The sequence below is a fragment of the Myripristis murdjan genome, chromosome 14, assembly GCF_902150065.1.
Source record: "Myripristis murdjan chromosome 14, fMyrMur1.1, whole genome shotgun sequence".
NCBI classification, from domain to species: domain Eukaryota; kingdom Metazoa; phylum Chordata; class Actinopteri; order Holocentriformes; family Holocentridae; genus Myripristis; species Myripristis murdjan.
The window spans coordinates 38279320-38401215 of record NC_043993.1 but is presented as its reverse complement, the minus strand read 5'-3'; the positions used below and the strand labels follow the sequence as shown (position 1 = coordinate 38401215).

The 121896-nt window shown below is 44.1% G+C and overlaps 3 protein-coding genes across 4 annotated transcripts in view; all 3 read left to right on the top strand.

Moving 5' to 3' along the window:
• The first annotated feature begins 784 nt into the window (after nucleotides 1–784).
• mcama (melanoma cell adhesion molecule a) lies at nucleotides 785–66415 on the top strand. Of its 2 annotated transcripts, none has more exons than XM_030069180.1 (16): nucleotides 785–917; nucleotides 44406–44536; nucleotides 46325–46553; nucleotides 47114–47184; nucleotides 48309–48396; nucleotides 49399–49578; nucleotides 50541–50668; nucleotides 52242–52386; nucleotides 52938–53053; nucleotides 54339–54480; nucleotides 56061–56191; nucleotides 57533–57674; nucleotides 58666–58701; nucleotides 60889–61018; nucleotides 63403–63517; nucleotides 63635–66415. In XM_030069180.1, exons 1-16 carry the CDS (start codon nucleotides 854–856, stop codon nucleotides 63653–63655), a joined length of 1869 nt encoding a protein of 622 aa, XP_029925040.1. In that variant the 5' UTR covers nucleotides 785–853; the 3' UTR covers nucleotides 63656–66415. The 2 variants fall into 2 exon arrangements, with proteins under 2 accessions (XP_029925040.1, XP_029925041.1); XM_030069181.1 differs by having other exon boundaries at nucleotides 63630–66415.
• Nucleotides 66416–78456: 12041 nt separating this feature from the next.
• Nucleotides 78457–108057, top strand: LOC115371061 (NACHT, LRR and PYD domains-containing protein 14-like). Its single transcript, XM_030068176.1, has 14 exons — nucleotides 78457–78587; nucleotides 83014–83133; nucleotides 85142–85261; nucleotides 92340–92459; nucleotides 93499–95045; nucleotides 95124–95598; nucleotides 98896–99069; nucleotides 99881–100054; nucleotides 100669–100842; nucleotides 102054–102218; nucleotides 105103–105276; nucleotides 105354–105527; nucleotides 106956–107002; nucleotides 107507–108057. Exons 1-14 carry the CDS (start codon nucleotides 78457–78459, stop codon nucleotides 108055–108057), a joined length of 4146 nt encoding a protein of 1381 aa, XP_029924036.1.
• A 4001-nt stretch (nucleotides 108058–112058) lies between these two features.
• Nucleotides 112059–121896, top strand: part of LOC115371710 (stromal interaction molecule 1) — a 39662-nt gene continuing 29824 nt past the window's right edge. The window contains 2 exon segments of the mRNA XM_074933731.1: nucleotides 112059–112163; nucleotides 112713–112841. Of these exon segments, the coding sequence (XP_074789832.1) occupies nucleotides 112061–112163; nucleotides 112713–112841 (232 nt within the window). The 5' untranslated portion in view covers nucleotides 112059–112060.

Here is a 121896-nt window from a genome sequence, read left to right as displayed (position 1 = left end):
AAATTTGATTTTTTCCCCACATAAATTTACTACTTTAGTCTCAGAATTTGAGTTTTTTATTGCAAACTTGTGACTTTATAATCTCAGAATTTTCAAGTTTTTTTCTCATAAATTTGTGATTTCATAATTTTAGAATTTTCAAGTGTTTCTTGTAAATTTAATCTTGAAATTTTGTATTTTTTTCTCCCCACAGTGACCCAAGTACGCTGTTGTACTAAATCTGATAGTAACAAGTTTTTTTTCTCATAAATTTGTGATTTTTTTCCCCACATAAATGTACTACTTTAATTTCAGAATTTGAGTTTTTTACTGCAAACTTGTGACTGTATAATCTCAGAATTTTCGAGTTTTTTCCTCATAAACTTGTGAGTTTTTTTCTCGTAAATTTACCACTTTAATCTCGATATTTCTGAGTTATTTTTCTCTCCTCTGCTGCATAACTTATTTCCCTGCAGTGGCCCTGATGCGCCGTCCTACAGCCTGCAGCTGAACATGCGGTGAACACTAACAGGCAAACAGCTCCTGTTCGTGCAGTTCAGCTGAAATGATCATAACTCTGTCTGAGCGGCATGAAGGAGCGAAGCCGAACTGACCTTTTTTTTTTTTTTTTTTTTTAAACAAAGAAGACATAACACGCAGTGAACAGGAGGAGAAACACAGAGCCGCCATGCGGGCTCAGACTTTAATTGAACTCTCCTCCCCTCTCCCCTCCTCCTCAGCTCGCAGAGCAACTTCCAGCCCGCACACACACACACACACACACACCCACTCTCTCACACACACATACATACAGACACACACACACACACACACTTCAGTCTGCTCCAGTCTGCGCTGCACACACAGCACCAACATGGCTTTCCTGCACTCGTCTCTCTGCCTGCTGCTGGTCCATGTCTGCGCCCTGAGCCGCGGCGGTGAGTACAGACTAAAGTTTCCTTGACGCTCCGCACTCTGAAGCAGATGCTGCCGCGTTGGGTCGCGGATGCTGCGGCCAACACGAGCCCCTGCTGCCCTGAAACATGCCTTTTTGTCGGCCTTGGGAACTGCAGAGTAGCTTTTGTTCGAGCGGACCGGCCGAGCCGCGGCTCGTCGGGCCGTGAGGGAGCCGGATCCGGCTGCTCGGTCTCTCCCGGAGCGGCGGAGGCAGCGCGCCGTGCGTCCGCTCGCCTCCTCCGCCGGGACGGCAGCTCGACCTGTTGTTGTTTTTCTTTGTTTGTTTGTTTGTTTGTTTGTTTGTTTGTTTGTGTTGCTTTGCTTTGGTTTTGTTTGGCCACGCGCTTGGATGCGTGTAAAACTGTTAATTACACGAAAAGGTGCACCGGGCGCTCCGCATGGGCTCCGTGTGTGTGCGTGTGTGTGTGTGTGTGTGTGTGTGTGTGCGTGACAAAGTATCCGGACCGAACTGTGCAGCGAGGTCGGAATTCATTCAGGGCTTTGCGTGACTGCTGCTGGATCGCACACATCCACAGCACCGCAGCCGAACGCATCAGATAAGGCTGATTCCCGGGGCGGGATCCCGGAGACGGTGCGGTGTCGGTGCGGGAGTGCGCGCCCGCTCTCCATCCCGGTCTGCCCGAGCCAGCTGACACAGAGCCTCAGGGACTTGTAGGGTTTTGTCTGCAGCTGAAAACTTTTTTTTTTTTTTTTTTTTTTTTTTGGTTTGGTTTGTTTATTCACATATAAGAGAGTTTATAAAAGCTGCAAAATAAAACGAGCAGAGAAATGTGAGGGAGAATCGCCTGAAATCCCTACAGGGGCTTGGAGACTGGCGTTCACACACACACACACACACACACACACACACACACACAGTGTCTTCTCTCGGCTCACTGAGAGTCAGACATTTCACGGACCTACGATCAAATTAGATTCATGCAAAGCTCCGTGCTGAACCTCTGTTGAAAAGCATGAGCCCCTCAGGTTGTGGGGGAACCCCTCAGACCAGCTTAATGTTCAGTTAAAATGTGCAGTAACATAAAAAAAAAATTAAATGCAGCCAAAAACAGTTATTCATGGACAAATATAACACAGAGGAGTTTGAAAAATAGAAAAAATATATTTTTCCCCTCTATTTTTTGTTGTCTTCAGTATTTATTATGTTCTATATATTTGCTAAGAGTTATTTTTATTTTTTTTATGTAGAGTGATTTGATATTGTGAGGCAGAGGCAGGACCAGATGAGCTTTTTTCACCATGTGTGTTTTCTGCTTGTCGACTGTTTGATGTCTGGTTTAGTGAGATAGTTTTTTACATCTGTTTGAGAAAAGACAGACAGAAAGACAGACAGAAAGACAGACAGAAAGACAGAAAGCAGTAGAGTTGGTTCAGAGCACCAGCAGCATACTGGGACTGGCAAAACACATTTGCACTTCCTCTCTAGTTGTCCAGAATAAGACCCCGGGACGTTTGGGTGGGAGTCTCGTGCTCTGGTCCTGGTCCAGGATCTGTAAATTCTGCAGTGAACACTGAAACCTGACAGACAGACTTGGCAGGAGTAACCTTTGTCCTCAGGGCGGCCCCACCCTTCTGCCCGTCCCACTCCCCTCCTCTGTCCCACACAGCGTCTCACGACCGGACAACACACCCTGCCCCTCGCCTTGTCTTAATTGGGTTACCGCTATTTAATCCTCATCTCCCCTAAAGGAGGCGAAGGGGACCGGACTAAAGCCGTCTGTTTCTGGATTAAGCCGCTGACCCGGGCCCTCTGAGGAGCCTCTAAACCAGCTGCTGTTAAAACGGACCTCCTCCCTAATGGCCCCTGACGGCACGTACCTACTGAAATGCGATTTGCGGCTGAAAGCACGGCTTCTGCATGAAAATCAGCCCATGTTTAGTTTGAGGAGAGTCGCTCAGTTCATGCACACCAGCTCGTATTGATTCCCGAGCTCGCTGGTCTCTGTTCATCTGTATGACGGCCCTGTGGCCTGATGGGAATGCGCGAGCGGTCAGAGCAGCGTGGTTGTTCAGTAAATCAGATCAGTGGCAGGGCTTTTATGATAATATGCGCACAACAGAAAGTGGACCAGGATGGAAAACAGGTTCCACTGACGGGGACGGGGCTCGCTCAGCCTTCAGGTTTAAAACGCCGCCCAGACAGTGAGCAGGTTATTCATATGCAGCTTTGTCATATGCAGCTTTGTCATATGCAGCTTTGTCATATGCAGCTTTGTCATTTGCATTGTGAGCAGGTGAGTGGGTGGAGAGGGGGCGGCGGAGCTAACATGGCAGCTGTTCCTGCACAGCCTGAGCAGGGTTGCAAAGGGACGGAAAATTTCCAGGAAATTCCCATGGGAAGTTCAATACGGGAATGTTGGAACTGTTCCATGTTGGAAGCTTTCCTTGGGAATGAACAGGAACTGACTGTTGAAGCTGTTCTGCCCCAAGCCGCTCGCTCATCGTGTCCACATGACCAGTGACTGTTGATCCAAAATCACCTGCGCGTGAAGCCCTTATGAAAGCCATGTCAAGGTTTCCAGTCACAGATATTTCATATTTCGTTTTGTCCTTGTCCCCACTGAGACCAACAGGAGTTTTTCTCAGCTATTGGTTATTGATTGATTTGATTTCTGATGGGTTCAGACCCTGAGCAGGCGACAGGATTGCAAACAGCACGTTGCAGAGCAGTTTGGATGTTTCTTCCTCTGTTGTTGGGTCTGAAGAGGCGGCGGCGGCCCAGACTGTGAGTCTTCTGCTTAATTCAGGAAATCAGGTGACACATTTACATGCACTGTGTTTGTCTGATCACACAGTCTGTGTGAAAGTGATTTTCAGGTTTTATTTTGTCTCAACTCGAAAGCACACCACTTCTCAGGACTTTACTTGAACATTGAATTTTTGACATTGGCGATTTGCTTCACTGTGGATGAACAGGGGTTATCCTGCATCCTTGCCTGAGTCAAACTGTGAAACGGCGTCCACTTGTACTTTACATTTCCTTGCTTTCTTACTTCCAACACTCCCTTCGGCTGCTTTACTGCCTTACTAACTTCATCACATCATGTGCTTGTGCTCTCATCTGAAGCCTGACACACCTGTTCCTGCTCCTGACGGCTTCAGGTCCCAGAAGGTTTTTCTTTTCTTTTGTCGTGTTTTTAGCTGCACATGCTGGGAAGGTTGACTGCGCGTGCTTGCTCTTTCCAGCAGTGCCTTGATTTACATTTGTTCAGTTTACTAATTCATTTTAGTATTTTTACTAAGAATTACTTGAGTATGTTATTGGCCGGCTGGGAACCCCGTATGTAACCGTACCCAAATGTAATCTAACCAGGACTTGGAGGAAAATAGTCCTCAAAGGGAAGAAGTCCCCAAAGCCTAGTTTGCATCTGATACCAAGCGCCTTAATTAAAGAACTGGAGTGGCTGTAGATGTTGACCCAGGTCCTGTGGGGGTACAGGGTTTTCTGGGGGTGCTAAGTCAATTTAAAATGGTCTGAAGTTGATAATTGGGAAATCCCCAAAGGGCTGAGAGGAGGCCAGAGCCCTCCTGTTGGGGCCCCCAGAGGAGACAGAAGACGGCTGACACAGCGGTAAAAGCAGTTGTGATTTATTCAGACTCTACACAGCCGACAGGAAGACACGGGCAGGGATTCAGTCCTGTGTGGAAACACAACGCTTTAGAGGAATTTAACCATTCATCTGCGTCTGGACACAGATCCCAACCCCGTCTGACGGGACGGCCCGGGTCTGCTCGTCCTGAGCGGGACGGCCACGCCTGTCCTGAGGTGAGAGGATGCAGAGCCTCCTGAGTCCCAGCTCCTCCTGGTCCTCCTGACCTGGTCTTCATGCGTCTTGCAGAGGACGGCGGGCTGCATTTCGCTGCTCGGCTCCTCCGGTGGAAGTAGGGAGGAGTGCAGCTGTCGGCTCCAGTTGTTCATGCTGGATTAGTACATTAGATTGAGTGACAACCAGGCATGGCAAACACATAATCTAATCTGCTGACTTATTGTCCTTATTAAAGAGAGTGTGCTGTTTGATCCCTGTGGTGTTGTGATGGGCTCTTGGTATAGCATCGCAGGCAACAGTGATGTCAGCATTGATTAGTTTATGGAAATTAAAGCAAAATAGCATTGATTGCTCTGCAGAGAAAAAAAAATCAAATGGCTTTTTTTTTTTTTTTTTTTTTTGGTTGAATCCTTTTCATTACATTTATGGACCAGTCAGTCTCTGGGATCTTTTCATCGTGACCGAACCAAAACTCCTACCTTCCTGATGTGTGTTTGCAAGTCTCGCTCTGCAGGCTCTCAGGCTCTCAGGCTGCAGAGTAAAGCCTCAAGCCTCATTGTGTGATAATGAGTTGAGAGAAAAGCATGCGGGATAAAGTTGAGCACCAAAGCCCCTCGTGTCCCATTTGTCTTGAGGTCACCCGCTGATATTTCTCGTTTCTGCTAATCTTTCCCCCAAGCAAGCAGTCGAATTTAAGAACTCCGATATCATTTTTCCTGCCTTTCCTCCAGCCTTCGGATTCCATTCATGCCGCCGCGATATGAAAATGAACTTTCTGAGCCTTTAGACTCTCTTCACACTCACATCCCATCACCATGTGGAAGACGGCCTCGTTATTTGTCCTGAAGGCAGGGACACTGTTGTGTTTTGATGACTTGAAGTTGAGTGGTGTGTCCATGGAGAAACGCTCGCTGTATTATTTATGAGTGTTGGTTTGTGAACGGTGATGACTTTGTTAGCCTCAGAAGCAGGACCTTACACACATCTACAAATGCAGGGATTTGGAGTCTGTGTTGTGAAATGTTTACTCGCCCTGAATGCTTTGCAGAATGGTCTGCTGCAGTGTAAAATGTGATTTAACTGTTGAGTTAAAGGGCCAAACCTTCCAAATCACCGGCCTGATCCTTTAATCGAGGCAGTGTGCGCTTAAAGCAGAACTTTGGCCATTTCAGTCCCCGTCCTGTTTTTACCATTGTTTTGTCATGTGGGTCAATTGCAGCTCTCTAATGCAGCATTCTGTAAAGAATCAGTCCTTAAAGCAGCCAAAGCATCGCTCTTTCTGCACATGACGCTCACTCTTGGTGTGTCTCAAATCGTGCACTTCCGTTAGTGCACTGTCTGTAAGTACACTTAGCTGACAGTACACTGACCGGCACAGTGAAGGGTGTCTCAATTGGCACACTTCCCGTTGTGCACTTACCGGAAATGACGATCGCCACAGTCGGCATCAGGCAGGCCGACCGCGGCACCGGCCGCTCACCTGTCAGATCCGGCACACCTGACCGGGTGGGCGTGGTACCGGCCGGAGCCGCGGCCGGCTTTGGTTTTCGGTGGTAAAGTTCTCCAGAAGTAGACGTGTACACATCCTATCTTCAAAATAAAAGCATCACCACTGCTTCTAAAGGTGTTAGAGTTTTATTTTTGTAAACAACCGGAAGTGACTGTACTTTGCACAATCGCTCGCTTGAGAGTTATCCGAAAACGCCGAAGCGATTTTCAAAACAGACGTTCTTTGGACAAACTGACCGCATATTTGGAATCTACGTGGTTACTTTCTTGCCTGGAAAAAAAACTAAAACTTAATAAAGTGACATATTAACAGCCGTAAAGCAAAAAGTCAGCTCAGCTTTTTTAGGTAGCTGCTTCCGGTCGGTGGTGCCGTCAGGGTGAGAAGTGTCCATCGCTCCACACTCAACTTTTTGACCGTTTTGAGTGGACATCCTGGTATTTGCAGTGCACTGCATTTTGTTAGTGTGAACGCACTTATGCACTCAAAATACTGAGTGTAAGTGCAGAAGTGCGCGATTTGAGACACAACATCTGTAATGCCGATGTCGCAAACAAACGATTCTTTGGTACCAAGGCGACACCAACAGTCTAAAAACATGACGGCACCGTTTTTTCTGTGGAACCAAATGTGTGGTTGAGCTTCCAGCGGGCTGTAACATCTTCTTCCGGAACCGACGGGGGCAGTATACCGACGGTTTAGTCTTTAAGTGGCTGAAGAAGAGACAAACACGTGAAAGACGGCCGCTCGGCCTCGACTCGTCCAAAAGAAACTCAGCGAGGGTGGAGTGGGGGAGGATTCTGGGTTGGAGGCGGACGCTCCGGGGATGATAATACACTCACAAAACAAAACATGCAAACAGCGACATCCAAGCTTCTCGTTTAACAGTTGTTTCTTTTTCCTTATTATCTGTAATAATATCATATTTTTCTCATGTCTCTGCTGGACACTGCAAGTGAAATTCTGTGCAATCTACAAACGTGTTATTCAAGCACAGCTGACTCACTGTTTGGTTTAGAGACCTGAGGGCTTAAAAACACATTTTTCCATAAAGGAGTTTATGTTGAAGTAGATGGGATTTTCTGTTTTCTTGTTTTTTTTTTTTTTACCGTGGTTTTGAAACAGTATGAGAATGGTGGAAATTCGGTATCGTATTGACTCTTGTCTTTAATAACGGTTGAATCTGTCTTGTACAGTTTCAGCTGAAAATATTTTTCTTTTTGCTTTTAGATTTTTTTTTTTTTTAAAAAATGAAGCCCCAGCTATAAAAAGATTCTAAGTAGAAAATATGTGTTTGGTGTTAGTGTGAAGTCTTTGACATGCTCTGAAGATCCAAGACACATTTTGGAAAATCAAAGCCGTGGTTTTTTTGGCTGGCAGGGATGAAGCTGACATGCAGCCGGAGCCTGGAGTCCGGGGCTCGGCTCTGCACACACACGGCTCCAGTCTGCGGACGCTTGATGTCTGACTGGGATTTGATATCAAACAGTTGCCTCGGTGGGTTTATCCCCTGCCGACTCGGAGGGAATTTCCCGCATTGACGAGCTCTCCGGTGCCGGAGACCTGATGAAAAAATCCTTGAGTGTTTTATTCAGAGCACATCTTTCAACAGAGGGCAATCTATACGGTGAGAAATCTGCCCTCGAGAAAAACCAGCGCTTTTATTAGGAACTGGAGATGGTTTTTTTTTTTTTTTTTTTTTTACTCCAAGTCAGCGAGGGAGAGAAATGGTGGTAATTAACGGTGAGAGGGGAGAACATCCATGTGCATTCAGGCCAGGGAAGAATTCATCATGGAATAATAGCAGGGCATTAAACTCATATCGGTGTAAATCTGTGAGAAAAACGCCACACACACACACACACACACACACACACACTCCTCTGTGTGAAGTCAGAGCGCCGCAGGTTTGCAGTCGTTTGGCAGAAAGATGAGGTTTGGCTGCTCAGGCCGGATTGATTATTGCACGAGTGTGTGTTCTGGGTTTGGTTTGGTTTGGCTGCGGCTCGGAGCAGACGGCGTTCACATGCTTGAGTCTCAGGAAGCCTCGGAGCCGCGTTTGAATTGATTTTGCCCAGCAGGGAACCACCAGATATTTTGGTTAATGTTCAGCATGAACTCTGATCCAGCATCACTGAGCTGACCTGGAAATACATATTTCTAATGATTAATAATGTTATTAGCTATCGTAATTATTAGTAATTACATTAGTAGTTTTTTTGGCTGTGATTTAAATTAAAGTTCTTGGTAGTTTTGGCTAATTTGCAGGGATGATGATACACTTTTATTCATTTCTGCTGATCTGAGTGCTGATCTGATACCACAGAGCTTTTTTCTCCATCATTATTATTGTTGTTCTTATTATTATTTGTATTATTGTGATTACTGCTGTTGTTGTTGGCATTATGTGTGAGGTCACATGTGGCTGCACCAAGCTTTACTTCAGTTTAAATCAGGATTTTCCTCAAACGTCAGTGAACAGCCTCAAACAGAGCTGATCGTGTCCATCATGACCGTGAGCCACCAGCAGTGTGTGTTGGTGTGTGTGTGTGTGTGTGTGTGTGTGTGTGTGTGTGTGTGTGTGTGTCTGCAGAGACCCCGCCCTCTGCTTGGATTTTCTTGTTTTGCTGAGCTCGGCACTCTTCTGGGCGTCGGCCTCAGGGCTGCAGGTGTGTGTCGCTCCCAGCCAATCACAGCGCAGCACAGTGTCAGATCAGCAGCACCACGTCCAATAGGAAGCTCTGAAAATGGCGGTCGGCGGCCTGCAGACAAAATGAAAAGTGGCGAGGTGTGTGTGAACCCGACGCGAGCCCCACACTTTGCTCGTCCTCCATCACCACCAGAAACAGCCTACGTGCTGCCTTCAGTGTCATCACGTAAACTCCAGCACTGGACAGGAAGTTGCCCAGAACAGACAGCAGGTCCGTCATTTTTCACTAAAATAACACCGACATGCCCAAACCCGAGCCGACCCAAACCCAAACATGGTTTCTACATTTTTGTCCATTTATGTACAAACTACATATGAAACCGGTTTGCAGTATGTTGAAATATGTTGTTTTATCAAACCTGACATTTCCATATGGGGTGGCCTGCTGTGGATTTGATCTGTGATTCAAATATGGACGATAATAAATGTCGCTGCATTTTGTCGTGTATGAGGATTATTGTACGGTTTGTCACATTCTTACAAAAACAAACAAACAAGCATCGCCATCACAGCGGATTTTATTTTGAAGTAGAGAGCGGCGGCTTGCTGCTCCCTCATCCATATCGACGGAATATTCATCTGATCACGCTGAACGCAAAAAGGAGAAAGCAGTGAATGTTTGTTTTTTTTTTGTTTCACTGTCTGACAGTAGAAAATCAGTAGAGGATTTGTTTTTGTTTGTCATCCATTAATTATGCTTAATTAATTAATTAATTATAAATGCAATAAAAGTACATGCATCCACCTGTGAGCCCAACATGTTATTGTATGTACCCCTGCAAAGCTAATCACATGCAATAAAAAAGACTTAATAATCAAAGCATGGCAATCCCACTCAGATAATTCACAGATTAAATAGTTTTTTCTAGAAAAGCCTTATTTTTGGTAAGATACAGTGATATTTAACAATAACGGTTCAGAAGTCGAGGCGGTGTCTCTGGGTTTTGTCTGGGAAATGAATAAGTTCCTGAGTCTTTATCCCGTTTGGGCACCAGCGTCCCGACTGTGCACGGGCCAAACCGGCCATCTGTATATGATGTCCCTTCATATTTAGAAGCCCCATCTGTGGGACACATGGCGCCCCGCTCTCTCGGGCCGCCGGCCAAGCCTTGGCACCCGTCCCGTCAGCGCCAGAGGGACAGACAAAACCTCTGATGTCGCCTTCATTGAAAAGCCTCGCGCTCTTCCTTTCTCCTCCGCTTCTTTCTCGGTGTTCCTGTGCAAACAGAGCGGGAGCAGCAGCTGCACACACCTGATGCCCCGCTCACACACACACACACACACACACACACACACACACAGCAGCTTGCTTTGGGGGGATCGACTGGGGGGTTTTGTGTGCACAGCTCAACTTACAGAGAAATCGGACACCACAATGGGCTTCCCTCCTTCCCGCTTTTTCTACACCCCCTCCCACACACACACACACACACACCTCTCTCATGACCCCCTCCACCCCTATTTTCCCTTGTTTTTGCTCCCCTGTCCCCCCTCCTCGTGTCAGATGTAGAAACCCTGAGGATGTGTATCCCTGGTTCACTTCTTCAGTCGCTGTAAACGCTATCGACCGAGTCTAAAATAGCCGTCACACACGGGCCGCGGGCTGCCGGGCCGCTGTGCAGGCCAAACTTTTCACATGAACAGATAACACCCCGCATATTTCTTGTTTGCAGCTCCTGTGATCTCCCTGAGGATGGAATCCATACGATTTGCATGTAGGTCAGCCTTTTCACTGGAAGAGGCTCTGGCACATAAACCTGGCAGCAGACAGCGTACCACCCACCACGAATTCTTTTCTTCCAGGATCATTTCTTACAGATTGGCATCCCTCCAACAGGGGATCCTTATGCAAAATGGAAGCAGACAGACAATTTTATTTGAGCCCATTTAGCATTTTTAATTTTTTTAAACAATGACAGGGCTTAAGCAATTGTATGTTTTGGCAGTAAAGTTTTTTTTTTTTTTTACATAACTAGGATGATAAGAGGTCATGATGCCCCCAGATCTGCACTGTGCAGTGTCTGTCAAAGAAAGTATAAGAATGTATGAAGTTATTTCAGTCTTTTCCATCATCTGCTGGTTTGAGCACCTCAACCTGAAGGGAAAGAACAAGCTGGGGAGTTACTGCATCACTTAACTATTTAAGTAATGCAGCACGTTGGTTGGCACACATTTTTACCAGCCTCTCCTGCCTGCGTATGGTCAGGGCCTGTCTGATCCACGCCACCACCTACATGGTTGAGTTTCGGCTGCTCCCATCTGGCCGTGGATATGAACTCCTCAGGTGTTGGACTCATAGGTTCAGTAGTTCTTTTGTACCTGTAGTCGTCAGTTATAAGAATTTTGTTTTTAGATCTTGTCATCCTCTTTTTTGTATTGGCTCTTGGCTGCTGTATGTGATACAGATTTCCCCTTCCAAGATGATAAAGGCTGAGCTGAACTTGATCTCTAAGATACAACAAACTAAATGAATGAGTGCAGCATTGTCACCCAAAGTATGGAGCCATAACTTGCTCATAACTCAAAATGTTGTTAAAAGGTGGGACAGATGAGAAAACCATGTTCTGTGTCCAAAAAAATGTGAGCCTCAAAAAGTTTGGAGGCGTTTGAAATTTGACCATCGCACCGTGTCATTAGTTGGAGGCTTCACTTCTGTCTCGAGGACATGTTCACCTGTAATGGATATGATATGAGTTTCTTGGTAGAACAATGCGAGTGCCTCAGTGATCGCTCAGACCATCTCATCCCCCTGAGGGACCTCAGGTCGTCTGGTTTCTTTTGTTCTCGGGGTTTATGTCAAACTGTCAGTCTAACCACAGACTCACTGTCACCTTCGAAACACACTCTCAAACAGCAGGCATGAATATTTGATGCTAATCTAATCTAATGTGGTGTTTCTCTTGCTGTTCTCTGAAGCCAAAGGTCTCTTCAAAGTCCCAGATGTGGCTGACGTGACTCAGCTTGTCTGCACAGTTTTCAGCAGTAACAGCCAGGGTCTGGTCATACGGCAATCTTTCACTGTTGCTGCCTTCCTTTACAGAAAGAAAATATATATACATATACCATATACCAATATATTAACCAATATACCAATATTTTAAATGAAATATATTGTAATATATTAGAATACATTACATTTAATATATGGAATTACAATATATTGAAAATATATATATATAGAAAATGTCTTAGTAATACGTTGAATAATATATTGGTGAAACATTATGAAATATATTTATATATTGCATCAATATATTGTAATGTATTTCAATATATGGAATAATACATAAGTAATTGCGCATTTCAGATATTGAAGTATATTGCATATGAATATATGTGTTTATATCCCATGATATGTCATTTTATATTCATAAATATCCTCCATAATGTATTTAGATTTATATGTGATGAATACTGGGTACATATATTTAAACATACATGATCTATGACTTTCCAATTACATGGTATCATGTATTGGAAATATATGTACAGATATATGCCATGCATGGGCTATGCATATGTTGTGGTTGTTTATTGGAAAATATGCAATGTTAAAAAAAAAAAATTCCAATATATTTTATATATGTTGTGATATATATACATATATGGTCTATGCATATATTTCAATATATTGGAAAATATCAAGATTAGTTCCCATACATGGAAATGTATTATCTAATAGATCACATGATATTTTCCAATATACTGCAATATATTTTTGTTTCGTAAGGGTTAACACATTGATTGTGGACATGTTGATGTATCATAGTATCCCAGAATTGGCGGGGCATTTTTGTTCTTATTTTTGCTGACCGGAAAGCTTGGCGAGCTACATGCTGTGGCAGCTGAGTAAGAGGTATCACGTTAGATTTCCCTTCATTTAAGAATCCCAAACTATTTAGATTGATTTACTTTGATGTAATAATGAGTGGGAACAAAAACAAGAAAGGGGAGATAAGAGGTATGAAACAAGTTATGGGTAGCAATGGGGAGAACTTTGGGGAGTCTCATGTGTTTTCAGGATATTAAAAAACAAATAGACGAATTCATGACAGAAATGAACAGGAAAATGTTGGATACGACAAGTCAGATAGGAGGAGCAGTGAAGGAGGTAGGAGAGATGGAGGAAAACATGGCCGATATGGAACGATGAGATATTGGAGTCCAGGAAGCTGTCACCCAGCTGCTTAACAAGCAGAGGGCAGTACAAGATGAAGTGTCTGATGTGGAGAGGCGCTCCAGACAGGACAGGGTCAGGATCTATGGCGTCCCGAAGGGCGCAGAGGACACCTCCACAGTGGCTGTCGTTAAAAACTTGATGAAGCGGGAGCTGATCTTGGCCTGGACAAGAGCCACGACCTGGGGACAGAACAGGCCCACCACGCCTGGCCCCAGAGCACCTGGGAAGAGCACCGCTGCACACTGTGGTGGTCTGATTTCTCCAGTTTTGGTTAAAGAGAAGACTCTCCATATTTCTGAGAAGAAGGAGTTACGTGTCCAAAAGAAATGAGTATATTTTGACCATGATCATGCAACAGACATGCAGACCAAGAGGAAGGAATATGAACTTGTTAAGAAGGTACTGAAGGAGAACGGAGAACGCTCCCAGACTCCATTAACCGGAACATGCGTCTTCTTTACAAAGAGCTCTGACCTCTATGACAGAAGAAGCAGCAGCGGATCTGCGAAAACAGGAATTTATCGCAGAGGAAACCACTTATGGGACCAAAGGCAAGGGCACAACGGAGGAGACGCTGGCCGACTCTTACCGTGGGGGACGAGCGCGACTCTGCGTGGCGGAGATAAGAACCAGTTCCAGCGGCAGATCCAGGAGCAGCTGAAGGAGGACCGTAGGATGGAGGCGGAGCTGCAGGAGGATGAGTCAGTGACTCATTCTCACTGTCCCATTACCGGATTATAACGAAGGTGTGACTGTGTCCTTACAATTACTGGATTATAATGAAGGTGTGATAAATATATTTTTAATCTGGACTAGACCTGCTCTCTGGTTGGAATAGCATTAAAAAAAACCCTCTCCAGCCTTTCCCACTTTGCTCTTATTGATTTCTTTGTTTTCTCCAGGTATGATGGAGGGTTGATGCTTATGGATCATGTTGGTTTATTAGGGCCCGAGCCCTCCCAGGGAGAACGGCCCTATTGTTATTTCTTTTTGCTTCTTGTCGATTTTTGCTTTTTGCTTGCTCTTTCTTATAAGGTGAAAAATGCTTGTAAATAAAAAAAAAAAAAAAAAAGGAGAAGCTTATGAAACCATAATGAGAGAAGTGTAAACACTGACAGGAGCTAACAGATAACAGCTAACACCCTCCTGGCTCCTGGCAAACAGTTGAAATCTACAAAGTACCCACGTCTCCAACTTCCTGCTACACCCAAAGACAGAATTCCTGGCAATAATTTTGAATATATTTTGGAGTTTGAGCCGATGAACAATAGTGCAAAGCCTCATTTGCTTAAAAGTGACTGTTGAGATGAGGAGCAGCCTGGGTGGAGAGATTTGCTTCAAGTGCTGAACTGAATGCTAAGAGAACGAGTGCATGTGAGCTCCAAAAATGTCAATATCTAAAAAGTGGGTGTGAATTGCCTGTGGTGGACGCTGACCTCAGCCTGCTGAGGAGTGTTTCTGCAGCAGCTCAGCTTCAACAGGAGAGGCTCAGGGAAGATGTGCAAAATAATTTTTGGAAGTCTTTCACTCTCCATATGACAACTGAACACTTACATTCCCAGTCAGAAATATAATTTATGTGCATACATGGAATTCCCATATTTGATATATGTTCATATGGGTAGAAAAACTATATATGAAACCTATTGGAAACTGGAACAATTTCATATATTGACATATATCACTACTATGACCACATGTATGTTTATGTATGTGTAATACATTTTTTTTTACATAGATGTCACACATAATGATTCATGCATGTAACCTATATCATTAAATATATATGTACAAACTATATGTGAAACCTTTTTAGAAATATGTTGAAATATTTTGTTTTAATAAACCTACATATATAAATATATATTGTTTATGTATGTGGTTGCAACAACTAATACCAATATAAGAATTCATCATTAACATATTTCTAATATATGTACATATTCAAGTTTTACTATGGATAATTGATATCTTCTAAACTCAAAATGCATATATACATGAATAATTAGTTGTTAACATATATGTTTGCAACTTCTAATACCATATAACAAATCTTCCTATGAGTATTTTTCATATATGTACATATTTAAACGTTATTATGGGTATTTCATATGTGTTGTAAACCTGTATCTTCATATATCCACAGGATGTATATATGTGATAATAATGTATGGCCTTATATGCAATATATATGGCAGCTCACTCTTGATATAGGGCCATATATGGACATGACATTCCTGTATGGGTTATGCTGAATGAGCTGTTGGTTTTATTTTAATATCATTGCATAATAATCCCAAATGACGTCCTGACTCTGGTGAACATCATGACGTCCTGACTCTGGTGAACATCATGACGTCCTGACTGGTGAACATCATGACGTCCTGACTGGTGAACATCATGACGTCCTGACTCTGGTGAACATCATGACGTCCTGACTGGTGAACATCATGACGTCCTGACTCTGGTGAACATCATGACGTCCTGACCGTGGTGAACATCATGACGTCCTGACTCTGGTGAACATCATGACGTCCTGACCGTGGTGAACATCATGAAGTCCTGACTCTGGTGAACATCATGACGTCCTGACTGGTGAACATCATGACGTCCTGACTCTGGTGAACATCATGACGTCCTGACTCTGGTGAACATCATGACGTCCTGACCGTGGTGAACATCATGACGTCCTGACTCTGGTGAACATCATGACGTCCTGACTGGTGAACATCATGACGTCCTGACTCTGGTGAACATCATGACGTCCTGACTCTGGTGAACATCATGACGTCCTGACTCTGGTGAACATCATGACGTCCTGACTCTGGTGATGGGGGAGGTGCCGGCCGTGTAGCCGCGCTCTGGCAGTGTGCCAGCCGTCTGTCACATTCGCGTCTGATCCACAGCATCCCACATGTGCTGCCTCGTTAAATCGGCTGCAGGATGAATCCACGGTGGATTTGATGTGGAAAAGACAGTTCTCTACATATGTTTATGAATATTCATGTTGACCCCCGGGCAAAAGGAAGCGTCTTTCATGGCGTTTTCCGTCTGTGCCGTGGGTGAGGCTGCTGTCGGGCGCCTCTCTTCAGGCTCTCTTTGTGAATGAGGCTGAGATCTACAGCGGCCGCAGACAGCCAGGTGATGGTGCTGGTGCTGGTGCTGGTGATGGTGATGTGCTGGTGATGGTGATGGTGGTGATGATGGTGATGGTGATGGCGTGCGGTGGTTATGGTGATGGCGTGCGATGGTGATGGTGTGCGGTGGTGATGGTGATGGCATGTGGTGGTGATGGTGATGATGTGCGGTGGTGATGGTGATGGTGATGATGTGCGGTGGTGATGGTGATGGCGTGCGGTGGTGATGGTGATGGTGTGCGGTGGTGCTGGTGAATGGTGATGGTGTGCGGTGGTGATGGCGTGCGGTGGTGCTGGTGATGGTGTGCGGTGGTGATGGTGATGGTGATGTGCTGGTGATGGTGATGGTGATGTGCTGGTGATGGTGATGTGCTGGTGATGGTGATGGCGTGCGGTGGTGATGGTGATGGCGTGCGGTGGTGATGGTGATGGTGTGCGGTGGTGCTGGTGATGGTGATGGTGTGCGGTGGTGATGGTGATGGCGTGCGGTGGTGATGGTGATGGTGTGCGGTGGTGCTGGTGATGGTGATGGTGTGCGATGGTGCTGGTGATGGTGATGGCGTGCGGTGGTGATGGTGATGGTGATGGCGTGCGGTGGTGATGGTGATGGTGTGCGATGGTGATGGTGATGGTGATGGCGTGCGGTGGTGGTGGTGGTGGTGATGGTGATGGCGTGCGGTGGTGATAGTGATGGTGATGGCGTGTGGTGGTGGTGGTGGTGATGGCGTGCGGTGGTGATGGTGGTGGTGGTGATGGTGGTGGTGATGGTGTGCGGTGGTGATGGTGATGGCGTGTGATGGTGATGCGGCCATGCTGCTTGTATCAGTTCCTCACTTTGAAGAGTCCGTTGCTCCAGACTGAATTAATGGCATTCTTAGGTCGTTTCCCAGCTGCAGTGTATTTGCTTTTGCCCAAATTAGTGAACTAGTCGCTGTGGATGGATTGACAGTCAGATGGACCAAAGTGTGCGAGCTGCCGGCGGCGTGTGGGTCAGCGGCAGACACACATCATGAGATGAACAGACAGAGAAAGGAAATGTTTTCCTCCAGGATGTTGTTCCGTCTCTTACCTCATTAAACCAACACATCCGAGCCGGAGGAGCGGCATCAGCAGCTCTGCTCTGTTTTAATCTGCAGCGATGATCAGGCCTGCAGACCAGAGGGCAGTGTGTGTTTCCTCTCCAGCCCCTGATTGGTTTTGCTCCTGTTGTTACCTACAACATGACGCTGAGCGGCTTCTGTCTCGTCGCTGTTGTTTCTCGTTATTTATGGTTTTAAACACAGAGGCAGATATGATTATGAAGATACCGACTCTTTCATTTGTTGTTGTGAAACCTGCAGATCCCACCGGCCTGTTTGCCCCGCGTAAGCAGCTTTCCTAAAACTAACTTGTGTATTGTGTGTAGGACCCTAGAAGCATGCAGGGGATGTCTGTGGAGGACATTATCCACAGTGTGACCGGGATTACAGGGTCTTGTGTCCAGCCTGGTGAGTTGTAATCTGAAAGACTCGCAGCAGCAGGAAACAGCAACGCAGCGTCGACTTGTCTGTAAATGTGATTCCAACCCCTGAGGCTCGCCGCGACGACACGGGGCAAATCAAACAGCCGTTTTAGGCTTTGTTTGGGATTATAGCCTGCAACAGGCTCATGGAGGAGGCCTAATTATTTTTGTCTTCTTCCGACATTCATTTAGTGGTTGCAGGGCATTTGGCAAACAAATAGGAGCGCTCTCTCTGTTTGTGTATCCCAGGGGTGTCGGTGCAGGAAGGGGAGGAAGAGGAACACAGGCAACTGTTGATCACACAAAATCTAATATTTCCATTCTGTACCCGCTAACCTCCTCACTGGAGATGGGCAGTGCAGACAAATTTTCATATATTTCTCATATTTTTGAGGGGGTGACAGTGCAGAAATGACCACTTTTTAAGAGTCTAATGAAATAGTGATGTCATGCAGTTTTCTCCTCCATACTGCACTGCCAAAATAAAACTGGTCTTGGGATTCTTGGGATATTTCACTGCTTTTATCATGCATACGAACACTGAACACTGAAAACATGAAATAACAAAGTCTGTACAGTAAATGTAAAAATTATAGCAGTAAAACAGAGCCTTTTGGAAGTTCATCAGGTGGTAATATTTTGAAGCTGACGTTCAGATCACCTTCCTGTCAGCAGCAGTTTTAATATTTATTTTAGATTTATAATGACACTTTCCCCATTAATCTGTGGAAATGTTTCACCACTAGATATCTTACTGTAGACAGTTGTTTTTTTTTTTTTTAGTTTTCTAGTTTGCTAAGTTTTCTAAGAGCTAAAACTAAAGCTCTGCCTTTTATCTTTACGCTCTGTGGGCTTTAACAGAGTGCCGGCCCCACAGCTGATATGGGGATTTGGGGGGAAACGCTGTAAGAACAGATTCATCCTGACTGACATCGCTGCCCACTCAGCGCTTGGTTTGTTTATGCCTCATTTTTACTTTAGTTATTAAAGGTTGAATCATGAAACTCTGCCCTGCTCGTCCTCTAAATATAAATATAAATATTTCCCATTTCTTTTTGGTCTTGATAGAAAAACAATAAAAACTAATCGCTTGCAACATTTTTCCCTATTCTTTCTACTTCAAAGTCGTAATGTAAGCATTTATTTGAAAATATGAATTTTGAATTAGAAAATATTCCAGACTAATTTGCATATGACAGTATTTAAATGAAATTAATAAAGCATGCAAACCAGGACAACAACAAATATGTAAAAACTATTGAGCTAAATGAATCTGAATAGAAGTAAATGGAAGATAGACTGGATACGCTTGAAGTGCAGATTAAGGCTGCACTTCAATGTTTGAATTTTTCACGGGAATTAACAGGAATAAACTGGAAATTTGAAAAAAAAAAGAAGTTGTTTTTCAAATTTGTATTAGTTTGCACGCTGATTGGAGGACTGAGCCGCTGCTCGGCGCTGAGGCGGCATTCCCTGTGTGGTGTGTTCCCGGTGTGTGTGGTTCGGACGGGTGATGCTGATCTGGAGTCTCCAAACAGCGGCACACGCACACACACACGCACACACACACACACACACTGAGTCTTGAATGTCAGCTTCTGTTTGTCGTTCATGTGATCCGGTTTATCTGGTCGGTGAAACAGTTTCTCACTGATGGAAAATTATCTTGGATCCTGTCTGGTCTAGAAATTTGAGGAATGTGGGCATGACTTAAGAAAAAAAACAAAAAATGTTTTGCAGCAAGCTGGCTCCAGGTCAGATTATACAGCTTAAAGCTAGATTGGCCACAACATGGATTTTTTTTATCAGAACAGCAGAGTCATGTTTTGCAGCGTTTGTCGTCTCGGAGCTTCCCAGAGGACGCTCCTTCAGCTGCAGCCTCTGCGGTGAGGAGGGATTAGCCCCATGTTTAAGTTGCACCATATGGCCGCACTTATCCAGTATGCAGTCATATTGATGTCACAGACCCCATCCTATGGCCCACTTAATAAATGATGAGTGCTGCCGTGCTGCAGAGGCACCAGCTGTGGAGCTGTGCTGCTGAAGACGCCTTGTTGTCAGCGAGCTGGATGAATAGTTTGTTTAAAAAAAAAAAAAAAAAAAAAAGTCAGGATATTGGGAAACCTCAAGCCAACGCGCCTGGTTTTATGGAAACCACGTCCAAAATATGCAAATGTGGTTGACGGCCAGCAGCTCTGTTTAGAAAAGTCTGACTCTGCAAAGCCCCCTGCAGGTTTGGAGGAGTCACGGCACGGCGGGCTTCCTCCACCTCCAGCCGGCTCGGCATCTGCCGCCCAGCAGAGAGCTGGGACTCAAAATACACACCGATACTCGTCCTGGGCTGAGGGAGTGCGGGGCGGAGGGAGGGGGCACGGGGCGGAGCGAGGGGGCACGGGGCGGAGGGAGGGGGCACGGGGCGGAGGGAGGGGGTACGGGGCGGAAATCGCAGGAGAGAGCGGTGACACCGAATCCGTTACGACCTCTGTTTCCTGTTCCTGTCCATCAGCTCAAGTGGTGCTGAGTTAGTTTGCAAATCGTGACGTAAGATCACCTGACAGGCCAATGATCACCTGACAGGCCAGTGATCACCTGACAGGTCTCAGGCCAATCACAGACCGTCGTGCTGCACCAGTCCTGGTGTCTAAAGCAGGACACGGACGGCATCAGTGCTGGAAAAAGTACTAGAAATTTGTTCCACGTACTTTCTTTTTCCGTGCATGTTTAAAAGGACAGGAAAGTTCAAACTTGATTTTTTTTTTTTTTTTATTTGGAAATTATATATGGGTCATTCCATGTCATTTCACCAAATTTCCAGGACGTCCCACGCACTTGGGTCTCAAAAAATTCTGAAAAATTCTCCAGTTGTTCCTTATTTATCCAATAGGCACACTGTAAAACTGTAGTTTGCTCGGATGGATACTTGAGTTTTGAACTTTAAATTAAAACAGAGATCAGATTTTTTAAGACATTCCCACATGCAGTTATGGGCCAATGAAAATGTGACATGAAAACTTTTTTTTGGATTTGGAGAAGCTGCCATCCAGAAACCGATGCATATATCTGACTAAGCATTAATGCTTTGAACAGTCCATGTATGAATCTCAAAGCTCTGAAAAAATCATGAAGCTGGGGCAAAAACAAAGTTGTTTTCTGAAGGCCCAAACATGGTTGACAACAAAACCTGTGTAATTTTTTTCCATTTTTGAGGGGCTGGCATGCCTACTAGTTATGATGTATGACAGATGTTTTTGTATATTCTGAGAGAGCAGGTGGAGGTGTGTTATCGTACCAAATGTCAGTTTCCTATGTGGTGTTGTTCCTGAGATATTAACACCTGAAAATGGAGGAAAAATAAGGATGCGCGTAAATTGCACCAAAATCGACACATACCCCCTCACTAAATTGGCCGTATCTCAAAAAGGATCCATCCAAGCAAACTACAATTTTTACAGTGTCCCTGTTGGATAAATAAGGAACAACTGGTGAATTTTTCAGAATTTTTTGAGACCCAAGTGCGTGGGCCATTTGGTGAAATGACATGGAATGAACCATATAAAAAAAAAAAATGCACCAACAAAGTGAAGGTAGATTGTTTTATTATATTTATTTATTGTGTTGAGTTTACAGTCTGCTTTCTGCTTTTCATTCCGACGTGCATTCTTCGTGGCGTCGCATCAGTAAGCTTCTGCAACATCACAACAGCTTTTTCTGTCCAGAGCTGCATAAATGTTTGGCCTGCATCTGGTGCTGATGAGGGGGGAGTCGGCCCGCTGGGTAAAGTCTTCTCCAGCTGAGGTTCTCCTCAGGGTTCAGGTCTGGACCACGTGGGAAACACAGTCTGAACCACATGGATCCCGGCGGCGGCGTCTAGAATGTGGCCGCGCCATCAGGGAGGAACCTGGTCGCTCCGTTTATTCAGGAGGTCAGCTGACCTCATCACCTGAGCACCTGCAGCCGCCACAGAGCGCCACACTGCCCCCTACAGGCTGCTGTGGCAGGCGCTAGGCATGATGGGAGCATCACTTCCGCCTGTCTTCTTCCCCTGAAGCTCCATCGACCACATGACCTCCTCCGTCGCTCTGGACCGTCAGATCACATGACCGTCAGATCACATGACCGTCAGATCACATGACCTCCTCCGTGGCTCCATGTATTTTTTTGTGTTTTTTTTTTTTTTTTTTTCCTTTTTCCTTTTTTGGCTTTCTTACCCTCTTTCTTTGACTCTTTACTTCTTTCTGCCTTTATTTTTTGTCTTTCCTTCCTTCCCTCCTTCCTGACTTTCTTTCTTCCCTCCATAGTCCCTGTTTTTCTTTCTTTCTTTCTTTCTTTGTCTTTTGTCAGAAGCAGACATGCATGCAACCCAATAATGCCATTTTTGACTTTGACTTATTTGTGAGTGGAACTTAAATGGATTCATTCACTGAACAACAAAAATGTTGAATAAACCCCCCCCCCCCCCCTCCAAAAAAAAAAAAAAAACCTCAAACCCTCCAAACCCCCCTAACCCCCCAACCCCCCCCCCCACCCCCCACCCCCCCCACCCCCCCACCCCACCCCAGACGAACCTGCAGCTTGGCACTTTCCCGTTCACTCCCTTTAATTCCCATGTGTTTCTGTTTATTTCCATGGAAAATTTCCAACTTTGAAAATTCCTGTGTGTGTGTGTGTGTGTGTGTGTGTGTGTGCTTGGTAATTGTTTCCTTGGTCTCAGCTCACAGATCAAGGCTCACTGATCAGGATCTTTGAACTCGACATTTCAAAAGCGAGAGGATAAAGAGATCCTCACACATCACACACACACACACACACACACACACACACACACACAGTCTGTGGACGTGCTGCAGAGATGATCCACTTTGTGAAATGTGAGACTTTTCCAGCTGAAGTCGTGCATCTTCCAGTTGAAAGCTAAAGCTAACTGGGTGTTTGGGTGCGCTTGTTGTCGACTCCCAGTGTCCCTGTGCGCTGTGGGGCTGCTGAGGTCTTTCCTTTATTAAGAGGAGAGGAGACAAACATGTCAGCATGTCTCTCACCCTGAGCCGAAATAAACCCCATAACCACATAAATTATCTAAATAACATAAAATATTTTGTTTCTCTCAGGAGGGGCGGTGGGCCACTTGTAAAATAATAATAAATAATTACAATAATAATAATAAATGTATTTCCATCTCAGTTGTTTTTGTTGTTGCTTCGGTATAGGAGGGAAAAATCCCTGATATCCTAAAAAACATTCATATTAATTAGTATTATCGTTAATATTCTGCCACCCGGTGATCACTGGTGTATAATGTTAGTAACGGCAAATGTACAGAGCTCTCGGCCCCGGCTGTGAGCAAACCCCGGCTCTTTCATATCTTTAGCGATATGAAACACGACCGCATCCGTAACGGCTTTCCATCCTACGGGACACGGCGGGGGGTTGCTGGGCCAACGCCGGCTGCTCAGCGGCGGGGGTTTGTGGGAGCTGTGGTTTGGTTCTCCCTCTGCGCTGCACGCCTCCGTTTGAGATGCAGCTGCAGCCTTTTAACACACTTTTGTCTCAAACCAGTTCCAAACTACAGACGAAACCGTGAGTCACCTGGGCTCAAACTGCTCTCTGCCCAAAGGGAGCGGCGGCGGGGAAGGTGAACAGCTGATTTTCGTTTTTAAAAAAAAAGTCCTGAACCACAAATTCTAATTAATTCTTTAAACCGATTTATCGCCCAGCGCCGCGGCCGGGGGAGCTCAGATCTGCTCATGTGGTCCGGCCGGTGGCACCGCTCCTCGTCCTGCCAACCTGCTTCCCACAAATCACTTGACCACCGGCCGGGGGCCTCAGGAGCACCGAGGCGTTTTCCTCCCCGGCCCCCGTCCTCCATGGGAATGTGGCTGATGCTGCCATTGTTATCGGCCGCCTGCGTCGGCGTGAAACCGGCCTCCTCCGCCCTCCCGCCTCCCGAGGACTGCTGGGAATCCAGTCATAACCACGGCCTCTTCCCAAGGCCTTGGCACATCATCGCCAAGGGAATAAAACAAAGTAGCTTGACGCTGTCTGCTGAGCGCTGAGAACTGAGTCCCACTGTCTGAGAAATCAAGATAAAGCGGCAGGAACGCTCCCTGGTCTCCTATCGAAGCACGCAGCTGCTTTCTGACGGCTCAACACAGATCTGTCATTGTGCTTGTCCTTGCCTGTCCAGCTGCTGGGGGGGTGGGGGGTGGGGGGGGGTGGGGGGCATGGCTGGAGGTGAAGCCTCTGTTTCAATGTGAAATACAGGGGAGGTTTGTTGTGAAAACAAGTTCACTTTCAGACTTTCAGATCCTCACGACTCGTCACGGCAAGAGACGGCCGGGAAGGTCAAACCTCAGAGTCTCACTGCTGCACATTTGTTAAGGTTTTGTTTTTTGCCTTTCCATAAGGATTGTGCTTAAGGCTTTTGCCAAAAAAAAAAAAAACAAAAAAAAAACATCTGAAGTGATTTCCTGACGAAAAGTAAAATATGTGGCATTTTTAATTGTTACAGAAGAAGACCAGAAATACCAGAAATGCCAATCCTTCCTGTTTTTGGTGAGGCTGCAGGGTAAATATCATATCAAGGTAGGCGGCTTGTATTTCCTGATTCCCCTCAGCTGAACGCCGTCGTGTCTGAAGGCAGTTTTGGAAACACTGGAAGGGAACATTCCAGCGCTTTGAGATGCCATTTGTCCAGCAGGAGGAGAGCAGGCCTGTCACCGAGCTGTGCACCATCACGTCTGTCTGCAGCAGAGGGTTCTCTGCCTGATGTATTTAGTCCTGCCGTCTCCTCGCTGTGGGGAAACAGGGCTGAGAGAGCAGAGCTCCCCTCCAGCTGCTCTCTCAGTGGGACCTGGCACAGATGTGATCAGGACATAAACCTTCCTCAAGAGAAGAACAAAAAAAAAAACATGAGCATGGTTTGTGTTTTGAGCTAAGTAAAGGTGGAAGCTACCTTAAATATAAATATATATATCAGTACATCCTTAGCCATATGAAGTACTAGTACTAAGTATCACTAATGACGCCTTAATACTTTGAGGTGCACTGATGCACCTCAGTCTGAAGGAGGGGACGCTCCCATCCAATGTTTCCTGCAGCGAAAACGTGTAAAAACAGAAGTGCTGTGTCACTATATTATATATGATATATGATATATGTGCTCTGCTGTGCTGATGGTGTCAGGTGTGTCGAGTGCTGGAAAACCTGCTGGTGCTTTGTGACGCCCGTCACTCATGTGAGCCTCCAGTTTGAACCTCCAGAGCTGAAGGTCCCACATCGAGCAGTTTGGTTTCCCTCTTCCGTTTCCTGTCCTGCACAAAAGCCGACGGCAGGGTTTCCTGGTGTAGCTCACGTGTGGGACGTCCAGCTGTCTTATCTGATTCTGCTGCTTTTATTGTGAAGCTCTTGTTGAGGATCTCCACCTGCAGCCTGCTCACCGCCGGCCGAGCTGCTGCTTCACCTGACTCATGTCTGAGGAGATTCCAGCAGATAAGTTTCAGATAAGATCACTTAGCCCCCCCCCCCAAAAAAACTCCTCTGAACCTCCTCTGAACCCCCCCCCCCCCTCCTCCTCCCTCCTCCCTCCTATCAGCAGTCCATCTTTCTCATTTTAAGAGCAGCTGCTGCCATATCAGCACAAGACTAACACTTGTACAACATAAGGACATTTCATGTGTGTGTGTGTGTGTGTGTGTGTGTGTGTGTGTGCATATATACAGTTCTGCAGTTTAAGAACATGTCATGAATCCAACGTACACTTTTCTTCAGAGCTGTCTTTAGGAAAAAGATTAAGAGAAAACTTACTGAGGAGGATATTGGTGAACGTGGTCCAGTGTCTTATCACGCATTAAAACCTGCAGCTCCTGGGATGTAGATGTTGTAGGTGTTGTAGATGTAGATATTGTAGATGTTGTAGGTGTTGTAGATGTTGTAGATGTAGATGTTGTAGATGTAGATGTTGTAGATGTTGTAGATGATGTAGATGTAGATGTTGTAGATATTGTAGATGATGTAGATGTAGATGTTGTAGATGTAATAGATGTTGTAGGTGTTGTAGATGTTGTAGATGTAGATGTTGTAGATATTGTAGATGTTGTAGATGTAGATGTTGTAGATACTGTAGATGTTGTAGGTGTTGTAGATGTTGTAGATGTAGATGTTGTAGATGTTGTAGGTGTTGTAGATGTTGTAGGTGTTGTAGATGTTGTAGATGTTGTAGATGTTATAGGTGTTGTAGATGTAGGTGTTGTAGATGTTGTAGATGTTGTAGGTGTTGTAGATGTTGTAGGTGTTGTAGGTGTTGTAGATGTTGTAGATGTTGTAGGTGTTGTAGATGTAGATGTTGTAGATGTTAGGTGTTGTAGATGTTAGGTGTTGTAGATGTTGTAGGTGTTGTAGATGTTGTAGATGTTGTAGGTGTTGTAGATGTTGTAGATGTTGAAGGTGTTGTAGATGTTGTAAATGTTGTAGATGTTGTAGATGTTGTAGGTGTAGATGTTGTAGATGTAGATGTTGTAGGTGTTGTAGGTGTTGTAGATGTTGTAGGTGTTGCAGATGTTATAGGTGTTGTAGATGTTGTAGATGTTGTAGATGTTGTAGGTGTTGTAGATGTTGTAGGTGTTGTAGATGTTGTAAATGTTGTAGATGTTGTAGATGTTGTAGGTGTAGATGTTGTAGATGTAGATGTTGTAGGTGTTGTAGATGTTGTAGGTGTTGTAGATGTTGTAGGTGTTGTAGATGTTGTAGATGTTGTAGATGTTGTAGATGTAGATGTTGTAGGTGTTGTAGATGTTGTAGGTGTTGTAGATGTTGTAGATGTTGTAGGTGTTGTAGATGTAGATGTTGTAGGTGTTGTAGATGTTGTAGATGTTGTAGGTGTTGTAGATGTTGTAAATGTTGTAGGTGTTGTAGATGTAGATGTTGTAGATGTAGATGTTGTAGATGTTGTAGGTGTTGTAGATGTTGTAGATGTTGTAGGTGTTGTAGATGTTGTAGATGTAGATGTTGTAGATGTTGTAGGTGTTGTAGATGTTGTAGGTGTTGTAGATGTAGATGTTGTAGATGTTAGGTGTTGTAGATGTTGTAGGTGTTGTAGATGTTGTAGATGTTGTAGGTGTTGTAGGTGTTGTAGATGTTGTAGATGTTGTAGGTGTTGTAGGTGTTGTAGATGTAGATGTTGTAGATGTTGTAGGTGTTGTAGATGTTGTAGATGTTGTAGATGTTGTAGGTGTTGTAGATGTAGATGTTGTAGGTGTTGTAGATGTTGTAGATGTTGTAGATGTTGTAGGTGTTGTAGATGTTGTAGATGTTGTAGATGATATAGGTGTTGTAGATGTTGTAGGTGTTGTAGATGTAGATGTTGTAGATGTTAGGTGTTGTAGATGTTGTAGGTGTTGTAGATGTTGTAGATGTTGTAGATGTTGTAGGTGTTGTAGATGTTGTAGATGTTGTAGATGTTGTAGATGTAGATGTTGTAGGTGTTGTAGATGTTGTAGATGTTGTAGATGATATAGGTGTTGTAGATGTTGTAGGTGTTGTAGATGTAGATGTTGTAGATGTTAGGTGTTGTAGATGTTGTAGGTGTTGTAGATGTTGTAGATGTTGTAGATGTTGTAGGTGTAGATGTTGTAGATGTAGATGTTGTAGGTGTTGTAGATGTTGTAGATGTTGTAGGTGTTGTAGATGTAGATGTTGTAGATATTGTAGGTGTTGTAGATGTTGTAGATGTTGTAGGTGTTGTAGATGTTGTAGGTGTTGTAGATGTTGTAGATGTTGTAGATGTAGATGTTGTAGATATTGTAGATGTAGATGTTGTAGATGTTGTAGATGTAGATGTTGTAGATATTGTAGATGTTGTAGATGTTGTAGATATTGTAGATGTAGATGTAGATATTGTAGATGTAGATGTTGTAGATGTTGTGGATGTAGATGTTGTAGATATTGTAGATGTTGTAGATGTTGTAGATATTGTAGATGTAGATGTTGTAGATATTGTAGATGTTGTAGATGTTGTAGATGTTGTAGATGTTGTAGATATTGTAGATGTTGTAGATGTTGTAGATATTGTAGATGTAGGTGTTGTAGATGTTGTAGGTGTTGTAGATGTTGTAGATGTAGATGTAGATGTTGTAGGTGTTGTAGATGTTGTAGATGTTGTAGATGTTGTAGATATTGTAGATGTTGTAGATATTGTAGATGTAGGTGTTGTAGATGTAGGTGTTGTAGATGTAGGTGTTGTAGATGTAGATGTTGTAGGTGTTGTAGATGTAGATGTTGTAGGTGTTGTAGGTGTTGTAGATGTTGTAGATGTAGATGTTGTAGATGTAGATGTTGTAGATGTAGATGTTGTAGGTGTTGTAGGTGTTGTAGATGTTGTAGATGTAGATGTTGTAGATGTAGATGTTGTAGATGTAGATGTTGTAGGTGTTGTAGGTGTTGTAGATGTTGTAGATGTAGATGTTGTAGATGTTGTAGATGTTGCACTTGGCCGTATTGTTTTATAATATTGTGATAAATTGTTGAGCTGTGGTGAGGGACTCCTGGAGGAGGGGCCCACCTTAAAGAGGTCCCAACAGAAGACAGAGCTGTAATCCACAGAGCGTCCTGTAGCGGAGTGTGTTCCCCCCTGATGCTCTGTGATGTGCGGCTGAAGTGTCCAGGTGCCCCCTGCTGTCACCACGAGGGGGGGGGGCCTGTCCCGGCACAGCCTTCGCCCCCCCCCCATCCTGAGGAGGATTAAGTGGGAAGTGTGAATGAATGAATGAGTTCAGATTGTGCTCTGGGTCTGTGTGTGTGTGTGTGTGTGTGTGTGTGTGTGTGTTGTGTGTGTGTGTGTGTGTGTGTGTGTGTGTGTGTGTGTCTGTGTGTCTGTGTGTGTGTGTGTGTGTGTGTGTGTGTGTGTGTGTGGGGTGGCCTTGTCGTGCTGAACCTGGTTCAGGGAGTAGCCAGTCCTCATTAATACAGCAGTGCACCTGTGATCACTCTGTTATTCTCTTTGAGAGCATTAAGCCCTCTCAGTGGGGGGTGGGGGGGTGAGGGGTGTGGGGGGGGGGGTGGGGGGGTTGCCGGTTTGATCCCGGTGAATCGGGCGTGGCGCCCTCGCCCATCAGCCTGTCATCTGATAGAGGGGGATGAAAGGAGAGGGAGACCCCGGATAGGCCTTTGTTGTTTGCTTGAACACCAGCACAGACAAACACACACACACACACACACACACACACACACACACACAGTAACTGTGTTATATGCGTCATACACTCATTCAGTTTCTCATTTAAACAACAGAGCCAGTGTCCACAGTCGGTGAGGGACTAAGAGAAGCTGCTGCTCTCCTTTAGAAACCCTGAAGACCCTCACAGCTCCTCCTGTGTGTGTGTGTGTGTGTGTGTGTGTGTGTGTGTGTGTGTGTGTCTGTGTGTGTGTGTGAGGAAACACACCGTGCAACGCCTAGGAGGGCCACACACTCACCGCTCCACATTTACTGAGAGGACAGGCCCAGGCCCTGACCCAGACTCAGACTCAGACTCAGACCCAGACCCAGACCCTGACCCTGACCCAGACCCTGACCCAGCGCTTCATCCCTTCACTCTGTGTGTCCAGATTATTGTGGCTTTGGTTCTGATGGAGATTCTCTGCCCACTAGAAGTGGCACATTTGAGGCATTTATGCAGATCATAAGAAAATAATAATAATCACCCTCAGTATAAATACACATTATTACATTGGAGTTTTTGTATCTTTGTATCTTTTGGTGTAAAGCAGACATCGATTAGTCGGGGCTGTCTGCACTTTATTGATGCCCTGTTACACTGAAGTCCTTAAAACTCAGCAGTATTTCAGTACTTCACCCCCAAAATATATTTTTTTATAATCTACGCTCCTCAAATTGCCTTCAGTGAACAAGCAGCTGAAAGACAGTGGAGAGTGAGACTCCAGAGGGACGTCGGCTCGTATTTCCAACTAAAATAACAGATTTGATCTCCTGTTAGCTGCCATCAGACAGCAGCTAATGTTAGCATTCAGCCACCTCCCAGCTAACGTCACCGCTTTATTAATTAATTAATTCTGAAATATCAATCAGCACCATGGAGACGACGCACCCTGACGTCAGCGTCAGTCAGCGGGTGGGGGGGGGCGTAGCGGCCAGGAAAGACAAAAGAAAAGTTCGCCCGTGGAGGTTTGCAAAAAGAACAAGCCAGAGGGGGCGCTGCAGCTCCACTCGCACACAGGCATCAGGCCTTTCTAGCAGAAATACGTGTTTTTACACACACACACACACACACCGAACACGAGTGGCTAGTCAACATTTGGTTTCTGCTGCATGCAATCCAAGTAGATTTTGTACAAAGTGTTCCTCTAAGTAATCAGTGAGGTTTATTGCCCCCTGTTGGTGAGCAGTGGGAACTGCAGCTCCGTGGATGGCTCTTGTTTGCCTCACAGATCAGCCCTGGTCCTGTGGTGTGACGGGACATGCACTGCAAAAACTCAAAATCTTACCAAGATTATTTGTCTTATTTCAAGTCAAAATATCTCATTACACTTAAAATAAGACATGATCACCTCAGAAGTCACTTGTTTTTAGATAGTTGTGTCTTGTTTCAGGTGAAAATTCACTTGTTTCATTGGCAAAATTTGTTTCTTGTTTCTAGCTAATTTTCACTTGTTTCAAGTGAAATTTCACTTTTTCCACTGGCAAATTTTGCCAATGAAACAAGCAAATTTTCACTTGTTTCAAGTGAATTTTCACTTGAAACAAGTGAAAATTGTCTAAAAACAAGTTACTTCTGAGGTGATCATGTCTTATTTTAAGTGTAATGAGATATTTTGTCTAGAAATAAGACATTTTTGACTTGAAATAAGACAAATAATCTTGGTAAGATTTTGTGTTTTTGCAGTGTGGTGACTTGTCGACTGGGACTCAGCAGAGCCCTTTGCCTTTTCCAGTCTTATGGAAGTTGGAAGGAGGATCTCAGTCCAGCCGGTTGAGCTGCTCAGCGGAGGAGGGCCTGGCTGGGTCGGCCCCCAGCATGCAGCTCATGAGGACCTTCATGACTGTGACGACCACGGCGCCGGGATAAGGAGGGCCTTTGTTTGAATCCAGCAGCGAGTCAGTTTGCTGTCGTCAGAGGTTTGATGGGAAAAAGGTCTTCTGTTTATGCTGTTGGAATAACAGCTCGGGCCGTATGTCTTACCTTAATGTCTCGTCTGTCACCCGCTTTAATTTGAGACCAAGAAGAAATTGCTGCCATTTCCAGATTCTTCCTACCTTGAAACCTGCGTGAATGCCAGCTTTGTGTGCCCTGGCAGAGCCGTGTGACGAACAGTCTGAGGCTGCACGGCTGCTGATGCTCGGCCTTTTCTCTGAATCCACTTTTTGGGAAGTCAGGGTCTGCCTCGTGGTTGTTGTACAAGAGGAAATCCAATTATGTCTCACTGAAAATTAATATTTATGTTTTCAGGTCAAGTTTTGACATGAAAACCATTACACTCTCCAAACAGAACCGTGCTGACTCGGCGTTTCCCCCTCAGGATGGCGGCGCTGTGGTCAGGAGCGAGGCTGTGTTTCCTGGAACCGGATCTGTTCTCGTTGGCGGTTCCAGCGCTCTGACAGGGTTCTGCGTTCCTGCAGCGGAGCAGCGTTGGCGCTCCGGGTTCGGATTTACCCACAGCTGCACTCGCTGTAGTTTATTAGTCAGGTTATTAGGCATGTTCTTGTGTTGGATGAGGAAACTCTGCTCTTAGTGTTTGTTTGATGCAGTATGTTCACAGCTAAATGAAGCCCCCCCCCCCCCCCCCCCCCCCCCCACGCACACACACATTCCCACACCCCCCTCCGCTACACATCCAGTGTTTAGCCTGCTGACCTTTAATTATCCCTCCTCTGGCTGTGGAGGAGCTGCATGCCCCGGCCCACAGGGGCGGGGGGGGCGGAGGGGGGGTATTGATGGGTAGTGGATGCAGAGGAATAACCGATGCTCACTGCTGAACATCAGATACAAGTATAAATAAAACATTCATTTGACTCCTTTAATGAAACCTCAGCCACAGGGTACGGCGCTGAAAAATTGATGCCGTGGCTTAAGAAGTCGCTGACCCAGTGGGAATAATTAGCACTTCTTTACAAACCGAGGGTGGGAGAGTGTTCGGGGCTTGGAAGACACATGGAGAGCCGTGTAACCCGTGTAAGCCGGAGGACACGCTGCTGCACGGCCGCGTGACGGCGTGACGGCGAGGCGTCCCGGCACAAGACGCTTCACCAAAAATAAACTAAACCCAGACGGGACGCGTGTTGATGTGGTGGGACGGTGAAGATTATTTTAGAGTAAAGTGAGTGCAAGTTGGACTGAGAGACAACTGGAAAAGTGAACTCAGGTAGTTACAAAAACCTGTAAACTACTAAAATACTTCATTCCCAAATTTGACTTTAACTGAACTTCCTCCAAGACAGTGCAGACTAGGCCTGCATGGTTCTCGCTGACGTGAGTCATGATTTTTCTCCCTTTGAATCGAGATCATGCACTGCAAAAACACAAAATCTTACCAAGTTTATTTGTCTTATTCCTAGTCAAAAATGTCTTATTTCTAGTCAAAATATCTCATTACACTTAAAACAAGACATGATCACCTCAGAAGTCAATTGTTTTTAGACAACTGTCTCTTGTTTCAAGTGAAAATTTGCTTGTTTCATTGGCAAAAATTTTTCTTGTTTCAAGCTAATTTTCACTTTTTCCACTGGCAAATTTTCACTTGTTTCAAGTGAATTTTCACTTGAAACAAGTGAAAATTGTCTAAAAACAAGTTACTTCTGAGGTGATCATGTCTTATTTTAAGTGTAATGAGATATTTTGACTAGAAATAAGACATTTTTGACTTGAAATAAGACAAATAATCTTGCTCCAGTAAAAAAAAAAAACCAAGCTCCTGAGGTGAGCGCTGTGTAGACAGAACACATCAAAGAGCTTCACTTCAACTTAAAAGTCTCTTGGCACCTCACTTCTCCTCTGCAGTGCGTATGGTGATGCAATGTGCACAATATGTGTATTATTGATTACTGATTATGATTTTGTGATATGGTTTGTTTGTCCTTCATTCTGGGTGTTTATGCAGATTCATGGTGATACGTGATGCCAAAGCATTGCAGTGATTTCTGACCCCTGGTACGTCGTCGTGGGGTTTAAACCTGAGACCCGTCCCACACTGGAACATGCTCCTCGCTCTCGCTCTCATCACCAGGACTTTCCTCAGTGTCACTCTTTTTTTTTTTTTTTTTTTCTTTTGCTTGAAAACTTCCTGGCTGACTTCTCCAAACAGGCTGGCAAACTGAGTTTCTGTCGGCCTCCTTCCGGCTTGTTCCATGTGTTGTGTCAGGTTGCCATGGCGACGGGGACGGACAGCAGAGCGCTGAGGAAGAGAAAAGAGAGAACACTGACGGAGTCGTATGCGTGAATCTGGAATTAGTCGTGTTTTGATTTACATCGTGTGTGTGTGTGTGTGTGTGTGTGTGTGTGTGATTGATAAAGCAGCTGCGATTGTTCCAAGCAGAGAGGAGGACATGTGAACGCAGCGTGACGTGAATCCACACGTGAAGAAATGAGATTGCATAGATATAGGACTCGAGGTTGTGATTTTATTCTTTAACCCTATAAAGCCATTCGTATCATTTATGATACACATTTTCAATTCTGTTTTTCATTTTCAGTTTAATCAATACTTGACCAAAATCCTGTTGTTTACCTTTGAACACTTCCCCTGTTCACCCTGGACCATTGGCACTTCAAGTACATATCATATATCATACACCAGAAAGGTCGTGTAATAACATATTTTTTGATTTTTTTTAATATATATTTTGTTATAGGACTAAATAAAGGGTTCAATTTTTTTTTTAAAAAATGGAATTTTCTGCCAATTCTTTCATAGTTCAGGCTTTATAGATAGATAGATAGATAGATACTTTATTTATCCTGAAGGAAATTCACAGTTTTCAGCAGTATCCACAGAGTACAAGATTAAGTAAATAAAAAATAAAGAATAATAAAAAATAAAAAATATAAAAAATAAAGAATAAAAGATGACACTTGAGATCTAAAGATCTAAGTACCCAATGTGCAAAAAAAAACTGTGCATCGATGTATACAATGTGCAAATTTACAGTATAAACAGATGATAAATAGCTGATAAATAGATGATAAAAAACCCCAAAAAAAAAAAAAAAATATATATATACATATATATGTATATATATATATATGTATATATATATGTATATATATATATATATATATATATATATATATATATATATATATATGTATGTATGTATATACGTATATATATATATATATATATATATATATATGTATGTATATATATATATACACGTATATATATGTATATATATACGTATATATATACGTATATATATATGTATATATATACGTATATATATGTATATATATATATGTGTATGTATATATATATATATATATATATATATATATATATATATATACGTGTATATATGTATATACGTGTATATATATATATATATATGTATATACGTATATATACATACGTGTATATATATATATATATATATATATATATATATATATATATACGTATATACATACATACATATATATATATATATATATATATATATATATATATATATATATATATATATATATATATATATATATATATATATATATATATATATATATATATATATATATATATATATAGTTAAGATGACTTTTGGCCTCTCTGCTCTGTTGCACAGACAGTAGAGGGACGGGGACAGAGACGGGGCGTCCTGCAGCAGGTGGCCTGGGGTCGGATTCGAACCCAGGACACTGCGGTCAGGACTCAGCCTCAGCAAGAGGTACGCGCTCTACAGGTGAGCTACTGGGGCACGAACTGTGATATTTTTTTTTTTTTTTTTTTTGCAATTAATCATGCATCCCTAGTGCAACCAATCAAAATGCAGGATAATGAAAATGAGAAGGTGTTCCTGCACACTGGAACCTAATCTAACCCCATCAGTTCAGGTTGAGGCTGTCCCACAGACAGCCAGTGTAGCAGTGATCAGTTCTACACTAGACAGACATATCAGAGGCAGATCTTTGTAATAAAAGGCGTCCCCAGGCCTCCATGCTGCTGGTAGTAACACCTCTCTGTGCTGAGGGCGGGTCCTGTCCCGGGACAGGGATCTGCTCCGGGGCCCTGCTGCAGGAGAATCGGCTTTGAAGAGATTTGCTGCCGTCTCTGTGTGAGGGCAGAGAGCGTGGACCGCACAGCCCAAATGACCGTCATGCAGGGAGCAGAGATTTGTGTCAGGTGCTGCTTTACAAAGCCCACGTGTGTGTGTGTGTGTGTGTGTGTGTGTGTGTGTGCGCTCTTTGATGTCAGGTAGCACCCAGTGTCCCCTGGCTGTTTGACACCACGTAAGGCTTGTGCATTGAGCGTCCCCCCTCCTCTGTCGTCCTCACTTACATGGCAGCTCTTTGACCCTCTGCCCGTCTTCAGCCTCCAGACAAAAGCTTCATCCGGCTCTGTGCACCTGTGGAAAAGTCTTTTTTTTTTTTTTTTTTTTTAACATTCATTTATATTGACTACACCTAAAGTATGGAGGACTAAAAGGGACAGAATGAAATAAATAAATACATCTTTAAATAAATACTTAAAAGTGTCATTAATTAATTAAAATGGGAATTAAATAAATAAATGTGTCATTAAATAAATAAATATGTCATTAAATAAATAAATGTGTCATTAAATAAATAAATGTGTCATTAAATGTGTCATTAATTCATTAAAATACCAGTTCATTTAATGTAAAAACATATATATAATTATTTCATTATTTATTTAATTATTTCATGGACCGGTGTTGCAGTGCTTCATGAATTAATTTTATCTGTCAAACTCACCCATCAAAGTCAGTGGGCGGGACTAACGTGAATCTAGCCCAATCGATTGCTTAGGTCTGAAGCCTGGAAGTCTGCCGGAGCCGGAGGGGTTCTGCTGAGAGCCTCTCCAGTTAAAGTTACTGCTTCTCTGAGTAGTTCTGGGCAACTTCTCGACATTTTGTGGCTGCACCTATCTAGCACGCATCGCGCACCGCAGTAACATTTGCTCCTGCAAATCCCCCATTTGCTTGAACCGAGTAAAGGTTGCGCCACCAAGTGTGTCAGAATATCAAATCAAATCAAATCAAATCAAATCAAGCTTTATTGTCATTAAGCTACACATACAGCAGTAGTGCACACAAAATGAGATAGAGTTTTTCACTTAGGATCCCCGACTGATGGTAAAGTCAGCAGTTTAAAAGTCTAACAGCTTTCTGGAGGAAGCTGTTGCTCATTCTGGCGGTTTTGCTTTTCACCGTTTGCCTGATGGAAGCAGCTCAAAGTATTAGTGGAGCGGGTGAGAGGGTCTCTGACAGTGTTCAGTGCTCTACTCCTGCAGGGATGGGATGTTTCCCTGGAGCCATGTCTCCGCAAAAGCAAGCACACAGCAGTCTCTCTCCTGCGGGTGTCTCTTAGCAAGCGGAGCTCGTCCAGCTTGTTGTCGAGGGAGCGAACATTAGAGAGCAAGAGCCACGGTCCTGCTGGTCTGGAGGAGTTAGCCTTTAGCCTTTAGCCTGGAGCCTGTAGCCTTTAGCCTTTAGCCTGTAGCCTTTAGCCTGTAGCCTGTAGCCTGTAGCCTGTAGCCTGTAGCCTGTAGCCTGTAGCCTTTAGCCTGTAGCCTGTAGCCTGTAGCCTGTAGCCTGTAGCCTTTAGCCTGTAGCCTGTAGCCTGTAGCCTGTAGCCTGTAGCCTGTAGCCTTTAGCCTGTAGCCTGTAGCCTGTAGCCTGTAGCCTGTAGCCTTTAGCCTGTAGCCTGTAGCCTGTAGCCTTTAGCCTGTAGCCTGTAGCCTGTAGCCTAGCGTGGATCCCGGCTCTCTTGCCCCTCATTTGTTTACGTTTGCACCGCTTGCGCTCCCTCCTCTCCCTGGTGGCTGCCGGTGTAGACGCAGGTAAAATCCCGTGCTGGCGTAGTGTGTCCACATCAAAGCAGAGAGCCTCAGTTCTTGCAGCATGCTTTACCTGATGTTTAGTAAAGTCTCTCGGCTGGAGGTTATGCAACCTGAGCGTCTGGGTTAAGCAAAACAGTTAAAAACTTTCACTCTAGAATATGTTTACTTGCTCTGCATCAATCGATTATCTGAAGTCGATCTGTCTTGGCTTGCTGTGCCAGGTAACCAATCAGGTGTTAGGATCCGCCCACTGACTTTGATGGGTGAGTTTGACAGATAAAATTAATTCATGAAGCACTGCAACACCGGTCCATGAAATAATTAAATAAATAATGAAATAATTATATATATGTTTTTACATTAAATGAACTGGTATTTTAATGAATTAATGACACATTTAATGACACATTTATTTATTTAATGACACATTTATTTATTTAATGACACATTTATTTATTTAATTCCCATTTTAATTAATTAATGACACTTTTAAGTATTTATTTAAAGATGTATTTATTTATTTCATTCTGTCCCTTTTAGTCCTCCATACTAAAGCTTTAGATTTTTTCAGCCTTAAATTCAGAAGAAATCAGGAAAACGTGTTATATTTTCACAGTTTTTAAAGTTGATTTATATCAAATCTGGTCTGTTTCTGTCTAACTAGCATTAACAGAGGGCTTCATGAGCTGAGCCTTGCAGACTCTCTGTTGTTTGGCGTCCAGCGCTCGAATGGAGGCCACCGCAAACAGAATGAAGATCTGTGGATATGCAGAACGGCGGCGAGCAATATTTCCTCTCATTTCACGGCTGGCCGGGCGTTTGGAGGATTAGGACGAGTGAAGGAGGCTTGCTGTGTCGGAGGTGATTTGGTGTGTTATCAGTGTTGGAGCTGGAGGTCTGCCAGACCCAGGCTCACCGGATTAGTTATCAGAACTTATGGGAGCATCTGAGGTTCTTGTTTGGTGGATCATAACCCGCTGTAGGCAGAACCCCCCCCCCCATCCCTCCTTGGTGTGGCGGCTGTGGCTCAGGACCCTCCACAGTGCTGTGCCAGGTGTTCTTCATGTTATGTTGATGGACCGCGAGAGACAGAGCTCAAATGTGAGGGCAGTGCAAACAAACAAGCAAAACTTTATTTATATGTATGTCATTCACACTGGAGGTTGATAGGATTTCTTATAAATGTTTCCCCAAGACCAAAATAGTGTTCATCTAATCTTGTAGTCGTAACTCCGTCCTCTGCAGACGATCCAGCAGCTGGACTCTGCTCCTCTGTGGCTCCTCGCTGGAGGAACGAGCCGCCAAACACCTCTCGTCCTGCAGAGGCGCTCTCAGGCTTTAAGAGGAGGCCAAAAACCCAGATCTCACCTGATCCGGACCGTTTCATCCAGAAAACACCTGCCTCTGTGCTTCCTTCCCTCCTCTCTGCACCTCCTGCCTCCGTCCATCCCCTCTCTGCTCTGCCTTGTGCCTCCTCTGTCCTCTGGACCAGATCCAGAGCTTCATGACTCCTCATGCTGCTGTTCTCGTCTGAACAGGTCTCTGCTCGTTGTTTGTAAAAATCTCATACGTACGTCACTTTAACTTTTTCCCAACATTCACATTTCTGCTTTTTCCAACACTTTGCTGGTCTTTAACCCTATAAAGTCATTTGTATCATTTATGATACACATTTTCAATTACATTTTTCATTTTCAGTTTAATCAACACTTGACCAAAATCCTGTTGTATACCTTTGAACCCTTCCCCTGTTCACCCTGGACCATTGGCACTTCAAGTACATGTCATACATCATACACCAGAAAGGTCGTGTAATAACATATTTTTTTGATTTTTTTTTTTTATATATATATATTTTGTTATAGGACTAAATAAAGGGTTCAATTTCAAAATATTGGAATTTTCTGCCATTTCTTTCATAGTTCAGGCTTTATAGGGTTAAATGCTACTCAGCAGCTGAAGTGGCACATCTTCCTGCTAACGGGGTGAAAAATGAAACTCAAGTCTCTGTGTTTTGAATCAGCCTCCTTCACTGGATCACTGAATCCTGTTGAGTGGAGGACAGAGGAGGTGTGAGTTCACACTGTCAGGGGAGGAAGACGCTGCGTCCCCTGGACTCACCGATGCTGAGTTTGCTGCGTCCTCTCAGATTGAAATGAAGGACGTGAGCTGTTCAGCATCACTGGTTCTGTATTCAGCATTCTGAATGCATTTCTTCTCTCTGTCCTTCTGTCTTCCTCTGTCTGTCCTCCCGGGGACAAGGCAGTCCTTTGGAGTCTCGTGGCTCAGCCAGAGGCCTGGCCTGTCAACACATGCAAATATTCAGCTGTGTTTTCTGCAGATTGTATTAATTCTGTGTCAGACACAGACGGCACACACAGATCTATGCACACACACACACACACACACACACACACACACACACACACACACACACACACACACACACACACACACACAGGCGGTGGTTTGGGTTGTGCAGATCCATAGATCAGGGGTCATCAGTGTGGTTGTGCCACATGAAGTCAAAACAGGAGCAGATAAGACGGCCCAGGTTGGCTTTGGGAGTCAAATCCCCACCAAGCCCCCCGCACTAATCGGATTAGCCCAAAAATGATTAGCATGGCCCGAAGAGAAGAAATGAAGAGTCTTTTAAAACACATGTGATATTTCAGCTCTGCCACGGCCACTCCCACTGACTTCAGCTACCTTTCAGCGTTTTCAGCTCCAGACTTTGGGACGCAAAAACATCTTTTGGTTTACGTAACGGGCCAGAGGAGCGGGGGCGGGGCGGGGGCGGGGCGGGGCCCCTGGTCCACCCTGTCACAGGAACAATGGCCTGCCCATTGTCTTACAGGCACGGCTGGCTGAGCATGGGCCGAGGCCACGGAGGGAGAGGAGCTCCATGCTGGAGCTGAGGGAGCAGACAGACAGGCTGAGGGGGGGCAGACAGACAGGCTGGCAGACAGACAGGCTGAGGAGGGGCAGACAGACAGGCTGAGGAGGGGCAGACAGACAGGCTGAGGAGGGGCAGACAGACAGGCTGAGGAGGGGCAGACAGACAGGCTGAGGGGGGGCAGACAGACAGGCTGAGGAGGGGCAGACAGACAGGCTGGCAGACAGACAGGCTGAGGAGGGGCAGACAGACAGGCTGGCAGACAGACAGGCAGGCAGACAGACAGGCAGGCAGACAGACAGGCTGGCAGACAGACAGGCTGGCAGACAGACAGGCTGGCAGACAGACAGGCTGAGGAGGGGCAGACAGACAGGCTGAGGAGGGGCAGACAGACAGGCTGGCAGACAGACAGGCTGAGGAGGGGCAGACAGACAGGCTGGCAGACAGACAGGCTGAGGAGGGGCAGACAGACAGGCTGAGGGGAGGCAGACAGACAGGCTGAGGAGGGGCAGACAGACAGGCTGGCAGACAGACAGGCTGAGGGGAGGCAGACAGACAGGCTGAGGAGGGGCAGACAGACAGGCTGGCAGACAGACAGGCAGACAGACAGGCTGAGGAGGGGCAGACAGACAGGCTGGCAGACATTCAGGCTGGCAGGCAGACAGACAGGCTGGCAGACAGACAGGCTGAGGAGGAGCAGACAAACAGGCAGGCAGACAGACAGGCTGAGGAGGGGCAGACAGACAGGCTGGCAGACAGACAGGCTGGCAGACAGACAGGCAGGCAGACAGACAGGCTGGCAGACAGACAGGCTGGCAGACAGACAGGCTGAGGAGGGGCAGACAGACAGGCTGAGGAGGGGCAGACAGACAGGCTGGCAGACAGACAGGCTGGCAGACAGACAGGCAGGCAGACAGACAGGCTGAGGAGGGGCAGACAGACAGGCTGGCAGACAGACAGACAGGCAGACAGACAGGCAGGCAGGCAGACAGACAGGCAGGCAGACAGACAGGCAGGCAGACAGACAGGGTTAAAGCTGTGTTCATGCTCGGCCTGGTTCAGACAAAGCTCAGGTCACATGTGACGACACGGCAGTGGCTGGTGTTTATTGTATGTTATTGTATGTTATGTATGTTATGTATGTTATGTATGTTATTGTATGTTATGTATGTTATTGTATGTTATGTATGTTATGTATGTTATGTATGTTATTGTATGTTATGTATGTTATTGTATGTTATGTATGTTATGTATGTTATGTATGTTATTGTATGTTATGTATGTTATTGTATGTTATTGTATGTTATGTATGTTATGTATGTTATTGTATGTTATGTATGTTATTGTATGTTATGTATGTTATTGTATGTTATGTATGTTTGAGGCGTGTGCATCCGGCTGGCCAGTGAACAGCTGATTTCATTCAAAAAGATCAAAAGCTCAATTAGCATTTTTAAAAATAATATTGTGCAGTCATTTTATATGGTGAAGTGTAAAAATGTCAAAGTGAAGCAGAGTCTAACAGTGTGATGTATTTGAGTTAAATGCATTTTTATAGTGCTGTTCTCAAAGCACTTTGCAGTGTTTGCCTCACACACACACACACACACACACACACACTCACACACACTCACACACACACACACACACACACACACACACACACTCACACACACTCACACACACACACACTCACACACACACACACTCACACACACTGATGGCAGAGGCTGCCATGCGCGGTGCCAGGCTGCCCATCAGGAGCAGTTAGGGGTTCAGTGCCTTGCTCAAGGACACTTGGCCAGGCTTTGTGGAGGAGCCGGGGATCGAGCCCCCTCCTTAGCCCCGCCAACCCGGCCACGTCAGGATGTGGGACATGTCCAGCCTTGTGCCAAGACACAGCTGAGGCAAAAAAAAAAAAAAAAAACCCTAGCCGCTGGGTTTGGGATGATGAGGCTCGTTCTGAACTGTGTGAAACAGAAACACAGAAACGTGATGCAGCACATGAAGAACCAGCAGGCGGTCCGTCAGGCCAAGGCGCTCAGCAAACAGGCCTCATCTGGGTTTTACTGGGACCAGCAGGGAGACCCAGGCGACCTGTAAAGCGGCCGAGCGGGACGTCCTGCCAGGAGGTGAGGCCTTCTGTCCGCTGATCAGCCACCTCCACCGAGAAAGCAGCAAATTAAAAACCATGTTGCTCTGAGCGCGCCGCGTAATTAACTTTAGTGATTTGGGAATTAGTGACTCACACACACACACACACACACGCGCACGCTTTCTTTGAAAAAAAAATCGTATGTCTTCTGAGGTTTGGTCGTGTTTCTGCTGAGCTGTGGTCTGGCAAAGTAAGGTGGAGAATTAAGTCGAATTAAAACGATGAAATAATAAATAAATAACCAGTTGAAATGCAGCACAGTGGGACTTTACTGACTCGACTGCACCAGCACTTTTTTTTTTTTTTTAGGGCTCGCACTTTATTGTTAACTGAGGATGTTTAATTTTACCTGACAAACAGAAGCATTCTTATTTCATTCATTCATTGAATTCTTATTCATGGTTGTTTCTTAGTGTTTTGTTGTTGTGACTGGTCTTTTGCAGGGTTTGCATGTTTCTACAAGATGAATTTCCCCTCGAATAAAAATCTGAAATCTGAATCTGAAATATATTCTCTCAAATATTTTCAATAGATAAAGGTACAGCTATATTATATATACTATTGGGCTGGTGCTGGCCAGTGGGAAAATTTTTGCCATATCACCCAACCTTTGTTGTCCGTAAACTGAATAGACCAGAATGCAGTGCGGCCTCAAGGCGTCTTTTGGGTAAAGGGACAAAAGTCATTCTAGCACTAAATGAAGTGCCGGGAGACTCACAGACTGATACTTGACAAGAGAGCGCACGAGACAAACGAACGCAAAAGCAAATCCAAAATTCAAAAACGTGTTGCAGTGGGAGAATGGCGTCTCCTGCGCCAAGACGCAGACCGCCTCCCTCCGGTCCAGCATGGCCGCTCCAGCATGGCCGGGGAAGGAGCTGGCAGGCGGCTCAGCGTCGGGCTCGCTGCATTCCTGCGACGGTGCCGAGGGAACAGATTTTCTGGCCGGGACGGGGTGTTGTGGTTACAACTGGCAGGGCGGCGGAGGGAGGGGAGCGGTGCCATGAGCACAAGAAGCCTTTTCTCCTTCCTTCTGCTAACATGGCAGCCGGACTCAAGGTTAGTCTGGGAAGACGCTCCGTCCTCTGCCAACACACAGGCAGGCAGCTCGCACTGTGTGTGTGTGTGTGTGTGTGTGTGTGTGTGTAGGGGGAGGATGAAGTGTGGGGTTAAGATCAGAATCAGAAATAACAAAGAGCTGCGACTGGTTCACGGTGATGAGTCCAGGTCTGGGCTGAGTCATGTGACGTCCTGGCAGGTCCAGCAGGACCACCTGTGATGAATGATGGGCGTGGCTCACCTGGGGCAGCGAGCACCTGAGCCTGTGAGTGGGCCGGCCCGGGTTCGAGTCCGGCCCGGCCCCTTGGCTGCCTGTCAGCCCCCCTGTCTGTCCTCACTGTCAGCTCCCTGTGGAAGTGGAATATATGTACATGCTTTCCCTGGATCAGGAGTGATGTGCCATATATGTGACATACAAGCTGATACATAACTATCACACACAAACGCCCTCTGGATATACAGCATGCTTACAGACGTTTATAACATCAATGGACTACCCACAGCACAATTTTTATATGCACATATATTAAAAAATACCTCTGTGCTGAATTCTTATATGGTATTATATGTTGACACCATATATGTTAACAATATATATTTAATTTATATATACATATATAGCGTTATAACATGTATGTATAGGTACATATATTAAAAAATATCTAAATGATGAATTTTTTTATGATATTATATGTTGACACCATATACGTTAACAATATATATTTAATTTATATATACATATATAGCGTTATAACATGTATGTATAGGTACATATATTAAAAAATATCTAAATGATGAATTTTTATATGGTATTATATGTTGACACCATGTATGTTAACAATATATATTTAATTTATATATACATATATAGTGTTATAACATGTATGTATAGGTACATATATTAAAAAATATCTAAATGATGAATTTTTATATGGTATATGTTGACACCATATACGTTAACAATATATATTTAATTTATATATACATATATAGTGTTATAACATGTATGTATAGGTACATATATTAAAAAAATATCTAAATGATGAATTTTTATATGGTATTATATGTTGACACCATATACGTTAACAATATATATTTAATTTATATATACATATATAGTGTTATAACATGTATGTATAGGTACATATATTAAAAAATATCTAAATGATGAATTTTTATATGGTATTATATGTTGACACCATATATGTTAACAATATATATTTAATTTATATATGCATGTTTGTTAAAAAAACATATTTCAACATATTTCTAATAGCTTTCATACATCATTTGCACATATATATTTAATAATATAAGCCACAGGTATATATCATCATGTGTGATATATATGCAGAAAAATGTATTATACATACATAAACAAACACGTTTGTATGGGTCTGACACGTCACTATAACATATTGTTCATCTACAGTTTGTACATGTATGAACTGATGTGTCCTCTGTGTGTGTGTGTGTGTGTGTGTGTGTGTGTGTGTGTGTGCTGTATGTCTTCCAGCCTGGGCCAAGGTGGATCTGGCCGTGGATGACAGCGTGGAGGTCTACCTGGGCGACTCGGCTCAGATCTCCTGCCAGTACAACTTCTCTGCCGCCAGCCAGCCCAGCGTGGTCATGATCCAGTGGTTTGTGGTGAGTACGGCCCCGCCTGGCCACGCCCCCACCTGGCCACGCCTCCACCTGGCCACGCCTCCACCTGGCAGCGGCCGACACAGAGAGGCAGATGAGTGCAGCCGCTCTGGCCTGGCTCTCTGCTCTGCTGCTAACCCTGTGCTGTGTTAAATCAAACGACATGCGTATCACTCTAATTACAGTGTCTCTTCAAAAGCTGTTTCAAGAGCCACCAGCCGCATTTTCTGTCATTTATGCCATAATACTACAATTAAAATGTGAACCTGAGCAAACATATAGATATACGTTATATATAGATACGTTATAGATATAAAACAAATTTCCAGGACAGAATAATAAAGAGTAATAATACAGAGGGAGCTCACGTAGCTGTGTAAAACACAGTAATGTCAGTACAGCAGCTTTCTACATGCTCACCTTTAAGGGCAGAAAGGACGGCGTTAGAGGAGGCGAGCGCCGAGCAGCTCGCACGTTGCACAAAGTCGCACAAAGCGCTGTACGATTAAAAAATGAGTTAAAACAACAGAGTCTGGGATTTGTGCAAAGTGAGATTTGTGCCTCAGTTTGGTGGTTTTATTGACGGGAGCAGCCGGAGAGTCTTACCTCCCCTCAGCATGGCCGACCGCTGACTGAGGAGACAAGCACCAGTCCACAGGAAGAGGCAGAGGTTATCAAAATAAAAGCTCCCCAAAAGGCACAGAAATGAAAACAGGTAGATCCACGGGAGAACGCACCCATCCAGTGGTGTTTGCTGTAATACTGCCTTTCTTAAATGGCATGAATAAAATATTTTTCTTCCATCACTCTTGGTTTTATTGGATTGTTAAAAAGTTCCCGTTTTTTTGTGTCACCCTGTACATGCTGTATCACCCCGTGTTGTTGAATATGGGACTGCAGCGCCACAGTGTGGTGATGCAGGGGCACCCAGGGCGGCATGGTGCATCGTTTTAGCTCTGACGCTGTAATGCACCTGTGTGCTGCAGTCACCAGGACCAACAGGGCAGATTACCTGAACACATCACCCCACGGTGTTTTGATTCAACATACAAGTCATTTGTCATTGTCCAAGGTTTAGGGTTAGAAGATATAACAGAATTATGGGGGTGGGGGTGGTGGTGCAGAGGGCCGAGCCACGTCTGGTAGAGGTACGATTTTTTTAAACTTTCTTTTAACGGACCCAATTGATGAAAACTTTGATTTAATTATGAAATTCCCTGTATTATTATTATTTTTTCAGATAAAAAAACATATTTCAGTGTCAGTTTTTTCAGATATCTTGCAGCCCCAGTGGAACCAAAATGTGGTACGGTGAGCGTAGTCGTGCCACTTTGGAAACTGTGGAGCTGGAAGGACGTCGAAAGTGAAACCAAAACAAATGCGTTGCTGTTCTTCCCTGAAAACATTTTCCCAGCTTTGGATCTCGTCTCTAAACGGTTTTGCCTTCCGTCCTGTAGCTGCTTCATTCAGTCTGGAGCCGTGACGCCGCTGAAGGCAGCACACAGGCGGTTTCAGGCGGTAAATGTAACCCCGTGATGGAGGACGAGCTGAATCTGAGGCTCGGGTCGGGGTCGGACACAAAAAAAAAAAAAAGTGTGTTAGGCGAGGGATGATGGACACTGACATTGGATGGAATCAGTCTTTGATTTCTTGATGGATTTCTTGATGGTTTTGATCACTGCACCGTATCGATATACTAGCAAACAGATAAACAGGTTTAACCCCAAAGTACTAATGATCAGACAAATGGTGAACGTACTTTAAGCGTATCATCTCCGTGTCCCCCTCCAGAGAGCCGTAGGTAACAGCTCACGGATGCGGATTTTCTACGGCGATGACAGCCAGCAGATGGTGGATGACAACACGCCCTACAGCGGGCGCATCGCCGTGACCTCAGACCAGCAGGCGAGTCTGCTCGCCATCCAGGACGTCCGGCTTTCTGACGAGAGGGAGTTCTTCTGCCAGGTCAACGGGCTCGCTGCCGGCAACGCCGAGGGCAAGACGCACCTCAGAGTGTTTGGTAAAGAGGCTCACCTTTGGGTTTTAACCTTTCTTCAGCCGGGGTGTTGCTTCTCAGTGTTTTTCAGCAACACCCACGTTTTCCTGCCAGTCCAGGATTCAAACTGGCAAGCCTGCTTCCCTGACATCTGCCCCACATAGCCTATCAGGAGCATTAAGAACAACCCTGTAGTAACACAGTGTTGATCTTTCTCTTTAATGGCTTTTTTTAAAAAATAGGGTTAGGATAGGAGGATTTATTCAGCCTGTTCATGCACTGTGCAGTGGTTTCCAGCTGCACACAGGGCCCCGTCACCAATCACCTTCACTTGCCATGAAAACAGAAAGTTGTTCAAAACAGTACGCCAAAATCCCAAATTTAATATCACGATATCGTCCCACCCAATTCTTGCGACAGACGTCTTTATTTTTCCTTTAACGTGCAGCGGTCTGAACTTATGAATAAATATGGACTGACAGGCTGATATGAACTGTTGAATTCAAATAGAAAAACAAGAACTTTTAACTTGAAACAGAAAAAGGTTGTTATCGTGGACTGAATGGGTTTTCCTGCTCCTCCAGCTCCTCCAGAGGCTCCAGTGATCGAAGGCGTCCTGACTGGGATTTCTGTGACCAACGAGCTGCCGTCCAAGGTGGGTCCATGTCCAGGTGGCGTTTCCCATTCATTGTGTATGCAGGCCGCTGTGCGATGCATTCTGGTAGCGCTGCATTGCATTTTGAGAGACGGCCGTCATGTTGGCGTCGCCTCATTTGCATCAAGTTGAGGTCTAGGCTGGTTTATGCAAAATTCGGGGTTAAGGTGCGACTCACCGCCACCGGAAACTCCCACAAAACATTTAAATCAGCCGGCAGACAGACTGAGCAGCTGCAGGGATTATTTCGGTGAACTGTTTTCATACTGTCAAAGAAAGTTTCCAAAAGAGTAGTTTTTATTTATATATTTAATTTCATTTATGAATAGGGTGACCACCTGCTAATAAGCCCAATGGGGGACAAGGGGTATGATTCTGAGGGACAATGTGGGACACCGCCCGGCGTGGCGGCGCCCCCACCTGGAGGGCCGACTCACCGATACCGGTTTACCGATTTCTAGCAGATACCACTTTACATGGTATATTAATGTTGCCCTGTTCCCCTAACATATGTAACTGCTGCTGTATGCTCATGAATAGGCCACCCTTGTTAATGAGCCCTTAGCTTTCAATATGTTTTTTTTTTTTAATAAAAGATATTCATAATATTTTAAACATTTCAATTAATTGACAGATGAACTTCCACTTAAGATTTCTTTTTATTTAAAGTGAATGAATTGCAATGGAAAATATAAATAAAATTAAATAGCTTATAACAGTGTTAATTTCGTCGGTTATTTTTCAATTTAATTTTAGTCTGAGTCTTGTGTCAAATGCCCTTATTAGTTTTAGTCATATTTAGTCAACTTGAATTCTTTTTTGTTTAGTCACATTTTAGTCGATGAAAAGTCTTGTAAAGTATTTTAGTCTAGTTTCAGTCGACTAAATTACAAAGTATTTTAGTCTAGTTTTAGTCAGTAGTCTTTTTTTAGTCTTTGACCTGCATCATGTTGGCTTTTTTTTAATTTAACAACATGTTAAATTATTATTATTATTTTAAAAATGTAAATTGCTTATCAAATAGCCCTAACAATTCAGCTACCAATGAATGAGCAGTAGTATGCAACCCCGTTGGCTGCGGCAGCTGTTTGATGGTAAAGGTGTCCTTGTGGATCTTCTCCCAGGTTGCATCCTGCGAGGCCCGGAACGGCTTCCCGAAGCCCAACATCACCTGGTACAGGAACAGCACGCCGCTGCTGCCGGCACAAGGACGTGAGTACAGCTGTGCACATACCTGAGCATACCTGAGCAACACTCTGATAAAACACTCTGGAAGGTAGTTTCAGCATCTTGTTGGTTATTAAGTAAATACTTTGTTGCGATGTCATTTCAAATCTCAGTTTTTTTGCAGGATGGTTTTGAATCGGGATTCAATCGGCATGAATGTTAAAATCATTGATGCCAAAGCTCAGCCACTGTGACTCATGCAAACAGTAATGACATATTTTGTACTGAGGTTGGATATAAAACCTTTTGTGTTCCTGCTCTGTGGCCTGGTTTCTCCATCTCATCCCTGCTGTGCTCAGAAATGAAAAAAATAAAGAAGCCAGCGTATGGGCTTGTTGTGTCAGGAGTCCAGTTTCCTGACTTCCCACTGACTGAAGTGAAAAATGTGAGGATCGAGTCTCATTTGAATATTCAAAGCAAACCAAATTGTCACTGATGCTCAGGAAGTAATCGCAGATTAAATCCAGCAGCGTGCCCTGAACAGACAGGGAGCTCAGATGGAGTCCTGATCTGCTCGGGAGCTTTCACTCCGTCTCCTTCCTTCTTACCTGGAGAATCCTCCATTAGAACAGCAGCCCACCAAGGTGAGACACACCTGGCTGTTAAAGGGGACGGGAGACGGCCTCTGATTGGTTCACTGCAGGTTACACCCAAAACACAGCCAGGATTCATGAGGAGACTCAGGACGAGCCTTTAGAGCCTGGAGCCTGGAGGAACCAGCCTTTAGTCCAGCAGCAGAGAGCAGGAGCTCAGAGGGTTAAAACAGAGCGCAGCATCTTTTGCCTCTCTTGCCTCTAAAAACATCACAGACCAGTCAGTTTGGCAAACTTGAGCATGCTTTGCCCACTTTATTGACACCATGTGACAGGATTTCTGGGTAATGAAGTCTTGGCACTGCCATGTGGGGCCTCCACTGTGCAAAAAAATGCTTTGCACAGCTTTAAATGTCACACCAGTATTACATTTCTATGTTCTTAAATTCCCCAGATGTGAACGTGTTGACCCTGGTGACCCGCGAGTCCAACGGCTTCTACTCCGTCCAGAGCACGCTGGAGTACAAGGTGCTGAAGGAGGACAAGGACGCTCAGTTCGTCTGCGAGGTCAGCTTCTCCGTCCCCGGAGCCGTCAGGACAGCCGAGTCCAAGGCCGTCAACCTCACCATTTACTGTAAGTTCACCTGGAGCTGCTAACCCTAACCCTAACCCAGCAGCACGTCATCTCACAACTTAGAAATGCTCACATGTTTAAGTTTATTTATTGATAGAAAAGTTACAAACCAAAAATGAACTGCATCTGCTGTTTTGGCAAGAATGGATTGTATTCACTGCAAGAACGCAAAATCTTACCTAGATTGTTTGTCTTATTTCAAGTCAAAAATGTCTTATTTCTAGTCAAAATATCTCATTACACTTAAAATAAGACATGATCACTTCAGAAGTAACTTGTTTTTAGACAATTTTCACTTGTTTCAAGTGAAAATTCACTTGAAACAAGTGAAAATTCACTTGAAACAAGTGAAAATTTGCTTGAAACAAGTGAAAATTTGCTTGTTTCATTGGCAAAATTTGCCAGTGGAAAAAGTGAAAATTCACTCGAAATAAGTGAAAATTAGCTAGAAACAAGAAACAAATTTTGCCAATGAAACAAGCAAATTTTCACTTGAAACAAGAGACAATTGTCTAAAAACAAGTGACTTCTGAGGTGATCATGTCTTATTTTAAGTGTAATGAGATATTTTGACTTGAAATAAGACAAATAATCTTGGTAAGATTTTGAGTTTTTGCAGTGTTAGTGAATGGAGGTAGAGGGAGAAGCACAGGTTGATAGGTCATGTGTATCAGGCTACGCCGTCTGTGCCCGTCTCCTGAGCCTGTAAACCAACAATACTTGCTGCAGTGCCATTTATAAAATAACTGTAACACCATGCAAATGTCACTGATGCTGTTTGACTTCAAGCTGTGAGCAGCCATTAGCATTTCTCTCAAAAGGCACAATGATTTCTCAGTTGGTCTGTCGCTGTTTAAACCCGTTTAAGAACAAACACTGTGACAAACCAGAGCCAAAACCCAGCCTCTGCTGTCAGCGCTCACTGTGTGTGTGTGTGTGTGTGTGTGTGTGTGTGTGTTCAGATCCCACCACCATGGTGGAGCTGTGGAAGGAGTCGCCTCAGGGTTTGGTCAAAGAGGGGGACACTGTGGAGCTGCGTTGCCAGGGCGACGGCAACCCCCCGCCACCCTTCGTTTTCAGCAGAGAACAAGTAAGAATGCAGAGGCTCTGTGTTTTTCCCGGTTGTCCGTGCGGACTCGTGGACGTGGTTTCTCAGGAGCGGCGCGGAGGACTTCCTTCAGATTCGGCACGAGCGTCCACACGGACTGAAGGAGGGGCTGATGAGGTTTTGGCGGTCAGAAGTAAAGGTCACCGCGACCTCACAGAGCACATCTCTGGCCATAACGCAGCAACTCTCCCACTAATTATGACAGTTTCACACAAAGGTCAAATAGGATAAAATGATGAAGTCATGACATTTTAAATCCAAAAGGTCAGAGGTCACATTCACTGTGAAATCATAATTGTCTGCAAAAAAAAAACACACTCCATAACTCCATAACTCACTTGACTTCCTCTCCCTGGATGACAACCAGGACAGGGACTCGACTTCCTCACCGGGTCTGCTGAGTCACATTATTCATTATATATTTAACAGTTAGCTTGTTTTCATTAAATTCCTTCAAACTCTTTACCACAAATTGTATGAGTCTGGACCTAAATGGTATAAACTGCAGCATCCCCTGTGTACTGAGTGTGGTTTGTGTGCGGACCCGGGCCCTAAAGCTCCCAGAGGCCGACATGGTGGGAATGCGTTTGATAAGCGGAGCTCACAGGACCCCATGGAGGAGGCGGTGCATGAGGTCTCTGTCAGGATCTGTGACCCTGCAGATCCAGGCTGAGCTGTGTCGGGGCCTCTGACATCCAACTGACAGGCCTCATGGGCTGGACGCATTCCCACACACACACACACACACACACATGCATTGTGTGTGTGGTGTCTGGCTCCAGCTTTTGCCCCCTAATTATTCAGCACCCTGACTGTGTGAAGTGACAGAGGGACACTGATGTGCCTGTTGTTTTATTTCTCCGTCAGAATCAAATATAATTACAACATAAAGCACATGAGCAGGAAGAAGAAATAATTATTTGCTTCACTCTGACACAACGTGCCTTTGTTTGTTTGTCTGCATCGCTTAAAGATTAATGTCAGGATGTGGTTTCTACACTGCAAAACCTCAAAATCTTACCAAGAGTATTTGTCTTATTTCAAGTCAAAAATGTCTTATTTCTAGTCAAAATATCTCATTACACTTAAAATAAGACATGATCACCTCAGAAGTAACTTGTTTTCCACCCTCGTTGCCACCCCAATTTCAGACAATTTATTTATGTATTTTTTAATTGTGGCTGTTCGGAAACTCGCTGTTACGAGACTCAAATGTCCGAGTGCAAGTAAATGCAGCAAAAGATGACACTCCCACTATTTAAGGGGTTGATAAATAAATAAATAAATAAATAAATAAATATTTCTAATGCCACCTTTTGGTTTTCTATTCAATGCTTTACTCATGTTTTTCAGTTAAAATATCCTCATTTGGGGGTTTTCCAAGCAAATACTGATATATGGGATGGTTTGGTATTAAATCAGCATATGTATTTCTGCCACCCCTTAAAGTCTCCATGCCACCCTCTTGCCACCCCATGAATACTTGTCTAGATCCGCCCCTGCGTTATGTTGACATGATATCAGCAAATCAGTGTTTTGTTTTTTTTTCTGCCAGGATCCGGCTGTGGACCTGGAGAGCCGAGGCAACGTGCTGATGCTGTCGGCGGTGTCGCGGAAAGACAGCGGCGTGTATCGGTGTCGCCCCCTGGATGTGGAGCCCCTCGCCGAGGTCACGGGGGACGTGCAGCTCACCGTGCACTGTGAGTCCCTGCTGGGCGGCGGTCAGCGGGCGGGGCAGCGTGGCGTCCAGGAGGGGGGAGATGAGCTCTCTGCTACTTTATTTTATTTGATCAGAGTTTCCCATCGACACTGCAAAAACACAAAATCTTACCAAGATTATTTGTCTTATTTCAAGTCAAAAATGTCTTATTTCTAGTCAAAATATCTCATTACACTTAAAATAAGACATGATCAGCTCAGAAGTCACTTGTTTTTAGACAATTGTCTCTTCATTGGCAAAATTTGTTTCTTGTTTCTAGCTAATTTTCACTTGTTTCAAGTGAATTTTCACTTGAAATAAGTGAAAATTGTCTAAAAACAAGTTACTTCTGAGGTGATCATGTCTTATTTTAAGTGTAATGAGATATTTTGACTAGAAATAAGACATTTTGACTTGAAATAAGACAAATAATCTTGGTAAGATTTTGAGTTTTTGCAGTGCATGACCTTCTCTAGAGGCGTGTATCGCTGTGTTTGTGAGCAGTGTGTGACCTTGTGAGCGGTGTGTGACCTTGTGCCTCGCTGTGCTCAGACCTGGACCCCGCCGTGGTCGTGCCCAAAGACTCGGAGGTCATGTTTAAAGGAGAGAGTCTGACAGCGACCTGCAACGCCCTGTCCTCGCTGAAAACCTCCACGGTCTGGTACAAGGTGGGTTTCTGACGTGAGGCCTGTGGCCGCTGCAGCTGTAAGTAGAGACAGGAAACAGTAAAGGAGAACAAAATCCAATCAGGACCAAGTCAGCCTGTATCAGCCCGTTCATGAATTAGTGAAGAGCTTCAGTCTCCCACACTCTTTCACAAGGTGAGGGTTACAGTTAGAATACTCACTTTGGTTTTCTTTTGTAAATTGATTTTTTTGTCTGTTTGGTGTAAGAAACAGGCAAATTTAAATATAAAATACAACGTATCAGAACAAAGTAAGGCCTGTAGCTTCAGTACAAAGCCATTAGTATTGGCCTTCAGACAGTTAAATTGGATTAATTAAAATGTTAAATTATGCAACTGAAAGTGGAAAAAGAGTGAAAAGGCAATCTGTGAAAGATTCTAGTACATGTACAGGATTTGCAGCAAAAGAGGGAGAGAGAGAGAGAGAGATGCAGATTTGTAGATTATTCATTTATAAATAATTTAACTATAAACAGTTTGCTGCTTTAAAATACATAGAAGTGTCATGTTTAGCTGTTACAATCAGCCAGTCGTCTGTCATCTGTTTAGAAAATAAAAATAAATCACCACGAGGACGAGGTTATTCAAATATAAACAGTGACGGTGCAATATATTGTGTGTATATTGTATATTGTATGTAACACCCATGCCAACGCACTGCAAAAACGCAAAATCTTACCAAGATTATTTGTCTTATTTTAAGTCAAAAATGTCTTATTCCTAGTCAAAATATCTCATTACACTTAAAATAAGACATGATCACCTCAGAAGTCACTTGTTTTTGGACAATTTTCACTTGTTTCAAGTGAAAATTCACTTGAAACAAGTGAAAATTTGCTTGTTTCATTGGCAAAATTTGCCAGTGGAAAAAGTGAAAATTCACTTGAAATAAGTGAAAATTTGCTAGAAACAAGAAACAAATTTTGCCAATGAAACAAACAAATTTTAACTTGTTTCAAGCAAATTTTCACTTGAAACAAGAGACAATTGTCTAAAAACAATTTACTTCTGAGGTGATCATGTCTTATTTTAAGTGTAATGAGATATTTTGACTAGTAATAAGACATTTTTGACTTGAAATAAGACAAATAATCTTCATTTGAAACAGACATATTCATTTTCATCCGTAAAGGGAGCAGGAATGAGCCTTACCACAGATCTCTGACCAGTCCCACATGCCTTTATGGCTTTTGTTTGCATTCCCTGGTTCTGTGTCTACATGCGTGTTGCACCTTGGTGTGTGTGTGTGTGTTTGTGTGTGAGTGCAGGATGGGAAGCAGGTGGGCACGGGAAACACGCTGCTCCTGCAGGACGCCACCTACGAAACCACAGGGGAGTATGTGTGTGAGGTGACCGTCCCCTCCCTGCCGGCCCTGCACACCAGCGGCTTCGTTCACATCATCGTCCAAGGTCGGTCACGCCAGCAGACGCTTTAAATAACACTCTCCTTTCTGGAAAAATAAATAATAAATCCCATCTTATTGGCTTTGAGTGTCTGAACCCGACACAAGACAGGAGCACAGCGACCGAGCCCGACCTGAACCCGACAGGCGTTCTTTTATTTGTGTCTGAACCCGACCCGAGCCCCAGATTTTGCTCGTCCTCCATCGCGAGGTGACATTTACCGCCTGAAATATCCTGCATGTCACCTTCAGCGCTGTCACGTAAACTAGTCCAGTCATTTTAAGCCAAATAAGGGGTCAACGTCAAACAAATTGCAAGAGAAGCAAACTCAACTGATTTTGTATCCTCAGTTTGTCCTGAGTGAGGGAAGAAAAGCCCTGAAGAATCCCACTGGGGGAAAGTTTCAAAAAAGACCAAAATACAGCCCATTCAAACGCCTATTCACTTTTTTCCTCATGTGAATAGGGTAAAAATTTTAACCTTTAGGTATCACCATGAAAATTGCTGAGTTGATTACTTACCTTAAGACAAATAAAAAATGTATTGCAAGTTTTTTTAAATTGTTTAGTAACATGAGCTAATTTGCATACATTTGCATAAACTCCACAGCTTTACTACAGAGGGCATATAAAGTGGCCCTCTTATGATACTAGCATGAAAATGGGGACGAGTTGTCTCCATGGGTCACTTGACAAGTAATCACTTAGAAATTTCAAAATGGCTGCCATTTTTCAAGATTGCTACCACCTTAGTGGAGCAGTTATGACATGCTGCAATGATAATCACTAAAGACTGGTTTGAAGTTCCTTCTTCCTTAATGTTCATTGGCAGCCTAAATGGGTTCCATTCAGATCTTAATGTTTAGTATTTGACTGTTACATGTCAACAGGATTGATTATGAGATTTTCACCTGGCTATACCCAAAGTTTATATCTGTTGTAGCATTTATGCAAATTAGTGTGTACAGAATTCAAATATGCACCATTTGCTCATGTCAATAAACAATTTCAACAAACTTGCAATACATTTTTTATTTGTCTTAAGGTAAGTAATCAACTCAGCAATTTTCATGTTGATACCTAAAGGTTAAAATTTTTACCCTTTTCACATGAAAAAAAAAGTTAATAGGCGTTTGAATGGGCTGTATTTTGGTCTTTTTTGAAACTTTCCCCCAGTGGGATTCTTCGGAGCTTTTTTTCTCTCACTCAGGACAGACTGAGGATACAAAATCAGTTGAGTTTGTTTCTGTTGCAATTTGTTTGACCTTGAGTCATAAAATGACTGGACTAAACTCCAGCACAACACAGGGAGTTGCCCAGAACAGACAGCAGGTCCATCATTTTTCACTAAAATGACACCAACGTGACTGAACCCAAATATAATCTCTGAATTTTTGTTTGCCGTGTTGTATTTAGGTTGGGCTGGGTTTATTTGGGTTGTTAAACGTGACTTCAATCCGGTGTCAGGCAGGCATGTCAGTAGCAAAGAAAGTTAAAGTTTTTTTTTTTTTTTGTGATTTTGTCTGATCACAAGACGTGCAGATTCCCTTTTTTCTGCCCTGAGCTGTGAGTGTGTGTGTGCTCCAGGTGCGCCCCATATGCACGATATGGACCGGGAGGTGGAGCTGGAGGAGGCCACCGGCAGGCTGGTCAACCTGAGCTGTGAAGCCCACGGCCACCCGCTGCCCAGCATCTCCTGGAGCATCGTCGGCAGCCAGGTACCACCAGCCACGCCCCTCACGCTCCGAGCCGCTGGGAGGATTAGTCTGTACAGGCTGCGCACCATGTACTCCATGTACCTGTACTCCATGTACCTGTACTCCATGTACCTGTACTCTACCATGACCACTCAGACCTGAGTCTGCACTCCGTACTGCAAGTTTAAAAATGGATGCAAGGCTCGATTTGTCATGCTGTCATGCTGACTCTGGCCGACTCTGGATATGAATAATAATAATAATAATAATAATAAAACTTTATTTGTATAGCAGCTTTCATACAAGAATTGCAGCTCAAAGCGCTTCACAATAGAAAGAAGAACATTTGAAACACATTAAATAAAACATTAAAAACAGCACAGGGTGGAATTAAAAAAGGAAAAGGCTAAAGACGAGAACTTTGAAATAAAACAGAAGATGCAAATAAAACAATAAAAGACAACAGTGTGGAATAAAATTAAAGGCTAAAGTGAAAAGGTGGGTCTTTAATCTTCTTTTAAAGATGTCTAGTGAGCTGGCTTCCCTGATGTCTAAAGGTAGTGTGTTCCAAAGCTTAGGGGCGTAAGTAATAAAGGCGGCATCCCCAATTTTCTTTCGACTGTTGTTGGGAACCAATAAGCAGCAGACGATCACAGTGTTCTTTGGGGTGCACAGCCAATAAAGGAGTTGGCAATGTAGCTCGGTCCCAGCCCATGAAGTGCTTTATATACAAGTAGGAGAACCTTAAAGTCAACTCTACACTGCAAAAACTCAAAATCTTACCAAGATTATTTGTCTTATTTCAAGTCAAAAATGTCTTATTTCAAGTCAAAATATCTCATTACACTTAAAATAAGACATGATCACCTCAGAAGTAAATTGTTTTTAGACAGTTGTCTCTTGTTTCAAGTGAAAATTTGCTTGTTTCATTGGCAAAATTTGTCTCTTGTTTCTAGCTAATTTTCACTTATTTCAAGTGAATTTTCACTAGTTTCAAGTGAAAATTTGCTTGATTGTCGCTTTGATTGTCCAAAAACAAGTTTCTTCTGAGGTGATCATGTCTTATTTTAAGTGTAATGAGATATTTTGACTAGAAATAAGACATTTTTGACTTGAAATAAGACAAATAATCTTGGCAAGATTTTGCGTTTTTGCAGTGTAAATGTTACAGGGAGCCGGTGTAGGGCAGCTCAGACTGGACTAACATGCTCTCTCTTCCTGGTTCTGGTTAATATGAGAATATTAAGAGTCGGGCACAGCCCTGGCTTTATCTGTTATGTGAAAATGTAGATTGCATTCATACTGACAAAGTGTGTGTGTGTGTGTGTGTGTGTGTGTGTGTGTGTGTGTGTGTCTTTCCAGGGCTGGCACGAGGTGGTGAGCAAGGCGAACGAGCACACGGCACACAGCGTGGTGTCGGTCAAAGTAACCTCAGACATCAGCGCTCTGTGCAACGCGTCCAATGACATGGGCACCGAGATCAAGGCTTTCAGCATCAAAGCCAGTAAGAGCCTCTCTCTCAACCCGTCTGCAGTGGAGTATAGATCTGGGTTTGGAAGTTACTAACAGCCAATTTTTGATCTTGTCTTTGTCACTAAATAGAGGTTGAGATATCCTGTTATTCAGAATCCCCTACTGTACGTGACTCGAATACACTGCAGTGCACAGCTGGCATATTCAGGACACCCTTGACCAAACCCAACCTCCCCAAATCTCTGATAATAAACACAGTTTTTAGCTTCACAAATGTATGAGTTCAGTTTCACATGAGCCTTTTGACAGTAAATCCTCTGAACACTGCAAAAACTCAAAATCTTACCAAGATTATTTGTCTTATTTCAAGTCAAAAATGTCTTATTTCTAGTCAAAATATCTCATTACACTTAAAATAAGACATGATCACCTCAGAAATAACTTGTTTTTAGACAATTTTCACTTGTTTCAAGTGAAAATTCACTTGAAACAAGTGAAAATTTGCTTGTTTCATTGGCAAAATGTGCCAGTGGAAAAAGTGAAAATTCACTTGAAATAAGGGAAAATTCGCTAGAAACAAGCAACAAATTTTGCCAATGAAACAAGCAAATTTTCACTTGAAACAAGAGACAGTTGTCTAAAAACAAGTGACTTCTGAGGTGATCATGTCTTATTTTAAGTGTAATGAGATATTTTGACTAGGAATAAGACATTTTTGACTTGAAATAAGACAAATAATCTTGGTAAGATTTTGCGTTTTTGCAGTGAAATTTGAGTTGCAAGGCTGGAAGCTGCATCAAAGAGCTACAAATATGAGAACATATACGCTAAAAAAATAAAAAAAAATAAAAATAAATCCCCTGCAGACAGATGGTAGTGAGTAAGCGCTGCTCCCCTCACAGCTACTGAGGAATATGAGAATGTGAAGGGTTTCTGAAGCAATGGAGATCAAATGAATGTGTGTGTGCAGTGTATTTGGGACATGGAAGCACTCTACTAAGTGTTCTTCTACTTGTTCACAGTTCCCATGGTCACTTCAACAGCTCCCTTCTCTCCTGGTAAGACCGTTGCCCTCCAACGTCGCTCTCTCTCTTTACTAAAGCAACCTCTTCCCCTCTTTCATTTCAATCAGTTCCAGTTGCAAAAACACTTTGATTTCCCTCTCTGTCTCACGTGTCGTCTCTTTTAATGAAGTTTGTGTGTCTGACAGTGAAGGGTTGAAGGACACGGCGCTTTAAATTATTCATGATTTTCATATAAACACTGTATGCAGCCGCACTGTCTGTGGCTCGCTGGCTGCTGTTCTCGATAGCCTTTGGGTACATTAAATATTCTGTTTGTTGGGGAGTGGAAATCAAAACACAAGCAAAAGCAGCCAAGACAGCAGTTAACAGTGATATTTAAAGATGCTCACCAAATGTTCTCTACTGGTAAACACACTATTTGTTTGCCCTAGTTTTTTTTTTTTTTTTATGTTATGAAACACTAAAAACAAGCAAAAGTTAATGTGAAGTCAGGCGCTGTGTCTGTGTGTTTTAATGGCTCTCCCAGACAGGGGTTCGCGTTTTACGGTGTATTTTTATATACAAAGACAATTGTTTGTGGAGAGCAGCATTATTATGGAGGGACAAAGGGAATTTATCTTACTTGACTTCATGTCTCAGCTATTCGGTGGGGAAACAGTCACTTCATACCATTAAAACATTAACTAGCTTGTGTGGAATAAAATGGAGACATAAATACACGTCCTGACGGCTGGAAAATGAGGGAGGCCACAGTGAGAACATGTACAGTTTGGGGTACTGTTACCAGCAAACAAACGCTCTGCTGCTTCCCCAAACAGATACAGAGTCCAGGTTTGACTGCTAAAATTGCAAGCATTGGTACTTGAGCCAAAAGCATATGTTATGTATTATTTCCATAATTCCACCAACGTCTTTCACAAACTCACAGGTTGGACGTCGTTCAAAAGTTGATGTGCAGGAATTTGTGCAGCGAGTAACACTGCCTGCAGACTTATTCCATACAATGTAAATTCAGTGAAATGATGAAAATACCATAGCTGGCGGCCGGAGAGATCCAGTTTTCAAGGTGAATTAGCCTTTTGAGGAATTTTTTTTAAAAGTATAGGCAAATGTGTTACTAGACGTCCATGTCGCTTTGATGAACTTATCAAAAGCAGGTCAGTCAGGACACAGGAGGCAGATGAAAACCAGACAGGGCATGTGCAGGGGGACGGGTCAGTGTGGACACGCCGGCTCAGGGGGCGTTGGGTCGCGTGTCTCATGGCGGAGGCAGGAGGAAGGTGCCCAGTGTCCTGACTAGGGACGGCGAAAATGGAAAATTTTCTTGGTCGACCACCAGGCCTCATTAATCGGTTTATTTCGGTTAACCGAGAATATTATTTGACCGTCTGTAAAGTTTACAGACGGTCAAGAATGCGACCATGTCCGTCCAAAACCAATTCAGACATAAGATAATGTGGAACACCATTCATCCCAAAGTCAAATATTGTATATAGCCGACATGATATCCTACAAACATTATGTAATTTCCGCATGTTGCTTACCGTGGTGTAGAAGAAATCTCTCTCTCCTCGTGTCTCCAGACTCCTCGATGAGTCTGCTTGGTGGTTTTGACTCTCGCAGACTTGCAGGACAAACTTTGTTCAAAACTCTCCATGATCACCATGAGCTCGGCTCGCTTCTCCGCTCTGTCTCTACGAGCTGAGCTCTGAGCGTGATGACGTAATCCAAGCCCGGCACAGCGTCCCGTCGCCATGGTTACAGTATTAAACTGCATGTGGGCTCAAGAGCAACTTCTTTGATTTCAGGAACAGCTGGAATTTTTTCAATAGAGCAAACTTTACGGAAGTTACGGTATTTACAACATGACGTGCGCATTTGTGTCGGCGACGACATGTTCAGCCTTAAAATTAACCGACAAGATTATTCGGTTAAAGGTCAAACGGTCAACAAGCGGTCAAACGGCCAACGGTTAGCATCCCTAGTCCTGACCTTGCATGTTAGTGGCAGACAGGCTTAGGGCTGAGGTGATGAAGGTGATGAAGGTGATGAAGGTGGAACACGGCTCAACAGACTGGACAGGTCAGATGTTTGCAGCACTGAGCTGAACGTCAGCCTGTGGAGTGATGACAGTAACAGTACTTTAAACATGAAACTGTTCTCTCTCTCTTTGTGTGTGCGTGTGTGTGTGTGTGTGTGTGTGTGTGTGTGTGAGCACAGCTGAGGGCAACGGAGTGATCATTGTGGTCATTATACTGTGCATCCTGCTGCTGGCCATCCTGGGCAGCATTCTCTACTTCCTCCACAAGAAGGGCAAGATCCCATGTGGACGTTCAGGGAAGCAGGAGATGTGAGTGCTGACCTGCCACGTGCTGAGGCTCCATGCTGAAGCTCCATGCTGAAGCTCCATACTGAGGCTCCATGCTGAGGCTCCATGCTGTAGCTCCATGCTGTAGCTCCATGCTGAGGCTCCAGGCTGAAGCTCCATGCTGAAGCTCCATGCTGAAGCTCCATGCTGAAGCTCCAGGCTGAGGCTCCAGGCTGAAGCTCCAGGCTGAAGCTCCATGCTGAAGCTCCATGCTGAAGCTCCGTGCTGAAGCTCCATGTTGAAGCTCCAGGTTGAGGCTCTGTGCTGAAGCTCCAGGCTGAAGCTCCAGGCTGAGGGTCCAGGCTGAAGCTCCAGGCTGAAGCTCTATGCTGAAGCTCCATGCTGAGGCTCCATGCTGAAGCTTCATGCTGAAGCTCCAGGCTGAAGCTCCAGGCTGAGGCTCCAGGCTGAGGCTCCAGGCTGAGGCTCCAGGCTGAAGCTCCAGGCTGAGGCTCCAGGCTGAAGCTCCAGGCTGAGGCTCCAGGCTGAAGCTCCAGGCTGAGGCTTTAGGCTGAAGCTCCAGGCTGAGGCTCCAGGCTGAAGCTCCAGGCTGAAGCTCCAGGCTGAAGCTCCATGCTGAAGCTCCATGCTGAGGCTCCATGCTGAAGCTTCATGCTGAAGCTCCATGCTGAAGCTGCTGTGGAGCAACACAACACAAAAACTATAATACAATGTGAACACTGCTCCTCTTGACAGATAGCTCCTAGATGATTTCAGATTAATTTATTGAAACTCTGCGTCCAGTTCTGTCATAATGAAGTAGCAGCAGTGGTGTAACACTGGTAATGAAATTTGAACATGGCATCTGTGAGCCCTTAGAAGAAACATCTGCAAAAGTCTGAAATGAGCTCATTTTATGCAGAACAGGGTTCGTGGTACAGCAGTATGCTAGCTGTATCTCATATCTGTAAACACACAGGTTTCCGCTCTCGGAGTGAAAACCTGTTCAGTGGCAGTATATCTTCATGTGGAGACGCTGTGATGTGCGGTCCACCTTAACACATATCAGCAGAAAATCGGTTTCCACTCAGAGACAAGAGACGAGGCGTAATACAGACACGCTTTTTCTAAACAGTGATGTTCAGCTTTGTTGACTTTTTATATACATGAGGAGGGACAGAATAGTGGAAACAGCTGTTAGTCAAGTGCAGCTCTAACTATGAGCTCAATGCCAAACACAGAAGTGAATGAACACCTCTGTTACCGTGACAACAAGACAAGCTGAGCGTTATAGGCAGCAGGAGAGGAAACTGTATGGCACCACAGCTGGACTGGATTAGATTAGATTAGATTAGATTAGCACATTTACACATGAACTGCAAACGTTGAAATATGGCCAGATACTCAAATAATGTTTGGTTGAATTGGATTACGCAATACTGTGTCTATAGTTTTATGTCTTAGAATATAAAAAAGTTCAAAAAGTTAGGGATATTTGGCTTTCGGGTGAAATTTATGGAAAATGTAAAAAGTTCACGCTACAGTGATATTATATCATGAAAGTAGGGCATTTAAGTAGAAGCATACACTGGTGATTTCCTCATCTCAAACAATTTCTTGAAACAAAAGCCAACAACAGTGGTGGGTATACCACAACAAAAAATGTCAGTGTCAATAACTTGTCATGTGCCCTTGAGCATCAATTACAGCTTGACAACGACGTCTCATGCTGTTCACAAGTCGACTTATTGTCTGCTGAGGCGTGGCATCCCACTCTTCTTGAAGGGCGGCCCTCAGGACATTGAGGTTCTGGGGTACAGAGCTCCGAGCCTCTACACGACGACTCAGCTGATCCCATAGGTTTTCTATGGGATTCAGGTCTGAGAAAGTGCAGGCCACTCCATCTGAGGTACCCCAGTCTCCAGCAGCCGTTCCCTAATGATACGACCTCGATGAGCTGGAGCATCAAACACCTGATGTGAATTTTGCCGTTAAACTCCTTGTTAGAGAACAGCAACTTGTGCAAAAAGTACTGAAACATTGAACAGTTGGACATGTGCATTCAAAAGTTTACAGAAGGTCAGATTAAGTTCACCTGTAAAGGTTAGAATGCATTTTAGGTTCATCCTGAAATTTCACCCGAAAGACGAATATCCCTAACTTTTTGTGAGTAGTGTATGTTGATAATGATACACTTTTTTTAATGTTGAAATACAATTAACTTTGGGTCCACCCAAAGGACTGATTACCCACATTTATGTGTGTGTGTGTGCGTTTGTGTAGGCACACCTATACATGTACTGGATAATCTGATGAAGGTCCACCTTGGACCTTAGTATCCTGGTACAGTTGGTTGGTTGGTTGGTTGGTTGGTTGGATTCTGTCAAACTTGAAGTCTGCCAGCTGAACCTCCTCTCTGTCCGCAGCTCCAAAGAGAATACCACCAAAGATGACATCGTCGTGGAGATGAAGACCAACCCGATGGAGGAAGCTGTCCTCCTGAAGGGCGTCAACGGAGACAAAAAGAGCCCGAGCGACCAGGTAACTATGAGCCCAGAGCCCACGGCGCTGTAGAGAGCCAGGGGCATGAGTGACGTGAGCTGCATGCCAGGCACCGCTGTGACAGTCATCTCCTCTCCCCTCCCTCACCGAGTAAAGTACATGGACCTGCAGAAGTGAGCCATGCCGCACACTGGCGTCTTCGTCCGGGACGGCAGCCGCTCGGTCGGTGTGTGTTGGAGCCGAAGACCCCAGAGGAGCCATGGAGGCGACCCGCCTGACGCCTCAGCCCGGACGTCTCTCCATGCAGCTTTCTGTTCAGCAGTGTTCAGATCTGGCCAAATTCACACATGAACCCACAGTCACACACACACACACACACACACACACACACACACACACACACACACACACACACACACACACACACACACACACAGAGCAAAGTGTGTATATGTACAGTTTTTGGAGGATGTTGGAATCGTTCCGTTGCATTGTGTCCAGTTTTTTCTACTATTTCCCTGAATCCTCTTTAGCCGTTTGTTGTTTTTGAGTGTGCGTATGATAACATGTCTTATCTGCATCATAAACTTTATAAAAGTGTATATATTATATATATTTTATTTAAGATATTTTGGCACTCAGATTTTCATGACATTTCACGGTTGCCCTGGTTTCACTCGGTTGGTGTTGGGCAGTGAAATCCTGAGGCTTTCCTCATGGCCTGCTGGTGGAGGCAGAGAAAGACAAACCTTGAAGCCGTGTTGGACAGTCAGCTGGGTCTAAACTCCCCCCTTCCTTACATCTGATCTCCTATGTTTGAGTTTTTCTTAGATGGAAATACATGTGTATATGGGAATTGCTCAAACATCACAAGATTGAAGTTTCGTTCTTCTGCTTCATGCAAGGAAGTAGCGCTGTTTTCAACCCACAGTCATCGGTCGTGTGGCTGTAAAGCACTTTGTCTTTCCACCGCCGCCCGCCGTTGGACGATAAGTGAGGCGGGTGTTGGGCTTTGGCAGACAATCCGGGCTCACGTGGTTTTTGCAGGATGTGAGCACATAAAGAAACAAGACAGGCAAGGTGTTGGCAGTTACACTCACCGGCAAAAACACTAAAGATGGTCGTCAAAATAACTCATAGGTCATTCCCATAGGTAATCCAGGTAGGAGTCCCTGGAGGTTAGGGTCAAAGTTGGTAAAATATGGGGGAAAAAGAGCAGACTGCAGCCTCGTACTCACTATAAGACATGAGATTCTCCTCCACTGGAAACCCCAAAATGGCCTCACATGGTCCTAAAAAACAAGGGATACGCTGATTTTTTGACTTTGTCTTTATCTTTTTTCACTCGTTAATTATATTGTAGAGAAAAAAACTTCTACCTTCATGCATTTGATATTTGGAAAAAAAAACATATTGCAAAGAGTTATGTTTTGAAATCGTACAAAACGTCAGGCATTAAAGCAGCGCCCATGCTCGATCTGCGGGTTTTTGATGGCAGACACCAATATTTTTAGATCGAAGGCGCCGATTGTCAATATATGTTTCCGATGTTTAATCTGAATCATTTTCCTGCCATAAATGATAGGAACACACTGCACTGTATTCGCCATACTGACACTGTATATCGGCCCACCCCTAATCCACAGTGTTAGCTCATGTAGAGCGAGAAGTACGTTGGTTTTTCTCGCGCTAACGCCGTTTTCAGGATGGGCTCGGTGGAAATGCCAGACTGACCGGGCTGCAGCTCCTCTCGTGCTTTTGTGTAAATACGTTTAGTGTGAAGAACTTCTTGTGGTGGCCTTGGACTCTTCCTGAGGGGGAAAAGGCTGTCTGTTAGGAATCTGCAGTGCCTGTTGAAACGTTTCTTTTGAGAATGCACCATACACTGAATTTTATTTCTCTGTCTCTGGTTTGCTCTGTGTTTTATTTCTCTGTGTTCTGGCTTAGAGCTAACGAGTCTTAAAGGCCAATTTTGTGTAAATGGTACACTGATTGCTTACCCTTTAGGTTATGTGAAACTTTTTATTTTTTATTTTTTTTGTTCAATAGCCCAATGACTTGCAATTTAACAAAGTAGTGGTATGTTTTCGAAGCTTTTCCCCCGCACTGTGTCCAGAATTTAAATGACTGGAAATGTTCAGTTGTGTCTTCAAGCAGCGTGCAGCGAGACTTTGATCTGTGATTCTGGTCAGCCATAGTTAGCCCAGATGTTACGCAGTAGATGTTATGCTGCATTCAGCTCATGTTTGGTTATATTAGGTTTGAATATGAGCTGCTGACGGGGAGAAACTGCTAATTTCGGCTTCTGGAGTGCAAGTACAAAAACATGGGAATATTTTTTTTCTGTCTTGGAACTGTGGAAGTGTTTTAATAAAACCGGCAAACATGGTAGCAAAGCCATAGATGTTAGCAGTCGAGTGTAAGAAAGTCAGCTCCATTCATACTGCTGTTGTTTGTTCATGGTTGATTGTAAATTCATAACATAATTTTGAGAGTGTGTGCCAATCAGTCAAACAGGGGAACCTCTTTTTGCTCAGTGTTCAGTTGGGAACGCGCTCTACCATTCAGATTCATTTAGATGAGAGACGGGACCACAAACCAGAGAAACCAAAGTGACTGAGTGGCTTTAATGTGGAACAGCTCGACTGCACAAAGCCAAAAAAATCAAAGTGTTTTATACATGATAGTTCACAAGTTTGGCAAATCAAACATTTATGGCTTGAGCCATGAATGTGCACCCATCTTTTTAATTTAAGATGATTGGCATTGTTTTGTTTGTAGCTCTGTATTGTAGGTTTGGACCTGCACAGTTCAGTTTTGTTCTTTTGTTTTTTCAGATGTGTGTAAACTAGTTCTGTACATGTGATTCTTTGATGCTTGCATTTTTATATTTTTTGCAAAAAAGTTAAAAATAATAATACTGAATAAAATGCTTCATTTGAAGTACGACAGTGTTTTCTGTTGTTATTTTCACAAAAGTATTGTAGGGAGTAGTGCTGTAATGTAATCGTTGGCAGATAAGATTTGTCTTGGTTTTGGGAAACCATAAAACTCAACATGTCATCCTGACTGGTGGCAGCGCTCGACACGGTGTGTGTCCGAGCAGCTGTGGGGTCGTCATGGTGATGAGGGGACAGGAAACAGCAGGATCTGAGAGGAGATTCACACTTAAACCTCACAGAGAGTCAAGTCATTCCTCAATCAACCGATAACACGGCGGAACAACTCCAGAGTCCACAGAGACTTTTAATTCAGGATCTGGAGGAACAATTTCTCCTCACACCAGCTGCAGATTCTCCATCACTGCATCCTTTTTATCCTTCTAATGTAACCTATGCACATCAGAATTTAATCAATCAAAAAAAAAAAAAAACATTCTTAAAAACAGATTGCATCCTTTTGGTATAATTAATGAATCTCCTGATGACTAGTCTTCATGGTGCATTCAATGTCACAAGGAATTTGCAGCTAAATGAGCTAAAGGTTGGTAAAACAACATGTAACCTCTGAACAAACCAAACACTTCTGATCTCGGCTGAAGCACAAAAGCTTTCCAACAGGATGAAGGTTTGTTCATGTTGTAATAAAGTAAACATGGACACAAAGTCACATAAAATGAATAAATACATCAGATAGAGCATGGAAGACAGTTAACACGTGATGGTGTATTTTTGTTTATATTACAGACTTTTTGAATTAATAGTTATTTCTACGTTGGGAACTCGACGTGCTAATGTCCCATTTTACATGAAGGCAACATCACACAGAGTCACTGACCCTGGCGATGAAACGTCACTGAAAGCGACGATGTGTTGGTTCCAGTGGATTTATGATGTACAATAAACAGTGCAGCTGAACAAAGACAAGACTGAGTTTGACACTAAGAAGCCACAACGTAGGATTTAGAAAGTCCCAGCAGGAAATCCTGTGGAGGAAATCTGTGCCTTCCAAACATCAAATAATGTGGGGAATAGCCCATTGGACTATGAACTGTGTTGTTGTACGCCTGAATTGTTTCTGGCAGATGCTCATGCCAGTTCCTCCTCTCTTCTCCCCAACAAACCTAAGAGAGTCCTGTTGAATCCTTCACAAGCTCCATTTCCTGTTGGATGATGAGGCGTGGTATGGCTCTTTGTCAGACCAAACAGGTCACAGAGTCCTTTCATCAGATGTGATTTTATAAATGGGACCTTGGTCTGACATCACGTGTTAAGATACACCAAACTGTTGAATTACTTTACTCCACCGTACTGTGGTTGCCATGGTTGCTGTTTAACCGTTTGTTGCTGTTACCCGTGCATACACTATAACAAGCACGTTGTGGTAAGCATCTTCTGCATGACCTTTAGACATAAAATCTAATAACAACAGAAGTCTGGACAGGGATCAAAGGAGCTTGTTTGGAGTTGGGAGCCTTATGACAAACACACAGCTGACTTTGGCTTAGGGTACGCCTTCCTTCCCCAGTGCACATCACCTTGGCAGTTTGGGCTCCAATATGGGCAAGGATGGAATTTCTAGCCCCTCCTTTGCTTCTTCTGAGTCTAGTGTCTGGTGGAAAATGAGACAGAGCATCTGCCCCGCACTGCTCTGATTAGTACGTCCTTGCTCATACTTTATTTCAAACTGAAAACCTGCCAGGCCTGCTGTGCATCTTTGCTCCAAGCTGCCAAGTTTAGCTGAGTTCAAGTGCACTGCAGGATTACTGTCCCTATATACAACAAATGGAACACAGCGTAAATATTTAGCAAATTTCTTAGTCACTGCCCTGGTCAGAGCCAGAAATTCAAGCTTGATGGAGCTGTACTTCTTATCATTTTTCTCCGTGGGGCTTAAGGTTCATCCTGAACCTGACTCAGTACAGCTCCCAGGCCTCTGTTGCTGGCATCCAGTACAGGATAAATAGATGCTGATAGACGGTGTCCAAAACATTGACCTTTCAGTTCCTTTCATGAAGGTAAATCAATAAAAACTACAGGTTTTGATCTCCCAGACATGTATGCATTAGTACAGAAAGAAAGGGGTGGGGGTGAATGCTTCAGGGGCTCGGTATTTGAAATGTTTGAAACAGATGAACTCAGGTGCTCTTCAAGAGAAAAAAGTCCATAAACCAGTTAAGAGGAAACTGACAGTCTTGCTGAAATGTGTGCTGCAGTCATGGAGGGAGGTCCCGAGGCACTCTGGAGTGTGAATATTAAAATCCTTTATTCGAGCTGGCAGACCCAATGCGTTTCGATGATTACATCTTCATCAGGGGTGTGTGAACATCAAGTGCACAGGTGTGTATTTAAAGGGTGAGGAGTAGTCACATGACCAAGTCTTAAAGGACTACAACCAGGAGTTCATGCACATACATAAAACCAAGCATTTTGAAACAGCAAATGGACAACAATACCTGAGCACATACTTGAAAGAACATATCACAAACCCCTATTTTAAAACATGAAAGCACATGAGCATAGAGAGATTACATACAAGGCTAAGAAAGGTTGGCCAACCTTGAATAAAGCATCAATACAAGTAAACCATAAAAAGAGAGAAACCTTAAACCAAAGGGTTGCACTGCCCACTAGTGGTTCCAAAGGGAATCAATGGTTCTTCACACCAGAAGAGGAACTAAGGAAAAAGGGAAACAAAAACACCTACAGGTGAGTCTGAGTATGGGTGAAATGTGTTGTGCGTGTGCTCATATGCTGAGCCGAGCACTGGAAGTGCCCATCTTGCATTCTAATGTGGGAAGCAGTGTGACACCAAGGGCGTTTTTCAATACCAAGTTCGCCAAATTTAGTATAACCAGATATCCTGTAGTGTTTATAATAAAAAAGAAAAATGATATAAACACTACACTGCCTCCTCCGTTTTCATGAATAAATTCCATTTAATTTAGCTAATTTAAATGAAATAAATGACAGCCTACAGCTCAGAGAGCTACTATTGATATATATTTGATTTCCCCTATTTGATTTGATTGATTAAATATTATAATAATGACTACAACTCTGCCTCGTTCTTGTTTTCATGGGCTCATTTATCGGTTTTATAGTTATGAGTTCTCTCCTCCGGTGTTGCCGCCATCGCCGCTGGTTGCTGCCAAATGCATGCTGGGATACCTGGCCGGTCCAAGTCCACACAAGTCACCAAGCGATGCATCCTCGCTAAAAGGGGCGGAGCAAGAACACATCCGGGAATTTGGACCGAACTTGGTCAGGTGTGAACTTTGAATTGGAACAGGACTCGGGTCGCGACTGATGACGTTTCACGAGTCTGCAAGAACACAAGAACATGAACACAAGAACACAAGAACACAGGAACACAAGAACAGACAAGAACGCGAATTGAGAAACGCCCCAAGTGTCAAACACACACACACCTGTGGACAGGAACCATCAGCGCAGTGTGCTGCCTAACAGCCAGGCGGTGCTGTTGCCCAGGAGGACCGACAAGCCGCCCACATGCCTGTTGAGCAGTGGTTCCCAACCCAGTCCTCAAGATCCCCGTCCTGCAGGTTTTGGTTCCAGCTCTACTCTTGCACACATGAACCAGTTAAGGCCTGCACCTTCCTGCACGCCCTGTTCAGGTGCAGGGTCTGTTTCAGCCAATCAGCATGAAGCCCTTAAATGGAACAGGTGTGAAAGAGCAGAACTGAAACAAAAACCTGCAGGACAGGAGGATCTTGAGGACTGGGTTGGGGAACTCTTCTGTAAAGAGTGTTCTCGTCATCTCTGCTAAACCACAATGTGCTGACACTGTTTAAATGCTCATCATGAAGAAAGCTCACATCAGTTTGTGTCCATCCTGTCATGATATTAGTTTTAGTCCTGTAGCGCAGTGGTTCTCATTTTTTTTCCATAATGTACCCTTTTTAAAATATACAAGTTCACCCTGACCAGTGCAAAACCATCAGTGTGAACCAACAACCTGATGCTGAGCAGATTCTCTTGTTTGTGTTTCTGCTTCTTCTTCTCTTCTTCCTCCTTGTTTCCAGCTTCAACCACTGATCCACTTTCTGGATTTGTTTGGTCTCGTCTTCCCGCTCAGAGCGAACAAACGTCCTCGCTCCACGACCACGGCAGCAGATTGAAACCACACACACACACATCTGACACCTTCAGGAACCCAGAGGGAGAACTGAGGAGAACATGGGATTTATCAAACTTACAGTTACATATTTTTTTTACTGAACTTTACACATATTAGAGCATAGGCTAATTATATTAGGAATTATGTATGACTTATATTTTTTAAATTAACTTTACATTACACATGAGGGCATGCATCTTAAAAAACTCCAAACCCCAAACAGACAAACTAACAAACAAACCCAAGCCTCATGTTCCAGCCCGCGCTGCCTCTAGCTCCACTGGCTGCTGGCTGCTGGCTGCTGGCTGCCTGGCTGCCTGGCTGCCTGGCTGTCTGGCTGCTGGCTGCTGGCTGCCTGGCTGTCTGGCTGTCTGGCTGCTCAGCCTGGCTGCCTGGCTGAGCAGCCTGGCTGCCTGGCTGCCTGGCTGCTCAGCCTGGCTGCCTGGCTGCCTGGCTGCCTGGCTGCTTGCTGCCTGGCTGCCTGGCTGCTGGCTGCCTGGCTGCCTGGCTGCTGGCTGCTCAGCCTGGCTGCCTGGCTGTCTGGCTGCTCTGCCTGGCTGCCTGGCTGCCTGGCTGCCTGGCTGCTGGCTGCCTGGCTGTCTGGCTGCTCAGCCTGGCTGCTTGGCTGCCTGGCTGCTGGCTGCCTGGCTGCCTGGCTGGGCCCCCTGCTGTGCGGCATGCAGGCTGAACACAGTTGGCTCAGCTTGGACATGCAGGCCTGTGTCGCCCCCACATGTGCACAGCACCGGGCTCACTCTGCTTTATTCTGGGTTATTCTAATAATCCAGATGCAGGGCTGAGGCTGCTGGGCTCCAGGTCGGGTTAAAAACAGCGACCCGGCACAGCGGCTTTGGGATGAGACGCCTGGAAGACACAAGGCGGTGAAAGTGGAGCTCAATCATTTCCACTGTTAAAATTTATGTGAGCTTGTTGTTTTATTAAGCTGAGTTCACACAGGACGACAGCACAACAAGCAAGACAACAATTTCATTGTTTTATGTGTAAGTATGTTCAATTAATTGACTGGAAAAAATGTTACTGATTTTTTTTTTTTTTTTTTTTGCTTTTCATAACAATTTCATTTCTTCAACTCATTTCTTAATTCAGAAGTCGATCAAAATAAAATAAGTAATTTTACCCCAAGTGATATTGATAACCCAGAGACTTGGCTATGGTTTTCAACCCATGGTTTTGTAGCTTTAACTCAACAACTGGTCATTTTTACCCATTTTTTTGCAGGAGGAAACTCAGGCCAGCATGTCAGACCCAGAGCCCAACCCTGCAGCTTTATAACACCCGGCGCCGGGTCGCTCCCTGTCTGACCCGCCACCGGGTTACCACGATAATCCAGATTGGGATACATTCAACCCAACAGCTTTTAGACTGTTGTTTTTTGTCATCATATCAGTAAAAACCTTTAAAACCTGCTAGATTTGCTCATGGTGACAAGACAAGTGAGGTCTGGGTGCATTACCACCCATCGCCCACAGGGTGGCAGTAGCTGTGTTCATCTTGTCCACATGAACAGGAGGGAGATTACACACATACTTACATATCTGTCAGTGTTAATTGTTCAAAATGAACAGGCACAAAATATTATCCTTGTGTAGGAAATAAGTTACATTTCTTCTCACAGCTTTTCCAAGGAACCTGCTCTGACATGTTGGACAAACAAAGTTCTGATTATTCTGCAAAATGAGATTTTACTCCACTTATTTTTATTATTATTTTTCCTTGGTGCAAGTCATTTGAGTCAGATATGTCAGATATTGGACGTGCAACCCAGACGTCGCAGTGTTCAGATTAAACAAACTGTCAGATTATAGTGTGATGAGCCCAGTGTGGACAATTTTCTACAGCCACTTCAACACTAAACACTGTTTTTTTTTTTTGTTTTGTTTTGTTTTTAAGTATTGCTGCAACAAGAGACATGAACAGTGGTGTGCACAGGATTTTTGAAGGGCAGGGGCAAAAATGAAAAAAGGGCACTCTCCCTAGGGTGGTCCGGGGGCATGCTCCCCTGGGAGAAAATTTTAGAGAATTGTACATTTAAATCCATCAATCTGGTGCCTTTTGAAAGCAAAATCTAGCTAGATAGAATAACAGTGGTGCTCTGACCTATAGGTCTTGGGCTATGTGAAAATACAGGTGCAAAAAAAAACTCATGAATTGCAACTCTATTGTGACCAAATTCACAGCAGCAACGGCATTTTCAACCAGAGGGCACTTTAGCGCAGCATTTTCAACCAAGAGGCAAGGCAAGTTTATTTGTGTAGCACATTTCAGCAACAAGGCAATTCAAAGTGCTTTACATAGAGCATAAAGGCATTAAAACAATACAAAAGCAACACAAGAAAACATACATAAAAAACAATTAATAAAAAGAAGCTAAAAGGAGAATAAGATAGAACAGGAAGTTAAAAGTTACAGTGCAGTGTAAAATATTAAACCTTAATGTGGTTTAATGGAAGGCAGCGGCAAACAGAAAAGTCTTCAGTTGTGATTTACAGTTTTTTTTTTGATTGCTTGAACTCATTTTACAAATGCTTTGCTCACTGGGCCAAAACTCTAAACACAACGCAAATAAGACCCAACACCTGGAAATAAACCATTTACATTTACGACAAACTGAAACTCAGTCATCAAAACTTAAAAATCCTTTGTCAAAATGTAACTCTGATGACAAAAGGATAAACATTTCCATCATATGAACACACTTTCACAGCAGCAAGCAACACAATAACATACTTAACACAAAACACTGCAGTTTTTACTGCTTTTCATTTATTTCTTCAAAAAGAATTCTGCAAAGCTCAAAACAGAAATTAAGCACATTTTTCACAGTAACAACTGTTTGCAAAATAACCAAAAAATAAAAATAAATAAACTCAAACTCAAAACTGAATACAGTATAGAGTATACTGTACTTTACAGTACAGTTTTTTTCAATCACTTTTTCCAGTATAATGAAACTGGGATCCACTTTGCCATCATCTTCACCTCCAAACCACAGCAGAAGTTTTCTTTTGCAAATGTGTTCATACCTTTTCATTGGATTCACACATTTTCCACGCTCTTTTGCACCTGCATCGCTGTGAAATCACTAGTGCACCTGCATCACTACCCTTTCCACAAATCACCAATCACCAATCAATCAGGATGCACCTACAAAAAAAGGGCCTATAAATTGTATTCTGTATTTTTTTCAACTCCTTTGAGTTTTTCTGTGTAATACTGTATGTGAATTACAGTATTTCAGTTTTTCCATCAACACAGTAAAATTTCACTTCAAAGTCTTTCTGAGTTTGGATGCAGTTCTTTACTGTAAGTTCACATTTGAATGTGTAGCCCACAGGAGAACCTTGTTCAAACTGACAGCTGTATTTTGTATTCTGCTGTCAGCTGTGTTACAGTACAGTAGAGCTGACTGAAGGAATCTACTCATTTGGGCACAAGTTGAGTTGTTTGAGGGAAATATTGGCTTTTGCTACTTGCTTTACAATATGTGACGATGTAAATTGTCAAAAAAATATGACTACTGTACACGCAGGAAAAAGTGAGGTTGAACGTGCTCAGACTGAAAAGGGTGTGTTGCATTCTGGTGTCGAGTATGAAGTGAGTGAGTGGCTGGATTCGTTGCATTGGGCGCTGACAAAATGTGCTTTTGCTGCATGTTTGAAAGGTTTCGTCATGGTAAGAGCCTTTTGACAGACATAAATAAACATACATACATAGTATGTAAAGCAAAAATAAAACAATACAACAAAATCAAACTACGTACAGCCACAAAATCTCATCCACATCGCATACGATGTCTTCCTGTGCCTCTTTCTCTCACTGCCTCCACGCAAAGTCCTCCACATGGCTGACCTGGGGTCTGTTTGTAGAGCTGAGGCCCTGACTGACTGCTGTTCAGTTTTCTCAGTAAGAGCTTTCACGTGTGTGTCTCAGGTTTTCTTATAACCTGATGTGTTTTGTATTTTGAACATAAGTGTTTTCCCAATTGTAACCACATGCTTTCATTTTTGAGCGAGGTGTCTTCTGTATGAAACAGTGTCTAGTGTTCAGGAGGAAGTGTGTTGTAGAATTGCAAACACAGTTCAAAGCAGCACTTGTGTCTAAGGTGTGGCCACGCTGTGTTTAAGGTTTAGTTCCAATGACTTCAAGTTTTGTCACATTGGTTTAAGCAGATGTTCTTAGTGTGTAAGCAATCATAAAAAACTGTAAAAGAACTGAGAGTCGCAGCAGATCTATAGTTTTCTGGGAGTTTGTTCCAGATATGTGGAGGACACTAAGGGTGCAACGTTTTCAACCAAAAAAAAGGGCACTTTAACGCGCTTAAAGTGCCCCCGTGCACGCCACTGGACATGAATCACACGGGAATGGCTGTCATATATTCCCATCACAATGTTCCAACCTTTACACACTGTAAGTAAATAACCAAAACACAATATTTATGGTTTATGACTAGAATAACTGGACACACAGTGAGCTGAGCTGCATCTCAAATTTATCTTGAGGCTCCCAGCTTTCACATGTTTCTTCTTCTGTTTGGCATCCACAGTCGATGGCACATCTGTCACATCTGTCTCAAATGAGATTAGACCACAGGATAACCATGCTTCAGAAACCATGATTACACTTTCCACAAAAACAGCATATCCACGTTAACCATAGTGCTTTAATTCTACCACGGGTGGCTGCACTGAGTCTTTCAAAGCGCATTACAGCCAAAGCGTCGTTCCCTGTTTCCACCACTAGATGGAGACAAAGCGTCAGTGATCAGAGAGGAGCGTCTCGTCTCATAATGAGGCCGTGAAATGAGTTCCAGCAGCAGCAGCAGATATGATAGGCTATGTATTTATGAGCATGTACAGTAAAACTTTCCTCCTAAAAAATGCTACTTCCACTACTACAACCACTAGTACAGCTGCTACTACTACTACTGCTACTACTACTACTACTACTAATTAAATTGTAGTTATATTCAGCCTTTTTATTTTCATGTTCAAGTTCATTTTACTTCTTCAAAATAAAACCAAATGAAAGCTGTTTGTTTGTTTGTTTGTTTGTTTGTTTGTCCTCACCTTGTTTGGTTTCATTCAGCAGAGAAGAGTCGGCGTGTTGTGGCCATGACGTCAGAGGCAGCGCGCGCACACGATAACGTGCACGCCTGCTGCTGAGTAAAAGTGAAAGTAAGAAGCCAGGAGTTTCGGAGCCGAGCGACGAGACGGCACGGTGCGTTTTATTCCAACTTTATGGTTGTTATCAGCCTTATAAATGTCACCAGGTCATACGTAAATTGTGCTGGTATTTGTTGTATTTATTGCCTTATTTGTTATATATTTTTCACCGCTGGCTGTGAACCAAATTTCCCCTTTGGGATAATAAAGTTACCTTTAACCTTGAATTAAATACTTGGCCACGCCTGGGATAAGACACAGTCCTCTTCCATATTGATTTGTCTGTAGGATCCATCCTGTGTTCCCTCTGCCACTTTTTCAAATAACAATAAAAAACATTCTCCTGCCAAATCCACATTTTCCTCTGTGTGAATCAGACAGCTTCAGAGCTGCTGTAAGCAGGGGTGGACTGGCACACCGGGCAAATGCCCGGTGTGCCCGATGTGCTAAGTGGGCCGACAGTCCCACCGGCTCTTTTTTTTTTTTTTTTTTTTTCATTATTATTGAAATAGCTGACCGTAAGATCAGTAGATTAGCGGCCCGATTGACACTGGGCTGGCCCAATCACATTGCTAAACAACCCCTTTCACGTAGTTTGGTCCCGCCTGCATATTGATTTCGCCAAATAAAGTCATTGCAAGAGTTTGTTTACTCAGCACCGGGCCGGCCCTTGAGACACGCTGCTCTGCGGCCCATTGGTTAGCCTATTTGTCTTCACTGACACGGGGCTGGCCCAATCGGATCACAGCCTGTGGCTCGGTGAGCCGGTGTGCAGTGCAACGCGGGTCGAACGTTATCTCATAGGATACTGAGATGGAGAGGAAACGCAAAAGTGGCGCAGAGAAACTGCGAGAAAAAAAAGCGGCTGTCAATTTTCAAACCGATCGGACTTTTTCGCTTTTTCGTAATTTATCAACATGAATGAAGAACAAGCCCAAACAATATCAGAGGAACATAATTCCCGATGGTAGAGCGGATAGTGCCCCCGTCTGCCATGCAGGAGATCTTCGGTTCAATTCCCCACCCGTCCAAAAGTTGGATTTTACTTTATTTACCTCACTTTGTTGTTAACCATGACAGTGAAGTGATTCTTATCATTCTGCCTGTCACTGGCTAGATGACACACACAGTGGCATTTAGGGTTTCTGTCATTTTCATTTCTGTACTCTTTTTGTGAATTTGTAACCCAGGTGCTAAATTATTATTATCATTATTATTATTGTTATTATTTTGCCTTGTTTTGTTTTGGGTTTTTTGTTGTTGTTGTTGTTGTTGTTGTTGTTGTTGTTGTTGTTTTTTGCCTTTTTTAATGCCTTGTTCTAACTTTATGGGGAGATATATATACCAATCGAATCAGATTCAGATTTAAAGGATTTGTGTGGTATACTTTGTTTGTCGCCATGACCTTCCTATGTGCAGTTTGGGCTCATTCTCCATTCATGCTGATAGGCACCTGCACTTACTGATCTGAAATAGATGCCCAAAAGGTGTTGGCCAGTTGTGGCCTGTTCAATAGAATAAAAAAGTTCAATTCCAATTCATCTATTGTATTTTATTGTTCCACTATAGTACTATAGGCCAGTATGATTGGGGCAGCCAAGTAATTTGACATATTTGAACAATTTTTTAAAAAGTAACGTAATAGTTACTTTTCCTGGTAATTAATTACTTTTTAGTAGAAGTAACTAGTAACTATAATTAATTACTTTTTCAAAGTAACGTGCCCAACACTGCTGATGACAGCTAACTAATTGCATGGCATTATGGTTTTAAAGAGTTGCACAGTTGTTATACACATTTAAGAGCAAAAAGACCAGAATGTGGTGGGCCGGTCTGGTCCAAAATGCCCGGGCCGATTTTTTGTCCCAGTCCGCCCCTGGCTGTAAGGTTCATTTTTTCACTTTGACTGAGCCAGGCTAACAACTCCCATAGACCTCAAGTCTTTATGCTAAGCTAACAGGAAATACTACCCATAGGAAGTGAACCACTGGACGCACAGAGGAGAAAATGGTGTCCACACTGCAAAAACACAAAAAAGTGAAAATTCACTTGAAATAAGTGAAAATTTGCTTGTGTTCATTGGCAAAATTTGCCAGTGGAAAAAGTGAAAATTCACTTGAAACAAGTGAAAATTAGCTTGAAACAAGAGACAAATTTTGCCAATGAAACAAGCAAATTTTCACTTGAAACAAGAGACAGTTGTCTAAAAACAAGTGACTTCTGAGGTGATCATGTCTTATTTTAAGTGTAATGAGATATTTTGACTAGGAATAAAACATTTTTGACTTGAAATAAGACAAATAATCTTGGTAAGATTTTGAGTTTTTGCAGTGCAACATCTGGTCTCAGTCTGGGGGAGTCAGGAAAAGGGGATATTGTCCCAAATGTTGGAATATTCCTTTAACGCCTGAGTGAACCAGGCGCAGAGTGGGCGGTTAGCTGATCACCTCTCCCTGCCATTGGCTGGTTGGCCTGTTATTTGATGGTCTTGTGTAAAGTTTGAAGTAAGCCGTTTGCAGTGTGTGCCCAGCTGGGCTGTGCTGATATTGTGTGTGTGTCTATATGAATTAATTTTTATACTGCAGTAAATAAATCAATAATTAAAAATATCACAGTATTTTGTCAACATTGTGCACCCTGTGTGTGTGTGTGTATGTGTGAGTGTGTGTGTGTGTGTGTGTGTGTGTCCCTCTCAGACTGATCAAAGTCCAGAAGATGAGTGTTTGTCTGGAGGAAGAGGAGGGCAGAGCTGAGTCTCCGGTCTCCAGCTGTGTGTCTGTGAGGAGCGACTGGTCTAAAGATAAACCTCCACAATTCAGTGGTGAACCTGGAGCTTCACACACAAAGTAAGAGCTGTGTTGTGCTGGAAGTCTGCCTGATGCAACATGATCACATGAGATCAACAGTGGCTCAGTCGTGTCAACATGACTTTGGAATCAGAAGAGATAAATAATCCAAACCCAGCAAATCAGAGTCTTTGGTTCACCAGTGAATGACATCATCAGCTGACACAAAACTTTCTCGAGTCATCTCTCTCTCACGCTGAAAAATAAAGTTGCCACTTAGAACCAAACATGGTTCTGAGATGAAATTCACCTAGGGTAGGTGAAGAAGTGGCACTCCAAACTTAAGGGCAAGACCAGGCTCAAAATTCAATTTCAAAAGGTTTTACTGCTGACGCTGATGAAGGCGTCAGCATTAAAACCTTTTGAAACGTCAGCATTAAAACCTTTTGAAATTGAATTTTGAGCCTGGTCTTGCCCTTAAGTTTGGAGTGCCTCTTCTTCACCTACCCTAGGTGAATTTCATCTCAGTATTCTTCCAAGTTGAGCACCCACTACCAATTGGCTAAGAGGATGCGCACCTGTCCTAGATAACTTTAATTAGTTATCTCCACTCTCATAACCAAACATGGTTCTTCAGAGTGACGCCTTGGAAGGCGCTTTTCTGACCATGATATATATATTTTTAAAATCCTTAATGGTTCAGTGGTGCCTCAAATGGCCATAAAAACAGTTCTTTGTGGAACCAGTAACAGTTCCCCATAGAAGAGTGAAGAGAAAAGATACATGGAAACAGCAGTTAATTTTTATAACTTAAAGGAAAAATAAAGGGGCTCTAGTTTCGCAGACTGGGTGAGGCGGGGGCGCAGCACAGCTGCGCTTCGTCAACTTGGTGTGGCCAGGTGGATTTTGCAAGTTTGGCACGCCATGCGCCGTGGTGCAAGGACTCCGCCATCCCTCTTACCGGCGGAAGGGAGGAGAGAAGGCGTGGAGTGGGTTTGACACAGCCGATTCACTTTAAACCAATCAAATGAGCCCCTGTCCTCGCCTTTAAAATGCGCTGCGCGAAGGCATAACGAATGTTTACACAACTGACATGGAGGTCTACTGCCCCGGGCGAGGTGGAGCCAGTGTAGTGGAAGTTTGGCTGACCGGCGCGCACACGTCACCAAAACCTCACGGGCAGGTTTCCGGAATGTCAGGCACATTAACAATGCAATAAATCCCCACAAAAACCACTATTCAATGCTACTATCTCAATCAGCACATAAATTTACCTCCATTTCGACTGTCCCGTCAAATCTGATGTCAGATCAAAGGAGATTGGCACCGTTTGTGCTGATTGTGAGGTTTTGGTGACGTGTGCGCACTGCCCACCTGTCAGCCAAACTTCCACTGCGCCGGCTGCGCTCCACCTTGCGCTGAAAGTAGACCTGGTTTCAGATGGCAAGCTTTGAGCGCATCTCGCCGAAGCCTTTTGGCACGAAACTGTCACTGCGCCAAGCTGAATCTGTCAGCACCTCCCCCTTCTGCGCCACCACTCCCATCTCAGCGCGCCTCGGGCTGCCAAACTGCCAAACTCAGCGCGCCTCGGGTTGCGCTGCTCGAAACTAGCTCTGCGGGGGGTTCGCCTCACTGTGCCACCCTGGGCTACACCGGCAAACTAGAGCCCAAGGTGTCAACTGGAACTGAAAGTAGTTCCTCATAGTGGTGCTACAGGAGAACCACTTCTGATTCCACAAAGAACCTTTCAGACCCTCCTGCTCCTTTTTTTTCTTTTTCAAATAATCATTCCTTTAAATGGTGCTTCAACGAATCCTCAAAGGGGCTTCGAAGAGCTTTCTCAAAAAGTTCTTTTAGGAACTAGAAACTTTGTCAAGACCTTTACATATAAAAAATGATTCAAAGACCCCATGAAAAATGGAGTCTTGGGCTGATGTATTTCCTGTTGAAACAAGAAGTTCGGACGGGGCATTGACAAGTGCAAACCAGGAGAATCTCAGTCTGAGAGAGAAACACAATTTTAGTTGCTGGGATGAGGTGGATGAGAGAGCATGTTTAAAGATTTGTGAAGGTTTTATTGGTTGAAATTTTAATTTACAGCCACTAGTGCAGGATGATGTCACTGTTTAAGATGCTGTTTTACAGGAAGTAGAGGTCATGTGAGGTCATCTCATGTGGACTTTAAATCAAAAAGTTGTTTGGAGAACCTTTTTCAAAATAGTGGAGCCAATTTGATATGTGTATTTGTTGGAACTAAATGTGTAAAATGTGTGTGCTTCCAGAGATCAGGAGCAGAGGCAGAGGGCCGAGTCTCCGGTCTCCAGCTGTGTGTCTGTGAGGAGCGACTGGTCTAAAGATAAACCTCCACAATTCAGTGGTGAACCTGGAGCTTCACACACAAAGTAAGAACCGTGTTGTGCTGGAAGCCTGCCTGATGCAACATGATCACATGAGATCAACAGTGGCTCAGTCGTGTCAACATGACTTTGGAATCAGAAGAGATAAATAATCCAAACCCAGCAAATCAGAGTCTTTGGTTCACCAGTGAATGACATCATCAGCCGACACAAAACTTTCTCGAGTCATCTCTCTCTCACGCTGAAAAATAAAGTTGCCACTTAGATCCAAACATGGTTCTTCAGAGTCACAACTTAGAAGATGCTTTTCTGACCACGATATATATTTTAAAAAATCCTTAATAGTTCAGTGGTGTCTCAAACAGCCATAAGAACAGTTCTTTGAGGAACCAGCAACAGTTCCCCATAGAAGAGTGAAGAGAAAAGATACATGGAAACAGCAGTTAATTCTTATCTCTTAAAGGAAAACTAAAGGTGTCAGCTGGAACTGAAAATAGTTCCTCATAGTGATGCTACAGGAGAACCACTTCTGATTCCACAAAGAACCTTTCAGACCCTCCCACCCTTTTTTTTTTCTTTTTCAAATAGTGTTGCAAAATTCCCGGAATTTTCAAAGTAGGAAAATTTCCATGGGATTTTTTGGAAATTATTGGGAATTAATGGGAATAAACGGGAATTTTGGGGGAAATTCCAGGAATTTATATTCACTGCATTCACCCGGTCATATACATGTATACATAATAAACATTTTGGTTTGTTATAAGCAGATATGCATGCAAACATGTTACATTATAATGAATTTCTAGGGAATTTTGGGGAATTTTCCCTAGCTGAGTCAAACTGTGTTAATTCAGGCATAGGACTGTGTGCAGTACTATTGTTAAGGTGTGCACATGAAGTGGTTCAAACTACGCATTCAAATGCATAGAAATGCAGGAAATTGAATGGTGATGCTGATGTGATGATCGTCTGTCTCAGTGGAAGTGCTGCAGCCTAGTGGAGTATAGGCTACTGATGGATGATGATCAAATGTACTGGAAATTATTTGCATATGTGAATCATGGTGCACAGTTGAATTTGCATTGAATCATGCAACATATTAGTTTCCACCAAAATGCAAAGTTAACTGTTTATATTTAAGTTTTATATTTAAGTTTTATATTTAAGTTTTATTTCACACACTTGGGTAAGGGGATGATGTTTTACAGTATACTGGCATTGTGGCCTTTGGGTTAGAGGTGAGTCCTGAGTTCAGGACATTAGGGTTTCCATTTCCAAAATGGTGATATTGATGTTGGCATTCATTTTATTGATTATTGTTTATTTTTGCCCCATTCACCTTAAGTTAACAACAACAAAAACGAAAATTTCCAAAATTCCCAAGCTTAAATTTCCATGGAAACTTTTTAAAAACCTCATTCAAATTGATGACAAGAAAAAAAAAGAAAATTCCCAAAATTCCCGAGCCGAATTTTCCCGGGAATTTTCGGAAAAATTGAAAAAAAAGTGACAGCAAAAATCTTCTGAAAATTTCCAATATTCCAGAGCAAAAATTCCCATGGGAATCTTTGGAAACTTTCCGGGAAATTTACCGGAAATTTTCCACCCTTTTGCAACACTATTTTCAAATAATCATTCCTTTAAATGGTGCTTCAACGAATCCTCAAAGGGGCTTCGAAGAGCTTTCTCAAAAAGTTCTTTTAGGAACTAGAAACTTTGTCAAGACCTTTACATATAAAAAATGATTCAAAGACCCCATGAAAAATGGAGTCTTGGGCTGATGTATTTCCTGTTGAAACAAGAAGTTCGGACGGGGCATTCACAAGTGCAAACCAGGAGAATCTCAGTCTGAGAGAGAAACACAATTTTAGTTGCTGGGATGAGGTGGATGAGAGAGCATGTTTAAAGATTTGTGAAAGTTTTATTGGTTGAAATTTTAATTTATAGCCACTAGTACAGGATGATGTCACTGTTTAAGATGCTGTTTTACAGGAAGTAGAGGTCATGTGAGGTCATCTCATGTGGACTTTAAATCAAAAAGTTGTTTGGAGAACCTTTTTCAAAATAGTGGAGCCAATTTGATATGTGTATTTGTTGGAACTAAATGTGTAAAATGTGTGTGCTTCCAGAGATCAGGAGCAGAGGCAGAGAGCTGAGTCTCCGGTCTCCAGCTGTGTGTCTGTGAGGAGCGACTGGTCTAAAGATAAACCTCCACAATTCAGTGGTGAACCTGGAGCTTCACACACAAAGTAAGAGCTGTGTTGTGCTGTAAGCCTGCCTGATGCAGCACCATCACATGAAGTTGTATTTAGGAAGCAGAGCTCATAGGATTTAAGTAGGTGCCTGATTAATTAATTAAGTGATTGATTGATTGATTGATTGATTGATTGATTGATTGATTGATTAATTATTTCCGTGTATAAAGGTTGGAACATTATGGAGGAGGTACACTATATTACCAAAAGTATTCGCTCACCCATTCAAATGATCAGAATCAGGTGTCCTAATCACTTGGCCTGGCCACAGGTGTATAAAATCAAGCACTCAGGCATGCAGACTGTGAAACAAGACATTTGTGAAAGAATGGGCCGCTCTCAGGAGCTCAGTGAATTCCAGCGTGGAACTGTCATAGGATGCCACCTGTGCAACAAATCCAGTCGTGAAATTTCCTCGCTCCTAAATATTCCACAGTCAACTGTCAGCTCTATTATAACAAAATGGAAGCGTTTGGGAACAACAGCAACTCAGCCACGAAGTGGTAGGCCACGTAAAGTGACGGAGAGGGGTCAGCGGATGCTGAAGCGCATAGTGCAAAGAGGTCGCCGACTTTCTGCACAGTCAATTGCTACAGAGCTACAAACTTCATGTGACCTTCAGATTAGCCCAAGTACAGTACGCAGAGAGCTTCATGGAATGGGTTTCCATGGCCGAGCAGCTGCAGCCAAGCCACACATCACCAAGTGCAATGCAAAGCGTCGGATGCAATGGTGTAAAGCACGCCGCCACTGGCCTCTAGAGCAGTGGAGACGCGTTCTCTGGAGTGATGAATCACGCTTTTCCATCTGGCAATCTGATGGACGAGTCTGGGTTTGGAGGTTGCCAGGAGAACGGTACATTTCAGACTGCATTGTGCCGACTGTGAAATTTGGTGGAGGAGGAATTATGGTGTGGGGTTGTTTTTCAGGAGCTGGGCTTGGCCCCTTAGTTCCAGTGAAAGGAACTTTGAATGCTTCAGGATACCAAAACATTTTGGACAATTCCATGCTCCCAACCTTGTGGGAACAGTTTGGAGCGGGCCCCTTCCTCTTCCAACATGACTGTGCACCAGTGCACAAAGCAAGGTCCATAAAGACATGGATGACAGAGTCTGGTGTGGATGAACTTGACTGGCCTGCACAGAGTCCTGACCTGAACCCGATAGAACACCTTTGGGATGAATTAGAGCGGAGACTGAGAGCCAGGCCTTCTCGACCAACATCAGTGTGTGACCTCACCAATGCGCTTTTGGAAGAATGGTCAAAAATTCCTATAAACACTCTCCTCAACCTTGTGGACAGTCTTCCCAGAAGAGTTGAAGCTGTAATAGCTGCAAAAGGTGGACCGACATCATATTGAACTCTATGGGTTAGGAATGGGATGGCACTTCAGTTCATAGTATGAGTAAAGGCAGGTGAGCGAATACTTTTGGTAATATAGTGTATATGAAGCCATTCCAATGCTCAGTTATGTCTCATAAGTCGTTGCAGAAATTTTTGGGTTCATACCATTTGTTACACTAATTTAGTTGCAAAATGTAACCATTTTCGACCACTGGAGAATTAATAAAAATGGCTGAAAAGTCCTCCAAAACACCACATTAGGACACCAAGACCCTGAGGAACACCTGAGAAAAATTCATGCTTTGATTTGGTGTCAAACACTGTTGACATTTGCACATTTCTGTAAGAATTACATTCTTCGGCAATTTGATGGCGAGCATTCTGTTGTAGAAATCTGTTAGAAACTCGCACTTATTGTCAATGTACCTGGAAAACCAGACATCCTCTGAACGGCCTCGCTCTCTAGTTTGTGAAACTGCAGTGAAATGGCTGCTACATCATCACACAGGAATCAAATGTTGTTCATTGAATCCACAAGAGTCTCAGCTTTAGTTGCATGACACCTGTATCTCCACCAGCCGTAAACCAAACATTTGACAATATGCAACTTCACATGTATTGTGTCAGTATTTTATATATGTAATATCTGTGCTTCCAGAGGTCAGGACCAGAAGCAGAGAGCCGAGTCTCCGGTCTCCAGCTGTGTGTCTGTGAGGAGCGACTGGTCTAAAGATAAACCTCCACAATTCAGTGGTGAACCTGGAGCTTCACACACAAAGTAAGAGCTGTGTTGTGCTGTAAGCCTGCCTGATGCAGCACCATCACATGAAGTTGTATTTAGGAAGCAGAGCTCATAGGATTTAAGTAGGTGCCTGATTAATTAATTAAGTGATTGATTGATTGATTGATTGATTGATTAATAATAATAATAATAAAACTTTATTTGTATAGCACCTTTCATACAAGAATTGCAGCTCAAAGTGCTTCACAATAAAAAGAAGAACATTTGAAAACATTAAATAAAACATTAAAAAGAATAAAACACAAATTAAAAGGAAAAGGCTAAAAGCGAGAACTTTGAAATAAAACAAAAGATGCAAATAAAACGATAAAAGACAAATAAAACAGGAGCTAGTTAAAGGCCAGAGTGAAAAGGTAGGTCTTTAATCTTCTTTTAAAGATATCTAGTGAGCTGGCTTCCCTGATATTTAAAGGTAGTGTGTTCCAAAGCTTGGGGGCATACGTAACAAAGGCGGCATCCCCAATTTTCTTTCGACTTTTGTGGGGAACCAATAAGCCAGCAGCAGACGATCGCAGTGCTCTTTGGGGTGCATAGCCAATAAGGGAGTTGGCAATGTAGCTTGGTCCTAGCCCATGAAGTGCTTTGTATACAAGTAGGAGAACCTTAAAGTCAACTCTAAATGTTACAGGGAGCCAGTGTAGGGCAGCTAGGACCGGACTAATATGCTCTCTCTTCCTGGTTCTGGTTAATAAGCGAGCAGCAGAGTTTTGGATGAGCTGAAGTCTGTCAGTAGTTTTCTTTGGAAGGCCAGTAAAAAGTACGTTACAGTAGTCAAGTCTGCTTGAGATAAAAGCATGTATCAGTTTTTCAGCATCTTTTTGATTTATAAATGGTCGCACTTTAGCGATGTTTCTAAGGTGGAAGAATGATGTCTTCGTCACCTTGTTAATGTGGGACTTAAAACTAAGATCTGGATCCAATACAATGCCAAGACTTGTAACCTCAGATTTGATCCTGGAAGCCAGTTTCCCCAAGTTAATGGACAGCATCTCTCTTTTTGTTTTGGGGCCCACTAACAGGATCTCTGTTTTGTCTTCATTTAGCTTTAAAAAGTTATCACTCATCCATTTGTTCACCGCCATGAGACAGGTAGTGATGGGATTTATCGCTGTAGCATCATTTGGTTCAGCAGAAATATACAGTTGTGTATCGTCCGCATAACTGTGAAAACATACATTGTGCCTTCTGATGATGTCACCGAGTGGCAGCATGTATAGTGAGAAAAGTAATGGACCAAGGCAGCTCCCTTGTGGAACTCCATAGCAGTTGTCCTGTTCCCCAGACACATGATCTCCCAGTCTGACGTAAAACTTTCTCCCTTTGATGTAAGTTTTAAACCAGTGTAACACACAGTCAGAGAGACCAACCAATTTTTCAAGGCGATTGATTAAGATGTCATGGTCAATCGTATCAAACGCAGCGCTAAGGTCTAAGAGGATAAGAATTGAGACCTTATTTTCATCATAGTTCAGTCTGAGGTCGCTGACGATTTTAGCAAGCGCCGTTTCAGTGCTATGATGTTTTCTAAAGCCTGATTGAAATTCCTCCAGGATGTTATTTTCTTTAAGAAAGGCATTTATTTGCACTGCAACTATTTTTTCAAGTATCTTACTAATGAATGGTATGTTTGATATTGGCCTATAGCTGCTTAGTGCATTACTATCTAGGTTAGGTTTCTTTAGTAAAGGTTTTACAACAGCTGTTTTGAACTCATCTGGGAAGATGCCAGTTTGAAGTGACATGTTTATAATTGCCAGGACATGACCTGATACACTGTTGAACACTCGTTTAAAAAATGCTGTAGGTACTGGGTCAACACATGAGGTAGTGGAGTTGCATTCATTAACAGTCTTACAGAGCTCAGATAATGTTATGCTGTTGAATTTCCCCATGGTTGCATTGTTTTTGCAGAATTTTCTGAGATCACCTGCGTTTGCATTTGTGTATGGATTAACAGGAATAGTAGTTCTAATTGATGTTATTTTGTTATTGAAGAACAGTGCAAGTTCTTCACATCTGGATGCAGAGATCTGTGGTGTAGTGGGAGCAGTGTTGAGTAGCTGATCAATAGTGGAGAACAATATTCTAGAGTTTCCTGAATTCTCTGTGATAATCTTGGAAAAATAGTTCATTCTTGCCAGACGTACTTCCTTGTTATAGGTGTTCAAGGCTTCTTTGTATATGTTACAGTGAACTGTGAGCTTGGTTTTCCTCCATTTTCTTTCAGCTGCCCGACATGCTCTCTTTGCCTTTTTAACACTGTTATTGTTCAACCATGGGGATATTCTGTCTGTAAACTTCTTTTTCACCTTTAGTGGGGCAACAGTATTTAAAGCAGCTGACAGGGCGTTGTTGAATTGCTTAACCATGTCATTTAGAGTGCAGTCACCACTATGTGGCTCAAATGATCTCATGAGATTAGCAAAATTAGCTTCGGCCTCATCACCAAGAAATCTCTTTGTAACCAAGTACTCCCTCTTAGTTTTCGTTAAGGTTAGGGTGGCATTGAAGAGCACACAGTGATGATCAGAAATGGGCAGTTCAAGTACTGAAACATTCCCAATGTTTAACCCTGTTGTTATTACCAGGTCTAGGGTGTTGCCATGCCGGTGAGTGGCTTCAGTTACATGTTGAATGAGTGCAAAGCTGTCCAGTATGTTCATAAACTCAATGGCACTGGAGTCGTTCTTTTTGTTGATGTGAATATTCAGGTCTCCATTCATTATTAACCTGTCATATCTAGTGATGGCAAATGAGACCATCTCTGTAAACTCCTGTAGGAATGCTGATGAGTATCCTGGTGGCCGATATAGTGTAACTATAAGTACTGCTTGTTCTGAATTGAGCTCAAAAGCAAGATATTCAAATGATGCAAAATCACCAAGGTCAATGTCATTGCATACTAACTGTGTAGAAAAAATGGCTGCAATCCCTCCTCCTCTCCTGTTTTGTCTGACTGACTGATAGAACTGGAAATTTGGTGGACAGGCCTCTAGCAGTGTTGCTGTACCAGTAACACTGTTTAGCCACGTCTCAACTAAAAGTATGCAATCTAAGTTCCTTTCAGTTATCAGATCCCTAATCAAGAAAGATTTATTGGCCAATGATCTGACATTAAAAAGAGCTAGTTTCAGCTGTAGGGATGATGTGACAGGAAAGGAGGATGACTGCTGTTGAACATTGACAGACTTCAGATTGTTAAGACAAGTGCCATATGGTCTGTGAATACTACGATGTGTACCTATTATCACAGGGATTGAAAAGGCTATTTGACCTCCATAGGGCCCTGACTTTTCCTGGAGAACATTATTGATATCAGTATCACAGCCTGGACCCGGCACATATCAGTCTGAATCACAGTCGTGAAGGTTTATGGGGGGTGGAGGGGCCCGATGACTTTTGGTCGATGGGTGTTTCAGGCGTGGCGGAATGGGAGGGGCATGAGGGGGGTTTCGGGGAGAAAATATGGGGATTTGACGTGGCGTAAGTTGGATTCCAATACTAACAAGGTCCTTCATCCTGTCAGTGAAATCCAGAAGTGGGGAGTCAGGACTGGAAGGAACAAGTGGGGGGCTTGGTGGGGACTGGGGTGGTGAAGACTGGGACTCTCCAGTTGGGGCTGGGGCAGACTCCTCTAGTTGGGGTGAGGGTGGTGATTTTGGAGCTGACACATCTTTCTGGGTCAGCTGTCCTCCATGGTCTGTTCTTATCTCAGACACAAGCAGTTCATCCCCACAGCGCCGACTTATCGGTTGTTTTGGGTTGTCTTGCTGCTTGTCCTTGGCAGGGGCTGCTGGTGTCTGACGCACAGAGTAGAAAATGTTGGAACACAACAGTCGCACTCCTGACTTATTCAGGTAAAATCCATCCGGCTTAAAGAGGTGCCTGCGTTCCCAAAAAATATGGAAATTGTCAATGTAGTTCACAGGTAGAGCAGCACATGTAGCTTTGAGCCATCTGCTGAGCATCATCAGCCTGCTGAATCTCTCATCCCCTCGTCGTACTGTTGGTAGAGGTCCACTCAAATACACATCCATGTCTAGACTTTGAACCTTATTCAGAAGGTCCATAAAGTCCTGTTTCAGTACCTCTGATTGTTGTTTCACAATATCAAGAGCTCCTGTGTGTATGATGAGAGATTTAACTGTCGGATGCTCATCAGTGATCTTAAGGACTTTCTCTGAGATATCAGACACCATGTCGTCAGGAAAACACAGTACTTTGGTGTATTTCATGCTGCAAAAGCGTTTTAGGTCTTTCACAGCTCCGTCACCCACTATCAGTGTTTGGGGCCCAGTGATTCGCTCTCTTTGCAGCCTTTTACTGACTGATTTAGTCACATACCTTTTTCCAGCGTCTGGGGAAGAGCTTTCTTTTGGGCAGTCATGGTCTTGAACAAGAGGTGCAAATCTATTTTCCAAGCGGATCTCAGAGTCCCGGTGTGGTTTGGTCTTATTTCTTTTTGTAGCCACCGTCCATGGCTGTTTTCTCACCGGTACAGGGGTTGAAGAGATACTCCTGCGTGAGGGCAATGCAGGCCAACCAGTTTCATCACTAATCTCCTGGTGCTGGGTTCTGCCTGTTAGCCGTCTTCGCATATCAGATGTGTCTTTACCTGAATTATGCTTTGGCTTTGCTCCAAGCAGGTTCCAGGGAGGACTACTGGTAGATTTACTGCCGCTTACATAGCTCTCCTTCTTGGTGGTGCTGCTAATTAGCTGTCCGTTAGCCTGCTCCTGTGTGCTGTTTTGGGTCATTGGTAGAGTTGTTTCATTCCCATATTGTCCATTTATCTCCACATTCATTTCAAGCCGTTGAATTTTAGTTTCCAGCACCGCAATCTTCTGGAGAAGCTTGAGATAGTCGTCTGTGGAGAAGGGAGGCATCTTGCTGCTGATTAGCCTCAGTTAGCTGAGCTCCTCACACTCAGTCACTGTAGTGCAGGCTTGCGCCGCTGATAAGTTTCACCGGCGAAATAAAACAGCTCTAAAAGTAGTGATAACCTTGAGTTTCAATAATGGATTTAGCTCCGAGGGATGTATAGGTGTCCAGGACCTTTTTTCTAAGAAATGTGAAGTAAAAGAAAGAGTTAAAATGGAAAAAAAAGAAAGCAAAGCGGAGAGCAAAGAGCGGAGCGTCTGCACTCAGTCAAAGCAGGAAGTATGTGATTGATTGATTGATTGATTGATTGATTGATTGATTAATTATTTCCGTGTATAAAGGTTGGAACATTATGGAGGAGGTACACTATATTACCAAAAGTATTCGCTCACCCATTCAAATGATCAGAATCAGGTGTCCTAATCACTTGGCCTGGCCACAGGTGTATAAAATCAAGCACTCAGGCATGCAGACTGTGAAACAAGACATTTGTGAAAGAATGGGCCGCTCTCAGGAGCTCAGTGAATTCCAGCGTGGAACTGTCATAGGATGCCACCTGTGCAACAAATCCAGTCGTGAAATTTCCTCGCTCCTAAATATTCCACAGTCAACTGTCAGCTCTATTATAACAAAATGGAAGCGTTTGGGAACAACAGCAACTCAGCCACGAAGTGGTAGGCCACGTAAAGTGACGGAGAGGGGTCAGCGGATGCTGAAGCGCATAGTGCAAAGAGGTCGCCGACTTTCTGCACAGTCAATTGCTACAGAGCTACAAACTTCATGTGACCTTCAGATTAGCCCAAGTACAGTACGCAGAGAGCTTCATGGAATGGGTTTCCATGGCCGAGCAGCTGCAGCCAAGCCACACATCACCAAGTGCAATGCAAAGCGTCGGATGCAATGGTGTAAAGCACGCCGCCACTGGCCTCTAGAGCAGTGGAGACGCGTTCTCTGGAGTGATGAATCACGCTTTTCCATCTGGCAATCTGATGGACGAGTCTGGGTTTGGAGGTTGCCAGGAGAACGGTACATTTCAGACTGCATTGTGCCGACTGTGAAATTTGGTGGAGGAGGAATTATGGTGTGGGGTTGTTTTTCAGGAGCTGGGCTTGGCCCCTTAGTTCCAGTGAAAGGAACTTTGAATGCTTCAGGATACCAAAACATTTTGGACAATTCCATGCTCCCAACCTTGTGGGAACAGTTTGGAGCGGGCCCCTTCCTCTTCCAACATGACTGTGCACCAGTGCACAAAGCAAGGTCCATAAAGACATGGATGACAGAGTCTGGTGTGGATGAACTTGACTGGCCTGCACAGAGTCCTGACCTGAACCCGATAGAACACCTTTGGGATGAATTAGAGCGGAGACTGAGAGCCAGGCCTTCTCGACCAACATCAGTGTGTGACCTCACCAATGCGCTTTTGGAAGAATGGTCAAAAATTCCTATAAACACTCTCCTCAACCTTGTGGACAGTCTTCCCAGAAGAGTTGAAGCTGTAATAGCTGCAAAAGGTGGACCGACATCATATTGAACTCTATGGGTTAGGAATGGGATGGCACTTCAGTTCATAGTATGAGTAAAGGCAGGTGAGCGAATACTTTTGGTAATATAGTGTATATGAAGCCATTCCAATGCTCAGTTATGTCTCATAAGTCGTTGCAGAAATTTTTGGGTTCATACCATTTGTTACACTAATTTAGTTGCAAAATGTAACCATTTTCGACCACTGGAGAATTAATAAAAATGGCTGAAAAGTCCTCCAAAACACCACATTAGGACACCAAGACCCTGAGGAACACCTGAGAAAAATTCATGCTTTGATTTGGTGTCAAACACTGTTGACATTTGCACATTTCTGTAAGAATTACATTCTTCGGCAATTTGATGGCGAGCATTCTGTTGTAGAAATCTGTTAGAAACTCGCACTTATTGTCAATGTACCTGGAAAACCAGACATCCTCTGAACGGCCTCGCTCTCTAGTTTGTGAAACTGCAGTGAAATGGCTGCTACATCATCACACAGGAATCAAATGTTGTTCATTGAATCCACAAGAGTCTCAGCTTTAGTTGCATGACACCTGTATCTCCACCAGCCGTAAACCAAACATTTGACAATATGCAACTTCACATGTATTGTGTCAGTATTTTATATATGTAATATCTGTGCTTCCAGAGGTCAGGACCAGAAGCAGAGAGCCGAGTCTCCGGTCTCCAGCTGTGTGTCTGTGAGGAGCGACTGGTCTAAAGATAAACCTCCACAATTCAGTGGTGAACCTGGAGCTTCACACACAAAGTAAGAGCTGTGTTGAGCTGTAAGCCTGTCTGATGCAACATGATCACATGAGGTTGTATTTAGGAAGCAGAACTATCAGTGACGCAGTAAGAAATGAAAAACTGCTCACTGTTGATTGACTAAACTACAAGATGAGGGGTTGGAAATAGGAAAAACTATTTGTGTCCTCAAAACGTGACGCTACTGAACATCAAGACCAGTGGCTCTCAAATGGTGCTCTGTGTACCTCTAAAGGTACAAGGGAGTACTGCAGGGAGTATGTGAGATTTTCCTTTGTAAATTCATTTAAAAATATCAGTCATGCCTAATGCCTAAAATAATTAGCCTATGCTATAATAAGTTCAATAAATATAGTAAAGTAAGTTTGATAAAGCACATTTTATCTTCATTTTTCCATCTGAAGGTGTCAGATGTGTGTGTTTGTACTTTAAATCTGCTGCCGTGGTCATCAAGCTAGGACGTTTGTTCACTCTGAGCGGGAAGACAAGACAAAAAAAATCCAGAAAATGGATTAGTGGTTGAAATGTAACAAGAAAGAAAAGAAAAAGAAGGAAAAACAGGACCAACCAAATCTCCTCAGTATTAGGCTGTAGTTTCACACACTGATGGAGTTGGAGTTTTTTAATACCAAAATGTTTGCTCTAGGGCGCACCCTGGTGGCTCACTGGTTAAGAGCACGTACCGTGTACCAAGGCTTAGTCCTGATCACAGTGTCCTGGGTTCAAATCCAACCTCAGGCCCCTTGCCGTATGTCATCCCCTCTGTCTCCCCTTCCTTTCCTGTCTATCTCCACTGTGACTGTCAAATCAGAAATGCCAAAAAATAATCTTTAAAAAAACAACAACAACAAAACATAGTGTTTGCTGTGATCAGTGGGTACTTGGCTGAAAAAAATATTTCAAAGGGGTACATAATTGAAACGTTTTATAACCACTGATCTAGACTGTGGGCAAAACCGTAAAAATTTGTTTTACCAAGCATTTGCATAAAAACTTAATGTTTTATAATCATTCTTAAAGATTTGCCTGTGTCTCTACAGAGAGAGGAAAAGGAACAGTGGTGGCGAGAAGGAGCAGCTGTCCTGCTGTGCTTTGTGTCAGGAGGTCCTGAGGGATCCAGTCTCCACCAGCTGTGGACACTGGTTCTGCAGACGGTGCATCACCTCATACTGGGACCAGTCTGATCCATCAGGAGATCCTGCCTGTCCCCAGTGTGGAGAACAATCCAGAACAAGACCTGGACCGCAGACACCCAGTCAAGCCAGCCCAGTGGACGGCGGTCTGCAGGAGGTTTTAGACGAGCATAAGATCAGTCTGAGGAGGAGATGTGAATTTGCGACAGAAGGAACTGCTGCAGCAGGAACTGGAACCCCCCTCAACAGGATCTACACTGAGCTCTACATCACACAGGGACGGAGGGAAGAGGTTAATACCCAACATGAGGTGTGGCAGCTGGAGACAACATCCAAGAGGGCGACCCTCCATGACACTCCAATCAAGTGCCAGGACATCTTTAAACCCTTGCCTGGCCAAGACACACACATCAGAGTCGTTGTGACGCAGGGCGTTGCTGGCATTGGAAAAACCTTCTCAGTGCAGAAGTTCACTCTGGACTGGGCAGAGGGCTTGGAAAACCAACATGTCAGTCTTGTGGTTCTGCTTTCGTTCCGGGAGCTGAACTTGATCAAAGATGAGCGCTACAGTCTTCTCCAGCTGCTCCGTGTTTTCCATCCAACATTACAGACGGTCACAGCAGAGCAGCTCGCCGTCTGTGAAGTCGTGTTCATCTTTGATGGCCTGGATGAAAGCAGGTTTTTATTGGATTTCCAGAACAATGAGGTCGTGTCTGATGTCACACAGACATCATCAGTAGACGTGCTGTTGACAAACCTCATCAAGGGGAATCTGCTTCCCTCGGCTCTCCTCTGGATAACTTCCAGACCTGCGGCGGCCAATCAGATCCCTCCTACATGTGTGGACAGGGTAACAGAAGTGCGAGGGTTCACTGACCTCCAGAAGGAGGAGTACTTCAGGAGGAGATCCAGTGATGAGGAGCTGTGCAGCAGAATCATCTCACACATCAAGGCGTCCAGGAGCCTCCACATCATGTGCCACATCCCAGTCTTCTGCTGGATCACTGCTACAGTTCTGGAGCACATGTTGACTACAGACCAGAGAGGAGAGCTGCCCAAGAGCCTGACTGAGATGTACTCACACTTACTGCAGGTTCAGACACAGAGGAAGAAGCACAAGTATGATGAGAGACATGACAGGAGTCAGCAGGAGCTGATGGAGACTGACAGGGAAGTTCTTCTGAAGCTGGGCCGGCTGGCGTTTGAACATCTGGAGAAAGGCAACCTGATGTTCTACCAAGAAGACCTGGAGGAGTGTGGTCTTGATGTCACAGAGGCCTCGGTGTACTCAGGAGTGTTCACAGAGATCTTCAAATCAGAGTGTGTGCTCTTCCAGAGAAAAGTCTACTGCTTTGTTCATCTGAGCATTCAGGAGTTTCTCGCTGCAGTCTACATCTTCCACTGCTACACCAACAAGAACAAAAATGTACTGAACAAATTCCTGGGAAAGGGCTGGGCTACATTTCATAGAAGTGACCCATCCATGTATAATTATGGTGATGATTATGATTATTTGTTTAGTAGATACGAAGACAGTGAACAATCCCTGGATGTATTCCTGGGGGCGGCAATGTTCAAAGCCCTGAAACGTAGAAATGGCCACCTGGACCTCTTTGTCCGTTTCCTTCATGGCTTCTCACTGGAGTCCAACCAGAGGCTCTTAGCGGGCCTGCTGGAGCAGACAGAGAGCAGCCCAGAAGACATCCAGAAAGCCATCAGCAACCTGAAGGAGATGAACAGCAGCAGTTTCTCACCTGACAGAAGCATTAACATCTTCCACTGTTTGATGGAGATGAACGACCGCTCAGTGCATCAGGACATCCAAGAGTTCCTGAAGTCAGAGAACAGATCAGAGAAAAAACTCTCTGAGATCCAGTGCTCAGCTCTGGCCTACATGCTGCAGATGTCAGAGGAGGTTCTGGATGTGTTTGACCTGCAGGCGTTCAACGCATCAGTGCAGGGCCGATGGAGACTGATCCCAGCTGTGAGGAGCTGCAAGGAGGCTCGGTTAGTCCTCATGTGAAAGTGTAGAACTGCTTTTGTATTTGACACTATCATAACTACAATCATAATATTACGTATATTGTTCCCAGCATACACATTATGAGTTTTTGGTAGCACATGATACAGTTAACAAATAATGAAATGATGATTAATAATGCTTACTTAATACCTATCAATCAATCTGTCAATCAGGCTTTATTGATATTGCACTTTTCATACAAATACATGTAACACAAAGTGCTTCACACAGTAAAACAATAAAACAATACCCCACACCCCCTCCAAAAAAAGACAGTGACAAAGATGATAAAAACAGGTGCTTTGGAAGCGCCCTATTCACACTCATCAATTTAAGTAATGAGACCAATAAGAAAGAGATAAAACTCAAAATAGTAAAATAAAAGTTGTAATAAAATCAGTAAGATATGAAAAGCATAAAATGAATAAACAAGTAAACAAACAAACAAACAAAAAACTCCAAATAGCAGATAAATAGTAAATAAATTGAGTGCAAGATAAAATAACAAAATAGTAAGAGAGGACATGTATAGAAGTGAGTAAAGTCAGAGTACCAAGGCATTAAAATGAAAACAATCGAGAAAATAAAGAGATAGAGACCAAAGTGGAAAACAGGCTAAAATACTTTAATAAAAAATGCTGCCCTCAGGTGTACGTGAAGGCGGTTCCAAAGTCTTATAGCACAGTATTAAAAGCATGTCTCAGTTTTTGTTCTGATTTTAGGAAAAACTTAAAAGGCCATTAACAGAAGACCTGAGGCCTCTAGAGGGTTCATAGGCTAAAGGCAAATGATAAATATGAAGGAGCAAGACCATCAAGAGCTTGTAAACCAATTAAAGAATCTTAAAATCAATTAGGAAATCAACAGGTAGCCAGTGCAAAAACTTTGAACTTGGTGTAATGTGTGCTTTCTTTCTGGCACAGTAGTAACTGTAGGTGAGTTATATTTTCAGTAGTCAGTCCTTCAGGTAATGAAGGCATGCATTAGTGACTCTATGTTGGCTTGAGAGACAAATGGTCGCACTCTGGCAGTGTTCTTCAGATGATAAAAAGCACTCTCAGTTATGTTTCTGATGTGAGTTTCAAAACTAAGATCTGAATCAAAGATAACTTATAGCTTTTTGACTTGCCGACAGGGGTTTAATGACAGTGCTTGCAGTTAAGCATTGAATTTGCCTCTCTCGTCTTCAGTACCAATACCCAAGACTTCAGTTTTGTCCTGATTGAGCTGTAGAAAATTATCTGTCATCCATAACTTGCTATCTAAAATACAGTTAAAAAGGGCATCTGTCAGCCCTGTGTCATCAGGAGACACTGATATGTAGAGCTGTGTATCATCAGCATAGCTATGAAAATTAATGCCGTGCCTCCTGATGACGTTCCCAACTGGCAGCATGTAAAAGTGTGGAGCCTAAAATTGAAATGAGATAACGAGATAACATTTGAACTAGTGCTGGGCGATATGACCAAAAATTCATATCACGGTACAAATTGCATCCCTCACGGTAACGGTATATATCGCGGTATAAATGTTGCAGTGTAAAACTTATCATGGAAGTGTTTCTAAATGGGTTTTTTAGACCCTTTGCAAGGCTAAATTGTTTTAAAAACAATAACAACAACAAAAAAAAAAACAAAGATATAATGTAATTTTTTGAGCATTTATTGTCCAAAGAACAAGAGAGGTACAGATTTAGAAGTACAAAAATTCTCACAAAAATAAAGTGAATATTGTAAACAGTTCTCTTGTGCAAAAAGTGTCACAGAACATTTGGTTTAATATTTAAAATTAGCTGCAAACATAAACACTGAACTTTGGTTCCTCTAGTCCAAAGTGCAAAATTTTGGACTAGAGGACTTTGGGGGGTTACGACGGATCTTTTGTAGCACAGAGGAGATACGTTGCTCAAACACTCGGTATGTAGTATTATGAGTTGTAGAACATAATAAATTATCTTGCAGGAGTAGATGTTTACCAGTAAGCTTGACTCCAATAATTTAACAATATGTTAAATTATTATTTGTTTTAAAAATGCAAATTACTTATCAAACAGACCTAACAATTCAACTACCAATGAATGAGCAGGAGTATGCCTGTGATAACACAGATTGAATATGAAAAATAAGCCAAAGTGATACCTCTTCTCTAAATAGACAAGCTAAGCCAGTGTGCTGCTGTTAGCCAGTGAAACTACAGCAGAGTGGCACCTCTTCGCTTTGTTTCACAATCTATGTCAGTGCGCTGCTGTAGCCTGGAAAGTTTCTCTGCCTTTTGGCTCGTGCGGTGCCGGTGCGGTTGTTATTATGTGAAATTCCGAGTTAAAAATAGATTCCGTTTTATTTGGCTAATTCCGCGATTCCGTCCGCAATTCCGTGATCGATAAGTTGACGATACCACGGTAGAGCACAAATCTCTACCGTGGCTCAATTTATATCGTTTCTACCGTCATACCGTGTATACCGCGCAGCACTAATTTGAACCAATTAAGTACAGTACCAGAGAGGCCAATCAGACTGTGAAGTCTACTTAAAAGAACTGTGTGGTCTACTGTAGGCTGTGCTTAAGTCAAGTCATGCTAACACAGAGGGTCTTTTCATATCCATATTAGACCTGAGGTGGTTTAAAACCCTGACTAGGGCCGTCTCAGTGCTATGAAAACCAGATTGGAATTTTTCAAAAATATTCATAAAAACATTTAACTAATTAAAAACAAGTATGAGGCATCTAAACTGTTTTGCTTCAGAAGAGGTTTAACTATGTAACATTTATAGATGTTTTACAAATGATACCTGAAAGATTTACAAGTCCTTTGAAAATCATAAAGAATACTTAATATATTCTTTAAAATGAAATAATGTGTGCAACTATATACTATTAATATATAATTTACTATGTAAGAAGTAAAAATAATCAATTATTTCATTCTCTGCCAACTGAAAAATGACTTTTAAACAAAGTTTAATTAACAATCAATTTACCATTCACCAATGATTTTGGCAATAAAGTTTTACTAAATTATTTTTTCAAAAGAATACATCTGTGAGAGCAGAGTACACTTACAGTGCAGTGCAGGGATTGAATGCCAAGGTAAGGAAGACTCATAATTTAAGGGGCAATGAAGTCTTAATTATACAAAGAAACAGAACTCTGTATAGAAAAAAGACAATTTCAATCCTGACTTGATTAACTTGCAAAAATTAAGAAATGGGGTCCCCTGTAATACTGTTCTTCCAAATTGATATTGCAACACAGTTTTATTCTTGTTACATGTGTAATTGCAGGCTCTCTGGCTGCAGACTCTTAGAGACTCACAGTGACGTCCTGGCCTCGGCGCTGAGGTCCAAACCGTCCCATCTGAGGGAGCTGGACCTGAGTGACAACGAGATGCTGGACTCAGGAGTGAAGCTGCTGTCTGCTGCGCTGGAGAGTCCACACTGCAGGCTGGAGGCTCTCAGGTCAGACAGAAAACTCTAATATTGACATGAATATTATTAAAAATTTGTGGTGATACTTCCAATGGCGTATCAGGGTTGTTTTATTGGGGAAATTACAGAGCTGGGGAGTGGGTGGTGTGATATTCTGAGAAAAAACCCTCAGAATGTTCGGGATTAAAATTACATATTAATATTTATTTATAAGATAAAACCACAGATATTCTTTGAATTCAAACTGGTAAATACATGAGGAAAAGACTCCCAACTTTATGAGAAAAAAAAAACACAAATCATGAGAAAAAAAATCTAAAATTCTGAGATTAAAGTAACAAATTTGTGAGAAAAAAACTGAAAACTAGTTGTTCTCCTCCTGTGGGATCCAGTCTGAAGGAAATCCTGCTGGTTTGAGTCCAGAACCCCAACCTCCTCCTCAGCATCTGGACTCTGAAGAGACGTTGCTGTGACTTGGGCCGATTCAGAAGAAAACAATCTGCTGATTCTGGGCTCAGATCAGCAGGATCTCCTTGTTCCTGTAGGATCTGCTGAGGGGATCAGCTGCAGACCTGAGACTCGGCCAGCAGGGGGCAGCACATTGGCACATTGGCACAAACAAAAAAATATGTATAATCTCATAAATTTGTGACACGGCCAGCAGGGGGCAGCAAGGTGGAGCCATTTGTTCTTTAATGAAAAAAAAAAACTCAGAAATTTGTTTATTGCAAATTTAGAGTTTTTTTTTTTTTTTTTTTTTCCAGAAAATTACCCCCGTTCCCCCGCTCCATATTTTTTCCCTACAATTGACTTAACACATTGTTGTGTATTCTTGATTCAGATTGAGAAACTGCAGGCTGTCGACAAGCTGCTGTGACTCTCTGGCCTCGGCTCTGAAGTCCAACCCCTCCCATCTGACAGAGCTGGACCTGAGTAAAAACTTTCCACAGGACTCAGGAGTGAAGCTGCTGTGTGCAGCGCTGCAGAGTCCACACTGCAGACTGCACATTCTGAGGTTAGACAGCACTGACACTGAGATAAATAATAATTAAACACTGTGGTGACACTAAATTTGCAGGCATTTGAATGATGTTGAGTCACCATTGCATTGATTCTGCATGTTTAGTGTATAACATTTACAAAAATCTATAACCTTCCCGTTCCTCTGCTCTCCTCCCAGAGCGAGCAGTGGGGTTTCAGAGCTGCCACATCACTCCTCCTCCCTTTCCTCCATTCATTCCACTACGATATGAACATGAACTTTCAGAGCCTTCACACTTTCTTCACTCCAGTTTTCCATCAGCGGAATGAAGTCCCCCACATGAGTTTTCCTAAAAGCAGCAGCACTGTTGTGTTTTCAGGACTTGAAATTTGGGGCAAAGTGAAGCATGCCGCCCTCCACCAGGGAAAGTAGTCCCAGCAAAACATTTTGCTTTCCGCAGCCAATTATCAGCTGTGTGGTTTCTGAATGTTGAGGACTTTGTTCGCGGCAGAAGCAGAACATTATAAAGCGGCTGTTTCAACAAAAAAACAAATTTGCACAGTGGCTTGTTGCAATGTAAGATTGGGGAAAATTGTCAAAATCGTTTAATGTACATTTTATCGCAGTATGTTTTATTCTTTACTCAGATTGAGTCGCTGCAGGCTGACAGCGAGCTGCTGTTCTTCTCTGGCCTCGGCTCTGAAGTTCAACCCGTCCCATCTGAAAGAGCTGGACCTGAGTGAAAACAAGCTGCAGGATTCAGGAGTGGAGCTGCTGTGTGATCTTGTGGACGTCCCACACTACAGACTGAAGACTCTGAGGTCAGAGTGCACCTTTCAACCCTCCAGTTAACCTTCAAATCTACTAACAGGCTTTATTCATTAGGGTAATTTTGACCCCAGCAATGTAAACCCCCTGAAAAAACTATGTGTCTTGTTTGATGACCTAAGTAGCCCCTTAAAAGAAACAGAACTGCCCCCACCCCCCACCCTGCACTGTATACATGACTGACAGGTGTGGTTATGTAACTACAGGTGTGATTATATTACTACAGGTGTGGTTATGTTGCTACAAGTGTGATTATATTACTACAGGTGTGGTTATGTTACTACAGGTGTTACTATAGGTGTGGTTATGTTGCTACAAGTGTGATTATATTACTACAGGTGTGGTTATGTTACTACAGGTGTTACTATAGGTGTGGTTATGTTGCTACAAGTGTGATTATATTACTACAGGTGTGGTTATGTTACTACAGGTGTTACTATAGGTGTGGTTGTGTTACTACAGGTGTGGTTATGTTACTACAGGTGAGGTTGTGTTACTATAGGTGTGGTTTTGTTACTACAGGTGTGGTTGTGTCAGTGCAGGTGTTGTGCAGCACAGAGAGCAGGTCCTGGTCGGCAGCTGTCCTGGGATCAGTCTGTTGACAGTCTCAGTGTTTCACAGCAGCTCCAGTCGTCTGTGATGTTGAGCCTCAGCGCCTTAATCATCCATGCAGCGTTTACACCTTCTGACGGTCCAACCAGTTGTCCATCAGTTTATTAAGCTTTTTGCAAAAAAACACAGGCAATCGAACCTGTTCCTGCAGTTACCCAGTAGCTCACCTGGTAGAGTGCGTACCACTTGTTAAGGCTGTTAAGGCTCTCTCTCTTCTGCCTGTCCCGTCTCTCTCTGCTGTCACTGCCAAATAAAGTAGAAACGTCAACAAGTGATCTTAAAAAAAAAAAAAAAGGAAGAAAATGGAACCTGCTCTGAAAACTTTGATGATGGTGCAACAATTTTGGAGCAAAATTACAGGCTTGCTGTGCAAAGGCGTTAACTCATTGAGGTGCATTGGAAACTTTCACCTCTGTCTTGACAGAGGAAGATCCTGCGCTCTGCTCATGCTCAGCAACACAGTTTATTGATCATGCTAGCTTTTCAGTCCCTCATGAGCATTTTTTACTAAATGCTCTTGTTAATCTAACAATTTTACAGTATTCATGTATGTGAAATTTAATTTATGGCTGTATGTTTATTCTTTATTCAGGTTGCGAGACTGTGTGTTGTCAGAGAGCTGCTGTGCTTCTCTGGCCTCGGCTCTCAACCCCCACCTGACAGAGCTGGACCTGAGTGAAAACAAGCTGCGGGACTCAGGAGTGAAGCTGCTGTCTGAAGGACTGACGAGTTCACGCTGCAGACTGGAGATTCTGAGGTTGGACAGAATTTTTTATGCTGATGGAAACATGATATGAATATAGGAAGTTAAGGTTCCAGGCACTCTAGCATGGGTTTGAACGGGATGTCGGACAGGTTAAAGCGATGGTGTAGATTCCAGTGGTGTAGTCTAGGTGATACGCAGGTATACGCCGTATACCCACTAGAAAAGGTCCCGAATTTCCGTATAACCACTTCAAATTGCGCAGAGATACGTATCAGTATGTTTTTTTTTTTTTGACATAACGTTCACTTTCCCGTTCATAAGTTCGCCTTCTCCAGATATCTATGGCCTTCTCTGTGTTACGAAGCGAGCTCTTTTTGACCATAGGGGCTTCCGTCAGGCGTGACGTGAACCCTACGTAAACTACTAAGGAAGCAGTGAAGTTGTATGGTCAGAGAATCTCTAATATGGGAGAAGTGTCACTCCCGTCTGACTTCCGGGTCTCGGAAACACGTCTCTGTCCATGTGAGGGCGCTGGCGGGCGAGTGCAGAATGAATGGGAGTCTATGGGGACACACCCCTAAAAATCCACTTTTCTCTGGAAATAATTTTTTGTCAAGTCAACTAAAAAAAATACACTCAGCTGAATATTGGATTTTTTAAGTTCACCTATCTGTTCTAAAAAGCCGTTCAAAAAGTGTGATGACGTCACACATTGAGAGGTGCTGCTTTACGGTGATTTCCAGAGCCCGTCTCCACAGAGCAGACGGAGACACTCGAGAGAGCCGTCTGTGCTGTATTAGACATTCTCTGTATACTGTCATAAAACTTAGACTAACGGGGATAGAACCCAAACGCACGACTCAAACAAGGGTTAAACTAAACAGTCTTTTAATAACAAAAGTAACAACTAAAATTCACAATACAAAGTAGCAACAAAAATATACTAAGACAAAAGTATCAACAGAACATGAAACTTAACTATGACAAAGCAAAGTATCAAAGAAAATACAAAACCTGACGTGGCGAGACTTGACATGGAACAAGGAGCAAGGAGCAAGGAAGAACTGAGGTCCAAAACACATGACAAACAGGACGAACTGGCACAGGACAAAGGGAAACACGGACTATATATACACACACAAGGTAATGGGGAACAGGTGGACACAATCAGGGCGTGGCAGACAATCAACCAGGGGAACACAATAGGAAGAACAAGTTACCTGACACAAGAGGGAAGTGGGGTTTCAAAATAAAACAGGAAGTCACGAGACAAGACACAAGAACAAAACCTAACAAAACAAAACATAATTTTCATGGCATGACATATACACAAATATCAACTTTGATGGAAAAGTCCTCCTTAAGAGTGGGGTTTCCCGTTTCTCTTGGTCTTCAGGTGACGTCAGGTGGGATCCCTCGTCGTAAACAGCCGCAAGTCCGTCACTGACCAATCAGCATTCATTAGCAAATGCTAGCGTGTTATGGCCAACAACAGCCCAAACTGTAGGAAACTGAAAGGATATAAGTTCTCGCTAATTTCACTTTTAACCTATAATCCATATTGAACTTTCAGAAACTACAACAGGATTTGCGATTTTTCAACCATAAACAGGAGTAAGAGACAGATTTAGCCGTTTAGCTCCATAGAGCCCCATTCATTCTGCACTCGCCCGCCATTGCCCCCAGTGGAATTACGGTGGAACTGCAACCAAGTTCGATACAATGGGGGTCAATGGAGAGTGGAGAGGCTCGCCGTGGACGGGCTCTGGTATGGTGCCGCTTCGGGGGACACTACAGCTGGAGCTAACGTTAACGTTTCAGAAAGCGCTCGTGTGTGTGTGTGTGTGTGTGTGTGCGCGCGCGCGTATACCCACTAGAATAAACTAGACTACACCACTGGTAGATTCTTACCTGTATAGTGGTATTTGCTGCTCCATGTGATTGTAATACATTCATCAAGACTGGTCCATTAACCCCTTACCATTCTGGCCCTTTCTTAGGTCTTCAGAGGGAAATAAAAGGTCAGCAGTAGAAGGCAAATAGAAGTGGTGAACATCACCTGAAAACTAGGAACCTGGAGATTAATTTGAGATGCAGCCCAACTCTGTGTATCAAGTTATTCTAGTCATAAATCTAGGTACCTGTTTATTAAGACAGAAAACATACAATCAAACTTTCCCTAGGCTTTGGCTGAAATCAGAGACTTCAGATCAGATCAGATTCTTCATAATAAATCCAATAAGACTCAACTTTGTAACTTCAGTTTATTTGAATCTTTTCTTTGAAATTCAGTAAAACACAGTATTGACTGATCTGCAACAAACCACTCAATAAGTCGTTCTTACTGAGTGGGTTTTCCTTGTAGTTGTTCACGCAGTTGTATGTTGTCATTGATTTTAATGAGTGCTGGTTTTGTCAATATTATATTATGTGTTATGTAGAGTGCGTACCATTTATCAAAGCTGAGTCCTGACTGCAGCGTCCTGGGTTTGAATCCGACCTCAGGCCCCTCGCTGCAGGTCGTCCCCGGCCTTTCCTGTCTCTCTCTACTGTCACTATCAAATAAACCAGAAATACCTCAAAATAACCCTAAAAACAATATGTCTGTAAATCTAGCACTATGATAGGTTCAGAGTTTGGTGCTAAGTCCACCATCAAAGAAAATTCTGTCCTCCACAGCTCCAAATATAAGAGACTGGATGGTTTGATGCAGAATTTCTGCCTACAGTAATAGCATTTTTTAATATAGTAACATGTTTTTGTGCCCTGTGATGGACTGGCGACCTGTCCAGGGTGTTTCCTTGCCTTCGCCCTGTGAGCGCTGGGATTGGCTCCAGCACCCCCCCCGCGACCCTAGTGAGGATAAGCGGTTTAGAAGATGAATGAATGAATGAACATATTGTTGTGTTTTTGTGTTTTTTGTTTTTTTTTTCAGATTGAGTAACTGCTGGCTGACAGCGAGCTGCTGTGGCTCTCTGGCCTCGGCTCTGAAGTCCAACCCGTCCCACCTGACAGAGCTGGACCTGAGCGAGAACCCTCTGCAGGACTCAGGAGTGGAGCTGCTGTCTGAAGGACTGAAGAGTCCACACTGCAGACTGGAGATTCTGAGGTAGAAAATCTATTTTCCCTGCATGAACCTCCACTTGAATATCAGCGGTAGATTTTTAAATCCGTCTTTCTCTGCAGGCTGATGGACTGTGAGGTCACAGATGAAGGCTGTGCTTCTCTGGCCTCGGCTCTCAAGTCCAACCCGTCCCACCTGACAGAGCTGGACCTGAGTGACAACTGTCTGCAGGACTCAGGAGTGAAGCTGCTGTCTGAACTTGTGGAGAGTCCAAACTGCAGCCTGGAGACTCTGAGGTCAGTAGACGGTTGGAGTCAGTCCATGTTGGTCTCAGTTAAGTTTCAAGTGTTGTCTAATTCATGGCTCCTCAAGAATAAAACAAAACAAGATAAAGCAAAACGGAATGCCTCGAACCAAAGTGCTTCATGACAAAGCATAACATCCATCCATCCATTCCCTGCTGCTTAATGTGGGACCAGGTCAACAGCAGGCCTCCAGCAGGCCTCCAGCAGGCCTCCAACAGGCCTCCAACAGGCCTTCAGCAGGCCTCCAGCAGGCCTCCAGCAGGCCTCCAACAGGCCTTCAGCAGGCCTCCAGCAGGCCTCCAGCAGGCCTCCAACAGGCCTCCAGCAGGCCTTCAGCAGGCCTCCTGCAGGCCTCCGGCAGGCCTCCAACAGGCCTTCAGCAGGCCTCCAACAGGCCTCCAACAGGCCTTCAGCAGGCCTTCAGCAGGCCTCCAACAGGCCTCCAACAGGCCTCCGGCAGGCCTCCGGCAGGCCTCCGGCAGGCCTCCGGCAGGCCTTCGGCAGGCCTCCGGCAGGCCTCCGGCAGGCCTCCGGCAGGGCTCCGGCAGGCCTCCGGCAGGCCATCAGCAGGCCTTCGGCAGGCCTCCAGCAGGCCTCCGGCAGGCCTCCAACAGGCCATCAGCAGGCCTTCAGCAGGCCTCCAGCAGGCCTCCAGCAGGCCTCCAGCAGGCCTCCAACAGGCCTCCAGCAGGCCTCCAACAGGCCATCAGCAGGCCTCCAGCAGGCCTCCAGCAGGCCTCCAGCAGGCCTCCAACAGGCCTCCAGCAGGCCTCCAGCAGGCCTCCAGCAGGCCTTCAGCAGGCCCTCAGCAGGCCTTCAGCAGGCCTCCAGCAGGCCTCCAGCAGGTCTCCAGCAGGCCTCCAGCAGGCCTCCAACAGGCCTTCAGCAGGCCTCCAGCAGGCCATCCCAGAGCCGAGGAGCTGTGACACCTAAAACCCTGTTACCGACCTTTTTTTTCTAAGAACTGGGGATGGCCAATATTCCACAGTGAGACTTGAGGCGACTTGCTGTAAGGAGAAGCTCTGATCTAAAAGGACAAGCAACACCATGGACAGTTTTGAGTACAATGAAAGAATGTTTCTGTTTGTCCTTCAGTATAGGAGGAGCCCAGCGTAGGGATGCTGCATAGTGATATAGTCTCATTTCTGGGACCTTCCTGGCAGCGTTTTGAACTAGTTTGAAATTAGAAATAGAGGTCAGAGGGAGTTAATGCTAATATCCAAACCTGATCAGTGGCTGCTGTCCTCATGGACAGAAATCCAGAAAGAGAGAGAACAATCAGCCAGTCAGATCATCCACAAGTGTGTTGCGGTCAGAGTTTGAGTTGACCTGCAGATGATGATGATGATGATGATGATGATGATGATGATGATGATGATGATGATGATGATGATGATGATGATGTGTTCATCCCTGCAGGCTGGAGCATGTAAAAGAATGGATTTCAGCTGACAGCCTGAGAGGATGTGAGTACTGAGACATTACAAACACACACACACACACCTGCACACACACCTGTCTAAAGCTGCACTCAGGCTGGAAGCGTGGAGTGGGTGCACTGAAGCTCAACCTTTCTTCAGCTTAACACATGTGGCCAGGTTGTACCACAGAATGTGTGAAAAGGTCCATTTGACCAGTGGCTGCATGTTTTTTTCTGAAGTCAGCACACTTGTGTAGTTTTTTCATGTTTGTCATCAGAGATTTAGGAGAAGTAGGATTTAAAATCTGGATAATTGTATCACTACTGTCTGAGCAGGATGACAGCAGCCAACCACAAGCTGTTGTCCAGGTGTGTTGGACAGGTGAGATGGAGCAAAGGCTTGTCTGCATGTGGCAAAAACACAGCTGACCTGTATAAAAGTCTGTCGGGTAGCTGATCCGTGGATCGGCGTGGATCGGATGGACTGCGGGAGTATTTAGTAATTAGTGAATGATGTTTTCTGACGTCTGCTGTGTCCTCTCCCCATCAGACGCCTGTCTTCTCACGCTGGATCCAGACAGGGCGGACCGGCAGCTCCGTGTGTCCCGGGACGGCAGGAAGGTGGTGAGGGTGAAGGAGAGGTGGTCGCATCCCGATGACGCAGAGGCAGCGGAGCAGGCGCCTCAGGTTCTCTGTGGCGAGGCTCTGACCGGCCGCTGCTACTGGGAGGTCGAGTGGAGCGGGAACATTGATGTGGGAGTGAATTACAAAGGATTCACAAGAAGTGGCGACGACTTCGGTTTCGGCTTTAATAACCAGTCCTGGAGTCTGCGTTGCTATGGTGACAAATACAAGGCCATTCACAATAGGGTGTCCACCAACATCTCAGTCCGTTCCTCTGGATATAACAGAGTGGCGGTGTATCTGGACTGGCCCGCTGGTACCCTGTCCTTCTACAGAGTGTCCCCTGACAGGCTGAGACGCCTCCACACCTTCACCTCCACCTTCACCGAGCCTCTCACCCCCGGCTTTAGGCTCCACTCCTCACTGTACGTGTGCAGCGTGACTCTGTTGCCAGTTTCTCAGAGAAAAAAAAAGTGAAGTGTGCCAAAAAAATACCTTATTTTTTACAGTTTATTGTGATCAGTAGCGCTGAGGATGAAGCTGAACTGACATGAGACAGTTTGTTTAATTCAGGATTTGCATTTCAGTTTCTGTTCTACTATTTACTTTTTATCTGGCATTTTGGATATCATTTATTTTTCCGAGTGTCATGCACCAAACAGCGCCCAGCCCACATGAGCTTGAAGACTCCACAGAACGTGAGAGAGGTGCAGCTTCAAGGTCCAGACTGGAGAAGCTCGCCGGCCTGCTCCTCAGACACTACACACACACACACACACTACACACACACACACACACACACACCTCTGTGCTCTGCTCAGGTTGAAGGTAATCAGACTGTACGTTGTTAATTTTGGTTTAGACACTATTCCTTCTGACCATTTCTGTTAATAATTCTCGATTATTATTATTTTAATTTGACGAACACTCTCAGCTAAAGGAAGTCCTAAGTATTTCTAGAGAGCAGGGAAAACAGACTGTGACTCTCCCCTCTTCCTACCTGCATAACCTGAGTTTTATCTGAGTTTACCTTCAGTCTCCGTTTCTTACACCAACAACACACAATATTCAACAAACCTGGCAGATCATTTTCAGTCTGCCAGCAGGACACGATACCAGCTGCTGTTCTCAACAAGGATCCTGCTGCACTTCAGCCTCCATAATATTTATTTCTATTAACACAGTCCCTACCAGAGGCAGAGGATCTGTTTCCAGCAGCAGAGGATTTGACTTTGCTTTGCTTTGCTCTGGTTTTAGTGCTCGCCCCCGTCTCATATTTTTCTTTTGCAGTCCCTCATTTTTCTGTCAAAATCCTTTTATTTAACTTGAAATGTTTTTTTTTTTTTAGCTGTTGCTTCCTTGCATCCTTAACATCAAACTCCACGTTACTTTCAAAGCGTCCTGTTCCAATCAGGTTCAGGTTTCCTTGAAAATCCACCTTTCTGGGTGGAGTGTGTATTTGTACAAACTTCACTCTTCTTACAGATAAATTTACACAATTCACCGTTCAGGCGTTCAGTGAGTTCAGTCTGGAGAGACATTTCTGATCTCTTTAAGCTGAGCGAGATCTGACACAACCAGATCAGATCTTTTTGTTTGTTTTTGTTTTTGTATATGTATCTGTCACTCGCATTTGTTTTTGCACAAAATGAGTTATTATTGCTTTTAATTATAAGTTTCAGGGTTTAGTTTATCACCTAATATGAATCACTTATTCTTTACACTTTATTGTAATTTTTTCATTGGTAATTATGTCTAAATGGGGGCTGTGGTGTTGTTTGGCGCCCTCTTGTGGCCAAACACAGAGCCTGATATTGTTGGGTGAAATGCCACACAGGCTGAAGAGAATAAATCATAATTTTGCTTCATTCAAAGCCGGACTGCCTCAGTTTTCTGCGTCACTTACAGATTCATATCAAGCAGGACTTCCAGGAGTTTGTCTCTGTTTTGGAACATCTTTAGAGTTCCTGTTGGGTAAAATCACAGGAGAGAAAAATCTTGAATCTTCTCTTTCTAAAATATCTCTGTATTCAGTCCACCACTCGCGTTTGTTTGTTTGTCTGCATCCATTGACACCAAAGTGGTGTTGACATGAGCGGCAGCACAGTGGACAGTGGAGGGTTATAGTGTAAGTCTGTCTCAGAGAACAACAATGAAAATGGGGGAAAAAAGAGAAAAAGACAGAAAAAGATTTTTTTCTTAATCTAGATTTTTTCATGCCAGTGTCACATAATACGAAGATGTATTAGTGCCATCGCAGGGAAAAAAAACTCGGAAAACACTCAGAGCTTCTGTGATTAAAGTGGTAAATTTACAAGACAAACACTTGAAAATCAGCGACGTCTCTTCAGAGTCCAGATGCTGAAGAGGAGGTTGGGGTTCTGGACTCAGACCAGCAGGATTTCCTTCAGACTGGATCCCACAGGAGGAGGACAAACTGGTTTCACAGTTTTCTCTGAGTCTGGATGTGGATCAACCCCGAGAGAGTCCCGGGTCAAAGGTGACAAAGGAGGCATGCATTTGATAAAAGGGCAAAATGGAGGATTCCCTCTGTGCTGTGACTCTGAACAGTCAAACTCACTCAAACTCAAAGTTAACAACTTGATTTGTCCCTGAGTCGTGTAGAGCAGCTGTACACAAAACACAACCCACAAGTCAACCACGTTAAAGAGTATAACAGGGAAAAAGCATTAACATAACAAAATAGAATAAAATAAGATACTGGCAGTATTTTCAAAAGGTGCACATGGTGTTGAGGTCAGAGCCAAACAGAAAAACAGCAAAACAAAAACAGAAGTAAGACAAAATGAAATTAATTAAACATTAAATTACATTAAGACAAAAACCAAAAAAAAAAAATAAAAAAAAAAAAATAGAAAATGGACAATAACACAATGGACAATAAATGATCACAATAAAAATATAATTTTTAGCACATATAAAAATTATACTTTCACCTCCTGTGGCATCACAATAAAATGATCCTGTTCATACATGTGTCCTATAAATATGAATATTCATGTGTGTGTCCTATAAATATAAATATAAATATTCCTGTGTGTGTCCTATAAATATAAATATGAATATTCATGTGTGTGTACAGTAAGTCTTTGTTGTCGCGTGTTCACTGTTTTCCTGCGGACGTTGGACTGAAGGGAACCTGCACCTCCTCTGTCTCACCACACGGTGACGCCATCACATCGCTGAGAGACACGGGTGCTGCCTTCAGGTGCTGTGGGAAACATCACTGCTGCAACAAGGTGGGGATTTTTTCCACATGAAGGGGCGGAGTTTTTTTTTCTTTTTTTCTTCTTTTCTTCTTGCTCGTTCATTTCAGCGTAACGTTTTGATGAGCACTTCACATAAAATAAAACAGAACAAACAATAAAACCGTTCTAAACACAGAAACATAAAAAGCAAATTAAGTCAATAAAACAATTAAAAATTTACTGAATAGAATACATAAAGTAATTTTTCCTTTTATTTCACAGCTCAGAAGAAAAAGAAAAGCCTACTTTTGATGTATTATTTATTCAACAGAATGGGCTTTTATTGTGAAAAACTGAAACACCTTGTGATCACCCTCACCAGGAGGAGGAAGTGCTGCCAACCAATCAGAGCAGAGCCTGAAATGTTGGGAAAAAATTTAGTTGATTTTGACTCCAGTCGCATTTTACAAACACAAATCTTTCCCAACAACAACAAAAAAAAAAATACAAAATAAACTTAAAAAACTAGGAAAAGAAAAACTGAAATCATTCTTCAGTTGAATCACCAGAGAAATGAATCGTGAATTTAAAAAATCTCTGTTCAGCCAAAGACCCACAGCTCCCAGAGTCTCGACCAGACGCACCTGAACGCACCCGGGTCAGGCGGAGAGAGTCAGAATTCGGAGCTGTGAGGAGACCCTGAACGCAACACGGGCCCATACACGGATATCTTCGTTGTTGTTTTTTTTTCCCCTCAGTGGGAGGATCTCACAGACACACACACACACACACACACACACACACACACACACACACACACACACACACACACACACACACACACACACACACACACACACACACACACACTTCACCGCTGTACATTCACTGTGTTACTACACGGAACTAGTTTTCCTGTCCGACCCGGGATCAGATGGCCTGCGGACGGACGCGGCGCTGCGGGAGGCTGCGGGAGCGACGCGTGCGGTGAAGGTGAGCTGCGTTTCATTTGATGCTTCATCACATCAGAAGAAGAAGAAGAAGTTTGAAGGCAGTTTGACCGAGAACAGGAGAGTGTGGCTGCTCCGTCCTGCTGCTAGGAAAAAAACTGTTTAAACTCCACCTGAGTCAAAGTGACAGCAGAACCTTTCAGGTTCCCTCTGGTTCCTTTCAGGTTTTTTCTGGTTCTTTCGGGTTCCTTCTGGTTCCTTCAGTAAAAGTCCTCTCAGTGAAATGCGGCTCCGAGGCTTTCATCTGTCAGGAGTGTTTTGATGTTTTTGCTCCACATCCTGTTGAGAAGTTCACAGGGGTTTCAAAGTGGCGGCCCGGGGGCCCCAGGGGACCCTGAGGGTGTCCCAGGGGGCCCTCAGCAAAGTAAGAACTAACTAAAAAGAACGCAGCCTCAGAAACCTGATCCACCTTAAACATTTTCACGTGTCCATTTTTAATTTTATTTTCAGTATTATTATTTAAATTTGTATTTTATTTATTTTATTTTTATTTTATTATTTTGCTTGTTTCCTTAATTTTTCTTTTTTTTTTCCAAAAATATTTTCCTTGTCATATATATATATATATATATATAGATAGATAGATATGTGTGTATGTGTGTGTGTGTGTGTGTGTGTATATATATATATATATAGTCATTTTTATATTTTTTGGGTAATTTTTTTTCTGTCAGTTCTGTCAAGGAAAAAAAAAAACAACTTGATCCAGCATCACTTATTAAAATGCTTTTTTTTTTTTTTTTTTTAAATTTTTTTTTTGATAATTTTATGGTAATTTTCTTTTCTGTTTTTTTTTTTCTTTTTTTTGCTATTTTTTTTATTTTAAAATGAACATTATTATTGTTTATTTAACTTTAATTTAAATGTAATTTTTTTCGTACTTACATTTGAGTGTTTGCTCTCTGTGTTGCAGAGATGGGGTGTGTGTGGCTGCTCGCTGTGTGTGTGCTCGGCGTGTGTGTCGCGGCCCAGAGCGGATTGGACAGAAGTGGCCACGCCCATTCAGAGCGCCATCCGGGTTCCAACGGCAACACAGCCTCAGGTATGTGTGTTGTGTGTGTGTGTGTGTGTGTTGTGCGTGTGTGTGTGTGCGTGTGTGACCAGCAGATTGACACCACACAGCGGCGTGGCGTGACTCCTCCATCAGGTGGCGCTGCACTGCGGGTTAGCTCTGTGTGTTCTGGTGAGCACAAAAGTCCAAAACACACTATAAATAATTATTTTACGCTGAAACGTGTTGTGGTTCGGGTTAGGAGACTTGTCGTCATGGTTACGGTTAGGAAAAGGTCGGGGGTCGGGCTGCCAAACGTTAGGTTTCCTCCTCCTCTTCATGCAGCGCAGGTTCACGGTTCCAGCAGCTTATTGCCAACGGGTCAATATGAATCAATATGAATCAATATGAATCAATATGAATCAATATGAATCAATATGAATCAATATGTACTGCAGCTCCATAAGTGCTGCCATCTGATATGAGTTTATTGGGATTTTAGTTCTTTGAATCCTCCTCTAGTTTGTGTGTATAAAGTCTGATGAGGCTGTGATTCTCCTAGAGGTCACTAGAGGTCATTTTCTCCAGCCTTTCAGCTTTCCAGTCAAAGCAACTGATGCAGCTCCAAGCCTGTTTAGGCCCCAGTCTGCACACACACACCATTTTACAACAGGCCACAAGAACACATGTGGACTGCAGGCTTTGGGGCCCAAACTGCATGGGATTAGCAGAAGGTGGGCGTGTCTGCAAAGGGGAGAGAACCCATTTTCATTCACACAGCTGGAGGTCAGAGGTCAGAGGTCAAGGGACCCGCTGGAGACAGACAGGACAGTTTTACCCTCGACATCATTCAGCTGAACCTCTTTTTCATCTTCTTCATCATCATCTGCCTCTTCATCGTTTTCTTCTTCATCACCTCAAAACTTCACTCAGAGAGAGAGAGAGAGAGAGAGAGAGAGAGAGAGAGAGAGAGAGAGAGAGAGAGAGAGAGAGAGAGAGAGAGAGAGAGAGAGAGAGAGGATCTGCCTGCAGGAAGCAGAAGGACTTGTGGGAAATGTGGTCTTGTACCTGCGGTCAGAGGGAAGTGTGACATCACTTCCTGTCTGCTGTGAGACTCGGGGCTGTGTGTGTGTGTGTGTGTGTGTGTGTGTGTGTGTGTGTGTGTGAATCATCCATGTTTGAGTCAATAATAGCTTGTCAATACAATCAGCAGCAGTTCACTGTGGTTTTATCTAAAATAAACACACACACACACACACACACACACACACTCACACACACACACACACACACACACACACACACTACTTGAAACAAACCAGGCTGGATTCCAGTGAGAGTCCAGCATGCTTAGTTTCTTAATAAATGTCATGTATGTATGTGTGTGTGTGTGTGTGTGTGTGTGTGTGTGTGTGTGTGTGTGTGTGTGTGTGTTTGTGTGTGTGTGTGTGTGTGTGTGTGTGTGTGTGTGTGTGTTCGCTGATAGTCGTTCACCACAGCTTCCTGGATGTGACACGGTGATGATGTCACAGGAAATGCAGCGACAGAAATAGAAGCAGCTCTGCTCGTTTAGAGAGGAGGAGGAGGGAGAGGAGGATGATGAAGATGAAGATGAAGATGAAGATGAGGATGAGGATGAGGATGAAGATGAGGATGAGGATGAAGATGAGGATGAGGATGAGGATGAAGATGAGGATGAGGATGAAGATGAGGATGAAGATGAGGATGAAGATGAGGATGAAGATGAGGATGAGGATGAAGATGAGGATGAGGATGAAGATGAGGATGAAGATGAGGATGAGGATGAGGATGAAGATGAGGATGAAGATGAGGATGAGGATGAAGATGAGGATGAAGATGAGGATGAAGATGAGGATGAGGATGAGGATGAAGATGAGGATGAAGATGAGGATGAGGATGAAGATGAGGATGAAGATGAGGATGAGGATGAAGATGAGGATGAGGATGAGGATGAGGATGAAGATGAGGATGAGGATGAGGATGAAGATGAGGATGAAGATGAGGATGAGGATGAGGAGGATCAGACTCTGGCCTCCTCCTCAGTGGAGGTGTTTGTTGCTCCATGCTGCTGTGTTGCCACGGCGACAGCGTCTTCCTTCCTCTGGTGATGCGTTTCCTGCTCAGCCGGCTGCTCTCTGTCTCTCCTGTCAGTGCAGGGGGTTCAAGGTGAGGCCCGGGGCCCCCCAGGGGGTCCTGGAGGGTCCTCCAGGGGTCCTCAGCAAAATGAGGAAGTTTAATTTCTCTGTGATCACTAGAAACAGGGAGAATGGAACTGAAATGCAGAAAATGTGTGAGGGATCGTTTCAACATTTTCTCCTTTATGGTTTCATCTGCTGTTAAAACCATGGAACCCTTTGAGAGCTGAGACGAGGGAGAGGATTCCTCAGTGAGGCTTGATGAGATTTCTTCTGTTTAAATAAACACAAACCGGCTGAGCGCAGGCGGCGCCGCAGCAGGTCCCAGGTCAGTTTGGGCTCCAGACGGTGACGTGGTGACGTGATGGAGTTTAGAGTTTTTGTTTTGCTGGTCGACTGCAGCAACAGGCCGGCGAGGCGTTCAGGTGACAGGCCCAAAGTCCAACAAACAGCAGCTGTTTTCATCCACGAGGTGAGAAAACACCAAAGCTACACCTCGACATGTTCCTGAGCCCCTGACCCGAACCCCAACCCGAACGCTGACCCAAACCCCGACCTGAACCCTGACCTGAACCCTGACCCGAACCCTGAGCCGAACCCCGACCTGAACCCTGACCCGAACCCTGACCCGAACCCTGACCCGAACGCCGACCCGAACGCCGACCCGAACGCCGACCCGAACGCCGACCCGAACGCCGACCTGAACCCTGACCTGAACCCTGACCCGAACCCTGAGCCGAACCCCGACCTGAACCCTGACCCGAACCCTGACCCGAACCCTGACCCGAACGCCGACCCGAACGCCGACCCGAACGCCGACCCGAACCCCGACCTGAACCCCGACCTGAACCCCGACCTGAACCCCGACCCGAACCCTGAGCCGAACCCCGACCCGAACCCCGACCCGAACCCTGAGCCGAACCCTGACCCGAACCCCGACCTGAACCCTGACCCGAACCCTGAGCCGAACCCTGACCCGAACCCCGACCCGAACCCCGACCTGAACCCTGACCCGAACCCTGACCCGAACCCTGAGCCAAACCCCGACCTGAACCCTGACCCGAACCCTGACCCGAACCCCGACCTGAACCCTGAGCCGAACCCTGACCCGAACCCCGACCCGAACCCCGACCTGAACCCTGACCCGAACCCCGACCTGAACCCTGACCCGAACCCCGACCCGAACCCTGACCCGCTGAGCTGCTGTCCGAAACGCTGAGGAAGAGGAGGAGACGCCGCGTTCGTCGCTCCTCAAGTCCAAACTCGGTGAGGAAAAAAAACACTGATGTGTCACAAAGGATCAGCGCTGATCCCAGCGACCACACGGAGCTTCAACACGTCAGTGAACGTCTGTGAGAGTAACTCACAGTGAGAGGTGATTCCAGACTCCAGGGGTTTTATATTGTTGTGAGCCTGTGGAGCTGCGGACTGCAGCGGCCGGACGTCCCAGGCTGTCAGTGAAGGCCACGGCGTCAGGCGGCTCTGCTTTACACCCACAGCCGTCCAGGAGAAGAAACTAGGCCTCTGATTGGTCCATAATCTGCCCGCTGGTTAATTTGAGTGTCAGTGAGTGAACTTGTACGTCCTCCATGATTTTCTGAAGTTGCATGTTCCCAGCAGCCAGGGGCCCCGGGGGGCCAAACTGTATGAGACATACACACACATATTTATAAAGCCACATGTTTAGGTTTTATAAATCTGTGTCTTTGTGTAATTGTCTGCACGTGCACGAGCCTCATGCACGCTCCCAGCCATAAATGGAGGCTGAAACGCTTCTAATCAGCTCATTTGCATATAAACAGCTGCTGCTGCTCGTTCAGTTTGTTCCCAGCTCATCATCATCAATATGAGCTGATCAGGAGCCTCCTGATCAATCCACCCATCAGCCACATCTGGATCATGAGTCACACACTGACACACACACACACACACACACACATCCTCACTCACAAATATAACAATAATTAAAGAAAACATTTATAGGCCTGTGCAAAATCAGAGACGCACAGAGAAATTGGAAACTAAGGACACTTGGTGTGTTGAAATAATAAAGTTACAATAATAATGTCATGTCAGCTCCCACTTTCATGTTATTTTCTCCAGCAGCCTGTGTGTGTGTGTGTGTGTGTGTGTGTGTGTGTGTGTGTGTGTAGGTGTGAAGTCTGCAGGAAGGTGTGCACATTCTCACCGCACCATCTCTTTTACATAATCCCCGTTGTGCGTAGAGAAGAGTGTTTCTGTGCGTACGCGGCGTTAAAACCCAGTAAAAACAGACGAGGCACTGAGGATGAGGATGGAGTGATGAGGAGGAGGAAGAGTGTGACGGTTTCTGGTGTGAAGCTGCTGCCTGCTGAGGCTCAGGAGCTTCCTGTGACGCTGCCGAGGTGTGAAAACCTCCAGCGAACCCCCCCAGCCCGGCTCTCCACTTCCCTCTCTGCTGCCGGCGTGCACTTCACTGTCCCTCCGAATCTTCTCCACCCGACTCGTCTGCTTCTGCAGCCGCCAGTGGTCGCCTGCGTTTCCCAGAATTCTTTTTAGCAGCCTCCAGAGAAGGGCGTGGCCTCTTGATAAGAGCGTTCTGACAAAAATCACAGGAAGAACAAGAGAGGGAAGTTCTAATGGAGCCCAAAATACAGAAAGAACTTTAAATTATGATTATTTGTTTTTTCCCCAGTTTTCATCCGTTCAGTGACGTCAGGACCTGACTACTTCCTGAAACAGTTCACTGATGGATGATGATCTCCACCAATCACAGTCTGTGCAGCAGGTGTAGCCACGCCCCTTCCAGTGATTTCAAACTTGCCCTGTGTTCCAGTCCCCATACTACCATACTACCATACTGTTTAGTATGCAAGAAAAACAATGAGTATGTCCCAGTACATAGTATGTCAGATGCAGTATGCCAAGAGTACCAGGATGTTCTACTACATCCACTCAGATTTCCCAGCATGCATGTCAGCATGCTGCTCTGGCCATGCTGACCCACAATCCTTTGCACAGCGGGCGTTACGTGACACAGGCCATGCCCACATACGGACGACAACACGACATAACAGCACGTGCACGTCTCTGGCGAGCTCGGCGATTTGCTGCATCTCCGAAGTCTGAAACATGGAACAGCCCCGGCATTTTGACAACAAAAGGAAGAGTTTGGAAAAGGAAGAGTCTGGAAAAGGAAGAGTTTGGAAAAGGAGGAGTCTGGAAAAGGAGGAGTCTGGAAAAGGAAGAGTTTGGAAAAGGAAGAGTCTGGAAAAGGAGGAGTCTGGAAAAGGAAGAGTCTGGAAAAGGAAGAGTCTGGAAAAGGAAGAGTCTGGAAAAGGAGGAGTCTGGAAAAGGAAGAGTCTGGAAAAGGAAGAGTTTGGAAAAGGAAGAGTCTGGAAAAGGAAGAGTTTGGAAAAGGAAGAGTCTGGAAAAGGAAGAGTCTGGAAAAGGAAGAGTCTGGAAAAGGAAGAGTCTGGAAAAAGAAGAGTTTGGAAAAGGAAGAGTCTGGAAAAGGAAGAGTCTGGAAAAGGAAGAGTCTGGAAAAAGAAGAGTTTGGAAAAGGAAGAGTCTGGAAAAGGAAGAGTCTGGAAAAGGACTCAGATCTCAGGTCGTGTCTCCGCCTGCTGGCTGACATGTTGACGTCTGAGTGGATCCTGCAGACGCCACAGAACATTTTCAGGACAGAGTCAGAAATCGATTACAGGGGTACGATCAAAGAAAGTCCTTCTCTCTCTCTCTCCCTCTCTCTCCTCTCTCTCTCTCCCCCTCTCTCTCTCTCTCGTTGTGGTGGGACAGGCCTGTCAGATGACACCACCGTCGACGGTCTGGAGGTCAAACTGAACGTCCTCTAACTTGACGGTCTTAATTCTTCATAAGCACCCGGGGCGTTCGGTTACCCCTGGAAAATCCCACATGCTGCGTTCACTGTCCACCACGCGGTCAGAGACAGCAAACCGGCGCTGCTCTGCCTGTCGCCGGGCGGATTAACTTTATCCTGGTGGAGCTTCTGCAGGTTTTGTTTTCGAGGTGACGAGCAAACTGAGGAACTGAGACCGAACCACTGGGACAGTCTGACTGGGAGTTTGTTTTTTTAAACTTACCATCAGCACATGAATGCACCATCCCTCAGAAACACCCAACCTGTGGAGTGTGTGTTTGTCAGCAGACACACACGGTGAGCAGGCTCTGGGTGTGGACGTAGGGTTAGGGTTAGGGTTGGGGTTAGGGTTGGGGTTAGGGTTAAAGTCGGGGCGGCGGCACCACAGCGGGTTCCTCTGTTTGCGCAGCGTGGAACCGTGAAAAGATCCCAGGCTCGGCGTGTCGGAGCGTCTCCGAGCCGGCAGACGACTCAACTCTGATGTTTAAGACACTTTCCAGAGGTCTTAGTAACACTTTTAACAAATTAATGACATAAAAAATTATAATAAGTCCCGGTACCCACTTTTGGGGGGAAAAAATTAAAGGCTTCTTCTCTTGTTATTTTCTTATTTGAGTTTGAAAGTAGATCCGGCAGGGAAGATCTGCAGGAAACCTCCACTCAGTAAAACAACAAGAGAAAAGCGGGTACCGGCACTTGTTCTTTATGTTGTCGTGATTCTTTATGTCGATGTTGGTTTGTGTGCTGAAAAGTGTTATTTTATTTTGGGAGCGGCTTTAACATGGAAGTGAACGGACATTTACAAATCCAGTGTTGTGGGTTAGCGGCCGAGGGGAGATCACACTCAGGGAACCAGACAACACACACACACACACACACACACACACACACACACACACACACTGCAACCAAGGACAAGTCCGGTCTGAAGTGTAGTCCCCTGTCCTTGCTTCGTTCTGCAGGGCTGCTGCGAAAACATTGACGTCCTGATTTGACCCCCAAGTCACGAGACTTGGCTGCTGAGTCGATGCGTACTGTGATTCTACACGTATTGTAATTTGATATTATGATTTACTGCAGTTTTTGTTGTCCTCCTCTAGTTTGTGTCTGGAGGTCAGAGGTCAAGGAGCCCCGCTGGAAACAGACATGACAGTTTATCCCCCCACCTCGACTTCCTCACTGCAAAAACTCAAAATCTTACCAAGATTATTTGTCTTATTTCAAGTCCAAAATGTCTTATTCCTAGTCAAAATATCTCATTACACTCAGAAGTCACTTGTTTTAAGACAATTGTCTCTTGTTTCAAGTGAATTTTCACTTGAAACAAGTGAAAATTGTCTAAAAACAATTTACTTCTGAGGTGATCATGTCTTATTTTAAGTGTAATGAGATATTTTGACTAGAAATAAGACATTTTTGACTTGAAATAAGACAAATAATCTTGGTAAGATTTGGACTTTTTGCAGTGCTGTAAGACTCGCTGAGCTTTTCTCAGATCTGTTGAGGAGCCGTTAGTTACCTGAGATCCACAGGTGCAAATGTGATTAAGGGAAAACTCCCCGACCATCAGTATCAACTGAACACAGGAATGGAGATGGAAATATTGTTGTTTTTTACTCCTCTAGCCCTAACCCTTTATATGGACGTACATATGGTTCCAAATCCAGTGTAACATGCAGAAGGTCTGGAGCGGTGCTTTAGTGCCTTGCTCCGAGGCACCCGGGCTCCCTGCAGATGTGCAGAGTGAAGTCAGAGCCGCTTCCAGAGTCGGCAGCCAAAGTGTTTCAGGGTTTGACTTGGCGAGCGTCCGGCAGACAGATGAGGTTTGTCAGGAGACGCTTCAGCGGCGAGGAAGAGGAGGCTGTTCCACACACACACACACACACACACACACACACACACACACACACACACACACACACACACACACACACACCGGCTGACATTTGTCCTCTGAGGGCTGCCGTCCTGCTGCGTTTTCCTGCTCGGAGCCCGATCGCAGCGTCTCGCAGGCTCTGAGGCGGCGAGGGTTCAGGGACGTCCCGCTGAGACGCTCTGAGGCGGCGAGGGTTCAGGGACGTCCCGCCGAGACGCTCTGAGGCGGCGAGGGTTCAGGGACGTCCCGCCGAGACGCTCTGAGGCGGCGAGGGTTCAGGGACGTCCCGCCGAGACGCTCTGAGGCGGCGAGGGTTCAGGGACGTCCCGCTGAGAGGCTCTGAGGCGGCGAGGGTTCAGGGACGTCCCGCTGAGACGCTCTGAGGCGGCGAGGGTTCAGGGACGTCCCGCTGAGAGGCTCTGAGGACGCTCCTCGCCCTGCTGACCCTCCCACCGCCTGGTGCTCTGCCACAGGAAACCAGGAAGACTGGGCTGGAAAATCTGGTTGTTCTGGTAGATTTTTCCTTTTTTGAAGAAGGTGCTATCTAATTCCCTCTCCAGGGATTCTGATGGCGGTGAAGTTCCTCTGAAGCGGTCCCATCTGATGTCCTCAAACAGGTCTCACTGTTCTGATCACCGGTTTGGAAACAGGACTCGATGGCCTTTGAAAGGGTTGTGATAAAAATCCAAAGTGTGTGTTTGCACATGAGGGCGTCCTGTTGGTAACACAGTGAATCAGATCAAAGAGCTCACAGCTGACCTGCTCTATTAGAAGGATTAAAAGAAAACTAGATTAGCAAGCAGAGGGGAGACAGCTGGTGTCGTCGCCGTGGTAACGTCGACAGTGTTACCACGGCGTCAGTGTTACCACGGCGTCAGTGATGCTGCACCTTTCCCGGCGGGCAGGGATCAGGGTGGACACTGGGAGCAGGATTGGGATTTGGATTGGGGTTAAACGCCTGCAGCTGCTCTTCCTCATTCCAGCTCTGTTTTCTTTTCCTCATCGCTCTCCTTCTTCTTCTTCTCCTTCTCCTCCTTCTCCTTCCTCCTGAAACGCAGCAGCTTCCTGCCGGGCAGGGACGGGCTCACGTCATGAGATTAGAGCACAGCCCTCGGAGAGAAACTCAGATTACACTCCAGTTACTCGCTGAATTTCACAGCAGAACAAAACGTAAGAAAGATTAGAAAATAAAACAGTTTACAGACAAAACAAACC

Bases quoted from the DNA above. Each gene is read 5' to 3' on its own strand.
- mcama (XM_030069180.1), top strand. From the start codon at position 854: ATGGCTTTCCTGCACTCGTCTCTCTGCCTGCTGCTGGTCCATGTCTGC. The intron at 52,387-52,937 runs GTGAGTCCCTGC...CGCTGTGCTCAG, and splicing joins CGTGCAGCTCACCGTGCACT to ACCTGGACCCCGCCGTGGTC. The intron at 53,054-54,338 runs GTGGGTTTCTGA...GTGTGAGTGCAG, and splicing joins CCTCCACGGTCTGGTACAAG to GATGGGAAGCAGGTGGGCAC.
- LOC115371061 (XM_030068176.1), top strand. From the start codon at position 78,457: ATGAGTGTTTGTCTGGAGGAAGAGGAGGGCAGAGCTGAGTCTCCGGTC. The intron at 83,134-85,141 runs GTAAGAGCTGTG...CTGTGCTTCCAG, and splicing joins CCTGGAGCTTCACACACAAA to AGGTCAGGACCAGAAGCAGA. The intron at 92,460-93,498 runs GTAAGAGCTGTG...GTGTCTCTACAG, and splicing joins CCTGGAGCTTCACACACAAA to AGAGAGGAAAAGGAACAGTG.